The following is a 144,179-nucleotide window of genomic DNA, read 5'->3' as shown; positions in this document are numbered from 1 at the left end:
ATTACTTTTGCGCCGTGTTTACATTCTGGTTTCAATTAAGCCCGCCATGTACGCCTTGTTTATTTTTTGTTTGCAGTGTCGCCGTTTACTCTCGCCGTGTTTTGATATCGATTTCAGATGCGCCCATCACTTTGATAAACAAAATCACAGGCGTAATCAATAAAGTGTGTGGTTTGGCATGAGGTGAAGTTTCGTCTGCTACAAATTTGCGTTTTATGAATAGTTAAATTATCGATAGGGAAAAAGTTCAAGTGCAGTGAATAGACAATCGAGCTACAATTTCAGCGCTATATTTTCTTAAATTGTGTACATTTTGTCAGTTTCGCCTGATTCGCGAATCTTTCTAGATATGGTATCCGTTTGTTTACCAGCTTTGAAGGTTTCTGGTGGGCCGATTTATTTACATTTCTTCTAGCGCTACATTTGGAAGAAGCTTATTCAGCAATGGCGCTGGTGGCAATGCAACAAAGTTTTTAATTTTCGCATGTAAAATTGAACTCAGCAGGCAGGGAAGATATTTTTCATCTACAGGTAAAAAAAAACATGTGAACCGGGTAGAAACATGCGCTGAAAGAGACGGGGACGTCTTCTTCTTCTTCTTTCTGGCGTTACGTCCCCACTGGGACAGAGCCTGCTTCTCAGCTTAGTGTTCTTATGAGCACTTCCACAGTTATTAACTGAGAGCTTACTATGCCAATGACCATTTTTGCATGCGTATTTTCGTGTGGCAGGTACGAAGATACTCTATGCCCTGGGAAGTCGAGAAAATTTCCAACCCGAAAAGATCCTCGACTGGTGGGATTCGAACCCACGACCCTCAGCTTGGTCTTGCTGAATAGCTGCGCGTTTACCGCTACGGCTATCTGGGCCGTCATTGCCACCAAAAATGTGACCAGCGCCATTCAGATATTATGCTAGTTTTTTTTAACAACAACAATGAGCGGCCCGCCAAAAAACGTCATTTGAACGTCTCGTAAAATGGCTTATTATTTAACAATAACATCACAAACGCCTGCATTATATATGCAAGCGTGATCGAGTGCGTACGTTTACTGCAGCACTAACCGTCTTGCTTCTAAGGCAGCGTCCATTTTTTACGTAACGCTTGGAAATTTTGACCCCCTGAAAAATTTCTAACAAAACCGCATCTTGTCACCTTTATTCACAGAAGAGAGGATCGATGAAGAGAAATCGATCATTGGACTGGCGCCCTTTTTCTAGCACACGCTTGATTTTGCTTTCTTTCGAGCTTTTAGAGCACTTCACAACCCATGTGCTTTCTTGGATGGAGCATTTAATTTTCATACCTTTGTAAGGTTCCAGTCAAGGTATCTATAAGGGAGGTAAAGCAATGTGTCAAATTGCTGAATTCGCCATATTGCAAAAGAATTTGACACCTGGCCACTTTGTTTTCATGGAATAGCCCAAGCATGCCATGATATCACTTCAGCTTTTTCTTCTCTCCAGTTTGTTTTGTTCAGTGCACGTAAAGGAACATCATGAGACGACCAACCGTGAGGTCGTGTCTCTGGCTTTCTATAACCATATCGTTATCTCATTGGATTCTGACCCCTTATAATTTCGGTTGAATAAAACACAAACACTTGTTTTTCTATTAAACTCCTTTTCACTTCTTTTTTATTTAATTTCAACGACATCCATCACTTACATCATTTTTTTCCTTAATGGCTCTCTTCACCCGTTTGATATTTATTTTCTTTCACCTACCAAGCAATAGGTGCATGTCCGATGGTGTGGGTCCACTGAGGTTGATTCCCGAAAGCCGATAATAAAAGCCCTACAATGGATAATATAGGAAAAGCAAAAGTATGTAGCACAAACCATTTGCAACAGAAATAATGCCAATCTCAATACCTGAATGACGTATATCCCCCGGATATCAAACATTCGTGTCCGAAATCTTTCAGAGTAGTAAGTAAAACACTACGATGTTTAGTGTTCACAGCCATATTATAAAAATCGGCACAAAATGATGGCATCTGAAATAGTAAAGTTTTTGTTTATTGAAGAAACATAGAAATTTTATCTCACTTACCTTCCCAAGTCGTACGCAACAAATTTCAGTAACATAAACCACTCTATGGATACGTTAGAAACTCTTGGAGGGCAAAATACACAAACATATCGACCAGCCCACCGACTCGCCAGCTGTCACTTTTTACTCCCTCGCTGTTCACCACTCCCCGCTTCCAGTGACTGCTTAGATTGCTGTACCTGTACTTTTAAATACCTTGGTTCCAGTCAATTGACTTTGGGATTTTTGCACATTATTTAGTGATTTATCGCAAATGCATCATTTTCCCATTAGAAGCAAGACGATATCCTTAAGGTGTTCATTTTGACACCTTCTCCCCTATTGACAGCAGTGTAATTTAATGGCAGTTTCAGTATAGTTACACATCAGTTTCAAAATAACATAAGATTTCTGTGTAACTGATGTGTAACAAACACAGTGGTCAACACTACAGACCAAAAATGTTCATACGTATCGTGAATTTTGATATAAGAACTTGACTAGTTCATGACCAGTTATTGATTTCATAGATATTTTCTAGTGATGAATTAAAATTGTTGGATTCACAATATGCAGCCTTTCTAACAACTTCTTAAAAGTTGTCATTATTAAAGATTGGCTGTCTTCAAACAGTTATTCGGAAGTGTGTATGCAGCCAGATGAAATTAAATGGACGTTTATGATAGACAATCAAGAAAATCCAACAGTGGGATACGAAAAAACGTGATTCTGGAATCACAAACAATGAAATACAAATGAGAAACACTACTGATTTGAGTAACAGTGTAAATTTCCATTTTTATAGCATTTACAATGGCATATTATCTAAGCAATCGACGTATCATGTATTATTCAATTTAAAATTATAAGCTATTTCACGAGCGCGTCGATTTTGAGCAAGTAAAATCATTGATTTCACCACAAATTTTAATCTGCATGTTACATTTAGTATATAGGGCAAACGCTCCCTTAGTGGAGGTAGCTCCAATAGTGGAGGTAGTGTGTTTTGACATGTTTCGCACTTTTTTATGGCTATGTGATATTTTTCTATGATGTACAATGTGAAAATGATACAAGTTATCGAAAAATATTCATGAAATTTAACCATAAACCTATTTTAAACAATTATTTTGCTTAAATTTTTTGCTCCTTTGCACCTATAGTGGTGCATCAGTACCCATAGTGGAGGGTCCCATAAGAAATCAATGGTTTGCGCCACTAAAGGAACCATTCTTAAAACATACCCACTAAAGGAACAGTGTTCCTATTGTTGGTGCAAGGCTTTTTGCAGGGAAATTTCAAATGAATCGTGATTTTTATACATTTGAATGATAGAAGGATTTGTGATCTAGCGATTGATACGCTAAAATCATATAATTTTTGATTTTATCACCATGTTTTAGCAGTTTTCGCTTAGGTGCACCACTAATGGTACATTTGCCCTACTTGTGAATAATTACGCGTTCCAAGATAATAGGCATACTATTGGTTGACATTCAAAATGGTTGTTCGGTTTCAAAACTGTCAGAATGAAATCAACGCCGTTCCTATTTTGTCGCAGGAAAACCCATGCGTAATCAAGAAATTGCATATCCGTCGCCAGTAAACTTCTTATGTAACGACCAACAAGTTACATAAGGCTCGATTTTTTGCGCTTTTTCGGTTACATAGCAGTATGTTTCCAAGTTACAATGTTTCCTATTGTAACTATTGAATATGTTAAGTAGTCGTTGCTGTTACTTACTTGTAACAATGTGTGCTGCCTGGGTATTATCCCTTCCTTCCGCTCCACCGGTAGCTGTTCTGTTTCCCAGATTGTCCATCCTTAGCAGCAGCTTTATTGTTCTTGAGCTGATGAATGGCATCCTTAACCTCCCTCAAAGTGGGGGCTGGTTGGTTTCCATCGCCTGCAGTACTGACGAAGGCATTTCCTCCGTTGTCCCGCCATTCAGGTGCTCGTCAGAGTGCTGTTTCCACCTTTCGATCACCTCACGCTCATCCGCCGAAATGCTCCCATCTTTATCCCTGCACATCTCGGCTCGCAGCACGGAGCGTTTAGCTTCTGATAGAGTTTACGTGTTTCCTGAGACCGGCACAGCTGTTCCATCTCCTCCAGGCGGCGTTTTTTCTCCCGAAAGAGGCGGGTCTGCTCTAGCCGTATCCGTCTATAACGTTCCACGTTCTGTCGCGTTCCTTGCTGCAGCATGACCACCCGCGCTGCATTCTTCTCCTTCAAAATCTGCCTACATTCCTCGTCGAACCAATCGTTCCGTCGACTCCGTCTCATGTACCCGCGACGTTGCTCTCAGCTGCATTGTTGATGGCTGCTTTCACTGTTCTCCAGCATTCCTCAAGGAGGGGCTTCATTCAGCTTATCTTCTTTCGGTTAAAGCAGGTTCGAAGTGCTGCGCGTATGCAGCTGCGACATCCGGTTGCATAAGCCGATCTAGGTCATACCGGGGCGGCCGTCGATACCGTACGTCCTCCGGGATTTCTTTCAGGAATACCTTAAGGGATCTCCGCAGGGAAACCTTACGGGTATTTCCATCAAAAATTTCTCCGTGTGATTCGTCCAGAAATTCCTTCGGGTTCATCTTTTTGGGATTTCCTTCAGGAAATCCTTCGAGGGTTTCCTCCTTGAATTCCTCCGGAGATTTCGTCCAGGATTTTTTTCTGGAGATTTCCACCAGGAATTCCTCAGGGAATTTCCAAGAATTTATCCGGAGAATTCGTCCAAGAACTCCCCAGCGGATTTCGTCCAGAAACTCATCACGGCTTCGTGGCCGTGCGATTAGTGTTATCAAAGATTTAGCCGCATCGAGTCAAGTAGTGTGGGTTCGATTCCCGCTTCAGCCAGGAAAACTTTTCGTCAGGAATCTATTTCTATCGTGCCACTGGGCGTTGCATACTAGTCCATGTGGTGCTTCCTTCGAAAAGCAAATAGTCCACTGGAAGCAATATCTCTGGGTTTTTGTATTAAGAATTTCCTCCGGGGATTTGCTCCAGGAATTCATCCGAGTAATTCTTCCTGGAATTCCTCCGGGGATTTTCAATAGCAATTCCTGCGAAGATCTTGTCCAAAAATTTATCTGGGGCTATCGTTCAGAAATTCTTCCGGACTTTCCTCCAGGAATTGCTGCGGGGGTTTCCTCCAGAAGAACTTCCGGGGATTTCCCCTAGAAACGCTTCTGGTGATATGTTCCAGGAATTCCTCCGGAGTTTTACTCCAGAAATTGATCCGGAGGTTTCCTCCAAGAATTCCTCCGGAAACATTCCCCAAAAATTTTCTTCAAGAAGATTTTCTTCTAAAATTTCTCAGGAGATTTTCAATTGAAATTCCTTCATAAATTCTTCCAGGGATTTCATTCAAGAATTTTTCCAGGGACTTGCTTCCCGGGGTTTTCTTGAGGGTTTTCCTCCAGCAATTCCTCCGGAGATTTCTTCCAGGAATTTCTCTGGAAATTTTTTATCTGGAGATTTCGTCCAAGAATTGCTCTGGGGATTTTGTCTGGAAATTCGTCAAGAAATTCCTCCGTTGGTATACCATAAGACCTTCCCCGGGGATTTTCTCCAGGAATTCCTCAGGTGATTTCCAATAGCAATTCCTACGAGGATTTCGTCCAGAAATTCCTCTGGGGGTTTCCTCCAGGTATGCCTCCGGGAATTTCATCCAGAAACTCCTCCGGGAATTTCGTCTAGGTATTCCTCCAGAATTAGCTCTGGAAATGTCCACCATAAATTCTTCCGTGGATTTCCTCCAAAATTTCCTCTGGGATTTTTTTCAAGAATTCCTGCGGGGATTTCCTCCAGAGTTCCTGCGGGCATTCCTCCATGAATTTCTTCAGCGTTCCTCCGGAGATTCGGAGTTTTTCCAGGAATTCCTTCAGAGTTACTCTTTAAATTCCTACGGAGTTCTTTCAAGAATTCTTTTAGATTTTTTGCAAGAAATTCCTTTGGAGCTCCACCGGGAATACCTTTATAGTTCCTTTGAGAATTTTACCACAGTTACGACGGGAATTCCTTCGGAGCTCCACCGGGAATCCCTTCGAATGCACTCCATGGATTGTCCAGAAATTCTTTCATATTTCCTCCAAAAATTCCTTCGATTTCTTTCTGAAATTCCTCGCAGCTTTTCCAGGAATTCCTTTGGAAATCCTCCAGGATTTTTTACACAGTTCTTTCGGAATTTCTTCCATAGTTGCTACAGGAATCCGAAGTTTCTCTGAAAATTATTCAGCAGTTCATCCAGCAATTCCTTCGGAGTCCAGGCAGGAATTCCTTTGAAGGTCCTTCAAGATTTTTTTTAGAATTCCTCATGGAATTTCTCAGAGTTCTATATGGAATTTCTTCGGAATTCCTGCTGAATCTTCTTCAGATTTACTCTGGAAATTTTTCTTGGAATTCCACCACGAATTTTATCCATAGTTACTTCTGGTTTTTTTTTTCGGAATTTATCTATGAATTCTTCAGAGTTCCTTTAGTTGTTCCTCGGAAATCAGGAATCCTTCTGAAGATATTTCGAAGAATTCCCTAGTTTATCCGGGAATTCCTCTAGACTTCCTCCGGGAATTCTTCTAAAGTTGCTCGAGTAATTCCTTCGTATATCCTCCAGGATTTTTTTTTTATTTTCTTCCAAATTTCATCCAGTAATTCCTTAGAACTTTCTCCGGATTTTTACCGGGAATTCTTCAAGAGTTCTGCCCGAAATTCCTCCAGCGATTCCTGTAGTAAATTCCCCCGGAGCTTCATCGTGAATTTCTTCTTATTTCTTCCATATATTCTCCAGGAATTTATCCGCTGTTCCTCAAGCAATTACGCCGGAGTTCCTCCAGAATCGCGAAGGAATACTGGATTTTATTCAGCATTTCCTCCGAAGTTTCTCCAGAGCTCCACCGGGAATTTCTTTTGATTTCCCTCATAGTTCCTGTTGGAATTTTTCCGGAGTTTTTTCAGAAATTCCCCCAGGGTTCCTTCTGGATTTTTTCAGATTTTCCTCATGAATACCTTCGCAGTTCCTCCAGCAATTCTTCCTGAGTTCTTTCAGCAATTTCTCCGGAGTTTCTCCAGCAATTCTTTCAGAGTTCCTCCAGAAATTCCTTCCAGAGTTGCTCCAGGCACTTGTCGAAAAAATTTTTTTTAGTGTTCCTCCAACAATTCCTCCAGTAATGCCTCCAGACGTCCTCCAGGAAATCCTCTAGAACTCCACCGGGAATTCTTCCAGAGTTGCTGCGGGAATTCCTAAAGATTTACTCCGGGCATTCCTCCAAGAATCGCTTCAGAGTTCCTCCAGGATTTGCTTCGAAATTTCTTCAAGAGTTCCTTCTGAGTTTCTCCAGGAATTCTTTCGGAGTTTCTCCAGGACTTCTTCAGGTATTCCTCTAGGAATTCCTCCAAGAATTCTTTCAAAATTTGGCCGGGAATTCCTTCGAAGCTTCAACGGGAATTTCTTTGGAGTTCCTCCATGAATCCTCCAGAAATTCTTGCGGAGTTCCTCCAGAAATTCCTCGAAGCTCCTCCAAAAAGTACCTCTAGGAATTCTTTTGGAGATCCTCCAACAATTACTCCAGAGTTTTTTTTTGGGGTTTCCTTCATAGTTCCTTCAGGAATTTCTTCGGAGTTTCTCTAAAACATCTTCCGCAGTTCCTCCTGCAAATCCTTCGGAGTTCCTCCAGATATTCCCTTAGAGGTCCTCCAAGAATTTCTTCAGAGGTCCTCATGGGATGTCTACGGAGTTCCTTTGGGAATTCCTTCAGTTTTCCTCCTGAAATTCCATTGGAGCTCCACCGGGAATTCATTCGCAATAGTTCCTCCAGGAATTATGTAGTTGCTCCAAGAATTCTTCAGTGTTCCTCCAGTAATTCCTCGGAAATCCTCTGGAGTTCAACTATGAATTATTCTGGAGTTACATAGCTCCCTCAGAGTCCTCATGGAATCGACTATCTTCCAAAAATTTTCCCTGGGTTCCTCCAGCAATTCCTCTTGATTTCATCCAGCAATTTTGGTTGTATATACCGACAATTAAAAAAAAAAATATATATATATATATATATATATATATATATATATATATATATATATATATATATATATATATATATATATATATATATATATATATATATATATATATATATATATATATATATATATATATATATATATATATATATATACTCATTGGTTCAAAGGCTAAATACTGACTGCATGATTTTTAAATTAAAATACAACAACCAAGAAGTGCTAGTGAGCAAAAAATATTTCAACATCAGTGAGAAAGCCAATTGTTTTGTGAAGTTGTAGGTTTATGTGTTGCATTCTTGGTTAGCTTGATATTTAATTACTAGGAAGCGCTTTAAAGCATTGAAAAGTACAAACTTATGTATAGGCTGATGTAGACGAAAAGTTGCAAATGTATTGTCCAATACTGTATATGGGTTTCAAATTCTCAATGCTAGTAAGTGCCTTCTAGAGGCAACATATGAAACTAAACAAATTTCATTTCCCAAAACAATTTATAATCGAAGACACGTTCATATTTCAAGAATCGTCATATAGACCCCAGAACACAGACAATGGGTTAATCCGATCTGGTTTATGCAACCCGACGACGATTGCCAGAGGAAGTCCGGAGCAACAAGCAACAATTTTCCTCGCTTGTGAGAAAACTGAAATCAGTGATAATTAAATTAAGTAGTTCCAAATTGATTAGCAGGCAGAGTATAAAACACACTACCGGTGATCCGAAAATTTCCGCTTTCTTCTGGCATCCAAATCGGAAAGAAATTGCATGGTAATTGGGAAACCGCGGCGTCAAAATTTATTACCCGATGCTCTCTATAATTTGAACCCGGCCGCAAACTCTCAGACAATAATCGCTGGAAACTATCACTTGCTTATGAGTTCACAGCCGTCCGCCGACGCCATCAGGTTAATCAGCTTTGTATCCAACCAAAGCACTGTGTTTTATTTTCTCGATTTCATGCGCTTTTTGAATAGCGCCCAAACCGTTGATTTTAGCGATATAGTTTGTTCGGAGAAGTTTCTTGGTATATTAAAGCGCAACTTTTGACGAAAAAAATGTTGTGATCAATCCACCTAGCAGTGATATAGAAAAACTATTATTTCAAAACATTTAGATAGACATATGGTGTCTTCGGCAAAGTTGTAGAATTGGCAATTTGAAACAACTTTGTCGAAGACACGATTTTTCTATCTCTTATACTTTTTGAGATATATGCCGTTGTATGTGAATGGCCCCTAAAAATCATATTTTTTATCATAACTTTTTTCCAAGATTTTTAACATTTTTTGTGTTTTCTACAAAGTTTTTTGTCATGAAAAAACCCGTGTTTTTGCTGAACATATCATCACCCTATCTTTTGAAGTAACAAAGTTGTTCATGAATTACTCTTTTTTTAAGGGGTAGTTTAGGCCTCTATAACTGGCTTCGGCGCAAAATGGCGCAGACAACTCTTACAAATCATGAAAGTACCATATCTTCCCTTTCGGCAGTTGATAAAAACTTTTGTCTATAAGCGGCTTTGCATGGGTTTTTACTATAAAACAAATAAGCCTCATTGAAACGAATTCGACTGATAATTCTTTTACTTCAAGAGATAGAGAGGTAAAATGTTCTGCAAAAACACGCGTTTCAAGATGTTAAATAACTTTGTACAAGACATGAAAAATGTTAAAATTCTTGTAAAAGAGTAACGAATTTTTTAATATAATGTACACAAATTTGTATGAAAAAACTCATTTAAAATCATTTTTGTATATAACTTTTTACTTAAATTTTTAACAATTTTCATAACTTCTACAAAGTTGTTAAACATCTTAAAACGCGTGTTTTTGCAGAACATTGTACCTCTCTATCTCTCAAAGTAAAAGAATTATCAGTCGAATTCGTGTTAATAAGGCTTATTTATTTGATAGTAAAAACCCATGCAAAGACGCTTAAAGACAAAAGTTTTTATCAACTGCCGAAAGGGGAGATATGGTACTTTCATGATTTGTAAGAGTTGTCTGCGCCATTTTGCGCCGAAGCCAGTTATAGAGGCCTAAACTACCCCTTAAAAAAAGAGTAATTCATGAACAACTTTGTTACTTCAAAAGATAGGGTGATGATATGTTCAGCAAAAACACGGGTTTTTTCATGACAAAAAACTTTGTAGAAAACACAAAAAATGTTAAAAATCTTGGAAAAAAGTTATGATAAAAAATATGATTTTTAGGGGCCATTCACATACAACGGCATATATCTCAAAAAGTATAAGAGATAGAAAAATCGTGTCTTCGACAAAGTTGTTTCAAATTGCCAATTCTACAACTTTGCCGAAGACACCATATGTCTATCTAAATATTTTGAAAAAATAGTTTTTCTATCTCACTGCTAGGTGGATTGATCAAAAAACTTTTTTCGTCAAAAGTTGCGCTTTAATATACCAAGAAACTTCTCCGAACAAACTATATCGCTAAAATCAACGGTTTTGGCGCTATTCAAAAAGCGCATGAAATCGAGAAAATAAAACACAGTGCAAAGTAGGCTTGGAACTGTAAAACTGAAAAATGTTGCCTAGTGAGTATGTTTAGCCTTCACACTTTGCCTGATCTGTTACCATAGTTTATGAAGTCATATATGAAGTAAGCGTTGCGCATTGAAATGATGGAACATTCTACCGGGGCAGTTTGTCGCGTCGACGTTGGTCAGGTTCGGAGTCAATTGCCCCCCGCCAGAGCGCTGCCAATATGAAAGACGACGACATCAACAGGAAGGGCGGAAAAGCAACCTTCGTGGTGTATAATTTTCATTTTCCACGCTTCTTTCTAGTGGTGCAGGTCTTTGTGGATAACGATTCAGTTGGTCAAAGGGACGGTTGATATTGTGGGGATGATCGAAATAAATGAAAATCATTATTACATAAGAATGTTTTCACAATTAAAATAAGTTTTCTCATTCTTGCTCATAGGGATGGTACACAAATTATGTCACGCTAAATTTCAACTTTTCTGAGCCCCTCCTCCCCCTTTGTCACGTTTTTTGTATGAGTCCTCCGAAATTTTTGTAAGGCTTGTCACGCTTGGCTTGACACCTCCATCCCCCCCCCCTCGAAGCGTGACGTAATTTGTGCATGAACCCATATAGTCGACGTAAGCGACAAATATGACCAAAATGCATTTTTCCATTGCTAAGCACACATGAACAGCGCACGTTTTACCGAGAGTTTGCTCTGATAGTTTAGCGTATGAACCAGGTTGCTATGACAGTGACCAGGGGTTTACTTCAATTTATGCATATAATCGTTCATCTAACTGATCGGATAGAAATGATGCATGCGTTTTTTATTGACAAAAGTATGGCATGAAATAAACTATTTCCCCTAATCGAGTTTTGAGTTTACATGCAGCAAATGCACATATTATTTGATAGCAATTATTAACAGATGCAGGAATGCAGCCTGGAACACAGAAACGCATTTTCCTAACGAAAAATAATAGATTGTAACTAGAATATATTGATGGAATTTCATCCATTTTACACATAAGTGTGTAGGAGTATTTCTGACGATTTTTTTTTCGGAAGAAACGCGTAGTTTAACACCATTGATCACATGTGTTATCACAATCGCCGCGATTTCACTGCACGTAGAGTTTTATGAGCGTATCTAAACCACAATGGCGCGATTTCGCAACGATTTTCATCGCGTCAATTTAGATGGTTTCATACAAGACTGCTTACGGCGAAATCGCGGCGATTTTTCGTCACAGTTGCTGAAAAAAATCGCGTTGATTTTGGGGAGCCTTTAAGTGTCGGCCAGGGTAGACGCGTCACGCGAAGCGACGCGAAAATCCTTTGGAGTTTGACATTTCATTATTAATAATTGTTATTGCTTCCCGTGCAATTTTCGCTTCGCTTCGCAATTCATGTCTACCCTGACCGACACCTTAAGCAGGATCCACGCTTACGCGCTCACGAGCCAACAGCGACCGATTTGCTCACAGATTCTTTCATCGGAGTATCAGAATAAAACAAATGTAAAAAGAGCTTGATTGCTGGATGAGCAGAGTTTGCTCACAGCCGTTCGTTTTGCGTTCATAGCTATTTTTGTAAATAATTGGATGGAGGTGCGAAAGCATATCAAGTTATACTTCCACATTTGTACCGCAAAAACTGCTCAACTCATTGACCGGTTTAAGAATTCGGGGTAATGGCGTTCGGGTTAATGGCATTCGGGGTAGTGGGATTCGGGGTAATGGGGTAGAATCGTAGAGATATCATATGTTACAAAGTTTGCATTCTTATCACTCAAGGTCAGGAAAAGCGCCCCCACCGGTTCTCAACTAAAAGGATGATCCTCAACTCTCAATAGTAGATCTTACCGAGTGCTGAAACACCGCCGAAGACAGTACTGTGCTATCTCTTAACGCATACGAGATATTCAACAACACCAAATTGATGAAATTCCATAAGTCTTGGGTCTCCTATAACGCGAATTCCTATAACGCCTTCAACCTTGTGTCTAATAGGAGACCAACATTTATTCCGTCTATTTCTCTTATACCCTAAAACCATGAAGTTATAACCTAAGAAAATGTAATAATGAAACTTTTTTAGTTCGTTATTTACACAATTGATAAGTTCTGTTTTTCTCCTCCATCTCATAACGGCTTTTGACGTAGGACTACGATAAGTTCATCACCCTAATTTCCTCCTAAAGCCATAGAAAAAAACCTGAGGCCCAGGACAAAGGTTCCTAACCTAAAGAATATCTAACAGGATAACACCAGAAAATACTCTAGAGACTTCACCATGAATTTCGTTGGTAATTTCTTCAAAGATCCTTTCACACATTTTTAAAATAAAATCCTGTAGGTCATCCAATAATCCAAGCAATAATTCCTCCTGATATGACTCGACCGATTTCTTAGCATTTGCACAGGAATTGTCGTTCAGTTTTTCTATTTTTATAACCAATATTTTCTCTCCAGAGGTTCCTTTTATAATTTCCTCACATTGTCCAGCAGGAATTATTTCAGAAACTTTCCAAAAAAGTTCTCAAGGACTTTGGTAAGGAATTTTTTTTATTTTTTTTTTTTTTATTTTAGACGTTGCAATCTTGGATAAATTTCCTACAGACTGATTTACTTAACGAGTACTACTTATTCTATGTTTCAATTCGACTCTGGACAGATTTAAATCGAACACATCAATCACAATACTAAAATTACGAATACAACTAGTGAGTGGGCTATTCTGACCATATGCAGTCCTATGCGTTCTAGGTGCCAAGAGTTGGCGACTACGTAAATAACGACTTGGAGCGAGAAACCCTACTTCCGCTTACAAACCGCTGCAGTCGATATTGTGCGTAATCAAATCAAACACAAACATTCGCTTTAATTTGGTTCTCCTAAATGAAAGTGTTTCCATATTCAGCAACATGCAGCGACTCTCATAGTCCGGAAGATTGGCAGGGTCGTTACATGGTAGTGACCTGAGTGCATAACGAAAAAAGCTACGCTGTACTTCTTCAATGAGGAGCACCTGAGTAGTGTAATAAGGTGACCACACACAGGCAGCGCATACGCACCAATGAACAATACAATGTCTTTAGGGTGTAGATGTCTTGGAACGCTTGTGAGTTACGCCGAATGAACCCAAGAACAGAGCAAGCCTTAGCAGTCGTTACGCTTACGTGCTTGCTGAATTTCAATTTACTGTTAATGGTAACACCCAAATCGTTAATGGTCGTTACTCGGTCGATGATACTACCGTTGATTTCATAGTTGAAAGAGATGCTGGAAAGACGGCGTGTGAATGTTATGCACTTGTATTTGCTGTTGTTCAACTGCATTCCATTTTCAGAACACCATGGACCGATGCACGAGTTCACTATTTGACGTTTGAGCGGTGCCGTGTTATCTAAGATAAGATCGGACACCTGGCTTCTTTTAGTTGTTCTTCTTTTCATCCATGAGCCCAGTTGTGAATTTTCCACCCTTGCGTGTTACGTAAAAACAGTGTTTCCATTTGTATGGAAGAAGGTACACTATTTCACAAAAAAATATTCCTAATTATTATGTATTTCTTAATTGTATTGATTAGGTGAATTATAGTGTATTCTTCTTCTTGGCATTACGTCTTCACTGGGACAGAGCCTGCTTCTCAGCTTAGTGTTCAATGAGCACTTCCACAGTTATTAACTGAGAGCTTTTATTGCCAAAGTTGCCATTGTCGCATACGTATATCGTGTGGAAGGTGCGATAATACTTTATGCCCAGGGAAAGGAAATTTCAATTGCGAATCGAACCCAGACACCTTCAACATGACTTTGCTGTGTAGCCGCGGACACTAAAATTTGTTTTTTTTTTCAATTTGTTTTTCAATTCGAATAATTTCAATCGATTCAATTTTTCATATATTTACTTCAGTAATAGCCTTCCTTCCTTAGCCAAGTGGTTAGAGTCCACGGCTACAAAACAAAGCCATGCTGAAGGGTTCTGGGTTTAATTCCCGGTCGGTCCAGGATCTTTTCTTAATCGAAATTTTCTTGACTTCCCTTAGCAATGCGAAAATGGCAACTTTGGCATAGAAAGCTCATAATTAATAACTGTGGAAGTGTTAAGTAAACACTAAGCTGAGAAGTAGGCTCTGTCCTAGTGAGGACGTAATGCCAAAAAGAAAAAGAAAAAGGCATATCTATCAAAGGCAAAAGTTCTGTCACTTTGCCTTGTGCCGTCTTCTCCTGGAAATGTTACTATTACTTGTAGTTTTGCAACATACAGTTTCAATTTTTTTATTCATTCCGATCTGATTTCGTTTCACTTTTTTGTTAGGGTTTATTCACAAACTTCATAACGCCAAAAATGGTCATTTTCGAAACCCACCCACCCCCTCGTAACGCTTTTTGTATGAATATTTTACAAATTTTGTATGAGCCGTAACATCACGATGACACCCACCCACCCCCTTCAGCGTTATGAAATTTGTGAATGGGCCCTTAGGTTTCCATCAGTCGGCTACGACCTTTTATGCATAACCACAAAAAAATAACGACCCAATATAGTAATCCGGCAACACGGGCAAAACCAAAACAAATGCATCCGATGGTAACTTTCCACACGCAGCTACACACTCGCAGACATCAAATTCAACCAATCAGCGACTGGATCACAAACTGGATTCAATTTTATTCTCAGTTGTCCTATCTTTATCTTAGCGTGTTATTTACGTGACCATGGCAAGGAATGAATTCGGCACCGCGCAAACGTCAAATTAGTTAACTCGGGCACTGCTCATAACTGCAAAACAGCCACATTCGACATTTTTGACAAATTGGAGTTAATACCATGAAGAGTCATCAAATGATAAATACTTTCGATCAACTTACTAAAATCTGTGACTTTGTTCTAGAAAATTCGAAAAAATACCAAGTTGTTTTGTCACATTGGTAATAATAATCGCAAAACAGTCACATTGAGATTATAAATGAGCTTCGTAAAGTAATGGCATTGAAATTTCAATCAGCCTCAAATAAGCACTTTTGAGTTCCTGGTAATTTTTAGAAATTTCAGTTTCCTCCCGTACTGCCATAAAATGCATACTTGGTATTTCATTTACTCAATGCCTACTTTTGTCGAATGTTACAAATATGCAGTTATGGGCAGTGCATTGGTCCATAGAAGCAGCTCGTTGACGTCAGATTGTAGAGCATAGCAGTCGATGGCTGAAGTGATAGCTCTGTAGATCTTAAGGTCATCAGCATAAAAGAGCTTACACGATTTCAAACAGTAGGACAGATCGTTGATGAACAGCACAAATATAAGTGGGCCTATAACGCTGCCCTGGGCATCGAGTGGCACCATATAGGTCCGTGTGCATCATGCTTTCAAAAACTTTGGCAATGGATCAATGCATTTTTCATTTTTTTTCATTTATTTAGTTAACATCTACACAGATAACACTGAATCAACAATTTCACGCCACAATACTCGGTTCGTGGCCGCATCTCTCCATCCTCGGTTCTGCCCCACGCTCGCCAAATCGATACGCACTTGATCCGCCCACCTAGCTCGCTGCGCTCCACGCCTTCTTGTACCAACCGGATCCGAAGCGAATACCATCTTTGCAGGGTTGCTGTCCGGCATTCTTGCAACATGCCCTGCCCATCGTATCCTTCCAGCTTTGGCCACCTTCTGGATACTGGGTTCGCCGTAGAGTTGGGCGAGCTCGTGGTTCATCCTTCGCCGCCACACACCGTTCTCCTGCACACCGCCGAAGATCGTCCTAAGCACCCGACGTTCGAAAACTCCAAGTGCTTGCAAGTCCTCCTCGAGCATCGTCCACGTTTCATGCCCGTAGAGGACTACCGGCCTTATGAGCGTTTTGTACATGGTACATTTGGTGCGGGCGTGAATCTTTTTTGACCGCAGCTTCTTCTGGAGGCCATAGTAGGCCCGACTTCCACTGATGATGCGCCTCCGTATTTCACGGCTAACGTTATTGTCAGCCGTCAGCAAGGATCCCAGGTAGACGAACTCGTCGACCACCTCGAACGTATCCCCGTCTATCGTAACACTGCTACCTAGGCGAGCCCTGTCGCGCTCGGCCCCACCAGCTAGCATGTACTTTGTCTTGGCCGCATTCACCACCAGTCCAACTTTTGCTGCCTCGCGTTTCAGGCGGGTGTACAGGTCTGCCACCTTTTCAAATGTTCGGCCGACGATGTCCATATCATCCGCGAAGCAAACAAATTGACTGGATCTCGTAAAAATCGTACCCCGGCTGTTAAGCCCGGCTCTCCGCATAACACCTTGTAGCGCAATATTGAACAATATTGGATCAATGCACGAGTTCACTAATTTGACGTTTGAGCGGTGTCGTATTCACCAGTTGTCATGGTCACATAAATAACAGGGCACCGCGCAAACGTCTAATAATGAACTCGTGCATTGGTCCATGCAGCAAAGAATTGATATTCCACGATAGTTGTCGGCAGAATCGATACTGCCAGATTCATGAACCGGGACTACTGAGACCGTTTTCCAAACTGCAGGAAACTTTCTGTCAACGAGAGATCGGTTGAAAATTAGGCTTATTGGCAGCTTCATAGATTCAGCACACTCCTTCCAAAATGAAGGGGAAAGCCGATCAGCTCCAGCGCCTTTCTTAACGTCAAGACTCATGAGTGCAGTTTTCACGTCGTGTTCGGTAAAATTTAGGAATGACAGCGTTATGTCATGCGTGGGAATAGAATGTCGCGTTGCAGTGGAGAGAGTTGGGGAGATGGTGCTATTCACACTGCTGAAAATATCAGCGAATAGATTGGCCGATTCATCCACATTCGCTGAAGTCCTGTCTTGAAAACGTATTTGCCAGGTAGGCGATTATTCGAATTGCGGTTTTTGACGAATGACCAGAAATAATTCGGGTTGTTCTTCAAATTTGATTCGATTGTATTAATGTAATTACGGAACATGAAGACTTTGCATTCGTTGTAACGAGATTCAATCACATGATGATTTTGTCTGGCAACAGACGATTTGGAGCGATAATAGCGCTTGCAAGCCTTACGAACACCGTTTCGAAGACGACTCAGTTCAGGTGACCACAACGGCAGTTTGCCTTTCTGTTTAGGGCGCAAGCGTTTACGGGGGACATTACTACGCAAAACGTCGTAGAGCTTATCGTAAAAGTGAGCAGTTGCTTCATCAGTACCTTTGTTCGCCAGTTCGTTCGTCCAGTTGATCGTCGATAAACTTGCATTTAGCGATACAAAATCGCAAAGCGAGGAGTCAAAATCCGGTTAATTATTGCTATCGGAAGATGAATTGTTGCGTGTGTCCCATATTTGTACTCGAAGAACGAAAGGCTTGTGATGAGCATCCATTCTTAAGAGATAAGATGGTGGCTCCAACACTTCAATATCGCAGACGTCACTGACAAAAGCTAAATCAAGAATACGGTTATTAACGTTACGTATCGAGTTGACTTGGTACAGTCCTGTATCAACAAAAGTCATCTCAGCTTCAGTTGACGCATTGCATGGTAGATAGCTATTATGCTCGTCGTCATATATCCAAGAAAGTTCTGGTAGATATAGTCGCCAGCAACAATGATTGCGTCGGTTTCGGAAGAGAAGTTGCAAATACTTTGTATTGCAGTTGTGTGCATCGGGTACGCTTCGGGTGGTGAAGCCGGTCGAATGTAAATGCAACATAGATAGATCGTTGATATTGGAAGATTAACTGAGACAAGAACTTGTTCAAGGGAGTCACAGTCGTTCAAAGAGACGATGTACAACGAAAAGAAGCTTTAACTGCAATAAGTTCACCACCACCACCTTGGAAGGAGCTTGTCTGTTCACTGTGATCGCATCGGAATATAGTGTAAATGGAACAGTGTTCGGAGTTGAGTACGTCAGGACGCCATGTTTCCGTAATGATGATAATGTCATAATCGCAGGCAATCGTGTTAATAAAGAAATCTGTGGTTTTCGTTCGCATACCTCGGACGTTCTGGTAATACACAGTAAGTTGTCGTCGAGATGCTTGCTCAGTCAAAATAGAGCGTGTTGTGAGACTGCAACTGATTGGCTCACCTGAGAAAGCAGGTTGGAAGATACCTAGACCGGTTTCACACGCAGAAATGGGGGGACTTGGAAGACAGGAAACAGGCGCAAATTTACTTGATGAATCTGGCGCAGACTCGACTGCGGTGGAGGGCCCAGGGACTTCCATAGTACTTGGCTGCATGCACCCCGTTGTAGAATCTGGAGTGGTTGACAGTTTGTAGGATAATCTGTTTTATTCACCGACATTATGAGCCTCGGAATTAAAGTTGCTGGAAACCGAAAACACTTCAGGCAGGGATTTGCATAACTGAAACAGATACTTGCCTGCGGTGGGAGTTCGGAAGAACCCCTCCCTTTCCACGAAAACAGTACCGGGATGACTATGAAGGCAGGGAACGGTAAAGCGAAGCGAACGTTGATAAATGTTTGGAGGCTCGACTGTTTCGGGTGGGCTGAGGTCTTCCTTAGGGCTTCCGCAGGTGCATCCAGGTGGGAGTTGGTTATTTCGTTGCTGGGGTAGTAATCAGCGTCGTTGGAGAAAATAGAGGTTCGGCTACCGTTGGTTTTCGAACGTTTGTCGAACTGTAGTCTTAAAACTGGCGAAACAAAATTCCTTCCGGCCATGTTGAAGAATTTAGTGCTTCTTTCTTCAACGCTGGGTCGAGGCCGATTTTGAACGAGACGAAGGTCATGTTGCTAGTGTCAGCCCCTTTGGTTACGAGTTTAAGGTGAAGATGAATCAAAGCCAAACCTCTAATTTTCAAGAGCACGAATCTGGAGAACCAAACATCCCTGTGTTTTCGAACAAGTCGGCACATTTGTCGCACATCCAGAAAAGATTTCTTCGATGTGTCGTGAAATAGCCCATTAATGCACTAGAAATTCCGGAACAGTTCATATGGAATGTGGTACCGCAGTATCCTCGGCATGTTACATAGTCAATACCGGTAATAGGCTGGATGCATTTGGCGCAATTTTTCTCCATGGCTCCAACGCCTTTTGGTAGGCTCGACGACAGCAATGGACTTCCAATGCACACTGGTCCAGGAAGCTAATTTAGGCGGTGTTGGGAAAATTTTCGGACCTTCTAGTAGAATCGCACGGTTGATGTCCTTGTGCCGAGTTCTTTAAGCTAAGGAGAATTTTTATTAGTAATTGAGAGAGGTTAGGTTTAACTAGTTACTTACAAACTGGTCTCCTTAGTTCTTCTATCCCAACAATATGCTTCCAGTGGTACTCTAGTGGTATAAAACCCTATAGAACAACATATGTAACTATCTTGGCATTAAGGGTAGAATAACTATTAACTTACAATCGATATAATAATCACCAGCAAACGTTAAATTCACTTTATAACAGACTGGTTCTGATTGTGCTAACCTATGCGAAAACAATTCATTTGTATTTCAGGACTGGATTCAATAATTAATAATCTACTACAACTTACAGTGCAGCAAACCGGGTATTTTAGTCCAATAAAATGCAGAACGATCCAAATACTTTTGTAAGCTTACTATTAACTTCGAGAAATAAATTTAGTTTCAATACAATATTCCTTCACCTATGACTTGCGAAAAAACATCTTATCTTCCTCATTCCCTGGCATTGACGTATGTCACGCATATAGACTTACGCATGACTCGAGACATTTCTGTGGTGTCAGTTGGTGCGCACACTGCGTGATCGAGGGGTATCACGGTCAGATATTGTATTCAAATCCGCAGTGCTGCTAGCGTTGGCAACATCCCCCGACCCGTAACGCTCCTGTAACTCCGCTTCTGGTTTTGCGTTACCATTACCTTGCACCTGGAGCACTGCCAACTTGGTCGCCGGGCGACGGAACAATCCTCCAGCTGTCTGAACCATCGCTTGACGAATGCGACCGTCACTTCCTGGAATGACCGCTACCACCCGGCCTTTTGCCCATCCGTTGCGTTGACCTTCATCCACGATCAGCACAAGGTCGTTCACCCTGAGTTTCTCGGCTTCGTTGAACCATTTGCTTCTGATGGCGATCGTCGGAAGATACTCTTTGATCCACCGCCGCCAGAATTGATCCAGGAGCTGCCTTGTCATGTTCCAATTCGTACGAGTGACCTTCATTGTCTCCACCAACATCGTAGGAGGTTGAGCGATGCCATTTGAGCTCAACAAGATAAAGTGGTTTGGCGTCAGGGCCTCCTGGTTGACGTTTTCCAGAGGAATGGAGGTTAATGGTCTGGAGTTAACTATAGCTTCAGCTTCCGAAATGACAGTCAGCAAGGTTTCATCGTCCGGATGCCGATCGCTACATAATGAACCGAGTGCCACCTTGACGGATCTCACGAGTCGCTCCCAAGAGCCACCGAAGTGTGGTGCCGATGGAGGATTGAAGACCCATTTTGTATTGGTGTTCGTGAAGCTTTCCGCCAGTTTTTGCTCGATCGCTGATAACTGCTCTCGTAGTTCCCGACTAGCCCCCTGAAAATTTGTGCCGTTATCTGAGTGGATTTCGATGGGCGATCCACGCCGCGCTACAAACCGACGTACTGCCATCTTGCACGATTCCGTTGAGAGGGAATGAGCAACCTCCAGGTGCACGGCTCTCACTGTAAGGCACGTAAACAAGGCCACCCAGCGTTTAACGCAGCTGCGTCCAATCCGGACCAGGACAGGTCCAAAGTAATCGAGCCCCACGTAAGAGAACGGCCGCACCATGGCCGCTAGACGAGACTCTGGTAGGGGCGCCATCCTTGGTATCACCGGAACAGCTTTGTCGACCTTGCAAGTCTGGCATTCCTTCGCAACTTGCCTTATTACGGTACGCAGATTGGAGATGTGAAATCGTTGACGAACTTCGTTTAGTACCGTCGCATGATTAGCGTGAAGATATCGTCGATGATACCAGTCAACAATCAGCTTAGTGAGGTGATGATGGCGAGGCAGGATAATTGGAAACTTGAAGTCGTACGTGACATATGGAACTGCGCCAATACGACTATCCACCCGCATCACGCCATGCTCATCCAAGAAGGGCGACAGCTTGTAAACGGTACTTGTCCTTTCAATGTGTTTCTTCGGGTTCCCTTCCTTTTGTCTCAGCACGGTTACTTCATCCGGATATGCAGACGCCTGCACGGAGCACCATAGGCTGTTCTCTGCACTCTGCAGTTCTTCTTGGCACAGATATCCCGTCACTAACTCCTGCTTTTTGCTTCTGCGGTAACAGTTCATGATGTAACGATGGACGTAAGCCACTGCTCTTAACAAACGTTCCCACTTGGAAAACTTGCTGATCTGGTAGACATCTTCGACAAGGTGTTCCTGGTGCACCATGCAGGGCCGCAATTCTTCATCCGTCTCCCAAGACTGCGTCGACCTTTGCTCCGGCCATTCTGTTTCAGGCCTGTGAAGAAAGTCAGGTCCACGGAACCAACGAGATGTTACGTCTACGCTGGGACCTTTTCCCCACTTGGTGGCGTCGTCGGCCGGATTATGTTGCGTGGGAACGTATCTCCATTCAGTGATTTCCGTTTTACTTAAAATTTCTCCCACGCGGAACGCCACGAACTGTCGGTAGCGACGATGTTGTGATTGGACCCATGCCAAAGTGGTTTTTGAGTCTGTCCACAATACACGGCGAGCTATCGAGAGCGTATGGTACTCCTTCACCGCTTTAGCTAGCCTCGCTCCCAGCAAAGCGCCCATCAACTCAAGACGTGGAACCGATAAAGATTTCAATGGTGCTACTTTCGCCTTGGCCATCACCAGCGTAACGTGCACCCTTCCCATTATCGTGGCTCGAAAGTAGGCTGCGCAAGCAAACGCTTCCTCGCTGGCATCCGTGAAAACATGAAGCTCAACAGAACCGACCTCTGCTGCAGTGAAACCAGGAAAGTAAGATCTGTGAAGCCTCATCTGACCGACCTCCTCGAACATGAGGTTTTCGTCAAGATTTATTGATTTTAGAGCCATAGTTTCTTCTGAGAATATGTTCAGAATTTTCAGTACTACAAAATGTACGGATCAAAATTTGTTTTTTACGGTGATAGCAAGAGTGACGTATACGCCAACTGTTTTTATTTTAACGAATCGTAAGCTGGTATGTTCAGCAAAGTTGTAGCAAATGATCATAGAAACAACTTTGCCAAACAAACTTTTTCTCGATTTTGCTCAAGAGCCAAGATAATTAAGTATTAGAAAGACTGCAAAATCATTTGGTGGAAAGATATATTTTTTTGAGGTGCTCATAGTTGAGACACAAGGCATACAAAATAGCTAATTTTAAGATGAAAAACTCAAATAACATGAAAACCATAAGAAATACAACTTTGGTATGTTCAGCAAAGTTGTAGCAAATGATGAGTATGAAAACTTTGTAGAACATAGTAGGCCGATAAAACTAAAAAATAAAACACATAAGAGCAAAAAACGATTTTTTTTTAAAAAAATACTTAATTATCTCGGCTTTTAAGCAAAACTGAGAAAAAGTTTGTTCGGCAAAGTCGTTTCTCTGATTATTTGCTACAACTTTGCTGAACATACCAACTTACGATTCGTTAAAATAAAAAAAGTTGGCGTAGACGTCACTCTTGCGATCACCGTAAAAAATTTTTTGATCCGTACATTTTGTAGTACTTAAAATTCTGAACATATTCTCAGAAGTAACTATGGCTCTAAAATCAATAAATCTTGACGAAAACCTCATGTCCGCCTAAATTAGCTTCCTGGACCAGTGTGCAATGATGATTGAGCGAAGCGAATGAACCCAAACTTGTACATCCCAGTGCAAAAGCTTGGGTTCACCCCCTAAAACATACAAAAATGTTTTGTATTTATCTCTGTGATTAAACGTCTAATTGAAACCTTCTATGGCGGACTGTAAAGACAATGAGTTAAATTTGTTTACTAAATTTATATTTTCCATACAACATACTGAAAAAAACATGGCTTATTTTCTCAGCAATGGAAGGACCAAAATCTCAAATCATTGCGCCATAAAAACCGTAATCTTCTTCTTCTTCTTTCTGGCGTTACGTCCCAACTGGGACAAAGCCTGCTTCTCAGATTAGTGTTCTTATAAGCACTTCCACAATTATTAACTGAGAGCTTTCTTTGCCGATAGACCATTTTTGCATGTGTATATCGTGTGGCAGGTACGAAGATACTCTATGCCCTGGGAATCGAGAAAATTTCCATTACGAAAAGATCCTCGACCAGTGGGATTCGAACCCACGACCCTCAGCATGGTCATGCTGAATAGCTGCGCGTTTACCGCTACGGCTATCTGGGCCCCACAAACCGTAATCTTATATTCTTTGAAAAGCACTTGCAAAAATTCTGCGGAAAAATCTGAAAACTATTTAATATAAATAAAATAGTCATTCAAGTCATCGTGCGAAAGATTGTCTTCTTAGGGTTTAAACACTAATAAAGTTATATCATGAAGCAGTTATAGACATCGATTTTGGTGAAGGTGGGAGGGTCCAATCCTATTGTTTTTTAATTCCTTTTTTCCTAATTTGAGTTTATCTGCTTTTCGTAATACATTTTTTAAATGGACAAAGAAAGTGGTCTATTCATTCCTAAAGCTGGCATCGGTCGACGTCGATGTAGACTATAAGCGATGACTTTGCGTTTGAATTAAAAACCACTGATAGCGATCCTTGGACCATGGGGAACCCTACATTTCTCTCGCCCCGCGCGATTAATCTATCGATCGCCGATGATCATCCATCCGACACGATCTATGATCAGTCAGTCGAGGTCGAGGCTTCTGTGTTCCCCCACAATTGGTAGGTAGCTATCCATCTCCATTGCTGCACAGCTAAAAAGAAAAGCAAACAATTTCTTTTGCCGCCACCTCACAGAGCAGACGGGAGGCGCTTCCGATTCGCTTCACCACTAGGTAGGTAAACTCTCGTGTAAAAGTTTGTGGTCATCTCCTCAAAACGTCAGTAACCTTTTAAAAGTGGTAATTTTGAACAGAATGATGACACACATCAACAATAATTCAATTTTCGCCAATGAACAGTTCGGATTCTGCCATGGACATTCGGCCACTCATCATCTTTACGTTTAACAAATTTGATCCGTTCCGACAAATCTAAAGGCTATTCTATTGGTCTTGCTCTTCTTTTTGGCATGAAGGTTTGATTGTAAAATTGAAAAACTTTAATTTTCCAACATACATTGTCAGAATAATCCAAAGTTATCTGACAATTTGTACACTTCAAGTTAATTATCAGAACTCCAGGTCTGAAAGACTTCCTGTAAGAGCTGCCCGGATAAAAACGTATCATTCAGTGAATGGAATAAACCATTAATGTACAATATAACGTATTGGATACAATACAGCGTATTGTAATTGAATGTCGAAGCAACATTATTCTTGTTTGGATATGCAATTCAAAAACAATATAATATATTGTAACAGAACACTGTATTCTTTTCAATTGGTTTTATACCTTACAATTTTGGTAAAATTCCTATTTTCGCGTAAAACAACTCTTGCTTTTTTCTATGTAGCTTTGCTGAAAGAAGTAAACAAAACAAGTTCAGAAAGCAAGAAATGTTGGGTGAAAAATATTCAAAACGTAAAAATAAGTAGTTTTTTAGAATTCACTTGACATTAGCTGTAACGACGATTGCAACCATGATAAATATCTTTACTTCTATAAAGTTAAAATTATTTTGCTACTTTTGGCATGAATATCCGGTAAGTTGGGTAACAATCCATACAAAATACAAATTCTATACTTTTCACCACTAATTGAAATACAGTTCGTTGAATTGTTTTTGTATTGTACAACAATACACAAATCGCTTATTAAGACAATACATGAACAATATATAGTATTGTATTTTCAAAATGTATGTATGAGAAAATATCTAGATTTGTATTGTTACGATACTTAACCACCCATACATTATATTGCAAAAATCTCATAAACCATACAGTGAACTGTTCAAAACAATATATTTTACTGTAATTGTATTGTCATTTCACAATATACTGTATTGTATTTCCAATATATTGAATGGTACTGTTCCAATACGTTATATTGTTTTTGTATTGTATTTTTTATCCGGGTGGTCTTCCTCAAGGCAGCATTTTGGGACCAATATTATACAATATTTTCACAGCTGACTTACCTGTGTTACTCCTGGGTTGTCAAAAATCTTTGTTTGCGGATGACACAGGCCTCTTCGCCAAAGGACGAAGCCTGCGTGTCATCTGTAGTAGATTGCAAAAAAGTTTGGATTTTTTTTCTTCATGCTTGCAAAAATGGAAGATTTCTCCTAATGATTCCAAAACTCAACTTATAATATTACCACATAAACCAAAAGCTCTTTATTTGAAACCTTCAAGTAGACATGTTGTCACGACGAGAGAGGTTCCAAAGCGATTTTTTATCTTATTGACTGTTTAACGATAAACTTGCGACGATCGACGCGTCACCATGTTTCATATAACGGAGGGTATTAGTACTAACTTGGAGGTGATGATTTGGAGGTTATTTGGCAATTTGGAGGTTAAAATCCCCTCCAAACACTAGCGATTTTGCGGTGGGATGTTGACGTTTGATGACGAATAAGCAGGAGAAATCAATCAATCTGTAAAATATCTGAAGTGCTATGCCAAATGAAATGTAATACGTTGTTAGCACAGTGTTAATAATAGCTTAATTTAGTTTTACCAAATTAGGATGATACAGTAGCGTAGCTAGGGGGGTGCGGTGGGTGCGGTCCGCACCGGGCCCCGAGCTTCTAGGGGCCCCAAAATCGCAGTACGGATATCTCATAGCATTAAAAGATCGACAAAGCTTGTGAAAAACTGGCAATTTGTAAGATCCCAAAAAAATGAGCATGACAAGCAGACTTGGGTCTGCGATGTTCAGGGGCCCCTTGATTATCCCTTATTTTTAATATTTTAGAGTGGGCTGAGGGCTCCGGGAGGACCGTGACTGAGGGGCCCTAAAATGTGGGGCCCACAGTCACGGTCTTACCGGGGCCCACAGCCCAACCTAAATCTGTCCCACATTTTACACATTTTAGGGATAGAGGGGTAGGGATAGAGACGAACCAGCCTCGGGCTGAAAGTCTTTCTATTAAAGAAAAAAAAAAACATTTTAGAGACCTCCACGAGTATTTGTATTGTAAGTTATTTTTCTTGTTGTTGTTCAATCGATAACATGAGAAATCCGAGTCTTCTAATAGCTAAACGGGGCCCTGATGCAGATACTTAAGTAGACTGAACTACCTATGTTGAAGATGTTGAGTCTAATTACGGCTTTGGATTCATAATTATTTATATTTATATAATACTTCATGAATTCTGATTTCCAATCAAATCTAACCAAGTTTGTAGGCCTCCAGAAATTTGGAGCATTGGTGAAATTTTAGCCTGTATATATTTTCTTACGATATTAACCATTCTCATTGTCACTCATTTCAGATACCTTCTCAATAGTATATACCGGGTACCCCCGTTGGTTTGACCACTTTTAATCTGAACACTTTTTAATCTGTACCCCGCTAATTTGCACATCGTTCAGATTAAAAATGGTTCAAACGTCATTTAGTCCATGGAACGGAGCAAAGTGAAATGGAACGCTGTGGAACGGAATACAGAATCAAAACAAAACAGACAAAGGGGTAACCAGAAGCACGGTTCTAGGGTGACTAAATGTTCAAACTAAAAATGAACCCCGATGGTTTGCATGAGGTACCGTTCAAATTAGCGGGGGTGCACGGTACATAAATTAAATGCTAAAGGTGTACATTTTGTTCAAATTTCAATGTTTGAGATATTCTCAAAAGCATGAATTTTGTAGAATGAGGAAGCCAACGACTTTAGGTCGACTATTCATTTTCTTTTAAATCCGAGACCACTACGGAGGGTGCGAAAAAATAATAACGTTCAACCAGGGGGCCGGTATGATGGTCATATTTTGTTGCCTCTTATCGAACGCAAGCAGCGCTCACCAATACTATTACGCTACAAGCAATGCAGCTAGTGTGAATGTGGGAAAACGAACCTAGGCACACAAAATCTTCACATATTGTTCGTTATTATTGTTTTATAGTGTAGCTCGCGGTTTGAAATAAAAGTAAGTTTCATTTCTACTGTCGTGAAGAGCACAATGAAGTGTTGTTTTTCTTCTACCGGTGTCGATTTTCATAATCACAATCACGATGATAACGATGATATCATTCCGCATCATTAGTTTCTAACCAATATCGATGCGCGGGATCGATGGGTAAATGCCATTGCACAGTGGGACGGATTGAGGTTTTAGGAGGAAAGATGGAACTCACGCCTTCAATTGTGATTTTACTTAAAAATAATGTTCTACAAAGTTGTTTCTAATATAAAAACAATTTTTTTGGTCGGAACGAAAATTAGGGTGGCCCTATGTTAAAAAAGATAACCATCAAATTTTTTTTAATTTACGAAATATTGATATAGTTTGCTCTACAAAGATGAAGATCAAAAAATTTCAAGCTGATTTGATAAAAAAAGTTTTTTCCTAGCTCAAAAATTGACCATTTTAGAGCATTTTTCGCTATTAATGTAGGGTGGCCCATCAAAAATTGTTTTTTTTTTTGTGTTTAATTTTTATTATTTAAAGTTTCTTAGTAAAATTGTCTTCCCATTACTTTCAAGACTAATTGAAACGCAAACATAAAAGGTATAGCTAATGGAAACAAATAGATACAAGAGTCTTTTCGTAATGAAAATTTAATTTTCTTCCTTGGACATAAAGTATCATCGATACTAATACATACGATATACGAATGCAAAATGAAAAATATGGCAAAGAAAGCTCTCAGTTAATAACTGTGGAAGTGCTCCTAACAACAATAACCTGAGAAGTATGATCTGTTCCATTAGGGACGCGATGCCAGAAAAAAAAGAATATTGATATAATTTTTTTCTGATGAAAAGTTAAAAACTTTTTGATAACCAAAAAAAACACATGTTTATATGTTTGTATAGTTGGGAAAACAAAATGAATTGTTTTGACATGACGATATTGTTTGTCAGCTTAAAAATGGGAATAATCGTATTATACTTCGGCGGATCTGATTGCTAATGATATGACTGGTTCATATATTTATAACCGTTACTAACAGATTTTTGAAGGAACTCCCAAATTTACTATAATGTTCAATTTTCAGGCATGGCTATCTCTAAATTATAGCCTTAATCAATCAAAACATCTAAACATGATCAAATAATGCATATAGTTATTCTTCTTAATCTAGCCTTGAAAGTCAGCGTCATAATCAGAAATCGTACTCTAGTAATATACCGTTCCAGATACGATATATCTCCTACGGTGGACAAATTACTAGTAATTGAGCACTCGTTACTTTCAATCAGAATGTTTCCCAAAGAGCCCGGCAAATCCCAGAACAGAAGTATTCGGAAGTTTGGGATGAACCATTTCAGGAAATTCAACCGTGAGGTAAATTTAGAAGATATTTTCAAAAAACTTTTCTCCTTATTTATATTGCTGAGCTCCTTTGACTCTTTTCGGAAGTACGTATATAAGAATATGAAATAAGTTAGTTTTTTATTCCGATTTAAAGCCGAAAGATAATAATTGTCATGCAAAAAAAATAATCTTTTTTTGCCCCAACTACATTTACATGTAAAAAAACGTTTGTTTTTCATGAAAAATGTTTATAACTATTCACCGGCAAAATTGTATAGGCCTTAAAATATGCGTCTCAATCGTCTAAAGATGAAGGAATGACAACTTTGATGAGATATCTAAAAATAAATAAAATATAACACAAAAACTTATTTTTGAAGGGCCACCCTACATCAATAGCGAAAAATGCTCTAAAACGGTCAATTTTTGAGCTAGGAAAAAACTTTTTTTATCATATCAGCTTAAAATTCTCCGATCTTCAACTTTGTAGAGCAAGCTATGTCAATATTCCTTAAAATAAAAAAGTTTTAATGGTTATCTTTTTTTACATAGGGCCACCCTAATTTTCGTTCCGACCAAAAAATTTGTTTTTATATTAGAAACAACTTTGTAGAACATCATTTTTACGTAAAATCACAATTGAAGGCGTGAGTCCCATCTTTCCTCCTAAAACCCCTATCCGTCCCACTGTGCATTGCTAAGTGGATAAAACCACTGATAAGAAAATCGAAGACTTCCAATGCACATTCTCACACACCAGCTTTGTGCAGTTTTTGTCTTGTTTGACGCATTTTGTCCCATTTTCACTCATACGGAGGGTAAACATTCAACAAATACATATATGAGTGTACGTGAGAATTTCAACTGGAGTATAAATTTATGCTCCCGATAAGAAGGCATAACAAGACCTGTCAAATAGGGTCGATGTACCAATAGCCGCATAGCTAAGAACAAATATTCGTATAAAATCGAAAAATAAAGCCTGCGGAATTATTTTTAGATCATCTGAAAGCTTTTTATCTTGGCTTTGTGGAAAAAATATGAAACATAAGAAAACTCATGTTTTTGTATTTATTATCGCTTGTGCCACTATAGGAACACATGTGCCTATAGTAGCACTATTCCTAATTTCTGTTCCTATAGTAGCACTAGCCTCACGGAATAGGCAAAACACAAATCAAAACCGTAGTTTTACAAAACTTTTATATTTTTCCTTTGAAGTGTGGATCAAAAGCGTTCGATTAATGTAAAAAAGTTCCTAATTTATCAAATATTTTGTTTAATAACAAAATAGTTTCTTTCAGTAGTACTACTATAGGAACAATAGGTTAACTATAGGTGCAAGGGAGCTAAAATTTTAAGCAAAACTATTTATTTCGATCATTTTTTGAACAAAATCGAGCTGTGTGTCAATGGTACTTAGATAAATAGCTACTGATCTTCATGTCAAAAATTATTTTGCTACGATTGCCAGCGAAACGGCCGCAAAAAGCCACTAGTGCGACTATAGGGGACCGTCCACTAAGGGAGCACCGACCCTACCATATTGAAAAACTATGTTGTCATCCCTCTGCGTTCAACGCTCCGTCATAGTAATCATCATAATCATCGTAACTTCAAAAGCAGTTTTTCTGTTCAAAACACGAAATTAATCTATGAAAATGTGTTCACTGTGGTCCGGTTGTAGAAAAGAATACAGTAAACACATTTGCCTGATAATTTTGTTGATTTTGAACGAAAAAACTGCTCTTGAAAACTCCGAAATCAATGACGGATCATGCCCCCTTAAAAGGGCACAAACTTGAGTAAAACAGATTAAATACAAAAAGTTTACACATTTTTGTTTTACAAATTTTAATTTAATTTATTATTTTAAACATTGAATGTATATAGAATTTTTCAGATTTTATTTTTAAATCATCCAAAAATACCTACCAAAAATCTTCCAAACTTATTCTCAAATGACCGAGAATCAGGCATTGCTTAACACATTTCTCCTGGTAATTTATATAAAACTATGCCATGGATTTTTTTTTATTAAACATATCCAGAGATTCCTTTAAGATTACGTTGAAAAAAAAAAAAAACAACGAGAAAATATTTCCAATTATTCATTTTGGAATTTTTCCAGGAATTTTTGCAGAAATTCATTATTTTTTCGGAATAAACATAAGCAACAAATCAAGGGAACTTTTTCCAGCGCTTTCATGTAGAAACTGTACAGAATATTCTAAACAATGCCAGTAGGACTTTTTAATAATTTTTGAAAAAAATACACTATAATATTGCTAATAATAAGCTATCTGGCTTTCCTATATGGTTGTAAATTCATTAAGGGATTTTTAATGAAATTGCCACAGAAAATCCGAAAATTTATGCTAGGATTTTCTCAAGGATCGTTCAAGAAATCCTACAGAAATCATTCAAGGAATTTATCAAGGTTTAAACCACTAAGAAGCCCTCTGAAAACCACTAGAGGAATTTCTTGGTGTACCGTTGGCCAAGAAATCCCGTGGTGTTCCTAAGTATTTGTTTACCACTAACTTCAGGGATTCTTTGTTTTATTTATTTCAAATATACTTTCTGAAATTTATTTTAGGATTTTTCATCTGGTATTTATCTTAGAAGTTTGAATTCCTCGGATAATTGTAAATCCTTTTAGATACGTCCCTCATTTTTTCCAGGGAGCACTTCATGGATTCATCCATTACTACAATAAGTCCTTCAAGTGATAAAAGCAGTGATATTCCCATAAACTTCTAAGCGATTCTACCAGTTTCTTCAAGATTATTTTAATATATTCTAACAAGACTTCTGTTATAAGAAGTTTCTCAAAAATAAAAAAAAATCCAAAAATTTCAGGAATTTTGACAGAGTTCCAGAAAAATATTTTTACTTCAGCAGAATTCCTGCATGTTTTTAAAGGTATATTCCAAAGTTTTATCTCAGGATACCTCTATGAGTTTCGCTGGGATTCCTCATAAAATAATATTAATAATAACATCAAACATTTCATACTTGATTGCCTCCTAGATCTGCATAAAAACCACAAAAAAATCAATGATTTGCGCAATACTAAAATAGAACCGTTTCATCAGCTATTTTCCTATGAATTGATATATTTTTCCACGAGCCTTTAAAGCGTTCATCTAGGTATAATCGTAAGCAAACTACTAAACACCGTACATCATACCGAAAGTTATCCAAGAATTCCTTCAAAGATCGAAAGAAATGAGCCAGCCTCGGGCTGCAAATCTCTTAAATAAAGATGCCTATCCTTCAAAGATCCTTGAAAACAGAAATTTATAGGAACTTCTGCAGCAATTGCTTCATAGGTATTTTTTGATTCTTAAATCCTCGTGCAGGTTAATTTTTACTAGCAGAATATATTTTGACCTTTAAATCACGTTTTTTCAATATTAATATTAATATAAATTTTTGACATATTTAGCAATCCTCTATTTGAGGGGCCCCCAAATCTACCTCCGCACCGAGCCCCCAAAACCCTAGCTACGCCACTGGGATGATAGTGTTGCCTAACACCAAGGTATGAGAAATGAATGATACTAATAAATAATTTAAAATAAAAAACTTGAATGTTTGTAAAGAGGTGACCCCAAACTTCTGCACGGTAGTGTACATCAATCTGATCGTGCACCTGACGAGCTCACGGCGTGGAAGCTGGGTGAAACAGTTTTCGGGAAACCTCTGCTCATTTCCATTTCGAACTCGGCGCGCAACAGTTCAAAACAGCTCGTCTCACTTTCGGTCGAATTAGATCTATGAGGTGGTTGGTGGCTTTGGATTGAGTGGCGTGAAACGCGTGCGCGATCCACCTTTCGGTGATTTCGGTAACGGATTATCGTTTGGAAAAGAAAAAAAAAACCGCATTGAGGCGCCTCTTTTCTTCTGGTCGGGCAGTGAGTAAAAGCCGCACATGATACGCATCACAATATTGGCACAACGTGACTGGTTGATTTTCGTGTTCTGATTCCCGTCGTCGAAATGGGACCATTATGGAGCAAGGTGCACGTTTAGGTTGGAAAGTGAAGCATCTAGCGAGCAAACGCTAAGTTCGAAAGCATTTGGTGTGAATTGTGGTGCTGGAAGAAAGCGAAAACCGAAGAACAAACAAATCAGAACGTGACACGAACAGGTTGATCTGATTAAGAAAGTTTGGAATTCGAATCCAGAAAAAAAAGGATGAAGATGAAGCTGTTGTTGCTGATGTGCTGCTGCTTGGTGGTGATGGTTCTGAGCGAACCATGTCCGGATCAGACACGCCCCCATGCATCTCGCTGTGATCAGTACTTCCGATGCGTGTTGCTGCCCTCAAAAACGCACGTCTGGGTGCCAACGCAGTGCAAAAAAGGCCTAATTTATGAACCACAGCTTAAGACCTGTGTTTTGCCTGGTGAGTTGAGCTCTGGAGCTGTGGTGTCTGTTCTGCTTGGGCTTACTGGCTTCCTATTAAACAAAAAGTGCTTCCCCACAGATTAACAACCTAATAACTCAAGGTTGCCTTATGTGCTGTAAAAATTATATAATTGTAATAACAACTTCCATCTTTGCATTTTAAAAATTTCTCTGAATAGTCAATTTTTACTAACGTAATTCTGCTTTTTCCCTTTTATTCAACTATTAGTACGTGTTCTTCTTTTAAACAATTAATTATTAATTTCAGATGTAGTTTATTGTCGGTTGCAAGTTGTAGCTTTTTTTTAAACTTTTTGACTAATTAATAACAGGGTTGGTAGTTTGATAGCATTTCTGTTTCCATTTTTCATATTTGGAACATTATTCCAATCCTTCTCTATCTTTCTACGTCATGCTTGATAATGACATCAATCATCAACAGTTCTATATATCGTTAGAATTGTATGAATCGACTTAACCGCTAACCACAGTGGTATTCGTACGGTCGAATACACCCATCCATCACTATTAAAACACTCCGAAATCCAAGAAAAGGAGATTATTCGGTTTTTTTAGTAACAACGGCTATCTGATTACCATTGCTTCCACTCCCCGATGGACATAACGACATGGCTGGAGCCGTTGTCATTTGAGAACTATCAAAATTAGTGTGATTGAAGATGGTGAAGAGCGAAATCCAAGCTCCATCTGAATGGTCTCTGTGCAATATCACTGTCCTGAATCAGTGCTGGGAATGGTAATAGTAGTAGGCTTGAATTTTTGCGAAAATCACGTAGCTCTCCAGTACAGTAGTTCCAAAAACGTGAATCTCATCAAGTAGCCTATGTTGGGTGCACGAATTTTCTGAATCATGAGTGTCATTGAAGGCTCCAAATGCGGGAAATGCAGCGGGAAATAGAACATTTTTCTACAGTAATTCTGGGTTGCCCTTAGCAACGGGTGTTTTGCTATTTTCAAGGCTTCTTGCCTACAGCAGCGATGGGCGTGAGTTTCACTGGCTTCGCTGACTGTGATTGGCTTTGCTTGGCTGCTGTAGAGTGAATTTCAAGATTTTTCCCAACCCTGGTCCTGATTGATCACAGAGTATTAACTACGTAATGTATTTATGTTTCATCAGTTGATCGCAGGCATCTGATCAAAGAGATCATCTTAATATGGTTCAAAGATATTGTTCGTATTCTAAGAGCGCGTTGAAATGATTTCATCTTTATGATTTTGACAGCATTTTGATGATATTGTCAAATTTCTGTTTCATAGCTGATTTCTGGTGTTCATCAGTAACTTAATTTGAGTAAAGTAATTCTGTACTGATAATCTTTTTCTTGAAAAAATGGAACAAGTAAAAGAATGCTTCACTAACGTATTATTGCAGACACTCGACCGTCTTTCATTAGAAGACACTTGAAACACTCAGTGGACCACTTGGAAATGTTTTCGTTTAATGAATTTTTTTTTAATACTGAAGCGAACCACTTCTCAACATAGACATGCAATTTCATGTTTTTTTGCATTAAACTAATTCATAATCATTGCTACGCGTAATATTTTATGTATAAATAATTTGATTCCACCAGCTCATATAATCTTGTCAACCATGATAATCATTTTTTCGTTTGAAATATTCTGATGACTATCGTCCTCGAGCGCTCGATTTCTATGTTTGAGCAAAAAGTGGTATTTAAGATTATCAATAGGAATCTACGTAATATGCGGCTAGACGCACTAATTGCGTAAAGCTTAATATGCACCTTGAATCCATGTCAGTAAAGTTCTGCAAAACCTTTAACTTGAGTAAAAGTAAAATTGACTTTCTTTAAAATGTGTTAGTTTACTTACTTTCGTTGAGTGTGCGAATGGTTTTGTACTGGAAGGACGAAACCGATACAAAATTTATGAACGGCAAGGTGAGCCGAGATTCTGCTGTCACGAACTGTCAGTGTGAGCCACCTTCTAAAACAACGGACCGACATAATAGAAGCTCGTAATTGATTGAAGCATATTTTTGCATTTTATTGCAGGTGACCAAAATCAGATAACAAAGAGTAAATATGGACCTTTTCAAAGTTTGTTCGGATGGAGATGGAGGTTCACAACAAATCGAAATCAGTGATTTTCGTCAAGCCTGCCTTGATTGTCGTTGGCGTATGAAGTATCTTGAAGTTTGTTGCATGTTTCGTGTGTAGTACGGTATCTCCCTACCATGTTTTGTACTTCTTTCAAACACCGTCACTGTATAAAGCACGTGAGTTGCTGAGTCGAAAAGATCGAAAACAGTCATAGCTGTAGCACAATAAAGCTAAGTATGCTGTTTGTATGTTGGGGCTCAAGAAAAGTAAAGAAATGCCTTGACTGAATGGGTCAATAAATTTCCTACATAGAGCCCCATCTGAAATGACATTTCTTCTCAACTACTGCGTACTGCGATTGAAGGAATGTAATTTAATTGACAATTTCTTAGAAGAAATTTTCCACGCATCGAGATAGGCGATTACTTTTCTTGTCAGCAGCAAATCAGGCATAGATCAAAGACAAAATAACGACCTTCATGTTTCTTGCAGTTGCTTAAAACTTCATGGTACATAAAGTAATACAGCAAAATCTAGAATGCCGTGAAAAGTGTACTGTCAAATTTGGGAACATTTTGAACCCGACTACTATGTCTCCATTCATCTCTGCCCTAGATGATATATTTTTAATCGATCCATGTCTTGCTCAGATGATCGAAAGGTGAGCTAAGATGCAATGCCTGGTTGATCGTTTTATATTTTTACTCAGTTGCCTAATTTGTTTCATCTAGCTTAAAACTTTTCAACAATATTATTTCAAGTGTGTGCTAGAATATGATGTAACGCTCCCGTTACTGTAACTGGATCGATGATAGGCATGATAAGGGCGTAAGTAACATGATCGATTTATCTTCGTCAATCCTGTCTCTCCCGCAAATAAAGATGACAAGATGCAAGTTTGATTGAACTCTTTCATCTCATAACGCTAGGCAGCGATGCAATCTTGCGTCCTGGTGTGAAAAAAATCCCATGAAACTTATCACCTTTATTCACGGAAGAGAGGATCGACGAAGAGAAAATCGATCATGCTCATCTGTTTCTGTTCGGGATGAATCAGTTCTCTTTGATCTTTTATGGTACATCCGTGTCCTTTGTTCAGTACATGTCGTTCTACTCCAATACTATTGAGATATAATGAAGCAATCGTTTTTACTATAATTATCATTCTTTACCATTTTGCATAGAGCCTCTTTAGAAAAAGATACCGCAATTTAAACCTTTTGAAATAAATAGTTTGTCACCATTAAACATTCAAGAGCGCGCCCCTTATTCAGATTCAGCCATGACGCTGGTTGAATGATACTGATTTTGACCATATATGGGGCGATCTATTAATTACATAAGGCAATTTTGGCGGTTTCCAGACCCCCATACCCCTATGATAAGAATTTTTGTATGAACATTAAGAATAATTTGTATGACGCGTAAGAAATCTTCAAACCTACCCCCCCCCCCTTAATCCCTTACGTAATTAATGAACCGTCCCTATAGGTATTCTTGCGTATCAAAGTATTGCTTCTACTTATAAGGTACGAAGTCTTTTTTACTATGAACAGGTTTCATTTCATCAGACATTTTGGTTTCTTACAAGAAGCTTGTTTTAGAAGGTGAGCGGTCTGCTACTCCACTGATTCGGAATCACGTACCTCCTAGATATCGAAAGATAAGCATTTGAACTCGAAAAAAAAGTCTCATGTAAAAGCTGAGTAGATGCTCAAAAAAACCCTGAGTCACCTTCTGACCATACTCAATTGAAAGCTCATACGGATTTGAGCAAATGCTCAGAGACTTTACTTTGCTCGAATCGGGTTGAGCATGAGCAAGTACTCGGTTTTATTCATACGACCTATTACGATCGGGGGACTTCGACAACGTTGGGAAGCAATGTCTGAAAACAAAACACCTTTATTTTTTCATAAAATGTAAATTTTTTCTGTCATCCTTTCCAATATTCATGATAAATAACCACAGAATGTGATTTTTTCGAAAATAGTATTTCCTATTATAATAGTTCCTCTTCCATTACGTGAAAAAGATTATGTTTTCCAAAATATTTCCATTCGCCTAAAAAAAAACTTTGAGCTAGTAAAAATATAGATACATTGACTCAATTATGTTGGATATCAGTGGCACGAATTTAATTCTAAATTTGGTTTAAAAATACTTATTTCCATTTCCTTTGTTGCCACTCTGGATATATGTTATCTTTGGTTCGCTTCAATACTACGCCGATTTATGTATTGGTGGTGTAACTCTTTTGACATTTCGATGTCCTTATACCAACATGTAAATATTAAAGTGGGTGCTACTGTTTGAGCTCGAGTTCCACTTATGTTATGTGCTTCTACACCAACTTGTTCAATGTTCTTTGCATAGGTACCTTATGGACTGAAAGATAAGTATGCATAGAACGGCAGTATAGAACAGTTTAAGTGACCTGAAAAGCAAATTCAAAGTCAATCATTTTGCCTATCTCCTGTACATGTTCCTCGCTTAAGATGAAGATGCAAAACAATTACACAGCGTAACAAAAATGATATTTTTGCGTGTCTCAAATTATGTGTCTCTAGTAGATTTTGGGTCGCTGAATTTGATGTCGTTCTCAGAAATGTTTCAGCATGTCACTAGCTACAGCTCGCCAAAGTTGTATGAAACATTGGTTTCATTAATGTTCACATGAGATTTAAAGTATTTTTATATTTCGTGATATAATCCATCAAGCATGCAAAATAGGACTTAAACTTTCAATTTAGATACAGTTTAGTTAAAATTTCACGATAAAATTTAGTTTAAATAGATTTTGTCACATGCTTGCAGTCTCCATATAAAATTCTTCTCTCCTCTTATATGGCAAAATCAGGGTGTCTACTCGTTTAGAAAAATGAAATTCCCTGATATTTCCAGTTTTTTTTCAGGTTTTATAAAAAATAATTCCAGGTTCAAGAAATACTGTAATTTTATATGTCTAAAACAAATTAATGAACGGAAATTTCAAGTGTATCAGTGAGTGGCGAACTCGCCCAGGGCGAAAAGCCACTATAATAAAGATAAAAAAAAAGTGTATCAGTATGTGTCTTCTTGAAAGTATTTTTTTACAGATTATGTACCATTCATTTCCATCGGTTGTTTGGATAACTTAGACAGCTTCATGGTTTCTAAATTAAACTTTATTTGGATATGTGGCAACATATCTACAATCTAAATTAACAAAATAATTCGTAAAACTTTTGGATCCTGGATCCATTTTTTATTATAGAATCAGAATCACGGATTATCAAGCCCCTGGGTAATCGCGTTCGACCGTATAACATTTGACTGTGGTAATATGATTAAATTATAAATGTTTGCATTTCAATCGAAAAAGTTCTAAGTTAGTCATGATTGTTACGAAATTTCGAATTGATTGTTGTTCAAGTTCCAGTTTACTTTTCGAAAAAAAAATTTCTGATGTTAAATATTTTCCAATGATTTTAAAAATTAATGAGTTTCTTGAAAATATGAAATTTAGAAACCTCTTTTCAGGAAAAAAGGGATTAAAAAGTAACCAAAAAGAGACCGAAAAGAGCCAAAACAGTAATCAAAAACCGAAACCTAACAGGAACCAGGACAAAATAGTTTAATCAGATCAAACATTCCTCTGAAAATATTTTTTAAACTTTTTTTTTAATATTTTTTTGCGGCATTACGACGACATACCAGCACATCTGGTATATGCCAGTAAAGGACAAACAATCATTGATGTATTACGACGACATTACGAAAGGGATCGATTCATATCTATATTTAAGATATTCACTCTCCAACAATTTTCCTAAGAATTCCTCCAAAAATTTTGTTTTTTTATATCTCAAAATAGAACCAAGATTTTTCCAAACATTATCACAAAAAATACCACAAGGCTTTCATCAGAAATTCCTTCACATATTATTTCAGATATTTTTTGTGAAGAAAACCCTTAGTCCTCGAGGATTTTATCCGGTGATTCTCCAATTAGTTTTTTTCTAGAACATCCTCCAAGACTCCCATTTAAAACATGTTGTAATATTCAACTAGAAACTTCTCCAGATGCCTCCATTTCTCAGGATTCAAAGGAAAAATCATAATATCTCGCAGGATATTGCGCAGGATCTCCTGGAACACAGGACGAAATTACTAGAAAATTGTGTAGGAATAACCATTCCTACAGTAGAAGGAACTCATAGAAAAAATAGCTGTGGTGTTATATTGTGAGGAACCTTAAAAGAACTTTTCAATATTCCATGGGGATATTTTGAGAAATTAATTGAAAAATGTTTGGAACTCCGGTGATCCTTGGATGAAATGCTGGAGAAATTCCTAGAGAAAAAAATCTAAAGAAACTTAATAATGAAACACAGGTCGAATTGAGGGAATTATTTGAAATGTTCTCAATATATTGACTCGAATAACCCCTCGAGGAGCTTTTGGATCTATTCTTTGGAATAACCGTAGACGAAATGGCGTTGAAATTCTTGTCAAGTTTTCTTGGGAGAAATTCTGTGGGAAACTTTGGATATCTCTTTGATTAACTTAACTGTAGAATTCGGTTGGATAGTTAGTGATAAAATTTCTGGAGGAAGTCCTAAGATAGTCTTTGTTCAAAGTACTGACTGAGAAAAATTTCTAGAGGTATTAACGTTGAAATGTTCAAGGATTTCCTGAAGCAAATTATGGAGGAACTCCTGTATTGTTTTGGATGAAGATAGTTTTCTGGCAATTAATGATAGCTCTGGGTTATAACGCAAAAATCCTTTGTCGTGAACATATTCTATCATGAATTACTGCTTCAAAATAATTTCCCTGATTGTGATCGAATCCCTGAGAATTCCAGGTTTTTTTCCAGGTTGAATAAAATTCCCTGATAATTCCAGGTTTTCCAGGTTTTTTCCAGGTAGTAGACACCCTGAAAATACAATACTTTTCTGAAACACCAAAAAATAACATTTTATCATCGAAACTATTATGAACTTTGTTTGTAAGTATTGTTTTACACATGAAGTTTGAATTCTGTGGCAAATAAAGCATATAAATTGCCATTCAAGCTGGCAATCTTGCATGCAAGTTGGCTGAAATAGACAAATTTAGCATTTTCAACATATTGAGTAGAACTAGACGTGGTGTGATATTTTTGAAAACGACAATGGATTCAGCAACCCTTAATTGAGGAAATAGCGGTATTTTGGTGCTTGAGACAAAAACGTGTACCACAGTGTTAACGAACAAAAATAATATGTTGCAGATATTTGCATTAAAATTGGAATTGAAAAATCATAAAGAAATTACTCGGAAAATAAATAGTGTACTATAAGATGGATTATTTAAAGGCATATCATGAACAATATATAAAGAAATTCATAGAGGTGTCATAGATTTCTTGGAGCCATGGAGTTAACATACTTTTCAATCAACCGACTGATCAGGTGTTTACAAAAACCAAGGATAAGTGTTGATCAGATATCTACAGGGGATAGGCAAAATTTTTCCAAATTTCAAATGATCATAACTTTATGAAAATCGATGAAATTGGATGAAACCGTAATCAATCGACGTCTAGTTTCAGGAACTTACTCGGTCATGCATATTGGCCACAGGACACCGAAGATGTTCCGGATTATCCGAGGTCATGTCCAAATGGATTTTTTTTCTGTCGCTTGTATTTTTGTGCGGTGTGAAGTTGTATAGATGTTTACAGTTTTCCTAGAAACTAGAAGAAATAGAAAATTGAATGCCACCGGACGCATTGAGGTTCGTTGAAAATCTTCAGAGCTATGACAATTTCCTTAAAATTGGTTCCGTTTAGTCGGTCAGTCATGTTTGAATTTCTAATCATTTCTATATTATCTGACATGTTTTGAATTAGCCACATTCCTCGGGCACCTGGAACCTACTATAGAGTGGCCATGGCAGTCGAAGGTTCTAGAAAAGCTTCCGGAAGCATAACCTTCAAAAATCTTGAAGTTTGATGCCCATATTGATATGGTTCCTAACATGTTCCTAATTGGCCACTTTCCTCAGGGCACCTGGAACCTACTATAAAGTGGTCAGTGCATCTAATGGTTTAGAATATGCTGCTGATAGCATCATCTTGAAGTTTGATGCCCACTTGGATATAGATAATATATACATGATTAGCAATACAAACCTGACTGACCGAAAATATGGAACCAATTTTACGGAAATGGTCATATTTCTGAATATTTTCAACGAATCTTAATGCGTCCGGCGGCATTCAACTTCCTATTAATTCTAGTTTCTACGAAAATTAAAAGCATCTATACAACTTCACACCGCACAAAAATACAAGCGACCGGAAAAAAACTTTTTGGACATGACCTCGGATAATCCGGAACATCTCCGGTGTCCGGTGGTCAATATGCATGACCAAGTAAGTTCCTGAATCTAGACCAAATTTGCCGTCGACTGCTTCCAGTTGCATCTAATTTCATCAATTTTCCATAAAGATATGATCATTTGAAATTGGGCAAAATTTTTCCTATAGCAATCATTTTTCCTATCCTCTGTACTCCAAAATATGCCGCTGTGAGCAATGGTTTCAAAACCTAGTCCAATCAAGGATCATATCAAAGTCGAAATCTTTCATTAAAAATTCATAAAATTAAAACCTTCTCATTTTCATTTGATAGCTTAATTCATATATTTAAAGGAAACAATGTTTGTTTATTTTTTTTTGGTTTGCCATCCTCAAACCAATAATGTACGCGTCATTATTTGCGTTTGAAAAAGCTATGATTTATTAAAATCGGTTAAAAAATGACAGAGATATTGACAAAAATGATTTGCGAGTGGCTCAGGTGAACCCAAACTTTTGCACGATGACTTGAATGACTGTTTCATTGATTTAGAACACTTTTCATATTCAAATTAGCTTCGTTTTTTCAATGTATTTTTTGAAAAATGTCTAAACTTTAAGTAAAAATTTAGTATACGAAATTCTACAAATGTTTTTTGGAAAAATACATATGAAGTAAGAATAACTCTTTGTCTTTCGAATGCGGCTACGAGAGCATTAATTGAACGTGTAATCACAGAGATAGGGACAAAACACTTTTGTATGTTTTTAAGAAGATGTACTCAAACTTTTGCGTGGGAGTGTGTATTTATATATGGTTCAATGAAAAATGTTTTTTTCTGAACCGATCCTTGCATAAAACAATATGAAATTATGGTGAACAACTGCAAAACTTATCAAATGAATAAACTTCAGTAAAAATCCTTTTTGAATAGAAAACAATTTAACTCTTCAATTACCATTCCAATTACTCAATATGAATACTCAATTGCATTTTTCACTTCACTAACCAACCCCAAAGATCGTTTCGCTTGGATCCACAGTAACCTTCTTGAAGCTTGATTGGAGCCGGTGTCGGTTGCTGACTGATGAAAGTGAAACCGAAACTGCACTTTTCCTATGCAGGCAAAGTGCAGCGAGCGAGCATACCTAATTATGTTCACACTTTTTATGCAACAATGGATTAGTGAGTGCATGCATAGGAAAGAAAAGCGACCCGTTTGCTGCAGTCGCAAAGGTAAAAGCGATTCAAAGGTCGACTTTAATCACGGTATCATACTTCGATGTGATAATATCCTGCGCGGTAATGGACGAGGGTGGAAACGTGTGGCGTGGAAACATACGTAACACAGAGTCACTTATACTGATAATGCATGAAATGTGTTGCTATTTGAATACATTAATGAAAGCACTCGGCACGGTTTTGATGTGAGTGACCTGAATTGTTGCATCAATGAAGACGGGTGGCGTTGGTTTCGATGAAACGGAACTACACCATTGTGAAAATGTATATCAAGTCGAGAAAAATGATACAGTCCTGACAATCAACAGAGGTAGCCGGTATGATCATGGAGTAAATAATACCATATGAATGTAATTTTTATTTGTATATACAAAAGAATCATGTGCAGTGCAAAAAAAATCTATGCGAATGATTAATGTGCTATTCATACTGAAATTATTTTCTGGTTCATCATAGGTTGATTCACCCATAAACCCTGCCTCAACGAATTCACGTACAAACGGTCAAAAGGACATATAAAGTTTGGGAGAGTAAATTGTAGCTAGCAAAAGGAGGGATCCCCCGTACCGGATCATATCCAACACCGGATACCGTTCTAAAATGCAGAAATCATGGTCTACTCAAGATGATGTATCGGAAGAAAAGAAAGCTAATTTAGAGAGAATTTTGGTGTAGAAAGAAACATCATTAAACTATGCACTTTCTTTTTATTTTGTAAAAAGTAGAAATGTTTGAAAATTGATAAAAAAAAAAATCGTAAAACTTTGAACTTAACTGGATTACGCATGCATAATCGAATATCATAACTTGAAAGTATGAATGTACTCTGCACCAATGTTTAAGTAAATCTGGACAAATTACAAGTAGGGTCTAGCACCTGTACCCCACCTGTAGCACCTGTATTTATTATTATTATTTATCTTTATTAGGGAGATTTTCAGCCCTTGGCTGGTTCATCTCCGTACGCTTTGATTTGCTATATTTTAAATTTTACATTCATTTTTCATGGATTTTATCGGTCATGGGGTCAATTGTGCAATAATGAGGTTAATGAACTTGCAGAACAATATCGTAAAAAGTTTTGCATTCAACATGCCGATGTTGTTGCATTGACATCTTGCTAGAACTCAAATTAGTAATATGAATCTGGCAAGTGCTTTGAATTGATGATAAATTAATACTCCTGTAGGCGAATTCCGGCGCGAATTTTCTTCGAGGAAAAGAAAATTTTCTTGCGTGTGGATTATGGAAGAAAATTTCTTCTCTTCGAAGAAAATGTGCGCCGGAATTCACCTACTGGAGACGAATTCCATGTCAAATCGGTGACAAAACCCGACCATCTTCGATTTCGATTAAATTTCACACATGTTTTCAGTATAATAAAATAAGTGTTTTCCAAAGATAAATTGGTCATTTTGATTCAAAAACATTTATTTTCACAGAACACCAACATTTTGAAAATCTACCAAAAGTTGTTCTTAGAAAACCTTTTCTATATAAAATTTCTCCGTCATGAAGCTATGTCTCAAACATCTGTAACCTGTCAAGATTCTATGGTGAAAATTTGAAAATATTAAGGATAGGTTTTTGTGTAATGAAAAATTTAATATGTTCTTCATTTAATATAAAAAAATCAAGTGATTTCCTTAAAAATGCTGAAGAAATTTTTTATGTCTAATAGAATCGACAATAAAAACTAAAAAGATAAACAAAATCATGATTCTTGATCAAATTGCAATTAAGGAGGGTGCTACTCTTAGGCTTTTTGAATGTTCAAATGAATGAACATTTGACCAAAATTAGGTCGAATTCGGTGATGGTCGATTACGTGTGTTGTGGATATTTGGTACCAAATGGGCCCTAAATGCAATCCAAAAAGTGAACTGGAGCGAGAATCTAAATTTTGTCCCACACTAATAAACACCTTCAGCCTAAATTGCCCGTTAAAATCATAAAGCTTAGTCCTCATAGTCAATGTTGATTTAAAAAAGAACCACTATATTGCTTACGCACCATCTGTATATCGATTTCAAAACAGCCTTCCACCGACTATGGAAAATTAAGAACGAGAACTAACAAGGCTGTCCAAGTCATTAGCCCTCTAATTCGCCTTTTTTGGATTTAAAGGCCTACTATACGGCTAATCTAAGGCATGTAAAAGACAATTTATACTCTATGAAAAAATCGAATTTAGTACTATACCATTTAATTCCATTAGAATTTGTATCATTTGACAGATACGCGTATTTTGACCTCAACTGTGAGGCCGTCTTCAGTGTCGTGTGCTAGACTCGACTCAACGAGTACACGACACTGAAGACGGCCTTACAGTTGAGGTCGAAATACGCGTATCTGTCAAATGATACAAACTCTAGTGGAATTAAATGGTTTAGTACTAAATTCGGTTTTTTCATCTACTTATAGGTATTCTACTAAACAGCTCGAAGATTTATTACAGTAATGACTCGATTTTGTCAGCCCCTTTTTGTGGAGAGCTTTTTGCTCCCACGGTTTGAATTTCAAATTTTCTCCAAATCTTATTCAACTCAGTCAAAGTTATTATAAATATGCATAAAATAGTGAAGAAAGAATTATGATAACTTGTTTTATTTTTGAAGGAGAGCTGAAAAAAGTTTTGAAAAAGGGGCTGACAAAATCGGGTCATTACTGTATCAATTTATACTCGTCTCGTTTGAAATACGCAAAGGACTTCGACAAAGCGATGGTATTTCCTGCCTCCTGTTTAACACTCCGCTAGAAGGTGATGTAAAACGGGCGGGGTTCGATCTACAATCAATCCAGCAAGTACATATGTTTTCCCGGGTAGAGGTGAATAACAAAATAATGGTAAAATAAGAACAAATTTTGCAATCATATCTACTTTAACCTTTATTATGTTATTAATATATGACATTAAATATCTCATCAATAGCAAAACATACAATCATAGCAAAATTTATCATTGATATGTTATTCTTGAAAGTCATGTAATAACTAATCAATAACAAAATATACTATCATGGTAAAATTTGTTATTTGTGCAAAAAATACTAAAAAAACATTAAATATCTAAAGAATAACAAACATCGCCATCACAGTAAAATATGTCATGTTTTTGATATTTGAAAACTTTATTTAAATAATTCATGAGAACAAACCAATATCAAATTTTACCATAATAGCTTATTTTACTTTTCGTATGATATTCATTGAAGATTAAAAAAGCAAGAGTTTTCTAGCAGGAAAGCAAAATGTTCATTTTTCAATCATGCTGAATTAAGATATTAAAGTCAAAGAACTAAAATTACCATTATACTGATCTACTTGTGAATAGCTTATTTAGTTATTATTTTGTTATCAATATCTAAATAATAACATATTTTGTTATTTACGGTTGCCTATATGTTTGCTATTATTTTGTTATTACAATGGCAAAATATGTTATTATTTAGTTTTTATGCCATACAAACCTAGTTATTATTTTTGTTATTTTATCTCTTATTTCAAACAAACAAAGAACAAATTTTGCTATTCAAACATTCTATTTTAATAGTAAATTTTGTTATTCTTTTGCTATTTACCTCTACCCGGGTTGCCCAATGCCCACGTTTTGTGGCAATGTCCAAGTTCCAGGTGGTTGCTGAGCAGTATACCAGACTGAAAGGCGATGCAGTAAAAGTTGAGTAGAAGGCTAAATGAGAGAGCTTGCATTGACAGAAGTGTGACGATCGACAGAGATGAGTCACTGATAACGTCGGATAACAACTGTAGCAGAGAAATTGGTTGACATATTACTGCCGGGAGTCGTCTATACTACGGACTTCACAAGACCTTGCGGTCTGGTAAACTTTACCCCCGAAATAAACGAACGTACAAGACGCTGCACATTGGTCCCAAAGCCATATCTAGGAAGACAAAAATGATTGCGCCTAAACCGTCAATTTTAGATATATGGTGTCTTCGGCAAAGTTTCTCCATATTTTTCAGACATTTTTTTAAGAGATGTGAAATTAGGGTGGCCCACATGGTTTACGAGATCAGCACATAAACTTTTTTGCTGACGCATTTAGGACTACACAATGTAGGACTACACAACAGCTATACTTAGCAGGTGCACCAAAAAATGACATATGTAATGCACTACAAATAATGCAAGAATTCTACTTTGATCCTGTGGAAACGTACACTAAAATTTGACCGAAACCCAACAACAAACCTTGCAGGACATATTCTTGGGAAGATTCCAACGAAATCCCTTCATCAATTCTTCAAAGGAACAAACAGGTGTACGTTAAAGATTTTCTTGAATCAGCTTGAAAGATTTTAGCAATATTTATAAAATTTCCTCGGGTATCCCCAAGAATTTCACCAGATATTCATGAAGATGTCAACCACATTTTTGCCTTTTTTTTAATATTGTTAGGTAAAATGCCACTGGAAGCTAATATGTATATTTTTAAAACTTGCTCATGGTCTACTCATTACTCATACAGATATTTGTCAAAAATCTCACCACAGATACTGCTGGTAGATTCAACGGGGTATGTATGAAAACAAAATCGAATTTTCAATCTCAATCAATCAATATAAGGAAGCTTACAACATCACTGGCAAAATTTGACAAGAGTAAAGCCAAAAACAAGCCTGGATTTTTCTACAGATATCTTCAGGAACGATTTAAGTTGCATATACAAGCCGCACAGAGATGCTTAAATCACTGAGGTGAGGTAAATTTAAGTGGCCTGTATTCTCAAAAAATTGCATCATCAAATATTTGCAACTCAAATATAACACTTTTTCGAAATACGAATCAAGCAATCGATTCTTTATATTATTTATGAATCAATCAATCACGAAACTTATTAACAATGAAGTCGCGGACCCCCTGAATGATCGTTATGGCCCGGGGGTCCGCGGACCACTGGTTGGGAAGCCCTGATCTAAGGCGAAGTATGTGAGAACGGCGTATGTAGTAGTAGAAGGAACAATGAACTTAACAATCCTACGGTGATTCCAGTATCCAGAAAGTCGCCAAAACTTGAAAGGTAAAATGGGCGGGGCATGTTGTGGGAATGCAAGACAACAATCTCAATATATAATACCTATCCCTTACATGCGATACTGGCTGACGGCTGAGACGGTAATGTACGGGGCTCCGCTACATGGAACGACTCGATGCTTGGATGTTCGCTGGTTGGAAAAAAAAATCCAATCCAATCCAAGCACTCGAATGTCAAGAGAAGATTTCAAACTGACTTTGACGACTGAGCACCGTCGCATTGAAGTCTCCATAGAGCTTAGTGACATTTGAACACACGAACATTAGAACAGACTCATCAAAATGTATATTATAATATTACCCAATTTAATTTTTTTACCCGGATTCTTGATGTTTTCGAGACAGAGTGCATATTATTTTCCTCTGAGTTTCACAACTACATCTACACTAGAGCACCCACACCATTGAGTGTGAAAACCACTATGTATAGAACAATTTTGCATGCATATGTGTGTTTTGTGACGATTTCAAGGATTCCCGAAATGTACGTAGAATATGATGAAAACCACTAAATTTCAATGAAAAACAATGACATTTTTCCTCACTATCAACCTTTTCTGATAAAGTAGAGCAGCAAAATGAAAAAGAAAATAAACGAGTAATTATTTTCATGAAAAGATCAATTTACCAAGTAAGAAACACATATTTTTATTTGTCTAGTTGCAAAATTTGAATGCTTCTCTTTTTAACATTAGCCGTTTTTATAAGCATATGTTGAGATAACAAATTTGAAAGTACACCTAAACTGCCGTAAATTACAAGTTAGTACCATCTGTAAAATGTAGGCATTGAAAATATTGACTGAGAAGTTTTCAATCTCGTTACAAATATTAAAATAATTCCATAAGGTTAGAATATGTTTCCAATACTTTCCAAGAAAAATATAAAGATGATCAAATAACGATTCATTTCTGTGTTACACGATGCGAAAATATGCAGTGGTACTGACATGCGTTTACTCTTCATTATGGGACAATTCGACTTAGTGTTTTTACTGAACAAAAAATGATTTCACGTTAGTGCAGCTGAAAAATCATTAGGAAATATAATCAAAACTGATACCAACTCAATTTTGACAAAAATGCAGATGGGATTGACTTGCGATTCACGGCAGTAAACTTCAATCAATAATTTTCAGTAATGAACTTTTAACATGATCCACAATACCTTCAATTATCTTCAATCGTTTCTTTTGTTCTAAAGTTTTTATGACTTTTCAAAGGTTTGAAGCAAATTTCTTTAAAATTATGAATTGCGTTTTCATCGTACTTCTATTCAGAAGTGTTATACAGAATTTGAAAAATAAAATCCTTAGCAAACCCGTAAATAGTCAAGCTAAGTTTTGATTTATGTTAGGTTACTTCATCAGAATAAGACAATCTTATCTGAAATGTGATTTGCTATAATTAACACATTATTTTGAAAAGTAACATTATCTGTTTATTTCGTTGAAAAATTTGTGCTTCCATTTCAACCGAAATGCTAGTTTTTTTTTTTTAATTTCATAAATCCCGGGATCCCGGAATTTCCCGGGACAAGCACAGATTATGGTCCCGAATCCTGGGACGAACAAAATGGCCGGGAAATTGACACTCTAGTCGTGTTCCAACTAGAGATCCTTTATATGAGAGATAAGCGGAAATAAAAAGGAATGATATGGCAACAGACCAGTAGTGCTGAGTTTGCTCGGCGCACAGTGGGACGAAATTAAAAAAAGTGGGACATGTGTGTTTGCGCTGAAACTATTGGGTTTAGCGTTTCGACATGCTCTACAAAGTTTCATCATTTTTTGAGTACTTAATTTAGACACTGAAAAAAATTTCACTGAAAGTGATATACACTGAGAAAAAATATTAACTTTTTTAATTATTGTCAAAATTGAAAACTGTCTGAGGAAGTATTGTAGGCGATCTCATTTCATGAAAGTTTGTCGAAGACGGAAAAGTTCTATCTCCTACACTGACGAAGTTAGGGGGTAAAAATGATGGGTACCGTCAAACGGGGTAACTTGCAACAATTTTCAACTTCAAAGCTATATGGACGAAAAAATTGAGGATTCAGATGAGATAAAAACCATCTGGTACCTTAATCGCTACGTAAAGAATACCACGCGGTATTAATTTTATCAGTATTTAGTTTTCTGGAATCAGGAGAGACGAAAAATATGCATTTTTAATGCTACCCCTGATGTGGGGTAACATGCAACACACAATGGTACCTGAAGTACACTATTAAAAGTTTATCCTATATTGTGTTATTATGGTCATTTAATAATTATCTACAGTAAAAGCATGACAATTATCAGAAACAGGCTGCTTTTCTCTTAGAAAGCTAATTATTATCGATTGTATTATGAGTATTGAATCAATTTGATTGAAAGCTTCATTGGCATTGCATAGGGTGTGCACACTGGAAAATTCTAGCATATTATAAGTCTTGACAGTTATTGGAAAGCCATCAAAATGTTTTAATACAACTTTTTTACAAATACAATGGTATTTTAGGCTTTACTTCACATAACTTATTTTTTAGACATATTTAAATCAAAGGAACGTATAACATATTGATATATAAAATTGGTTTGACATGACTTTCATCATATTTCATGCAGAGAGTTCCCAATGACTGATCTATAAGTTAATTTTTTTGCAGATTTTCTAAATTATTCTTTATTTTCATGAAAAAAATAAGACTAAATCTAATAATAATACGATTTACTTAAATTTCTCAAAAATTAATACAAACAGTGTATTGAATTGATTAAGGTACAAACATTTTAATGTTACTGTACAAATATATGTTCAATTTTGCCTCTTCTTGTGTTTTCGATGACAAACGGCAGGAAATATTAAACAATTGAGATCAAAATTGCTGTTGCAAGTTACCCCACAAGGGTAATCAAAAACGTTTTTGAATTTTTAAGTGTTTAAGAAAAAAAATATCAAAACTTTTATGTTGTCAATTTGTACACTGCTAAGTACTGTAACTGATAGCAAATGCCTCGAATAACATATTTCTACCGTTTGTGTGGTACGAAGAACGTTTTTCAAGATTAGTTTTATACAATCCAAATATTAATATGATTTTCTCCCCCAGCAAACTCACCAAAAAAGAAACGATACCCAAACCCTTGTCAAAACCTTCTGTTGTATACCTAAGGTCAATAAACGACGGAATAAATCATAATAATTCAACTCAATGCTGAACGATACGACTATTCGGTTACATGTCGAAGTGTTGCATGTTTCACCCCTGTTGCAAGATACCCCGTTTGACGGTACCCCCTTAAAACTCATATTTTCTCCATAACTTCTAAATTTGAATTTTTGAATTTTTACAATGTTCTACAATGTTTAGGGTGCTGTGAAAATACACATTTTTGCCAAAGACACTGAAGCGCTAGCTCTTCATTTTGAAGATTTACGAACGATTTTCTGATTTTTCACATCAATTTTAAGTGGGCATATTTTGTAAAGTTGCAAGTAGTAGCAGCTAATTTTAGCATCATGCTATTCCTCAACTTATACCCTTTTAATATATGTACATATACGGGGTCAAGCGGGGCTCATCGCAGTTTGCTTAGTTGAAAATTGTATTTCCTATAAATAAATGTATGTTTTCTAAATTTTAATTACTGTTTTTTTCTATCTGTTATTTTTTTATGTTTTGTTATGATATTTAACTCTTGGCCCATTTTACGAACGGCACATTAATAAGGTTTACTGTTTAAGTTTTAATTTGACACGGTTGACAGTTGTTGTTTCCGTGAAAATTAATGGTTTTTTTTTTTCAAGTGTATCAGGCTTATTAATAGTTAAACACAGTTTTATTAATCCTTCAATACTCAATATTGTCCCTTTACTAGATACCGTCTGTCGCTTTTTGTTATTTTGCAAAGCTAGAAAATCAATACATATACAGATATACAGCGCTATAATAGACATCTTAGCGATGTCATTGATAGCTATCAAAACAAATTTGTATCTTTCTATGTATTAATGTTCTTAGGAGTGAAATTTAATTATTTTTTATTACTAAGATTGTAGTATATACAATCAAATTATACATTTGAATCAGTTGAACAGTTGTTTTCAAACTTATAGCAGTATTTAGCGCTTTGATATACTTATAAAAATGTTGTCAGATACATGGAAAAATAAATATTGCTTTCATAAATATAACTGTTCAAATTTTGACAAAAACTGTAAAACATAACATTTTATCATCGTTTAAAATGGGCAAACAATAAAAATTCCATAGCAAAATGAAAGCAATACTTAAAAACTATACCACATAAATAAAAACTACAAAAAATATATGTTTAATTATAGGAAATACAATTTTCAATTAAACAAACTGCAATGAGCCTCGCTTGACCCCGCAATTATTCGTACATATATTAAAAGGGTATAGGTTGAGGAATAGCATGATGCTAAAATTAGCTGCTACTACTTGCAACTTTACAAGATATGCACACTTAAATTTGATGTGAAAAAATCAGAAAATCGTTCGTAAATCTTCAAAATGAAGAGCTAGCGCTTTAGTGTCTTTGGCAAAAATGTGTATTTTCACAGCACCTTAAACATTGTAGAACATTGTAAAAATGCAAAAAATCAAATTTAGAAGTTATGGAAAAAATATGAGTTTTAAGGGGGTACCCATCATTTTTACCCCCTAACTTCGTCAGTGTAGGAGATAGAACTTTTCCGTCTTCGACAAACTTTCATGAAATGAGGTCGCCTACAATACTTCCTTAGACAGTTTTCAATTTTGACAATAATTAAAAAAGTTATTTTTTTTTTCTCAGTGTATATCACTTTAAGTGATTTTTTTTTCAGTGTCTAAATTAAGTACTCAACAAATGATGAAACTTTGTAGAACATGTCATAACGCTAAACCCAATAGTTTCAGCGCAAACACACATGTTCCACTTTTTTTGATTTAGTCCCACTGTGCGGCGTCGAGAATAATAATGTAACACGGGCATGACTTCCTCATTACTAAAAAGTGTATTTTGTTTCATTATAGATCGTTGAGCTACATTTCCAAACTAATAAACAGCAAAAAAAATCAACCACCAAATATCGCATTGACAAATATTCAAAAATTAAAATATTTCATATTTTTTGCTCTATGCAAATAGTGGATTACATTACTCCTCAAGAAAATTTCAAAACAAACAGAACGCATGTTCGTTTGGCTCACGCTTTGACAGCTCTCGCTGCTCGATTGGCTCACACTTTGGCAGAAGTGTCAGCTTCCGCGTATTTCTCTTATAAAGGACCACTAGTTTCAACCAAAGAATCCCCGCTGTATACGTATATTATGCGTGGCGCGAAAAATTCTCGCGCCGACTATCTTAAAAAATGCTTGTAGATCGCCGCAGGTACTTCTAATTGTTTTGGTATCTTCTGCGCGATCATGCCTTGGACAATCAGGAATAATCGCGCAGAAGACACCAACACGATTTGAAGTACCTGCGGCGATCTGCACGCATTTTAAGAAGTTTTCAAGATCGCCGTTGCGATAAATAATCGCGCAATGCACAGTAATATGATCGTAATAATAATGTGTGCGTGGTGTGGCCGTTAGTCTTGCCATCTTGTTCTTCAATATTAGAGTGTCTATTTCCCGACCATTTTGCTTGTCCCGGGATTCGGGATAAAAATTGATGCTTGTCCCGGGAAATCCGAGTTCCCGGGATTTCAGATATTTTCAATAAAACTTGTATTTTCGTCGATATGGAAGCACAATTTCAACTTTACAATGCTTATTAAATACAAAAAATGCTTTTTCTAGAGTTGAAATAAAAAAAAATTACAACAAATTTATTCTAATGGACAATTAGACAAAAATCAAGGCTTACTTTGATTTATTACGGGTATGTAGGTAAATTGTAAGTTTTTTCTCTATTATAAACAAAAGTATGAAAAACATTTAAGCAGTGGCAATTCACTAACCCCAAATCCACCTGATCCACGAACAGAAATACTTGTATATAAGTAACTAATTTGCATCTAATAAGCAGAAATTTATTAAAAAGGAATATTCCGAACATTTACTGATTCATAATTTATATATGCCATATTTACCATTTTCAGTTTCGTTGAACAGGTTGAATGTGAGGTAACGAGTCGCCACTGCGTTTAAGTCAAAATATTAAGACAATTTTATTCAGACAATTCGAAAATTCATCATTATTTTCTTCTAAGTGCAAGATAAATGTATGAAGATCATTGAAGGTACTGTCTGCCGTGAATCGCAAGTCAGTCCCATCTGTTTTTTCGTCAAAATTGAGTTGAGTTCAGTTTTCACCATACCTTCCAATGCTCTTTCAGCTGCACTAATGAGATAATATTCTTCTTCTTGGCATTAACGTCCCCACTGGGCTACTCAGCACTTCCACAGTTAATAACTGAGAGCCACAGTTAATAACTCCGTCAGCGGAGATTGCCATTTTCGCATTCATATATCGTGTGGCAGGTACGATGATACTTTATGCCCAGGGAAGTCAAGGGAATTTCTATTAGGACCATCTAGTGAACAATAGATTAAGTTTTTAAGTTAAACGGATGTTTGGTTCTCTAGATTTGTGCTCTTGAAAATTTGAGGTTTGGCTTCGATTTATTTTCACCTTAACAACGAAGATTTTCGGCGCATAAAAAGGTTTAGAAAGAAAATGGACAAACCATAAAGCCTATCGTGGTTATGGGTATGGTCAATAGTATTTATTATAGTAATGATAATATATTTTACGAACAACCTAATAGAAAGTTTTTAATTCCTTGTGTGTCCATTTTAACAAGTGACTAAACCAATCCTACAGTTCTACTAACATCGAGGTGCTAATTGTGCTTTGTGCCGTGGAGTGCACCGAACTGCCATGCCAGATCTCATCACGAGCGAATTCCAAACGCTCTTTTTCTCTCTGCTTCATCTGTAATTTCAGGAGACAACTGGGAGTGCAATCTATCGGCTGAAGAGGGCGAAGAAAGCGGGGAAAACGTGTACGGGATCAACAATTTGCCGGCGGCCATTTACACCGGACCAACGGGTAGACCTGTCCCTTCAACGACACCCGTTCGATCGATGGACCGGGAAGTTGCGTCTACGGATAGTGGGTATGGTGCCAGTGGAGTTCCTGAAGGGTCATTCACAACTGAAGCAGAGTCAACGAACGAATCGGAAACTGTGACACCTGGCGGTTTATCGAACCTTCCAACCGTCAGCGGAGATAATGAAGGTTATTATATTGTATTGGATGGCGATGGAAACAATCGTTCGACCTTCTATCACACAACGGCTGCGTATGAAGTAGAAGAAACGGAGGAATTCAGCGGAGATGGTATAATTGAAGATGTGGCCCCAGCCAGCGGAGCAAGTTATGACGGAGAAATGGAAGACAAGCAGTCCTCAGCGATGTTGTCATCCGAAGAGTTGTCCAAGACCGATTTGAACTTATTTCTGGCCGATTATACGCTACAAGAGAGCAGTGAGCCTCCTTCTAAGAAGAATAAGAAGAAAAAGCATCCTCTGCCACCAGATGGTAAAATCCACCCAGAGCATCTAACGACGATTCTGCATCAGCAGAAGAAGCTAAACAAATATGCTTCTCAGATCAAACGAAAGGGAGATCCAACCGGAGGTGTTGGAAATATGTCACCGTTCGTGGATAGACCCGTATTCACTAGTCGTCCGGAGGGATCGGTTCTGTTCAATGTGCCACAGATGCCACAGAGAATTCCAGAAGAGTCTCATTCAAAGCCTCCGTTAATGTCTGAGGATGTGATTCGGAGTATAATCGAAATCTCCAAGCAGATGATGACACATCAGAAGCCTGCGATTGAAGAAATGTATGTGAAGCCAATCTTCATCCCAATTTCAGTCAGCTCGCCATCACAAGACTTCACCAGACTCCCTGAAAATCCGAGCAAAATCGTATACCACCAGCTGTTTCCATCGCTTTCCAATCATAGTTCTCAGTTTAGTTCAAAACCAATCGGAATAACTATAACAAACCCTTACAATTTAGGTCAAGCAACGGTTTACGACAACTTGCGTGAACAGATAATGAACGATTCGATGTACAGCAATTACCAATCGTCGTTCATGGACGCCTACGGCAACCGTTTCCCAATGCAACAGCAAATGTCGAATACTCCCATGTATCCATACCCACCACCGCCGCCGATGGCCTATCCCGTGTTCAGTCAGCCACAGTATCAGTATCCCCACCCATACCCGAACCCCTACTACGATCAGTCTTTGGCTATGAATCGCCTAAGAACCAGTGGCGCTTACGACAACGATGATTCTCAGTCCAACGAGAACGTCCTCTCCGAAGAAGAAGACGACGCGTCAGCTGAAGTCCCAGAAAAGGACGTACCCGTCGCCGTCGATCAGCAATCAAACGAAGAAGAAAGCGAAGAAATTTCCGAACAATCCGGCACCAAGAAACTAATTGCGGTTGGCGGATCCATTATGAACTACAAAGATTACAAGGACAGTATCCTTCCTTTGCTGGACGCCAATCCAGATGACGTCCGAATCTCCGTTCTGACGTGCACTCTTGGATCACGACAACCGAACAAGACGGAATGCACCAAATACTACGTGTGTAACCCTCAAAATGGTGCCTTCCAATCTTTCACCTGCCCTTCGTTCACCGCCTTCAACGCAGACACTCGCCTTTGCGACTCTGCTACGTACAAATCCTGCCAAAACGCCAAACAAACCACAACGACTCAAAAAGCAACCACTCTTTCTCGTATAGCTCAGCCTACGCACCAGACCAAGCTTACGTCGGAAGCCAATCAGCTGAAACAGAACCTCATAACTGCCCACAAGTACATAGACATGATCAAGAAACAGGCCTACAAGATCCTCAGCCGAAACAAGATAACCACCGAAACCCCCACAGAACAGCCGGAAAACGACGGCATGATACGGATCACGGCACCAACCATGGCCAGTATGGTCCCGTCGATTACCGCTCCAACTTACACGACTTCGACCACGACGAAGCGATTGAGAGCGAAGCCCAAACGAAAGCACACCAAGAAGCGAACGTCCGTCAAGTCCGGTCTACACAAGGCCGCTCTGTCCAAGGCGTCTCGCAAGTCGACGAGTTCTACCACGAGTACGACCTCAACGACGACGACCACCACAAGCACTACGCAACCGCCTGCGCCTAAAGCGCCCAAATGCAGGAAGAATGGCAAGATGCCAGATCCGGCGGTGAAGAACAACTACTACGTGTGCTACAAGGCAAGTCCGAAGAAGTTCATCAAAACGAGGATGGCCTGTCCGCACAATCTGGTGTACTGCGAGAGCACTGGGCTGTGCACTTATGAAAGGAAGTGCAAGAGAGGCTGAGGACGCTGGCAGAGGTGAGCTGTAACATAGGATTTCTTAGATTGTAGGTATTTATTTCCCGTGAGTATTTATTAGATGTGAGTGAACGAATAAAGTACGAGAGTATGTAGAGTGTTAGCTGGTGTTTGTTGTGAACTATCCGAACGAACATACTCTGGAAGGTAGTCTACGGAGTTCCCTGTTGAATTTCGACAATTGTGTGTTTCTCTTAGGGCTGCGTTTGCAATTCAGTCAACTTTTTTTCTAGCTTTGTGTCGGATTCAGACAGGATCAGTAACTAAAAACATGTAATAAACAATGCGAAGTGGATAAACAAGAATGTACTGATCGTTCAACATATTTCCATGCAAAATCTACTTTTTCTCAACGATAAGTTCATCCCACCTTCATTCTAGATAAACCACCCAAGCCTCGTTTACATCGTAATCGAAACGCACCTCACGAAAACTTTTATGAGCTTAATTTTTTTTTCAGAACAGAAGTGCCCAACCGGAGGTCCGAGGACTTCTCATGGGGTCCGTGGAGCCAGTGCTGGAAATGGTAATAGTAGTAGGCTTGAATTTCGCGAAAATCACGTGGCTCTCTCACTACAGTAGTTTAAAATCGTGAATCTCATCAAGTAGCCTATATTGGGTACATGAATTTCTCTAAATCAGTAGTGTCATTGAAGGCTCTAAATGCGGGAAATGCAGCGGGAAATAGAACATTTTTCTACTGTAATTTTGGGTTGCCCTTGGCAACGGGTTTTTTGCAATTTTCAAGGCTTTTTGCCTACAGCAGCGATGGGCGTGAGTTTCATTGGCTTCGCTGACTGTGATTGGCTTTGTTTGACTATTGTAGAGTGAATTTCAGATTTTTTTCCAATCCTGCGTGGAGCCATTACATTTTTTTTCCCGATTAGGGTAAAAGCACCGGTTTTGGCCAGCCTAAGAGTCAATAAAAATTGAATGGGAAGCCCTATTTATACTACAAATATGTCAAATGCAAGCTTTCAATCCATATTATATGCGTAAAATATCAAAACTGAGCCAAAACCATTTTTTGCTTTGAAAATCTCGTTGGTTAATATAGGCCGGCATACGGAACCAGTTTCGGCCATAGATTTAACTTCAATTCCTAAATTGGCCAATTGCATTGATTTCTCATGAGAGTGGCCAAATTAGGAGTGCCCTGGCCAAATTAGGTGTATGGGAGTTAAAATTATAAGGAAAATGAATTGTTTTTCTAATGTTTTGAATCAATTTGGACGAGTGAATAAATGTAGCTCTATCATATGAATGTGACCTACTGAAAAACAAAGTTTCATGCTGATTGGCTAAGTAAAACGGTGTATAATCCACTATGGCTACAACTGGCGTGTGGCCAAAACCGGTGCTTCTACCCTAATAATCAAATATCAGTGCAACATCTTTTCTGTACCTTACGGAAAATGTCTAGTAATCGCTAGTTTCACGTTCCTATTCTATAATTCTTGACGGATTTTAAGCTGAATTCTTAGTAGAAGCTTGGTGAAAATTCCGGCTGATTTTTTCAATAAGCAATTGCTAAGTTACACGCGTGAATGGTGTTCATGTTCATCAATGTTTTTCAATCGCATTGAGAGGAGTGCGATTTGCTTGATTCTAAAAACGCTTAGAATTAAAAATGATATTCAACGTGTGTACCAAGTGCACAAACAACGAGTAACGTTTTATATCCACGGTGCTCCCCTGACCGTTATTATCAGAAAAAAATCTCCATCAAATCTGTGCTCACCAGTCGTTTTCTATAGCTAAGCTGCATGTCTAAGCAAAATTTCAAAAAAAAAATCGTAGCGCCCTTTTTATTGTATAATTCTACTAATTCAAAGGAAATCAAAGATGTTTGAACGAATTTTTATTGGCCGTGATTATCAGACGAAATATACCATCAAAAATTGGTTCAAAGTTTGTTTGGTTAGTTATTTGTAACCCTTTGGTGGAGTTTTGAATGAGAAAATTGGCGAAATTTGAAGTTACGCCCTTTTTGAGGTGTAACCATTGAAAACACTAATTTCAAATAGATTAATAAGGCATTCTAATACCGATAAGCATGTTCAAATAATTTCAATGACATATTACAATTACATGTCGCCAGTGTCTTTCACAATTGATTAATTTTTCAAAGGCTCAAGTGCTGTAAGGCATAACGGAGCCATTTTTTGTGACATTATTATTATTCAAAAATTATTGTTATAGCCCAACTAGCCACCCCTTCGGCTGTTCCGCCTAACTTTGTACTGCCCTAGAACTTGAACGTCAATCGCTTAGTAATGGACTATTGGCCAAACTATAGAACTCTAGACCACTGTCAATACTTTTGTGATCATTTGTAGCATACATTACTACATTTAGATTTTGCACAAATCTACAATTTTTCCTTTGGGTTTCCCGGGATTTTCGATTACGAAAAACTTATAAGAGCCCTGGATAAATACAATAGTGAAAGAAATGTGTACATAAATTTACTCATTATCAGGCTAACTCGTGAAGGGAAAGCACCAGTACTAGAAATACGCTTAAGAGAAGTAAGACCACCTCCCCCCCCCCCACTTTGTCACACTTTTTGTATGAGTCCTCCGAAAATTTTGAAAGGCTTGTCATGCTTGGCTCGACCACCTACCCCCCTAGAGCGTGACGTAATTTGTGCATGACCCTAAAGAAACATGCGTTGTTATTTGGTTTCATTGATTTTAAAATCACAACACTTGCAGAGCTTAATGTTACATATCTTCCTTAAGTATCACAACTCTCTTGAGAAGATTCTAAACCTTAACCCAGAATTTCATTTCCCGGAATTTCTTTAACTCGAGTTTCATTTAACTAAACGCGCTGTTACGCTGAATGCTATTGTTTCAAATATATTATTACCTTGAACGATATTATTCCGTGACACTAGAATTCGAAGTAATGCCATTCTTGGAACTGGAACTCACGGTGATGGCCTTCAGGTATTCTGGGTAATGGATCTCAAAGTTAAGGGGTGCAATTTTAATGAGATATATTAAATATGACAAACATATAGTTGTTCATGAATTCAACGTAAATTCCAATTTTGGTTACCGGAAAATTTTAAATTGATCTGTGGCCCTGTTGATTACCTGCTAGTCTACCTACTATAATATGGTTTTAATCCTACACAAACTGAAGATTTATATGTAAACTTTATTTTTTGATCGCTGCTATGTCCCTTTACAAACGGAAAAATCATACTTTGGAAGCTACACAAAAATTTTCAAACTAACAACGACAAATATTTAATATTAAGCTATGCAAATGCTACGATTTTGAATTCCATTAAACAAAATAATAACGGATGTTCTAAACTTTGCATTATATTCTTCCATTTTGAATCGCTGATTTCTACGTCGTTGATTTTATTTAATTCCATACACTGCTACCCATAACCGAAAACTTAACTCGTTAAGTACTTCTTGACGTATGCTTCGAATTTGTTATACAACAGGCAGCAATCAGTAGCATTTGAATTAATCTGAATCATGAGTACATTGGTTCACCAACCTATCCAGAATATTATGCTACAAAAACTAATTTGGTTACATGATGAAATTAGCTCCGTAATGCCTTTAAGCACTTGAGCCTATGGAAAATCAGTTGGCAGTGAAAGACTTTTGTGGTATGTGAGTGCAATGTATCATTGAAAACATTTTAACATGCTCAACGGTATTAGAATCAAAAAGGGCGTAATTTCAAATTTCGCCATTTCTTCTCATTCAAAACTCCACCAAGAGGTTACAAATAACTAAACAAATCAATTTTTAACCAAATTTCGATGCTATATTTCTTTTGATAATCACGGCCATTGAAAATCCGTTCAAATATCTCAGATTTACTTTGAATTAGTAGACTTATACAATCAAAATGGCTTAACTGCAAAACGGGCCCTACGATTTTTTTGAAATTTTACCCAGACATGCAACTTAGCCATAGAAAACGACTGGTGAGCACAGATTTGATGGAGATTTTTTTCTGATAATAACGGTCAGGGGGAGCACCGTGGTATCTATATGGGCCATTTTCCAACAAATAATCATGTATGATATGAACGTACCGTAATCCGGGGTAACATTGATCAGCGGGGTAAGATTGATCGGTATGATCCTTCTCATAAAAAGTTCGAATCATCATTTATTGATGAAATATTTTCAAAGTATGAATGGTGCCTCTCTTTCTTACATCCATAAGCTAACGAAAGTTGAGGTTTTTGCGAAAATTGGTTTTCGTTCATGCGTGAATTTGTCAACTTTTTGAATCAATTATTTTTATCAATATGGATGACACTGCCGAAGATTCATGTCTCACATCAGTTCTGCAAATGGTATGAGCAAGGAAAATTCGATGGTAACTAAAAATGGCATCGCTGAAAACGATTCCGTTGTCAAATTTTTCATAAGTTTATTCAATTAAACAACAATAACGAACTACTATTAAGAATGCAGAATTTCCTTAGAAAATTGCCTACCTTTAGGCGTATTCCACGGTTCAACGCGTTTTTATTTTTGAAATAACTCAAAAAGTAAATGACTTGTAAGAATTTGGTCTTTATATTCGGCTTCAGGGGCCATGATTTAAGTAAGCAACGACATTTTCAATATTACCGAACCTTTTTTTACAAGGGTGATCAATGTTACCCCATATCAGCTTAATGAAAAAATCACTTAAAACATTTATTTAAACATACTTATATCTGTTTAAAACCAAAGTACAGTATATAGTCACTAGCGGTAGGTGCCAGTACTTGTTTAAAAAATATAAAACCTGCGACATTTGCATTTTTAAATGAAAAATTTGATAAATATTTCAAAAACTGATCAATGTTACCCCGGATTACGGTACCATATTTGACGTAGTTATTAACCCTTCAGTCGTCACGCGGTTTGCTACAGTTAGAACCACCACGCCGAAGCTGTGTACGAAAAGCGAGGTTTTTTCACCACTGTTGTACAAAATACAACAGCGCGACGACTGAAGTGTTAAGGAAATTTTAAATTAAAAGATTCGACAAAATCCAAAAGTTGGCCGATTTTGTTGAAGTTTGAATGTTGGCTAAACTATTATTGAATTTGAATAAAATGAAAAATAAGTTCCACTCGTTTTTTCCTTCACCTATATTAATAAAAATGGAATGGTGTTTGTATGTCATGCAATGACTTGAGAACGAGTCAACGGATTTACCTGATTCTTTCACTGTTGCATCCGTCAAGGGTTCCAACAAGTTAGTGTGAACTAGGGTTGTCATGTCTATTACGGCTTGAACCAGCCGACAGTGTTTTGAAAAATCCTGAAAGTCGTAGACACAAAAGACAGTTTGGACAAATTGAGATGTAAAATTGTGAAAAATAATAGAACTCCCAATACGATAGACTGAGCGCGTAACCCAAATACGCCACAGTACGGGTAACGATTCTCCAGCGCAATCGGCCAACCTGAAACCAAAGTCCGTCACGACCCCATATTCTCCTTCACAACCCAACACCTCCTTCGGCTCTCTTAGACAGGCTTGATAGAAACTCCTCTGCGATGCAAAGAGGAGGCGATTTTGCCGTTTTTCTGAAGAGAAAAAATTGAACTCCAAATTTTCAACACAGATCCTCAAGCGATTCGAGTGAGAGTGCAAAAAAATGCGAGGATTTGTTTTGGTACTCACTCTCTCTCGCTCTCTCGTTGCGATGCTTACCTTTACTCACGCTTCAAAACAACTCCTGAGCTTCCCGCCCGATCAAGACAGTACTCGGGGAGTTGTGATAGCAATCTTTTTTTGATAGAATTTTAGTCCAGTGTGTTTTGTTCTGCATCTTCCTCGCTCAGTTTTCGTTGGGGATCTTTCAAATATTACGTAACGCAATAGGGGGAGGGAGGGAGACTGACATAGTGTTACGGTCCATACAAAATCTTTAAATTTTCCATACAAAAGCTGTTACGTGGGGGAGGGAGGGGGTCTAAAATTGGGTTGTTTAGTGATGAAAAATTCAGTTTTTTGTGGCCTGATCGAAAGAGCACATTTTTCTAAGTGTAACACGATTTTATTGCGATATGATATCTTAATTAAAAAAGATTTCATTTCGTCGACTCAATGACATTTCAATTTACATAATGACAGCTCGTCTCAAAGTAAAAATTGCCGAGGGGTGATTCAAACGCGAATTCCATACTAAGTTCAAGCGTGTTTTTAAAATAGTTCCAGGGCACGGAAAATTATGAAACTTTGGATTCTGGCTCAGTTTTGAACGTAGAATCAGAATATGTAAAAAACAGGATACCCCTAAACAAGCCAATTGGAAAATTTTGCGTTACGTAATATTTGAATGAACCCTTGCCTCTCTGCTTAGCATTTTTTCGCTCCAGAGTGATTCCAAGCAACAGCACCAAAATTTGGTAAATTTTTTAATTCATTTTTTTCTATTGAGCTGAAACTTTGCACAGTTTTCCAGTTCCATCTAAATCGTCATTTTCCGATATCAAATCTTCAAGTTGAGTCACGACTAACTTTTCAAAAGGGTGTATGTGAAAATGGTTCAAAAATATTCAAAAAGCTGCACAGCAAAAACGGTTCGTTCGATTGTTAGACAACTAAAGAAACAAAGTTAGACAACTAAATAAAGATTCCAAAAAAATACACACAGTAAAAAAAATTTTTTTGCATTACAAAACATCATTTTTGTCACAAAAACTCAAATATCTCAAAACCCTATCGGAATACCAACGTAATTTTTTGAGGGAAAACGGTCCATTACACAGTTTGTTGCTGATTTTATTGTTAAGGGCCTTGCGTGAATTAAAAAGTCGTTTTCATGTATTCATTAATATTATGTATATTATATGTATAAATTTTATGTATATGTATAAATATTATATGTATATGTATATATGTATAAATTAAAATGAATTAACAGATTACACGAAAATAATTTTTTTTTTTACCAGGATATTTTTTTTAGAGTATGATCAATGAGTTTCTAAATGTTATATATAAACTTTAAAAGTTTTGGATTTGGGTATGCGTTATGAGATCATGAAAACATTTTATTAATACTTATTTATTTATTTATTGTTATTCATTTTTTTTACAATATCGAACACTTTTGCATCATTATCAGTACAGTTCGAGTATAGTTTTGCTTTAATTTTATTTTCTGACAATGGAATGAAACAGTGAAATTTTTGGGTTCCTTGGGTCGTTTTCGCGTTATTATATTGCTCGCTGAGCTCTGATGCCGTTAATTCGTACTCTTCAGTAGTAGTAAAACAAAATGATAATTTTGTTAAATCTTCTTCTTTTCTGCGATTCGCCCAATCAAATAGTTCTTTTGCAGTTTTAATTGGATGCTCACGTTCTTTGGCTAAACTTGCTCTTGTGGGCATGCGCTTTATGGTTCCTCCAATAGCATCACAAGGACCTTTGCCATGTGACGTAGCAAAGAAATGCCATTCTGCGTCAATTCCGTACTTTGATTTAAATTGACATAGGCTCGAAAAATTCTTACGGTTTTTGTACTGTGATGCTGCTCCATCAGACATGAAATATATCTTTCTGATTTCTTTATCCTTATCAACGCGTAAAAAGTTAATCATTTTGGCAATGAACAAATTTACAGATACTGAGTCGTGTCTTAAATCTTCGGAAATTACAATAAAACTAAAATGTTCAATTTGCGTACTTCCATTGAAATGAATAACGAATGGATGAATTGTAGCTTGTTGTACGTTCCAGTGATGGGACTGCACTTCATCTTGCAATACAAAGCTATAGTTTTCAGAAAAATCACAAATGACTAAAAATTCACCATCTTGTAATGTATTTTTCGTATTTTTTGAAAAGCGGGATTGCTCTGTTTTAATAAAGTCGTGAGGAATTAAACTTTCTTATTTCAAGCAAAAAAATGACACAAACTCATCTACAGGTTTTACAATAGTTTCTAGGTCACACCTATCCGTGGTCACCCATTGCTCAAATGATAACTGATCAATATAATTTTCTTCAAACTCAGCGAATAAAGTATTTTCCAATGATGAAGAATCTGGACAATTCGAACAAGATCGTAGATAGCAATTTGATGTTGTATTTTCACACAAAAGACTACCGGTTAACATTTAAATATCCTTTGATAAATTGATTCTTTTCAAACTATGTAAGATTAGGTTAATATTTTCGTGTGTTGTGCACACACAAACATTATGTATTCCTGAATTGGATAGAAGCTTGCATTGCCTTGGACGAAGGCTTGCAAATGAGGAAAAACCTACCTTAATATTTTCGTTAATTTCCTTGAAGCGTGTATACGCTTCTTTCAAAGTAGTCATCATTAATCGTTTTTGGATTGCTTGACGCTTTCCATCTTTTTTTACAGATACATAATCTTTTTGGCCAGGCATAGCTCTACTTACTTCATCGTCTTCAAAATATTGAATTATTTTTTCTTTTGTCTCATCTGTTAATGAAGTACTCGACCTAGCATTTTTGGTTGCAAGACAGTTATTTTTGAATTGTTTTGCCTCTTTTGCTGTATTTCTATTGGTTTTGAACTCATCAATGGCGTCTTGAATAGACCACGAGCTTGGCAGCATCGACAAAATCAATATTTTTTCTTTCCTTGTCGTGGCTAGATTCGAGAACCTTTCCTTCATATTCATAATTACCTCATCGTAGTCTGTATTTTCCACATCCTCAGGTCCTAATTTGAAGAGGTTTCTTCGTACAGCTTCGTTGATTTCACGGTATTTTTTCTCGGGATAATTGACGTAACCCATCTTCGTCCATTTAATCGGAGTCACTTTTATTCCAGCTATCCCTTCGTTGAAGCGTTCGATGTTGACCTTCTGGATGCACTCATCTTCTGATTGATTTGTTGAAACAGATGTCGCTGATGGTACCGTGGCAAGACTATCTGCACTTGGTACTTCTGGTAACTCCTGAGTTGTTGTCGGTGCATCCAGTTGTTGTTGTTTTCGAACTTCCTGCAACCTGATCCACCGATGATGTACAGATTGCCCGTTTGTCAACGTTTAAACGGCAGGACGTACAAATGCGTAAATTTGTATTCAATGTAGACATTGGAGCATAACCAGCCGCTTTCAGTTTATCTATGGTGCTTTCGGTGAGATTTCGTAGCTCTTTCGAACACTTTTTTTCTGCAAACGGCCTGCAACAGTTGAGAAAGCGACTACTCATGTTGCTCGTTAGATTTTAATAAACAAAATCATTTTTAAGTTTTTACTGACTAGTTTGGTGTCGTTTGCTTGACTGAAGAAAAATTTTACAATTAAATCTTTTATAACCATAGTGGTAGTACATATTTAGCTTTTTCGTGAGTATGTTCATGGTATGTACCTATCATGTTTTTGATGTTGTTGAAGTTACTCGCTTTCTCCCAAATATGATTAACAAAGTCTATTCTCTACCAAGGCGGGTCTATACCCAGGTGTAATCAGATTTTAACTTTGTGGAGAAAACCAGCGCCGAGAAAACCGACCTGCTTTACGTATACTAGATCACCTGGGTATAGACCCGCCTTGTTCTCTACGAGGTAAACTTTTTGCAGGTAAACTAGTCGTATACCTGTATAGAAAACTTTTTTTGTAGCTTTTGTCTTCAATATTAGATTTCTTATAGGTTTCTTTTATCAAAAGGTTTCAACACTATTGAGAGAATTTTTTTTCAGTTACGTTCAATAAAAAATATGACACTATCAAGACATTAGATCACAACACTGGATCGCGTCTAACTTTCTAATAGATGCTATAATAGTTATGAATAATTAAATAAAATATCATGAAAACAACTTGTTAACCTCATGTGGTACCCTTAACAAAAAACTCAGCAACAAACTGCGGTCCTAAAAAAAAATAACAATGAAAAAAAAAAATTTTTCACTATGTGTCAAATTTGTTTATTGGCTTACCATCACCAAATTTTTATGGTAGATAGCTAATATAATGGACCGTTTTCCCTCAAAAAAATACGTTGGTATTCCGATAGGGTTTTGAGATATTTGAGTTTTTGTGACAAAAATGATGTTTTGTAATGCAAAAAAAAAATTTTTTTACTGTGTGTATTTTTTTGGAATCTTTATTTAGTTGTCTAACTTTGTTTCTTTGGTTGTCTAACAATCGAACGAACCGTTTTTGCTGTGCAGCTTTTTGAATATTTTTGAACCATTTTCACATACACCCTTTTGAAAAGTTAGTCGTGACTCAACTTGAAGATTTGATATCGGAAAATGACGATTTAGATGGAACTGAAAAACTGTGCAAAGTTTCAGATATTTTTGAAATGGTCGATCAGAATCGACTTGCATGCCTCCGTGGAATCCCTTTCCATCGCAAAGAGGCAAAGGGAGCATGCTGCGCTAGACATACACCGAACTCTGATGATGTTGAGGAGAATTGTCAAGCCTGCTCTTAGATGCCAAATTCGTCTTGCCATCAAGTAGGCTGTTGAAAATCGCCATTGATCGTCCCATTCAAAATGACGGTTTCGTTCGCGCTGGTTTTTTCAACTTTCCCGGTGAATATCCTGGGATTTTGTATACATACAAACACGTCGGAATCCTTGACGAACAAAACTGAGAAAGAATCATTCAAATACGTTGACCCGTTCGTAAGCCGTTTCGTGACATACTAACACCATTCCATTTGTATTTCTTCTTCTTCTTCTTTCTGGCGTTACGTCCCCACTGGGACAGAGCCTGCTTCTCAGCTTAGTGTTCTTATGAGCACTTCCACAGTTATTAACTGAGAGCTTACTATGCCAATGACCATTTTTGCATGTGTATATCGTGTGGCAGGTACGAAGATACTCTATGCCCTGGGAAGTCGAGAAAATTTCCAACCCGAAAAGATCCTCGACCGGTGGGATTCGAACCCACAACCCTCAGCTTGGTCTTTGCTGAATAGCTGCGCGTTTACCGCTACGGCTATCTGGGCCCCGATTTGTATTTATATAGATAGATTTCCGATCCAATATTTTATCCATCAAACAATTAGGAACATTATGTGCCTAACTTGACGCACAGCATTTTCATACAAAATAAGTATTGAACCTCAAACATAGAAAATTGTCAACGTCATTTCGTGAATAAAAGAATATTACTGACGGCTATTGATGATATTGTTGTAAAGAAGCATAATATTTTTTAGGGAACTGATGCACAATATTTAGCACACTCACTAAAAAAATCGAAAAAAATGCCTTTTAATAATCAAAAATAAACTTATTTTCGATTGGGATCCTTCAAAAACATGTAAATGATGATTAAGCAATTAATGTTCAATTACTAATCGGAGCTGAAATTGATTTGTCATAAAATCTATTAGGGAATGTGTCAAGTTTGGACTCGCGTCAAACATGGTACTTCCACGGTACATGGAAAATTCATTTATTTTAAATAAAAATAATTTAATTTTGGCTTATCCATACAACCGTTACAAAACGTTTCGTGCTCAGGGGGTTCAAAATATATTGGTTACCCTAATTGTTTGTTGTAAATATCAAGCGTGTGTAAGAATAAAGACGCAAGTCGTATGATCGATATATTTCCATCGATCCTCTCTTCTGAGAATAAAGGTGACAAGATGCAGCTTATATAAGCTTACACAAAGAAAAAAAAAATACCTCAATTTCAAGCTAACTATACCCAAAATTAAATATATCGATTTTTCATTCAACCGAAAATCACTCGGAATTCTCTTTCTTGCTCACGAGTATTGTCAAAAAAAGAGAGAGAGCTGCATCTGTCCAACCGGGGTGCTCTGACCCAATAAATCAAATTTAGATAAATAGGGTAACCAATATATTTTGGACCTCTATATATTTTGGACCCCCTGGGCCATTTTCCTGCAAATTTCCCAGTTTAAATCGAAAGACCAACTCAATTCGCATGCCATTTGGAAAGATAGGACTATTCCGCACTTGCATCAACCGTTTGTACATAAAAAATGTGTTTATTTTATCAGAAATTAATTTAATTTAATCGGTTCATCCACGCAGTCGTTACAACACGTTACACACAGAAATTGAAGCCGTCAGAAATTTTTCAAAAGTAAACAAAAACGTTTTTCAAGTTTATGCACTAAAAGCGTAGAATTGCTTCGATTTTCCATTGTCAATCGATTGGTTAGACTATGGGCAAGCATATAATACAACCAGTGTCGTAGACTTTGTCGCCAAACGGTAAAAAAATGCCGTGGGTCCAAAATATATACTTTGAGGGTCCAAAATGTATTGGTGTGTCCAAAATAATGAAAAACATTGCTTCACAATTCAACTATTTTCGACATTTTTTAGATCCTCCATGTTCGTAGGGGCATTTTTATCTCGTAGGGGAAGTTTTTCTCTACATTTTGGCATGTTCTTTGACTTGGTTACGCTGTGCAATTAATTAATTGGGACAAAAAACTAAATTCACTTCCTTATGGGGTCCAAAATACGACCGTTACCCTACAGCTTTTCTCAGGCATGGGTTGAAAGAAAAAAATGAGTACAGAGGGATTCCGTTTCTGGCATGCTCCATTTTTGACACCCCCAGATTTTGGCAACAAAATGGATCCGTTTTTGGCAACAATTAAAATTTGTAAATTTTTGTAAATATTATTGCATTTTTTATTTCAGCCATTTTAACATCAAGTCAGCTTTGCACCGACCACATTTCAGGCATCTTAGTCGATATTCCCACAAATTCTTGCGCTCATTCACATTGGGATGGTTATGTGTCCGCAACGTTTCATAAAACCATCAATCTCTAATACCTCAACTAGGGTCCAACACCCTTTCTCATGCACTCACACTGTGAGTCTGGCAGTAAGTCATATACCTGAAAAAAAAAAATTTTTTTTTCTTTATATTTGTGGCAGATTGTTTAAATAAAACACAAGCACTGAGAGCAACAAAAAGACTATGATTCACAGAAAGTTTCATTTTTCAGCAACATGATTTTCGTATGTAAAAGCATATTGCAATATGTGATAGAAACAAATAAAACAAAAATTTGTGTATCCTATCTTTTGATAAAATTTCATAAAGTAAATTGACTTTTTCAAGTATATTGAAAATAACACATAATTGTGATAGAAGCTATAGAAATAGATGAACTATCGACTTATGTTTTTGGGTCTACGCCTTATGTCGTTATTTTATCACTTGAAATTCGAAAATATGAAAAAAAAATCAATATTGCAAATCTTGCGTTACTGATGCTCAGTAGGGTGCGTCAAAAGTTGTCAAAAACAAAAATTAGTGTGCTCTTACGAACTCAAATCACATTAAAAGAAATACTTCAAAGTTTGACCTAAAAATATTAATATTTAGTATATAATATAAGCCATATCAAGATTTTCAATCAGTGTTCCCTCTGAGATCCTGTGGATCTGTCTAGGAATTTCCAATTCTGCAGAATTTTTATGGCATACTAGTTTTTTCTAGTGAGCTTTTAAGAATTTCTAGCGGTTTCTTGAGGATATTTAGTGGGATCTGAAGACTTTTAGCAACATTAGAAGCTCCCTGCGGAATACTAGGGTGTCCTACGAATTCGCAGAGGAATACTGTGGATTTCTAGTGGTATTTTGAGTTTTTTAGGCAAAATTTTGTAGATTCTGAATACATTCCTAGCAATATGTTAGGATGGCTAGTAGTAGTCTGAGAAGTTCTAATAGACTTTTGAGAATTTCCATCGGAGACTTGAGAATAAGCAAAATCCTGGCGGAATCAGGCCCGGGATGGGGGAAAGTGTCCTGAATCCCCTGATTAGAAGGGCCCCTCGAAGAACCAAACTTAAGAACAAAAAACATTTCGAAATACTTTGCAATATTTTCTCTTTAGGCATATAGTTCTTCAATACCTGAATTTTGAGGACGTTTCTTTTCTCTTCTTTACATCTGAATCTCACAGTATGGTTTAGTCAATTATTATCCTTTAATATATTACAAAACAAATTCTCGAGTTAATGTTTCAAAATATTGGAATTAAAAATGCATCTAACATTTTTGCAGGATCTTCAAAAATATTGCTGAACCTGTAAAGTGCTTTTCTGTTCAAAGAGTTGATTGGTTTCCTATCATACCTCATTAAATTCAAACATATTTGCAAAAAAAGAAACTAATTCGACTGATAATTCTTTTACTTTAAGAGATAGAGAGGGTTGATATTCAGCAAAAACACGCGTTTAAAGATTTCAACAACTTTGTAGAAGACATGAAAAATGTTAAAAATCTTGTAAAAGTGTTACGAATTTTTTAACATAAAGTACACAAATTTGTATGAAAAAACTCGTTCAAAATCATTTTTGTTCATAACTTTTTACTTAAATTTTTAACATTTTTCATGTCTTCTACAAAGTTGTTCAACATCTTAAAACGCGTGTTTTTGCTGAACATCGCAACTCTCTATCTCTTAAAGTAAAAGAATTATGAGTCGAACTCGTTTTAATAAAACTTATTTGTTTGATAGTGAAAACCCATGCATAGACGCTTATAGACAAAAATTTTTATCAAATGCCGAAAGGGAAAATATGGTGCTTCATGATTTGTAAGAGTTGTCTGCGCCATTTTGCGCCGAAGCCAGTTATAGAGGCACAAACTTCCCCTTGAAAAAAGAGTAATTTATGAATAATTTTGTTACTTCAAAAGATAGCGTGATGATATGTTCAGCAAAAACACGGGTTTTTCCATGACAAACAAATTTGTAGAAAACACAAAAAATGTTAAAAATCTTGGAAAAAAGCTATGATAAGAAGTATGATTTTAAGGGGCCATTCACATACAACGGCATATATCTCAAAAAGTATAAAATATAGAAAAATTGTGTCTTCGACAAAGTTGTTTCAAATTGCCAATTCTACAATTTTGTCGAAGACACCATATGTCTATCTCACTGCTAGGAGGATTGATCACAAAACTTTTTTCGTCAAAAGATGCGCTTTAATACACCAAGAAACTTCTCCGAACAAATTATATCGCTAAAACCAACGGTTTGGGCGCTATTCAAAAAGCGCATGAAATCGAGAAAATAAAACACAGTGCATAGGTCGCACATACTATCGGTCGCATACTCTCAAGCGCATTGTTATCATGCTTTTCCTAATGGGCATCAATAAATCTTCGAGCTGTTTAGTGGAATAGCTATGAATAAATGAAAACCTAATTTATTTATATTTCGTTTGATTCCACTAAAGTTTGTATCCTTTGAAAGATTTGCGTATTTCGACTTCAATAGGCCTAAAGCCCTGTCCCAATTTTAGTATCAAACGCTTAAGTTTAGGGCAGAAACACATGTTTACTCAATTTTTAATGATTTTCATTGTTTTAAGTACAAAAAACATTTTTCTATGATTTTTGAGATTTTGTCACGCCCCTTGGTTTAAACTCAAATTTTGGGTATATTTTGTTTTCCGTGTCCCTTCCGAAATGTCAGATAGGAACAACCCCACACGGAAAACCGAAACAACTCAAATTTAAGATAAAAAGTACTCAAAATGAAGTACTTCTCCAACACTACTGTTTTGGATATTATTCTATACTGACTTTTAAATACATTTAACTCAAACTGGAGGTACATTCGAAACAACTTATTTTTGAGTTATTTGATAGTTGTTGTCTCTGAAAGCGTTCAAATTTTATTTTGCTTTGCTTCGCCATCTGAGAAAGTACCCAAAAGCAAGTATTGATCCAGTACTTGGTTTTGGATGAAAATTTTAGTTGAGCGTCAGAATAAGTTTGGTCGTCGGTTGAATGCAAGCGCGCTCCGGGTAAGTCATTTTTTACGTTTTCTAATTAAATTTCTATTTTAATCACTTAATCTTCTATATTCAACAGATGCATGAAAACCTAGCTGCCACCCTGGGACGTAAGGATTGTTCAGGGATCATTATGGAGTGATCACTGGTAAGTTTGTTATTTTATTTTACCTAAGCCATGTGATATATAACCTCAATATTTCCCAACATTACAGCCTCGTAACGATGGTCGTAGTGGACGTAGGAATGTCCTGCCGGTAAACCCAAAACAACGGGAGCACTGCTCGGAAACGGAAGACCGGGAGCAGATTTGCACAACTGTGCCAGCATTCATCAAATAAAAATGATACATTTTTTATATGGTTTTATTTAAGATCAAATATCATGTAGCTAGTGTAGTTGTGTATATGTTTTGGAAATAATTAAAAACAAAGAAATTACCTATTTCATTATTTAAAAAAACAGTTTCAACACAACTCTCGGTATTGGGTACTTTTGAGTTATTGCAATATAGTTAAAATCACTCAATTCAATGTAGTAGTGAAATGACTCAGAATTAAGTACTTTACAAACAACTCAATTTTGAATCATTCCACTTAGCTGTCAAGATGAGTGAAAAAGACTCAATTTTGAGTTGTTTCGCTTCTCCGTGCATTGTTAAAATTATAAGCCCTGTGGCAATTTTGTCGAAAAAGTGAATGTCAAACATGATCACAAGTGTCAAGGTTCATATTTGGAACTATTTTTAAAATTGAATTTTAAAAAGGTTATAGCCGTTATTTGAGCTAGAAAAATTGCTAAAGTAGTTGCAAGAACATGCTCTTTCGTATTATTAAATAAAAACAAGAATTCATTAAACATTTTAGGACCCAATTGTAAATGAAAAGCGGTCTTCACTCTTCAGTATCCTCGAGTCGCGTTTAGTCCACGACACTTTTGACAGTTTTGATGCAACAATGTGATGTATGGAAAATAATAGCATTGTATTTACAGTGATTTTACATAAAAAAATAATAGTTAATCAATTACTTAAAAAATATTATAAATGATGAAATAATCATTAGAACAAAATAAAATACCAAGCCTGAAGCGGACGAACAGTACTGTGCGATATGAAATATACACTAACACTACTTTATTGCAAAAACGTCTTACTCTCATGACGTTTCACTGATTTGTTTACCAACAAAGCCTGACTCAAGGCGATCATAAATCGAATCATTCATCGCATTCGTATCGCCACAGGTTGATTGATTGTTGAATTGGTTTTCGTGGCTTCAAACAGTATCATTAGCGTTAGTTAGCCATGAGTGAAAAACAAGAGCTGAACGTGGCCGAGCTGGTCGAGAACGAGAAAAACAAAACCAACGTCAACTGTACGCACTGTGGCTCGCTAATGCTGAAGCCGGGCTGCGCTGATTACGTGGAAAGTGAGGTAAGTTATGTTGATGGATTAAATTTTGGAAGGGGCAGATCAAGATCAGGTGTTGAACTGAATATGTACAGTACAGTCACCTCGCAGTTATGAATCAACTAAGAATCATTTTTCAGAAGACAATACTAATGGTTAAAAATCATGGTGACATTGTACAAGACCGATTAACCACGGCACAAATTTCATGATCATCTATGAAATAGTGTCGAGTTTAACTGAAATTCATAGTGTCCATCCCAAAGATGTGGATCAGTGAGAGAGGACCCTTAATATTCATGAATCAAAACTGTATAATGGATCAGAACACCCTAACAGCAATCTATCTGCAAGATAAATGAAAGGTGTATTAGCGAAAGCGATTTTGCATTATATTTGAGCTTGTCTTATCTTTGGTACCCGACTAGTATTATTTTTTCCATCTAACATTTGTGAATTATCGTTTCTAAGAATTTGTTTGACAATTTATTTCCAAGAAACAAGGAAAAAGTTTAGCAACACATTATTATTGATTATTAAGCTGAGCCGAAGGTAAAATATTTTGATCTGATTGCAAGTGAATCTGCTTGATGAGAAATTCTACACTTCATTCAACACTGATCCGTATATGTGGGTTATGCATAACTGTAGGCCGACTGTTACTGATGTGTTCATAACGGTCCACTTGGCAATTGGAACGATCAAGAGAAAATCAATGAAGAGATACAATCATTTTACAAACATAAATAACAGAGCTGGTAGCTACGATTTATCAAAAAATTCGACCAGCCATGCTGAACTGAGGATATTTCTAAGAGTCGTTACGGCAAGTATCATTGCTCGTGTTACTGCACGTATTTAGCATTATTTTTCCCAAGAATTTCATCAGGAATTAATTAAGGTGTGGAAGAAACATTGACACAATACTAATATTTTGTAGTATTTTTTGGGAGAGTGCTTGTTTGAAATTTTAGACTAAACCCTATAGAATTAAATAGAATTAGAAGTGCTGAAGGATTTGCTAGAGAAATTTCTCTTAAAATAACTTGAAAATTACTAGAGGAATTTTCGGTGTGATCCCTGAAGGAGTCCTTGAACGTATTATAGACGAAATCTCTGGAGAACTCACTGAAGCTTTTCCTCGAGAAATCCCAGAAAACAAAAAATTCCAGAAGACCCTCTAGAATAATCGCGTCAGTTTCTTGATAGGTCTTTAGAGCGGAAAATGGAAAATAGTATCTTTAAATACCGTTTTGGTTAACCCTCTCTTTTGCATGGTTGCTCCAGAGCTCCATCGATTTTCGAAGCAATTGAGACAAATCGAATCAGATGGGGACTATGGGATAGCTACTGGAACATGATGCCATACTCATCTGATTAATTTAATAGTCAACTAAGTATTTCGACGCAAAACTTCTGATAAACAATCAAATTACTCTTTTTAATGTATTCGAATCCTCTGAGCAGAATCTCAATAGAGAAACTTAAAAGTAGATTGGAGTACCTTGTACCTTTTAATTCCGCCCTAAATACTTATCTTTGACAGATACGCCTATTTCGACTACCACTTGCAGTCTTCATCAGTGTCAGTTACTCGTAAAGGAGTGTCTCCCCCTACTAACGTTTTCGAAGGCACAAAACTGGAGAAATAATTGGAAAACGTTCCTAATCTTCTTATTTCAAGCTTTTTGCTACTGCACGAATCCAAAATAAAAAGTGCACTGTTGGATGCTTTCTTCACGAGATTTGTGGCTTTGAAGTTTTAGTGCAATCTTAGAAGTTGATTTCAAACTGTTTCACCTTAAAGGTACAAGGTACTCCAATCTACTGTTAACTTTCTCAATCAAATTACTGCTTAAAACAATCCTTTTTTTTAAACTGATTTCGAACAATTTAGCTCATGTACAATATACAATATATATTGTTTGTTTAAGCTCTTTTTTTTAAAGGTTTTTTTTACAAGTAAAAAGTCGATCAACGTCATGGGAGGAAAAAGTTAAGAAATAAACCATTGATTTTTCCAGAGATTCATTTCGATTTCCTCCAGAATTAGTCAACTTCACCAGAAATTAATCTCGGGATTATTTATTCTTGGATTTTATCAAGTGTTACCTTAGATCTTCTGAAGCAATGCTAGAAGAAAATCCTTGTAAAATTTTCTAGGAGGTCTTGGGAAAATTCATATAGAAATCCTCGAATGATTTTCTAATGGAGTTGCTGGAATTACTCTTGAAAAATCCCAAGAGGAGCTCCTGAGCAAGGTACGGTTGATGTTTTGGAGAAGTTTCTAAAGTTTACCTTGAACAAATTCTTGGATCAATCTCAGGAACAATAAAAGTGATCTGGGACAAGCATCCAGATTACTTTAGTGATTGATGGTGTAAATTTTGATAGAATCCGAAAAGGAAACTTAAAATGAATTCTTAACGGCATCTGTGGACTAACGTTTTTCTAAGATGCATTTCAATAAGAATCTTCAGAAAAAATTCTCAGAAAAATGTCGGATGGCATTCCACATGAAATGAAATATTCTTAGGATAACTCGACAAATTTTGGAAGATATTGTTGGAAAAATATTTCAATGGTGAATTAAAAAACTAGACAGTATCCATAGAATATTTCCTAGATGAATTCCGGGTATTATTCCTGTAGAGATTTAAGAGGAAATACCATGAAGCATCTGCTAGAAATCTAGACGGAATCATTAGTGGAATTCTTCAAGAAAACTTTGTGCAATCCTTAAAAAAACTCCCAAAGAAACGTATCAAGTAGTTTATGCAGGAATGTTTGCTGAAATTCTGAGAAAAGTCGTGAAGTAATTCCATCTATAACTTTGGTAAAATACTCAAAGAATTTTGCCCCTTAAAAGGTTTCAAGTTCCTGGGAGAATACTCCGTAAAGGAGTTCTTGGATGAACTTTTCGCCGAATGTTCTTTTCTAACTAGTTCGTTTATTTTAGGCCCAATCGCGGTTAACAATGTACGGAGCCAATTGTATTATTTATGTATGACTTTTCTAGTTGTTACATTCTCACACTCGAGACGCTCGCTGGGGACGAGACTTTACAGGCCTAGCCACAAGGGGTTCCCAAACTCTTCTTTTAGGATCGGCGCTTAGCCCTGATCCAAAGTTCAACAACTAGCACTTTCCTTTTCAATATTTGTATTAACTAGCAGTGTGTCTGGTGTAGGTGCAGAGCCGTAGCGTTGCCTCATGGCGCCCTTGGCGAACCTCTATTTGCGCGCCCCTAGTCAAAGTCAAAATTTAACATTTTTTTCTCATGAAACACGTTAAACTTACCATATAAATTCCAAAAGGTTTATTTTCATTTTTTTTCTGCGGCTTCTATATGAACTCATTTTTTAAAACACAGAAGAAGTGTCATGCTAAAGCTTAAGTGTTCACTTACATTTAAAATACATGAACTGTTGGGGACGGACCTGGTGTAGTGGTTAGAACACTCGCCTCTCACGCCGAGGACCTGGGATCGAATCCCATCCCCGACATAGTCACTTATGACGTAAAAAGTTATAGTGACGACTTCCTTCGGAAGGGAAGTAAAGCCGTTGGTCCCGAGATGAACTAGCCCAGGGCTAAAAATCTCTGCTAATCTGCTAATAATCTGCTAATACCAACGCACCCCCTAGCCATGGCCAATCTGCGTTGTTTACACAAACATCCCTATAAACCCCACGCTGGGAAATACGTTTACCGAAAAAGGCGTTATGAGGTTCTGCACTGCATTCTTGTATTGGATTTACTTTAATGGCATTGTTGTTAGCAATTCACAAAAAAGTGAAAGAGAAAGAAAACATGATTTGTGCAGGCAGAGCCCCATAGGCCATGCTATACCAGTTAGCACGCCAGACGCACACCGATGACAGAGTGGGTAGGCCCGCACCATCGTCCCGCCCTACTACCTATTTATGAGATAGGCAGTTCTGTCAGGGTGTAAATAGTTATTATTATCCATGTAATCAATGTTATTATTATCCATGTAATCAATGTTTGTTCATCTTCCTGTTGTGACATCATTTCTCCACAATGGCTTGGAGGTTTCCTTCTTCATTTCGGTTGTTCTGGAAAGATAAGAAAACAAGGAAAGGAAGGGGCCACACCACTCCACGGAATGGTGGCCCATCTGATATTAGTTTTGTGTTAAATAATTATTGTTGTGAGTAGAGATCCTGAAAGGGAGAAATGCGAGTAGGCGGTAAGCCACCAATCGAACCGTCAAAATCCCCATTAGCTTTCAATCAACATTAAAAAGGGGTTTTATAATTGATAAATGTATCGATAGTTTCTCATCTGTTACGTTTCCTTATCGTAGCGCTGTCGATTTTTTCCATCTTCAGGGTGTTCGTCTCCGCTCGAGCAATGAGGACCATGATGAAATGAGAATATAAAAATGTTATAGTGACGATCTACTAATATATCAATTTAAACTGCTTTTCATGTGCTTTCAAGTCCCTAAGTAACTTGTAAACTCCTACTTAATTATGTTTTGTTGGGATACACGTTTTTTTTAGACACAATTTTTATTTAGAAAACTATTTGGATCCGAGATTTTAGGTGCAGATTGAGCATGTTTGATAAAACAAGCATACTGATTTCAGTTATAGAATGTTTAAGAAGTTGATGATTCTGTTATTTATACCAGCTATATCCAAGAATTAATGTAATTTATGGATATTGAATAAGTTTCAACGCGCGATTATAATACTTTAGTTTTCATGCTGTTGTATTGGTGTAAGTAGTGGGAAACCAATCAGTTAGGTGATTCTTACGGTAACACATAGCCAATGTTGCTGAACAACGATCGGAAACGCGAGGCACGATGAATTTTCGTAGGCATCAAAACAGAATCTGCGAATAAACACAAACAACCGTTCGGGCGCTTCATTCGTTCGTGTTTCATTTTCGGATCGCTGTTTCTCCCGACGCTATCATCGGGTGATTTTCCATCGCTCGATAATTTGAACGGTACGATCCACACTGCCTACTCTTCGCGAAGAACAGGAAAATATTCATTTCGATCATCTTCATGTGGGCTTGCAACAATCACGCTAAACTTGCTCCGCTCAAAAATGAGTGCCAAGCGCACAAAATTGGCCTCTTTTCGTGCAGCACAGATTCTGTGCAAAGGGACTGTTCACAGTTTTGTGCAAACGGTGGTAAACAAAACTGAATTAGTGAATTGCGCACAGAGGAGGAACACTTGGAATGCGGAATTCGTTTCCATTTTTGTTATGCTTCTGAAAACATAAAAAAAACATTCCAATTTTGGCTTTAGGACATTTCGTCGAATGACATTTGGTCGAATGACGTTTGGTCGAATGACATTTGGTCGAAAGTACATTTGGTCGAAAGGACATTTCGTCGAATGGACATTTGGTCGAATGGTTTAAGAACACATATTTTGGTCGAAAGATGTATAGTTGAAAGGAAATTAGGTTAAAAGCTTATTTTTAAATGGTTCATTGAAAGATCATCTGATAAAATTGATATTTATTTTGCAAAGTTGATAAGGTAGCGTATTCTTTTGAATAATCTGAATCATTAACTGCAGTGGATACGAGTAACTGACACTGAAGAAGACTGCAAATGGTAGTCGAAATACGCGTATCTGTCAAAGATAAGCATTTAGGAGCGGAATTAAAAGGTACACGGTACTCCATCTACTTTTAAGTTTCTCCTTTAACTGTTGTTGAATAAAAAATGGGGCATTTGCTGTAGTCTTATTTTTAAGTTTAATACACCTTTTTATTTGTAATTTGAAGTTATGCCAAAATTTAAAATATCGATGATTATCAAAATGAACTTTTTAACAGTTTTTTTTTGTACATTAACTAAAATACTTAGCTCTAGTGAATTTATTATTCTTTCAAAATATCATCATTCTTTGAAAAACTGCTCAATACGTTATTTTATTACTCAACGATGTGAACATAATATTTTCTTCATTTATTATTCTTTTGAAATATCATCGTTCTTCGTAATGAAGATCAGCTCATCTGATGGAAGCATTTGGAGAGTGAGCTCGGGATCTTACTTTGCATTCCGGGTCTTGCAGCTCAAGGACGTGTGTAAGATTTTCTGAATGCGGAAATTAAAATTAAAACGGCAGGAAAAATTTGCTTCACAGATAACCTTTATGGTGAAGTGAATGTTAGGTGTCGGTAACTCTACTTATGGCCAATTTGCTTATTGTGACTTCCAGCTTAATAACATTTCTCAAGCGAATATATGGTATTGCTGACAGAGTTGATGACCTCGTGCTAGGATGACCTCGACAAAGTTGATAACAGAGTTTGCAGTAGAAGTTTTGGATTATTAAAAATGAAAAATGTGCTAATTCTATGTACCGGGTAAGGGAAGACCAGTTGACTGAGGTGATAAAAGTTGGCTTGTTTCCATTTAAGATCAGCTTATCTCGAATCTCAGAACATACCTGAACGAGAAAGCAGCATGAAACGTCATAACGCAAGATGTAGATTAATACGTTGGAATAGCGTCCATCAAATTGAATATAAAAATTTTGCTAATCGCATAAAGATTGTTGGTAAAATAGCTGATACTTTTTCAATTATTCAATCATTCTTGTATAAGCGAAAAAATGCTACTCTTGACGGTAGTCGGACTGAACGTAAAACTTTGTTTCCATAATATTCAGATTCGAGCACAATTCTTTCCTCGAAATGTCGGTTCGACCAAATGTCATATGCTTTCTGTTGCAACTAAACCTTTTCGACCAAATGTCCATTCGACGAAATGTCCGTTCGACCAAATGTACTTTCGACCAAACGTCATTCGACTAAATGTCATTCGACCAAATGTCTTTCGACCAAATGTCATAGATTCCCAATTTTAAAGATTTTCAGAAATTTTTTCATTTGAATGACCGAAGCGGAAGCAAATGGGGAAAAAACTTTCGCATTTGCGATCATTTTCCGGCTTTTCGCTAGAAAACATCTCAGATAACTCCCCATCTTACCAACGGCCAACTGTTTGCTGCCACGCGGGATATCATTGAATGTTCCGTTTCCATCGATCCCGGACAGCCGAAGGCCAAAACGTCGGCAACTCACAGAATGAGTGCGACCTACTCAGAATTTTCACTCAGTCAGCCAGTTCTGCATTGGTTGCCTCATTCTGTGTAGCTTTAACACATGCGCTGCGTGGAGCTGGCTTAGCATGGAGTGTTTGCTTGTCTTTGCGAGAAGAAGCAACCTTGCAATGAATCACGAGAATGAACAGCGCGTGGATAAATGAATCCTACGAGTGGAAAGGCTTCGCGAACCACTTATCGGTGTGTTCATTTTGCTTCTTCGGCGTTGCATCCGTTCGCTTTTTGCGATGCTCTTCGTGACGCAAAAATGAAAAATGAATTTTGGCGAATGTTGGATCGCGAAGATGCGTCGATCATTGTTCACGAAGAAGATCCATCGCAACCCTGCACATAGCACGACGAAAGGGAAGTTGATAATCTATCATCATTATGATTTCAGTCCTAATTTCATGATCCGTTTAATAAATTCCGCGTATGATTCGGTAATTTTAACAATTTATACATGTGTATTCGAAGAAAACAAATCACGAGCATTTATTACCTTGCCACACATTCCTAAGTGATCAGATATTTATCATTTTCTACAGCCTAATTTAATAATACCTAACCTACATTGGGTTGTAACAAAAATTTGATCTTGGGATGTTGATTTGCCAATAATCTGCTGTCTTAACTTCACGCAATACATTCTGTAGATGTGTGATACAGTTTGCGGAATATTATGATTTATCACTTCATCCAGATGAAAAATTCTGTTATGGTACCATATTCACATATCAGATAACTCCCACCTGGAACGATGTAATACATCGGAGACATGTAGATTCAGATGTATGTAGACGATCTATGCCTAGTTCGGCTCTGATCGACAGGCAATCAGTGTATTCAGTTTTTCAACTAGCTTGAAGCGATGAACGTATCAAGACAAGCTCTCCACAATATCAGCTAGCAATCATCGGTCGTCGATAGACATTTCGGTTCTTTTCTGCTAAAGAAAGAACCGATTGTATGCCAAAGACTATGGCTCATGCTTTTCAATACAGCTGGAAAAACAAGAACTACACCCAGCACCAAATAGTACGTAACTATGAGGCGGACCGGAAGGTTTGATAAGCAATCCCCACCAACTAGCCCAGGGCTAAAAATCTCGTTAATAAAGTCAAACCAACCAACATGAACTGTTAATTAATTTTAAGAAAAACTTTAAAATTTGTTTTTAGATGAACTGTCTGAGAATTGTGAATGAGTCATTCTTATTCCATATTTTTTAAGTCAAAATTGGTGTAAATATTCTGCTTAGGATTCTGAAGATAAATTTGTCAGGTCTCTGTAGAGGTTTTATCTACGATTCTGTCAGGGAATTCTTTGAAAATTGTATCCAAGACGATATGATCATTGCAGTGATGAATTTTGTAGAATTATACTCAGAATGCAATCAAAAGTATTCTGACTAGTGTTCAATCAAAATGACACCAACTACACACTTAAATTATTTTACGGATTCCTGTGAAATCTCAACAGCTGAACGGTTCGGTAAAATATATTAACGGAGTACGATATATTTTCACAGTATTCAGTAAAAATTCACCGGAATCCGTAAAACTCCGACGAAATTACGCTGTTTATTTCACCGAACTGTTCAGCTGTTGAGATTACGGTGGAATTCACCATAGGAGCTTAGTATGTATCCTGTTAAAATCCAGATATATGTCCACGATTTCCTGTGATAAGATATGTTGTTTTCAACAGCGTTATTATTGTTGTAATGAACGGTGTTTAAAACAGTCTTGATTCTAAATTCGTATGAAATTTCTTCTCACAAAAATATATCATTCAGCTAAATGTCAGAATGCTTAACATCCAAAAACATTTCATTACAAATAGTAAAAACTGCAGTAAATACTCATGTTCTCCTAAGACCCCAATTATGTGTGAATCCTGTCTATAATTTATGTGGAATCCGCTACATAAGATTGTATAACAACGGTACCCTATTCACATAGAAATATTTTCTCAGGGTGTTCTTCCTGGATTTTATTAGTTGTGTTTGGCGAACTTCACTGAAGAGCAATAGTTTTTCTCCATGTTTATTAGAAATACAGTTTAGCTTTCAAACAGCTTAAAAGGCATGGGAGAGGAAACGTATCTTGTGATGCTTATATTTTTCCTAATTCACAAAAAAAAATTGTTTATTCTCGTTTTGTATCCTTAATCGAACAACAATTTAAACAGTTATGAAGGATTTTATAACATAAAAAAAGAAAAGTACTTAGAACATGGCTGCCAGACATACTTGTACACTGATTTTAAAAACTAGAAATAAATTTCAAAAAATAACTACCTAGCAAATTTAAAGTAAATTTAAAGAATTCATAATTTTAAGAACTCTTGTCAGGAATCTCAAAGTTCTGAATACTGAAATCTTCTGAGATGCTTTCACAAATGTGTTAATTTTTCCACTTTGAATTTGACACTTATTGGCTATGACTCTTCCAAAATTTTGCCAAGTGCGTCACGCATTTTGGCGCCCCCTGAGAGCTGGCGCCCATGGCGGGTGCCAACCTGGCCAACCGCACGCTACGGCACTGTGTGGGTGTGTATAGGGACAATCGTTTGTTCCTTTGTCCTTACGAAAGATTTAGCTTTTTAAGAGCATGGATCTTATCATTCAGAACACTTATTTACAAGAGTGCTCACTACAAACATTGATTAGCATTAGCAACATCAGATTTGTATGATATGTGTTTTGAGACAAAATGAGCATTTTGATTGCTAGATATCCCTAGATAACCTTCAACAAATAATTTCCTACCGACCCAACGTTTTTCTACTGTCCCATTCCAGTACGACCTGCCCGAGACGCACAAGAAGAAGCGACCAGCGCCAGATGCCGGACCAACGGAGTTCCCCTGCGAGAAGCTAAAACACTTTTGGGTCATCAACGACATGTTCACCTTCGAGAACATTGGCTTCTCGCACACGGTGGACCAAACAAAGTTTCTGATTTGTGCCGATTGCGAGATTGGCCCAGTCGGTTACCATGACCTCCAGACGAAACGATGCTACGTGGCACTGCAGCGGGTGAAACACGTGGATGCCTGAATCAGGAAGTTTCTTTTCCGTTCCAAACACTGTATAAGATGTTTAACTATTTATTCTTAAGGAACATTCTAAAACTATGTACTCTTATCAAGAAGTAAAACTAGAACCTATTTTCCGAATGATTTGGTTTCTAACTAAAAAGCAGAATTATTGGAAAAAATAGTTTTTCCCAGAAAACGAAAGCCTAAGGCAGATGCGCTAGTTGATATCATAAGGAAACGTATCAATCCGAGAAAATTTCATACGTGATGCGGACTAGGATTAGGATCAGGATTACAACTTGGCAAAGGTTGTATTTTGCTGCTCCTGCAGCATTGAGTGGAATAATGTGTCCTCGTTTAGGGCAAGTTCTCGCGGAGTTCCCTGTTCGGCTATTTCGCCATCTTTCATCACAATTATTCGTTCCGTGTTCTGCAGTCCATTCAGTCGGTGAGCAATTAGGATAACAGTTCTTCCGCGGAAGGCATTTTTGAGCACAAGCTGTATGGCGGATTCCGCCTCGTAGTCTAGATTTGCAGTTCCCTCGTCGATGAGGACGATTTTGGATTTTTTAAGTAGTGCTCGCGTAAGGCATAGTAACTGTTTCTGACCAGCAGACAGGTTGGATCCACTGGGATCCAGCTTAGCGTTGAGACCCCCGAGAGCTTGCACGAGAGGACTCGCCAAGCAGCAAGTGATGGCCTCCCAGATCTCCGAGTCCAGGTGCAGCCCTCGAGGATCGAGATTCTCCCGGATGGTCCCATTGAATAGGAACGGATCTTGTGACACTACTGCAATCCGACTACGCAATACGTCCAACGGGAGCGTGGCGATGTTAACGCAATCGATGGTAATGGTTCCCCTCTCGAGGGGAGCCACTCTCATTATAGAAGCTAAAATGGAACTCTTACCTGCTCCCGTTCTGCCGACAAGTCCGATTCTCTCACAGGAAGTAATGTGCATCGAAATGCCCCGTAATGACAAAGGTAAGTGTTCTCGGTACTTGAGATGGACGTTCTCAAAGATGACCACTCCTTGATAAGGCCACCCAAATGGAGGATCCGCCGATCCTTCGTAGTTGACTTCCTTGTCGAGCTCACAGTACTGGTTTACTCTTTCAACGGCGACAAACTCCTGTTCGGATTCCGAAACCGCGTTCAACAATCCGGACAATAGCCCCGTTATGGACAGGGCATACGAAATCGTTAATCCAACCATTTCGGGAGACGTGAGATGAGCAGATGTTATGGCCGCCAACAATCCAGCTCCTCCGACCAGAAACGCTCCCAACAACTGCAACCTCAATCCGAGCCACTGTTGGGCAGCAGACGACGACAATTGAGCTTTTATACTTTCTTCCAATTTGAATAGGAAGTTTTTCTTGAAGCGAGCTTCGCCGCGCATCGCACGAATCGTGGCCATCCCCTGAAGTGTCTCTGTAAAATGAGCATACAACGGCGACAGGGCATTGCTGGACAGTCGCTTGATGTCCCTCGATGCGTATCGGTATTGGTTCTGAAGCGTTAGGTAGATCGGGCACAGAGGGATTATGAGCAATCCCAGCCAAGGCATTGCGTACAAGCTGATGGCGAGGGCACCCATTAGACCGAAAAACTGGGCCAGCAGAATGTTCAGGATAAACGGGAGCGAGTCGTCGATGGTGTAGACGTCCGACGAGAAGCGATTCAGGATGCGACCAAGCGGCGCGACGTCGAAGAATTGGAACTTGGTCTGTGGGAAAGAAACCGAAAATTTTGAGTAAGTCAATTAATATTAACATTAAAACCTCTAAAAACTGAGTGTTACAAAATTAGTGCCGTCAGTGCACCAGTATCCGGGACCCTAACGAAAGGCGGAAACACGAAAGGCGGAATAACATAAGGCGGAAACTCAAAAGGCAGACTAACTTAGACGTGTAACAAAAGGCGGAAAATAACATAAGGCATAATCTAAAAAGGCGGAATTGTTCAAAAACGATTTTAAAATGCTTACTTAAGCTTCCAAACGATAATTAGACTGAGCTGTTTAGGTTCCTATTCATATCGACGTTTTCAAAATCTCTAAGCGGACTTAGAATTACTTTTGAAAAACGGTGTTTTTTTGTTTTTCAATTTATATGTAGGTCCCACACCAGGTTGATGTTAGGTGAAATATCCGTCGCCTGTTTCTATTTCTTTTATTTATTGCCGACTGTTTCAGCCTTAGGTTTGCGCTAAATTTTCGAGAAATCTAGCCAATTTTATTGCTATTTCTTCTTGGCACTACGCCCTCACTGAGACATAGTCTGCTTCTCAGCTTGAGTTAAATGAGCACTTCCACCGTTATTACTTCAGAGCTTTCTTTGTCAAAGTTGTCATTTTTGCATTCTTATATCTGTAATCCTACGTCACTAGCCCGAAATACACTTGCTCGAAAATAACATTTGCCCGAGTGATGGACATAGTCTATTTTTTGGAAAGAAATATCTAATACATTATCAGGGATTTTTCCTTCTTTTAATCATCGGCCATTCTTTCTGAACTTATCACCTTGAATGTGTTTGGCATCACGAGCGACTAAAGAGCCAGTTGAAATTGATTCTTCTTTGAAACATATACTGATTTTTCACCTAATATGTCTGCTAGTGGTATTCAAGCTGCTCATATTCGGGTGAAGGTGAAGATGAATCGAAGCCAAACCTCGAGTTTTCAGGAGCACAAATCTGAAAAACCAAACATTCGTTTGAGCTGAAAACTTAATCGATTGATCACTAGCTGAGTTTTCAGCTCAAGCGGGTATTCGGTTCTCCAGATTTGTGCTCTTGAAAATTTGAGGCTTGGCTTCGATTCATCTTTACCTTAATGTTATGGCACAGAAAAACAGACGTAACAGCTAGAATAATTACTCATTTGAAACTTTGTCTCGCAAATGTTCGCATTGGCTCATGGAAACATCGAGTCATGGAACAGAAATGCTTTGGAGAGCTGCACAGAATACAAAACTATTTAGTCATACTCTTTACTCTACTTTACTTGTGAAACTCAAATTTGATTTGTGAACTGTCAAATGTCATTCCTATCGTAGCATTACCATCCGGACAACTAGATCATTTTTTTTACAAATTTGTTCGAGGTGGATAGGAATGACCTAGGAAAAGTGTAACAGTTATGGTGGATATACTGCCGTGAATCGCAAGTCAGTCCTATCTGCATTTTCGTCAAAATTGAGTTGAGTTCAGTTTTCAACATCTCTTCCAATGCTCTTTCAGCTGCGCTAATAAAATAATATGTTTTGTTCGGAAAAAATAGGAAAAACAGCAATTTAAATTGTCCCATAATGAAAAGTAATCGCATGTCAGTCTCACTACAGACTTTCGCACCGTGGAACACAAAAATGTAACTTGTTTTGATCATCTTTATATTTTTCTCGGAAAGATATCGTAGTGAAAAGCAAGTTGTGAAAGTTTCATTAAGATTGGAAAATGTTCCTAACCCCTGGAATTTTTTGAATATCCGTATGGAAAACGAGTTTGAAAACTTCACAGCCCATTTTCTCAGTGCTAACTTTTTACAGATGGGACTGACTTGCGATTCACGGCAGTATAGTGGTTCCCTATTTGTCCATATGATAAATTTCAAAATCATTCACAATTGGAATTTTTTTGAATGGTTTAACGTGACGGCATATTTAATACCTCACAACTGAGACACAAAAAAAAATCAAAATATGAAAACAATTCAATTAATACGTATAGCAAAATAGGGAACCATTATGTCCATCACTGGTACACCTACCATATATCACCTTTTTAATATTGTACACCGTAAAAGACTGTTTGAGGGGACCATCATATTAACCATGAAATTTAGGTTTAGTATGATATCATGAGTCGTTATAGAGTCATGGAACATCGACTCATGGTAGTTTTACTGTAAAAGCAAATCACAGAATCACATAAGGCTAATTTAAATTAGGCGGACTTTTTGAACCAGCAGAGCAAACGGCCGGCCGTTTGCTGTGCTGGTTCAAAAAGTCCGCCTAATTTAAATTAGCCTTATGTGATTCCGCCTTTCGAGATTCCGCCTTTCGTGTTTCTGCCTTTCGTGATTCCGCCTTTTGTGTGTAGTCGCCTTTTGTTGATTCTGCCTTTTGAAATTCCGCCTTATGTGTTTCCGCCTTTCGTGTTTCTGCCTAACGTAGGACACCCCAGTATCCGCTCATGTTCCAGTAGCCCGTTCACGAGTTGTAAAAGTAAGGTAATTTGAGTAAATACGCAAAAGATTGTCCACAGTATAATTCAATTTGTCGATTTGAATCGTCTAGTGGCTATAGTTTTCATATTTATTTTGTTTAAACTTATCTTTTTTCGGTGTGAGCGGGCAACTGGTGCACTGATGGTACCTTATAAGACTTGGAACACGACGTTTATCTACCTACTGACGTTGTAAGGCACATTTACCTTGCCTTAGAATGTCAATAGGGTATCCGTCCTATTATTTGCATTTTTGAGCATTTTGAGAGGATTTTAGAATACTACACGCATTCGCCTTCCTTGGAGCAGTAATGTTCAAACTAATAAGCTTCCTCCTTCTCCCTAATTGCAAGTAGGGTGTTCAACTATAGTTGTATGACAGCACATTTTTTGTCAGTACTGGATCCATTTGTTGGAAATTTGAAGCTATACTTTAAGTTTCTACCAATACATAGAAGGAATAGGCTATGTTGCCGGTTTCAACACTGTTTTTCTCAGTATTATGCAGAAGTAGTTTTATGACTTTTAAATGACTTTTTACAATTTCTTCAGGCTATCTTACTCAAGTAGTAAATTTTCAGTCCATGACTTAGTCTTCTACATTTCGTCATAGGATTATCGTTCACGAATTCGGAAGTGACATAAATGTTTGTCTTAAAAAATGGACTTTTTGAAAGTAACATACTGAACCAAACTATAGTCTATGATGACGACAGATAGTACTGATGTTATCTCCCAGTTATGTAATAATTAAACCAGGTGCATCTGGTCATACCACCTAGCTCGCTGCGCCCTACGCCTTCTTGTTCCGACCGGGCCGGATTCGTAGCGAACACCATCTTTATAAGGCTGTTGTCCGGCATTCTTGCAACCCAGCGTATCCAGGGGCCCAGATAGCCGTAGCAGCTTTTCAGCAAGACCAAGCTGAGGGTCGTGGGTTCGAATCCCACCGGTCGAGGATCTTTTCGGGTTGGAAATTTTCTCGACTTCCCAGGGCATAGAGTACCTGTCACACGATATACACATGCAAAAATGGTCCTTGGCACAGTAGGCTCTCAGTTAATAACTGCGGAAGTGCTCATAAGAACACTAAGCTGAGAAGCAGGCTCTGTCCCAGTGAGGACGTAGTGCACCAAAGAAGAAGAAGATTCTTCCAGCTTTAGCCACCTTCAGGATATTGGGTTCGTCGTAGAATTGAGCGAGCTCGTGGTTCATTCTTCGCCGCCACACACCGTTCTTCTGCACGCCGCCGAAGATCGTCCTTGGCACTCGGCATTCAAAAACCCTAAGAGCTTGCATGTCCTCCTCGAGCATAATCCACGTCTCATGTCCGTAGAGGACTCTCGTCCATAATCTTCCATAGCTATACACGATCAATACTATCATATGCCGCCTTGATAACTTTCCACGAACTTGTTTGCTATAGGTGATAGACGACGGAATAGAATCTGGGATAGCACTTTGTAGGCGGCGCTTAGGATGGTGATTACACGCTCCAATTTGTCGCCCTTTTTTGTAAATAGGGCATATAACGCCTTCCTTTCACTCCTCCGGAAGCTGTTGCGTTTCCCAAATTCTGACTATCAGCCGATGCAGACAAGCGGCCTACCTGTCCGGGCCCATTCCTCTATGAGATAAATATGCTCACATGGTCATGTATAGTCCAAAATTCGTCGAATTAAATTAAATTAATTAAAGTCAGAATAAATGTATTTTTTATGCACAAACTATCGATGCAAATGTGAAACAGTCCTATCTATCCAAATAACATGCGAACTTATTGGTAATTTGATTTAAACTGGGTAATTTGTTGGGAAATGGCCCAGAGGGTCTAAAATATATACAGGTCCAGATTATATTGGTTAGCCTAATTTGAATACGCTTCACACTTCGACCAAAATCTTTTTCTGCATACATTTCACGTATTTGAGTTTTCTGTTCAGATATATCATAAAAGGGTAAAAGTAGCAGAAAATTCAAAATAGATTAAATATACTTTTGTTCGGGTGCTCTAAGTTATCCAAAATGTTCTGGAACATCGACGTTAGACTACTTCTATAAATATAGTCTTAAGTAATGGATTAACCTTCCCATGCATTAAGGTGTACATCATACATCAAATTTCCAAAGCATAAAAAGTAATCAAGATATCAGGTGGTGTATGTTGTATTTATTTATTTGAGTAATATACAACAAGCGTGTACTCAATAGTTCAGTAAGATAAATTAAGTCTAATCGAGAGCTCTCTTTCGATTTCCACACTCAAACCGTTCACACGCGTTATCAGTGATCTCCATAAGAAACTCCCCAAGTAACCAAGTGTGTAGATTGTTGTTACTGAACAAACGGATGGATTTTCTCGTAATTCAACAGTGCTGCTTTTGCCCACTCCTCCATTGGTAGGTCGCTGTCCGTTTGCCAAGGATTTTCTATCAAAAGTAATACAAGGTTCTCCAAACTGTTTTGGAGTTTAAATATTTTAATCTAATAGACCAATTAAAACTCAATTTTCAAGTTCAGAAACAATTCCTTGGAACATTATAACTTTGTAGTGCAAATTTTCGTACTAACTTTATCGGGGTAAATAGAATATTACATGTTTTTCAAACTGTCCTTCAGTTCAAATCATTCAATCTAACAGCAAAGACAAACAGACATAACACTAGGAGGAAATGGCTCTTCTAAACATTTTTCGGCACACTACCACCCTCTATGAAACAAAGCCGAAAGCGATCATTTGCAGGTGACGTTGAAGTCATTTTATGTAAACAAGTTATGATAATTGTTTATGAAAAATGGAGAAAGTTGCGAATGTAAAGTTTTTCGGGGCGTATTTCTGTAGAGACATTTCTAGGAATTCTTTTTTGTATTTTATTTGGTTGTCCGACATTTGGCGGTAAATCATTCCGCGGTCTATCAATTCGCGGTGCACCATTTCGCGGTTAGTATCATTTTGCGGTTTATCGTTTCGCGGTTGGTACCTTTTCGCGGTATGCCATTTCGCGGCCTATACCATTTCGCGGTAGGGGCAATGGGGGCAATATGAACATACGGGGCAATATGAGCCACCCCGGTTTTGACCTCAAAAACAGTGTTTCAATGTCTAGTGTCATTATGATCTGTTAAAGGATGCCTCAAACAGCCACCACAATAAAAAACGTAAGAATGTTCGTTTGAACACTCAAGATATTTACAAAAATGTACAAATTTCTCCTATGTCATGAAAAGCGTTTTTAATTAAGCCTATAAGACAATTATATTTAAAATTCTGGTAAATTTTACCAATCCATTGAAACTTCTGATCATAATGAACAGTTCGTGAGCGAAATTAGATTTGTTCGTAAACAAAATTATTGAAAAACAATATATTATTTTCAATATGAAAGGACGGGGCAAAATGAGCCACCTAGATTTAAGCAAAACAAACGATGTTTTGAACATAAAAATGCATTGCCTAAATATACCAGATTTTTTTTTTACTGCATAGTCATCTTTATGCACCATTACAAGTGGAACACTTTGCTAGAAAAAAACGTGGAATCAAGTAACGCAATTTAGTACTAGTATAACATGGTCTGTTTACTATGTATTACGTATCTTTAAAAAATAAGCCGCTAGAATCAATAATTTCAAGCAAAGGTAATACAATTTCCTTTCCAATCATGTACTCTTCATCACAAACTCTTCTCTATACTGTTTTAAATAAAAATCATTCGATTGAATGAGGTGGCTCATACTGCCCCGTAAGGTGGCTCATAATGCCCCATATGGTTGGTGACCACGTAGAAAAACATGGTTTTCCAAAAAGTTTCTGGAATAATTTGCAAGTTGATGTTAACATTAATTATCGACGTAACATGGAAGACAACATTTTATAGTACAAGTCACTTGCATTTAAACAATATGTTTTGCTGTTTTTCTATGTATTCCATGACGCGGCCCATATTGCCCCGATCACCCCTATTAGCGCTTATTAGGGGCGGTATTAGCGCTATTAGGAGCCTTCCTTAGCCGAGTGGTTGAGTCCGCGGCTACAAAGCAAAGCCATGCTCAAGGTGTCTGGGTTCGATTCCCGGTCAGTCCAGGATTTTTTCTAAAAGGAAATTTCCTTGACTTCCCTGGGCATAGAGTATAATCGTACCTGCCACACGATATACGAATGCGAAAATGGCAACTTTGGCAAAGAAAGCTCTCAGTTAATAATTGTGGAAGTGCTATTAGAATACTACGCTGAGTAGCCGGCTCTGTTCCAAAGGGAACGTTAATGCCAAGAAGAAGAAGAAGAAGAAGAAGAAGAAGAAGAAGAAGAAGAAGAAGAAGAAACCATTTCGCGGCTACCGCTTTTCTATATAGATTATAAGGTATAAAAATCAATTCTTCATAAATTGATTTTTCAGTATCCATCGAGTAAGGGAGCTATCGGGTCATAGCTTTTCTTTTTTTCCTTCCTTTCCATCCTTTAATTTCCATGATTCCATCCTGAAAGTCATGCCGGTGATTGTTGCTGTGTTGCTGAACGTTGCTGTTGTTGATAATCTGCTGCTGTGATTCGTAAATGAAGTTTCGTTATTACGTGCTGAAGGATTTTTGATCGATATAATATCATCACGTTAGTTTGTTCGAAGTACATGATTAGATTTTTTTTGTAATATATTTGGAAAATCATATGATAACATTTAGTCTTAGTTTTAGTAATAAAATGCTCCCTCGACATGCTTTTTTGATCCCCACTTTTAGCAATTATATCGATAATGGCTAGTGTATCCAGTACCAATGTCTCTTCAAATTTGAATCTACCTGGTATTGTGATGAAATCGGCATTGGTCGATGGAAAGCTTTCCGCTTGCTGTATGAACAGTCAAAGTACACTGAAACAAGCGTTGCAGTAATGAGAACCATGAACGTGTTTTTAAATTTACTATTCCAACCACGATTGAGCTATCATGAACGCTTTTTATTTGCGTTTTGTTCCCTCTCAATCCAACCGCGTCGATAGTCGAGCGGCTAGCGTTCGCGCTTGACAATCCCCAGATCCTCGATTCGATTCTAGTCTGCTGCAAGTTTTTAACCATGATATAGTCATTTTTACTATACAAATGGTGCCATGGTAAAAATGAATGCACAAAATATTCTAAATAAATGCGAATTTAGTCTGCACAAATCAAGTGGCGTTGTGTATTTAATTTAACCCTCTGATATAGTATTTTCAACCGCAACGCTGTTCTCAGTGTATATGTGCCAGAAAAATGACTAAAATTGAGGAACTCTGTAATATTGCAATGATTTCGAAGGTAGATGTAATGTGCGTATGTGAGTCATGGTTGAATGAAACGATCCCAAATGATGTGCTGTTCATAGAAAACTATGTAATCCTTAGAAACGATCATGTTGGTAGATTAGGTGGAGGAATTTTTGTTTATTTAAGAAAAGACCTAAAGTACAGAATCTTGGAAAAGTCTGGTTCAGAAATTGAGAGCCCACAAACAAAATACATTTTGATAGAGATTAAACTGAACGATGAAAAAATCCTTTTCGAATTTTTTATAATCCTCCTCAGGTCGACTGCTGCGCTGTTCTGAATGAGAAACTATCGAGCATCAGTAATCAGTATGATAATATCCTATTAATGGGAGATTTCAATACTAACTTATTAAAAACTCAGAAAAAAGTATGCGATTTCAGAGGTTTTTGAATAACTTATCTCTTGAATGTATTGAAAGTGAACCAACACATTTTCACAGAACTAGCATCGCAAATTGATCTCATGCTGACGGACTGCCGTAACAAAATATTAAAGTTCAATCAAGATCAATTCCTTTTATGCCAAATCATGACCTAATATTTGTATCTTATGACATGGATTATTGTTTCACTTCTGAAACAATCAGCTACCGTGATTATAATCAACTTGACCCAGGTAGAGTGATACAGTTATATAATTCGATTGATTGGAATAGGTTTTTTGAAATGGAAAATCCTGATCAATTCGTTGAGTTCTTCACAACGCATGTCCTAAACTTATATGATTCGTGTGTTCCGCTGAAAACTTTTCAAAGGCGTAAAAGATACAAACCATGGTTCAATTCTGAAATATCAAAAGAAATCATAAACCGTGATCTCGCTTTTCAAAAATGGAAATGTAGCCAAGATGAATTGGATCATGTCTGTTATAAAAGGCTTCGTAACAGAGTAACTAAACTAATTACTACGGCTAAGGAAAATCACATTAGAAGTTTGTTTGTGAATGAAATGTCTACTAAAGATTAGGTCTCAAAAAGAAAACAACAAATTTACCACTGGATTACACTCCTGATCAAATCAACGCACAGTTCAGAAATAATTTTTCCTTGAATAATACGATTAGCAGTTCCAGCGAAAATGAGAATTTGTCTCAATCTTTTGAGTTCAATGAAATAGAAGAATTTGAAATCATCAACGCCATACATGATAGTTTATTAAATTAATTTTTCCATTGTTAATCACACCTCTAAAATACATTTTTAATCAAATTATTAAAACTAGTATCTACCCTGAAATGTGGAAAATTTCAAAAATAATTCCGATTGAAAAGAAAAAGACAAATCCTTCTCTTGGAAACCTAAGGCCAATCAGCATACTAAGTGCATTATCGAAAGCATTTGAGCGAGTTGTAAAAAAACAAATAAGTAGCTTCATTGAAAGACATAACTTGCTGTCACCTTGCCAGTCTAATTATCGTCGAGGACACAGCATAAAAACAGTCATGCTCAGTATTTCTGACGACATAGGAACTGTCTTAGATAGAAATGGACATGTTATCATGATTCTTCTGGACTTCTCTAAGGCGTTCGATACAATCTGTCACACTAATCTTTGTCGTAAATTAGAACGACAATTTGGATTCTGCTCAAGAGCTGTGTATTTGATTAGATCATATTTAAGAAATCATTACCAAACTGTTTTTCATAATGATAGTTTTTCTTCACTGCTGCCTATCAGTTCTGGAGTTCCACAGGGATCAGTGTTAGGTCCACTGCTCTTCTCACTGTATATAAACGATTTGCCTTCAACTTTGAGAAACTGTTTGGTGCACCTTTTCGCTGATGATGTACAGATCTTATTTGATTGTACCAGTTTAGAAACAGCAGCAGTCGAAAATCTAATCAACGAATGTCTTTCTGATGTTTCTAGGTGGGCCTCCTTCTAAATACGCGAAAAACTCAGGCTATGCTCATTACACGTAACAGAAATATTGTAAACGCACCTAATATATTTCTAAATGACGATAAAATAGAGTTTTCGAACGAAGTTCTTAGTTTAGGAATTACCATTCAAAGCAATTTCGAATGGGATACATTTATTCTAAAACAATGCGGCAAAATATATGCAACCTTGCGAACCCTTAGAATTAAAGGTGAATGTCTTAGAGCAAAGACTAAATTGATGCTATTTAAATCCCTAATCTACCCACACTTTTTATTTTGTGATTTTATTTTGTCGCAAGCTTCTGCAAATACTATAAATCGACTTAGAGTAGCTTTAAATTGTTGTGTTAGATTTGTATTCAATCTCAACAGATATGCAAGCGTGACTCATTTACAGCATTTTTTAATTGGTTGCAGGTTTGATAAGTTTACGAAACTTAGGAGTGTTGTTTTGTTTCAAAACATTGTACAATCCAAAACACCACCATATTTATTTTCGAAAATAGTACCATTAAGAAGTCATCGTGGCAGGAAGTTTCAAATCCCCCGTCATAGAACATCACAATACGGAAGCTCATTTTTTGTAAGAGGCATACAATTCTGGAATTAACTACCTTCTGGTATTCAAACCATTAATTCCACATGGGGTTTCAAAAGGGCGTTTCTTCAGCATTTTAATTAGTAAGTTGGAAGTTGTGTTAATTTTTAATGTGTTTCTCAGCGTTTTTTTTGTAATCATGTTATTCTTATCCTCAGCACTTAAACATAAAAGACAACAGTCTTAAGTTTAAAGAGATCAATAAATAAATAAATAAATAAATAAATAACGAGATTCGCAGCCCGAGGCTGGCTCATCTCGGATCTAACTCGATATCGAGTAAGGGAAAGTCAACCCTCTAATACCCAAATTTTTATTTTCAATCTTAACATCATTTTTCGTTATCTAAAATCGTTCTAAACACGTTTTGGGCAATGATCTATTTTTATTTGCAAATTTATGAATTTCTATTTTTGATTTTTATAATTTTTATTTTTGAACATCCCTATCCTTTTTCATTTTTTCTTGAAACCTCTCCTGATTACTGATTTTTACACATTTTTACGGTACTGTTGAAAATATATTTTTTCTAATTTTTTTCTGGAGCATATTTTATTTTCCGTGTAACTAACGGAAAAACAGATTTGAAATTATTTCAATATCATCAGGCTCTTCTTCCATGATAGGTTGAAAATATTAGAGATACGATTTTTTATATTACACGTTAAATTAACCCCAGGCATTTGTAGGTTATATAAGAATACAATTTTTCAAACATTTTTCAAAAATACAAAAAAGTTTCAAAAGTCATAAAAAACTCCCCTTATATGCGTGTTATGAGCCGAGGTTTAAGCCAAAAATAAAATCATTTTGATTTCCGAGCTACAAAAAAAAACACAAAATTGCAAAGTGACGGGGTACAAAGGCGGGGTTGGGTATTAGAGGGTTAACTGTATTTTGAAGATAGCTACAACGCTGATATGTAGGATTTATTTTGGCCCAATGACGAATCCTACCGTTTTTTTTATTTTGATCAGTATTTTTTTATTTAAACATAAGCTATTCTATTGAGTTTTTGAGGCAAAATTTCGTTTGTTTTAACCGACAAATTTACTTTATTCATGTCCTTAGCAGCTTTTTTTAGTTATACTGGTTTAACTATGATTTGTATAACACTTGCTTACATTTTCATAAGATATTTTTCCTTCTTCTGATCATAGGTTGTTCTTTCAAAACTTGCTTTTCTCAGAATTATTGCTATTAAAGTTTTGAACACGTTCATCAAGAATTTTTCTTCTTCTGTCTCTTAGGTGAATACTAACGTGATATACGATAACATCTTTATTCGAGATTTTGCCTTCTCGCATAAAAAGTATATTCTTTCAATTTAGCACTATCACACCAGTTATTTTTCAAATGCAGTTATTTCTATATCAATGATGAATTGTCCTTCTTTAAGCATAATTTGTCCAATGCAATATATCTTTGGAACTCATTGGTAACACGCATACTTTAGCTTACTCTTTTCTTTTTTCGATCAAACGGTGTTTGGGCAATTGATCTTTTCGGTCAAACGTCATTCGGCCAAATGACCCGGAATCGCACATATGCATGTTTTTGCTGGTAAATTGTAACTACTAACATTTAACTGTTGATTTTATCTTCTTATGATCAAAGGATTTTCGTACGAGTTGCACGATTATTTGTTGGCAATATCACTGATAACATTTTCATCAGTGATTTTCCCTTCTTTTGAACAAAAGTTGTTCCTTCAAATTACACTGGTAATGTGAACTATACATCCCTGTACAAACCCGGTACACCGCGAAATGCTTTACCGCGAAGTGGATTACCACAAACTGTTATACCTATTTATGTTACAAGAATTTATCAGAAATGAATTCAACAGGTATTATTTACAGAAACTCTCCAGAGATTTTTTCAGGATTTTAAATGTAATCACTGCAAGATTATTTTTCCACGAAGTTCTTCAAAAATTTATGCAAAATGAATGTTTAAGATTTCTTTTTGAGTTGATAATTATCCTTAAAAGATGTATCATGGATTCATCCTAATAATTTTCCCTCAGAAATTCTAGTGATTTTTAGATCGCTTTAAAAATATGTCTGGTATTGCTGCAAATATCTGTTCTATTTATTTTTTTAAATTAATTGTGACATAATTTCAAGCGAGATTTGGAATTTTGTTCCACACTATTGTGCATGGAATATTCCCGGTTTCCTAAAAGCTTCTGGAACTCCAGAAGAAATTGCTGAAGAAATTTGTGAAAAATACTATGTTCGAATCATTTCGATAGGAATACTTTTTTTTATTGCTTTATTATAGAGACTTTCAGCCCTGAGCTGGTTCGTCTCTTTTAAAAGAAAAGAGTTAGAGTAATTTTTACAGTATGTGGGTATTTCAAGTTTTTTTTTTTTAAATTCCTACGGAGTTCGAGGAAATTGACTTAGTTTTCTTCAGTTTCAGGTGGACGGTGTTCATGGCCTTCGGGGGTGTAGTCGTCTTTCGTCCATTTAACATATCAGTAAGCATGTTTCGTCCGTCAACCTTGTCATAAGTAGTTACGTAGATCTATGTTGATTGGTAGTAGTCGGTGTTTTTAAGGAATTCGATTATTGATTTTGCTCTGTCTGCGTCGTTGGGTAATGCATCTCTAATGCTGAGACCGATGTCATGTTGAGCTCGGAAAATTTGGAATGCAGGGCAATTGATAATCAAGTGCTCTACCGACATGGGTTGAGCACACCGTTCACTGTCTGAGGAAACCATCCCGGGAACCGAGGTCGTGTGAGAATCTGATATAGCCGCAGCGTAGTCTAGAAAGTATTCTTTGGTCCTGCCAGCTTTTTGTGTCGGTCCAGCGATGTGTGTCGCCTTTTATTTTCCGTAGAAAAAGAGACTCTTTTCCCATGCTGAAGCAAAATCTGCTTTGATCCATATTTTCAAATCCGCTGCAGATACTTCGGGGTTCGCTGGTATTATTGATCTGCCTTCTGCTGCCAGCTTGTCCGCAGCTTCAATTTTCTTGATACCGCATTGGCTGGGGACCCAGACATATATGTTGTTGATGTTTGCGGCTGTTCTGATAGCTTGCACCAAAGGGTGTTTGTTCTTTGGGTTCTCAAGGGCTCTCAGCACACTGGCTGAGTCGGTGATAATAGCTTTCCAGGTGGAGTTGTGTTCTGTGACAGCCGAAAGGATAGCCGTAGCCTCAGCTGAAAAGATCGAGGTGGGTTGGGGCAAGCCTCCGCATTTATTCATATTGAGACCGAAAATGCCGTATCCAACTGCAGTAGAAGTCTTTGAAACGTCAGTATAGAAGAGTTCATAGCCGTCCAACTTTCTTTTGATAAGTTCGTTGAAACGTGGAATCACAGTTGTGGGATTCAGGTTTTGTTTGGTTGGTGTGTTAAGTGTCCATAAGATCCTGGGTGGAGAGAAGTCCCACGCTTCATCTCCAACCCAGTGGATCGTGGAAACTGGGGGGAGGATTTCGTGGGCCATCTGCTGAAGGAGTTTGTTTGCTTCTTTGAGGAGGAATACTCCCTCGTCATCCCCGCTTGTTTTCTGCTGGAAACTGACAGCTTTGGAGCATACGGATATCGCAAAAGCGTATTGGAAGGAAGGAATTCCAGCTTCGACGCACATGGAGGGCGCTGGTGTACAGGGTAGGAATCCAGACAAACTGCGGATGCAGCGATTGTACATCGGTGCAGGTTTGTTGATCACGCTTTTGGAGTTTCTACACAGCATTTCGGCACCGTAGAGTAGCCTGCCGCAGATAATTGCTTTGGTAACACGCAGACCCACATCGCGGTTGTTTTTGGTGTGTTTGCTCGAGGATATTTGAAGAACTTTCAAGATAGGGAAATTGCGAAGCATTTTAGAGGAATCTCTAAAGAATTCTTTGAAAGATTTCTTGGCAAAGCTCTGAAATGAGTCTGGTGATATTTTATAGCAATTACGTAATTCTAATAGAAAAAAACCGCATAATTACTAAATGGATGCTTAGGAGTAATGTAAAAGTAATTCATTTTAAAAAGAATCCAAAAATCGATACCTGCAGAATTAATAAGGAGGAGTCCTTACAGAAATTTCAATTATTTGAAGAACACTTAAAACCTTATAAAATACTGGAGCAATTTTTGAAGGAGCGATAAAAGTAATTTAGGCGGCATCCACAAATTACGTAACGCTCGAAGGGGGGGGAGGGGGTAGGCTCGAGCGTTACGACTCATACAAAATTTTAAAAATTTCCATACAAAAAGCGTTACGGAGGGGGGGGGGGTCAAAAATTTCCAATTTTAGCGTTACGTAATAAATGGATGCCGCCTTAGAGAAAAATCACTTATATAATTTTTGGGAAATGTTTATGTCGAAACCATGAAAAGTTCTATGAATTTTGCGTAAATGATTTTTGGATGTCTATGTCTGTTATGGAAGTAGACATTTTTTAAAAGAAAAATCATTGTCAATTATTGAAGATATTCTTACATAAAATTGGACGAACTTTAAAAGGATTTCTCGTCAAATGTCTTACAATGATTCCTGAAAAAATCATAATATAATCGTCATGGACATTTGTAGTCCCCAATTCGCTCTTATTTACTACTTATGAGTTAAAAATTGTGCAGATTATTACATACGTATAAGATACAATTAATCAATACTTACAAAAATCACACTGTTCAGCAGTTTATCGTGAATGCACTTGGCCGCCTTGATCCCAGCGTAGGCAAACAGAAACGCCCGAACCAACGTTATCAAAGAATTTCCGATGGCCAGCGCACTGTAAATGCCCAGATAGTACAGCGTGAGGGTCCTGTTATCTGTCTGCAGTGCTTCCAGCTGCAATTCCTCCGCCAGCAGCGATCCGTGGTCTACTCCTTGCGTCCAAGAAGACACGAAATCTCTAATCATGCTGAAAACGCTTTGGAACGAATCAAAACTCCAGAAATCCACCACGGTTCCATTGGTTGTGCCATTGTTTGGCAGAACCGGTTCCGGCGAGGAAGCTCCCACCCAATAAGCCAACCAAGCGTCGGACAGATTGCGCGACACTTGCATCAACAGCACCGAAACTATGACCCAGAATCCTAGCGATCGTCCAGCCGCCCGCCAATAAGACCCCAAAACGTTTCGATCTAAATGACCGAACTCTCTGCTTTCTTCGGCCATCACGCTATCCAAACTGTGACTATCGTCGTCCTTGCGCGCAGTGTTTCCCGGTTCGTATTCCATGTTGACCGTTGGCGAGAGATCTTCTCCGTCGTCCTCAATGTCACTGATCATCGATCCGGAAGCGGTGATGTCGCTTTGACTGACCACACCATTTTCCACGTGGAGAATCTGATTGGCCCGATTCATCACCACCGGATGTTGACTCACGATGATTCGGGTTTTGTCTTTGAGTAGGTCAAATATACAATGGCGTACAATGTGTGAGGCCACGTGGGCGTCGAGCGCTGATAGGATGTCATCCAACAGATAGATTTCCTTATTCTGATAGATGGCTCTTGCGAGGGCAATTCTAGCTCTCTGACCTCCGGATAGCGTCCTGCCCTGTTCGCCCACTCCAGTACTGTCCCCTTTCAGTAGGTTCAGATCATAGCTCAAGGCACAGGCATGAATGACCGCCTTGTATCGTGCATCGTCGTACATTTCTCCCCACAGGATGTTCTCTCGGATGGTTCCCCGTTGGAGCCACGACGACTGGGCCACATATCCGAAGCCCTCGTCAACGTTCGAGATGGCCACCACGCCTTGGGTGCATTTGAAGTTCGCCAAGATCACTTCCAACAGGGAAGTTTTCCCGGCTCCCACGGGGCCTTCCAAACAGACAAGTTCTCCCTGGCGGATCTGGAGGTTTAGGTTGTGGAAACGGAAATCGACAATGTCCTCCTGGATTAGGCCCAGTTCTTTTCGGCTGCGTTGCACGTCGAATTCAAAGTGACCGTCCTTGATGGCAATCACGACCGGTCGACGTGAGGCCTCGGAAAATGCCGTCTCCGTCTGGTGGAGCGGTTTGTAGTACTCGGCGAAGTTGATGTTGGGGAGCTGAAATGAGGTGAATCAGGATTAATCGATTGAAATATCAAACAAGTGCATTTTCTAAGGTACTTAGTCACCTCCCGAGAGTCGGCTCCATTAAGCAGGACTTGTGACCGAATAAATCCTAAAGATTGTAGTGGAATCTTCAAATCAACTCTTGTGAGTTTTTTAGGATTTCCTAGGCAAATTATCTACCAGTATTATCCAACCAGTAGAGTTTCAGGAGGATTTAACATGAAATTTAAAAAGAAGTTTTTGTCTGTTGGAAGAGTCATTTGACAGAATCTTGAAGAAATTTATGATGGAATTAGTTCAGACTTTTTTTTATTAGTATCATTCCAAACATTACATTCATTATTTCTAATATCTAGGTGTTCTGTGTTATTAGACAACACTATCATCCTAATTTGGTAAAACAAATTTAAGATTTAATTAACATTCTGTTAACAACATATTACATTTCATTTGCCGTAGCAGTTCAGATTTTTTACAGGTGAGTTGATTTCACCTGCTTATAGGAGAAAAAAACGTTTTCAATATACTTAACCTAACTTAACCTAAACATATAACGCATTAATCGTGGCAATAGAATAATGTAATGAATTTTGCCTGAAATTATTAATTATTGTATTTGACATTTGTTCCAATGCTTCAACATTGGATATTCTATGTAACTCATTGGTACTATACCAGGGAGGAAGCTTCAGAATCATTTTCAAAATTTTGAATTCTCTGCAGAGCATTCTTCCTGGTATTACAACAGCTAGTCCATATGATTCTATAACATTCCCCAGAAAACCATTCCCCCGAAAACCATTCCCCAGAATTCCGTTCCCCAGAATGCACCATTCCCCAGAAAGCTATATGAATATCCATTTTTTTTCTTTTTCCAATTATTGCTTTGCGTGAGTCACTTATGTGGGGGCCCAGATAGCCGTAGCGGTAAATGCGCAGCTATTCAGCAAGACCAAGATGAGGGTCGTGGGTTCGAATCCCACCGGTCGAGGATCTTTTCGGGTTGGAAATTTTCTCGACTTCCCAGGGCATAGAGTATCTTCGTACCTCCCGCACGATATACGCGTGCAAAAATGGTCATTGGCATAGTAAGCTCTCAGTTAATAACTGTGGAAGTGCTCATAAGAACACTAAGCTGAGAAGCAGGTTCTGTCCCAGTAGGGACGTAACGCCAGAAAAGAGGAAAAATAGTCACTTATGTGACAGGCTAAGGTCTGATGTGACAAAACAAATATGTAGGTAGGAGGGTTAGGGACATAATGAACACACGGGGCGAAATGGACACCCCCTTACTCTCTGGGAATATGCATATTTCAGCAAAATTTTATAAACTGTACGAAATCTGTATTGTAGGGTAGGTGTACCAGTTATGGACATAGTGGTTCCCTATTTCGCCATACGGGATTACTTGAATGTTTTCACATTTTGAAAGATTTTGTGTGTTTTAGTAGTAAGATTTAAGATATATCTTGATGTTTAAACATTCAAAAAGATTTAAAATGTGAAATTTATCGAAATTTTCCGTATGGCCAAATAGGGAACCACTATGGCCATAAATGGTACACTTTCCCCATATGAACGTTTGGACGGTACAGTTAAACCTCCATGAGTCGATATTGAAGGGACCATCGACTAATGGAAATATCGAGTCATGGAACAGCAATTCTTTGGAAAGCTTCTTCTAGGGACCATCATAGTAACCATGAAATTATGTTTTTAGTATGGTTCCATGAGTCGATATCGAGTCATGGAACATCGACTCATGGAGGTATCACTGTATAAAAGTTTACGCTTTGCTTCATTTGTCCTCTGAAATTCTACTATATTTTTTTCTCAGCTTCAAATTAGTTTATAAGCAAAGCGGAGGAAGCGGTGGATTTAATTTTGGAGCAAAGAAACATATTTCCATTCTATGTAAAATAAGCATTTACCTAATGTGTCCAATATGCCCCTAATCCCCCTATTCATGAGTTCTTTGCATATTATAATAATACACCCTTCTTTTAATACATTCCCATAAAATATACAGACTATATGTTTATTTTTGCATATATAGTAATGCACCCTTCTTTCAGTATTATCTCATTAATGATATAGGCAAAATATATCGATGGAGAGCCCATATAGCATAAGGTCACTTGGCATAAAATAATTTGGTATAAAGCCATTTGCCATCCAGGCATACTTATGATCCTTCTTTTGAAAAAGGATGTTCTTCATGTCATGCCAAATGGTCATTGGCCAAATGACCGTTATATCAAATGGTCCTTGATCATTTAATCCATGATGCCAAATGCCTTCTTGCCATTTGGTATCCTTACGGAAAATTTTGTCTATATCGTCAACAGGATAAGACTGAAAGAAGGGTGTATCACTTTTTTGTGCAAAATTAAACAAGTCATTTGTAATTTAGACTTGACGCAAAGAAGGGCGTATCATTATAATGTGCAGAATAGTAAGTTTTAATTCTGCCGAGTTTACGTAATCATTATATCGGAAACGTATAATATGATACTACGAACGTCTTTATTCTAATCGGTGTAGCCCTAAAAAGTAAGAGATGATGCACCTTCTTAAAACATTGATGAAAAGCTGCATACATCACTACATTTGATAAAAATTGGACATACATGTGAAATTATACATTTGGAAACTACTATACCGAAAGAAGGGTGTAGCTCTATTTTGTGCAGAGTAGTGATGAGTTATCAGTGCCGTAGCGTGCGGTTGGCCAGGTTGGCACCCGCCAAGGGCGCCAGTCTAAAGGGGGCGCCAAAATGCGTGAATCACTAGTTAAAGTTTTTGAAGATGCATGTTTAGTTAAGGCTTCTTATTAGCCATTAGTTCAAAAGAATTATTATACATAATAAATAAAAATATAAAACAATTTCTGACAGGCTTTTAACAAAACATGCAATAATCGTTTCTAAAGATATTGCTTATTCCTTGTGTTTTTTAAGTTTGAAGTTCATATAAATTAAGTTTGTTAATGTAAAGAAACAAAGATTTTTTTATTCATATTTGCATGTATTCTGGAAGTTAGACTGTATGTTTCGATCACTCAATTTATATACTAAACTTACAAGAAACACTTTCTCACCTACGAGACTTTGAGAAGTTGACAGGCAACATTGAAATTCTACGAAACTCTGGGCAAAATTTCAAATTCTCACAAAATCAAGATCACAATTCTGAGCAGAGCTTTCGCTGATCGGTCTTTTAATTCTAGGTTTGGATCTGGCAGAATGTTGTGTAATTTTTTGATAACCTAGCCGATAACCTAGCTCACAGCAGACATAATTTTAGAATTTGTAATACATTTCAATAACCCAAAGAATGTTTTACATTACCTTAAACTCATATGGTTACAAAAAATACAACAAAGGTTGACTGTAGCTATTTAGACCTCTTCAACATTGTTGTTAAGATTTGACCACCTTTCTAAACGTTCACCTGGTTGAGACTTTCCTTATTCATTTGGGCAAGTTTTGAATATATTTCATTGAATGTTTGCTTAACTTACTTTTGATAGATCCAAGATGTACCTTCGCTTCAACTGTGAAGTTAAATTTTATTATTATGTGCTTGAAAAAACTTGTAAATATTTCCATTTTCTGGTATCTTATTGTAAAGAAAGAATGATAATAGCTATTCCTTGTAAAATAATAGAATTTTTTCTTCGATATATTTCAAGTAAGTTTTTATTGGTGAACTACAAAATTTGTGATTTCCACATTGTTTTTTGCAACAAAACTTCTAGAAAATATCTTGACTAATTCTACACGAAATTTAAAAAAAAGTATCCTTTCTAATCTTAGAGAACTTTCTTTGATTTATCTTTGATTTTCCTGAAAAATGAAATATATTTCAAATTCCAAAGAATGAAAACAATCCTATGCTAACTCAAAATGTTTTACAATTATGAGGTGAGTCTTTTTAAAACATTTTTTAATTTTTTAAGGATTTGGTATGGCTTGCGAATTCTATTTCAGGCAGAAACTCTTAAATTCGTTCCAGCTCTTCAGGACAAAAAGCTTTCTACCCGAAAACAAATGGTTCAGAGATGTTTTGGAGTATTTCTTTAAAAATAGTATTTCATCAAAATCTACAATTTTTATTTTGAAACATTTGGTAGACATGTATTTTTTTTGAATTTTTCAAAGCATCTTTCAGATAACATTCAAAAGCCCTCTGACAATTTTCATTAAAAAAAGATAGAAGAACATATTTGTTTTCTTGCAGGTTTAGTCAATAATTTGATGTGTTCTTAACTCAGGAAAATATGTTTACTATGTATGAAACTTTTATGATTATCATAAAAATTCTTCTAGGAATCGCTCAAAATTTTTCAAAAATAGTTTTCAATGGAATTTTATTAATATGTTTTGAAACGTTTTAATTTCTTCTTCTTTTTCTTCTTAACATTACGTCCTCACTGGGAAAGAGCATGCTTCTCAGCTTAGTGTTCTTATGAGCACTTCCACTGTTATTAACTGAGAGCTTTCTTTTCCTAAGTTGCCATTTTCGCATTTGTATATCGTGTGGCAGGTACGATGATACTCTATGCCCAGGGAAGTCTAGGAGATTTCCATTTCGAAAAGATCCTGGACCGACCGGGAATCGAACCCAGACACCTTCAGCATGGCTTTGCTCTGTAGCCGCGGACTCAAACCACTCGGCTAAAGAAGGCCTCTTTTAACTTAGGAACGCTGAAATGGAGGTTCGCCAAGGGCGCCATAAGGCCACGCTACGGCTCTGTGAGTTATATATTCTTTTAAATAAATATTGGAAATTGTGTTTCCCCATAGACTGATCTATCAGTCTTCATAAGTGCCAATAAAAGTGAAACTACTGTGATAGTTCATTTGCAAATGAAATTTGAATTATGCGTAAAGTGTTCATAATTAGCAGCACCAATGCTAATCTTCTCATGTACTTGTAAACAACTTTGTATGGAGTTTAATTTTCAAGTTTTTTAAATAGATTATTTCAAAACTTTAAAGTAGGTATATAATTTTCTGGGGAATGGTCCATTCTGGGGATTGGTTTTCTGGGGAATGGTTCATTCTGGGGAATGAGATTCTGGGGAATGGAATTCTGGGGAATGGGTTTCGGGGGAATGGTTTTCTGGGGAATGTTATAGAATCGTCCATATTGGTACAGCATACAACATGGCTGGCCTGAAAATTTGTTTGATTATCAAAAGCTTGTTCTTAAGACAAAGTTTTGATTTTCTATTCATAAGTGGATAGAGACATTTTACATATTTGTTAGATTTGGCTTGAATGCCCTCAATGTGATTTTTGAAAGTTAAATTCTTATCTAGCATGAGCCCTAGATACTTAACTTCATCTGAACCCCTCTCATCGTGACAACATGTCTACTTGAGGGTTTCAAATAAAGAGCTTTTGGTTTATGTGGGAATATTATTAGTTGAGTTTTGGAAGCATTAGGAGAAATCTTCCATTTTTGCAAGTATGAAGAAAAAATATCCAAACTTTTTTGCAATCGACTACAGATGACACGCAGGCTTCGTCCTTTGGCGGAGAGGCCTGTGTCATCCGCAAACAAAGATTTTTGACATCCCTGAGGTAACTCAGGTAAGTCAGATGTGAAAATATTGTATAATATTGGTCCCAAAATGCTGCCTTGGGGAACACCAGCTCTTACAGGAAGTCTTTCAGATCTGGAGTTCTGATAATTAACCTGAAGTGTACGATTTGACAGATAACTTTGAATTATTCTAACAATGTATGTTGGAAAATTAAAGTTTTTTAATTTTACAATCAAACCTTCATGCCAAACACTGTCGAATGCTTTTTCTATGTCTAGAAGAGCAAGACCAGTAGAGTAGCCTTCAGATTTGTTGGAACGGATCAAATTTGTTACACGTAAAAGTTGATGAGTGGTCGAATGTCCATGGCGGAATCCGAACTGTTCATTGGCAAAAATTGAATTTTCGTTGATGTGGGCCATCATTCTGTCCAAAATAACCTTTTCAAAAAGTTTACTGTTGGAGGAAAGCAAACTGATTGGACGATAGCTGAAAGCTTCTGCAGGATTTTTGTCTGGTTTTAAAATTGGAACAACCTTATTTTTCCATTTGTCAGGAAAACATGCTAATTGAAAACATTTGTTGAATATATCAACTAAAAATGATAAGCTACTTTCTGGAAGTTTCTTGATGAGGATGTAGAAAATTCCATCATCGCCAGGGGCTTTCATATTTTTGAATTTTTTAATAATAGTTCTCACTTCTTCCAAATCAGTTTTCCAGGCATTTTCAAAAACGTTCTCTTGATTGAGAATATTTTCGAACTCCTGAGTAACTTGATTTTCAATTGGACTAGTAAGTCCTAAATAAAAATTGTGCGCACTTTCAAACTACATAGCAAGTTTTTGAGCTTTTTCGCAATTAGTTAGTAATAATTTGTTTTCCTCTTTCAATGCCGGTATTGGCTTCTGAGTTTTTTTTCAAGATTTTAGATAATTTCCAAAAGGGCTTAGAGCCAGGGTCCAATTGAGAAATTTTATTTTCAAAATTTTTGTTTCTTAAATCTGCAAAACGTTTCTTGATTTTTTTCTGCGACTCCTGCCATATAATTTTCATAGCAGGATCGCGAGTGCATTGAAATTGCCTTCTCCTCACGTTTTTAAGATGGATCAAGAGTTTAAGATTATCGTCTATAATCACGGATTCAAATATTACTTCACATTTTGGAATTGCAATGCTCCGGGCTTCAACAATGGAATTTGTTAAAGTTTCAAGAGCATTGTCAATATCAAGTTTAGTTTCTAAAGAAATGTTAACATCAAGATTAGAGTCAACATACGTTTCATATATATTCCAGTCGGCTCGTAAATAATTGAAAGTGGAGCTGATAGGATTGAGAATCGCTTCTTGGGTTATTTGAAATGTAACAGGGACATGATCAGAATCAAAATCAGCATGAGTAACTAATTGGCTACAAAGATGACTAGAGTCGGTTAAGACCATGTCAATCGTAGGTGGATTTCTTGAAGAGGAAAAACATGTAGGGCTATCAGGGTATTGAATTGAGAAATATCTTGAAGAGCACTCATCAAATAAAATTCTGCCGTTGGAATTACTTTGAGAATTATTCCATGACCGATGTTTGGCATTAAAGTCACCAATGACAAAAAATTTTGACTTATGGCGAGTCAATTTTAGCAAGTCAGTTTGGAGCAAATTAACTTGCTCTCCAGAGCATTGAAAAGGCAAATAGGCAGCTATGAAAGTATATTTACCAGACTGTGTTTCAACAGAAACACCTAAAGTTTCAAAAACTTTAGTTTCAAATGATGAAAACAGTTGATGTTTTATACGCCTATGAATGATGATTGCAACTCCCCCACATGCCCCATCAAGTCGATCGTTACGATAAACAAAAAAGTTAGGATCTCTTTTGAGTTTAGATCCAGGTTTTAAATATGTTTCAGTAATAACTGCTATATGCACGTTATTGACTGTAAGAAAATTAAACAGCTCGTCCTGTTTACCATTCAGAGAACGAGCATTCCAATTTAAAATATTTAAATTATTATTTGGATCCATTAGAAAAACGTAATCCAATAACAATTTGATTAGTAAATTTTACACCTACTTGGACTGCTTTGGTCATAGTGGTGGCTTTGAACATTGCATCAATCATTAGATTCAATTGTTCAGTTAGAAAATTAAAGTCAGAGGCAGACATATCACTAGAAGTGGGTACATTTGATGATTTCCCAAAAGAATTTTCGGTAGACGAAGAAGCTGAGTTGGAGTTACTTGTGGCTGTAGGGTTTTTTTCATTTGATTTGAAACAAGTAGAATGGGTAATCATGGAACGAGTAGGGGAGGAGTTCAAATTACCTGCTACGATATCGGCAAAGGATTTACCGCGGGGTAGATACATTCGAAATTAAAAGATCCGTATGGCTACCCGACGGATTAAAATTAGTTTGTGAATGAGCATGATTACGATCTTTCTGATGGGTATGATACCTAATCAAGCGATCGTTAACTGAAAAATAAGCATTGTTCGATGCTCTACCAGGCAAATTCCGGAAACGACCGTTATCGTAACGGATATTATATTTTATCTGCCTGGCACGAGCCTCAACGACTCTTTTGCGTGAAGGGCATTCCCAAAAGTTAGCTTTATGAGGGCCCTTGCAATTGACGCATTCAAACTTTCTGGTATCTTCTTTCACAGGACAGACGTCCTTGGCGTGAGAAGAATCTCCGCAAATCATGCATTTAGCATCCATGCGACAATTTTTTGTACCATGACCCCACTTTTGGCACCGACGGCACTGAGTAGGGTTCTGGTAATTTCCTCCAGGTTTCTAGAAATGTTCCCACGTCACACGGACATCGAACCAAAGAGAAATCCCTTTCCGAACAATTCCGAAGATTGGGTTCTCTTTTTCATAATGATTACTTGGACTGGGGAAAATCCAAGTAAATCATTTATTCCATTTTTGATCTCTTCACTTGAGAGACCTTTCAAGACGACTTTGAAAAAGCGTTTAGTTTTGTCGTCATAAGTAAAAAAACTGTGCTTCTTCTTTTCAAGACGTTTGAGAAGAAGTTCGCGATCTTTTAAGAGTTTGCGATTTGGAAGGAAACCTTGATTCCTCCAATGGAGTTCAAGACCTCCTGCCTAAATTCTTCAAATTCAGAACAACTGACCACGATAGGTGGTACTCTTTGCTTCCTAATTTGAATTAAAGAGCCTGGGCTAGAGGCTGCTTCGATTTGGTGTTCGGAAAATTTGTTTAGAGCATCGAACTGATTGATCATTTCGATACAATTATTCATTTCACCCTTGGAAGAAACTTCGCATTCCGGGGAAGCGTCCTTTCTTCCATTCTTGCCACGTTTAGTGACAGTTTTAAATCCCACTTTTTTGGAAGGAAGTTGTGAATTCAGAGATTCACCCTTCCTTTTGTTTGTTGTTGATACCATGTTTAACCTTCGGGCTGTCGCGCTGTTGTACTTTGTACAACAGTTGTGATTTATATGCTATCATTTTGCAACAAAGATATATATCGACACCAAACCAAAATGTATTCCTCAAGAATCTTCTTGAGAACAATACTAGACAGTTTTTCTTTACAGTATGGCCCTTTATAATACGGTAAAATCAACAAATGTACATGGAAGTCGCATAATAATGAACGCACTATGTACGGTTCGAGGAAACCACAGTTTTAAATCGTCATATCTCAAAATCCAGATAATATAGAAACTTGGGGTCTTTATTAAAGTTGTTTTGGAGGTGATGCGCTATCTGATGGTATCTCATTAAATTCGGAATTAATTGGCACTTGTGGGCATGGAAGTTTTACTTTTGTTTTGCAGATATTTCAGGATCCTGACCATTTAGAAGGATGTCGTCTTCGGCAAAGTAGTTTGGTAGCTCAAGGGCTATCATTATTTGAGCCAAGAAATACGATATTTTGTCATCAGGCAGCGCTAGTGAGCATGAAATTTTGGTTTTGCCAATACTGCAGGATTTTGACTTTTTAGACAGGCACCTTCGACAAAGTTGTTCAGAAGCTCAGGGACTATCATTATTTTGCAAAATCTCGAACTTTAAGGATTAAACAAAGAAAGAATTAGAGCTACTGAACAACTCTGCCGAAGACACCATCTTTCTAAGTGATCAGGCTCCTGAGATATTTGCGAAACAAATGTTTTATGCACACTAGCGCTACCTAGTGGCAAAATTTTGAATCAACTAGCTCAAACAATGATAGTGCTTGAGTTACCGAACAACTTTGCCGAAGACGCCATCTTTCTAAGTGGTCAGAATCATGAGATCTGGGAAACAAAAGCTTAATGCTCACTAGCGCCACCTAGTGGCAAAATCCCGAATTTCTTGGCTATAATAATGATAGCCCTTAAGCTACTGATCAATTTTGCCGAAGACGTCATCTGTCTAAGTGGTCAGTCTCCTGAGATATTCGCAAAACCAAGGGTGTTGTACAAAGTACAACGCGCGACTACTCGCGTTACAAAAAATTGCGCGACGACCGAAAGGTTAATAAATAAACGAAAGAAGACGTGACCTTCGAGAGGTTTTTTCCCAAGACGGTGTCCAAGAAGGATTACCACCGCTAGCTTTCGCCAACGGGTCCAACGAAAAATCGAAGGCACGGGTCCAAACAAGGATCGTAAAGGGATCAATAGCAGAAAAAATAGTACTGAAAAGTACTGTTTAAGTAGCACTGAAAAGTACCGTTTTAAATTTTAGCACTGAAAAGTACTGTTTTATTGCTTTAGGTAGTTTAAAAAAAAACTTCCAAGAGCAGAGAGAATTCGTGTACGCACAGCACGAAGGAACGATGCGCACTGAATAACCGAATGTTCATTTTATAAAATGCATCGCCTATGGATAAGGTTCACCTGAATTCTAAAGAGAATTTCTCACAAATGCCAAAAGGTTTTTTAGGAAAAAGGAGTTGTGTTTGATCCTTCGACCTTGACGCTTGCTCCTGCGGGGGCCGGCGATGAGGGCAGGATCAAACATGTCGCGCGTCAGTCGAGTGGAATTGAAAAAGTGCCGCGTTCGATTAGTTTTTTTTTTTGATCTTTCGACGTTGACGCTTGCTCCTGGGCAGTGCGTCAAGAAAGCAGTCGTCAGTTGTTTTCCGTCTCGGTCGCGCGCCTATTTTCTCTGAGTGCTTTTATATAGGCGAGTAAACGAGTGAAGCTGAAAGTGGGTTGTTGCTGCTCAAGGATGACGGCTCAATTGGTGAGCTCGTTTCATGCTACTATTTCTAATCTATAAAATATGTATGACTGCACCTTTAATCGTTACAACGGTGAGACGTAAATATGATTTTTCAACAAACTATGAAAGGTTCGTCACTGTGAGTGTCGACATAAACTCTGATTCATAAATAATTTATTCCTTTTTTTTTTTGTTCAAAACACCTTCTTCTTTTTACCTTTATTTTTGTAATTAAAAAAAAAAAACTTTGAATGGTTCGACACTAGGAGTGTAGACTTGCGAAAGGTTCACTTTATTCAGCAAACTTTGAAAGGTTCGTCACGTCAAGTGTCGGCATAGTTTTTCTCTACATAGATATTGTTCATATCAAATGAAAATGTTATATTTACATATAAGCATGTTTATATCTCACCAATAATTATTTATCATGGTCTAATCGCTTATCAAAGTGAATCCTGTGACCCAACGATCCTCCCCATTAACAAACATCCCTCCCAGTAACCTTTGTGGAGATGCAGAGGCAAACACGGTCTCCAAATAGCAAAGGTTACACACTAACATTCCTTCCCCCAATCCCACCTGACTGCAAGGACGTGGCCGGCGCCGTTATTGACCATGTATAAATAGAGGCACTGAATTATGCACACTGAAGAAGATTATGGCCAATCCCAGCCGAACTTCTAGTTGATTCTTTGTGCATTTTCACTGACTTCGGTCAATCACGGAATAGCAACCATTGATATGTGTAGTCAGTCTAAGCTAAGCTAAACTAAGCTAAAAAACACTTAATCATGTCTTTTACTTTTTGTGACGACGAGTACCCCCCGCTAGACACCCGTCACAAAGAACCACAGGGATCTTACGGGGCACGCGAAAGGGTAGAAACTTCACCTTTGACAATCGTCGGAGATGTGGCAGACGTCAACGAAGGATGATAAGCAGAATTGATAGTCGGAGAGTTTGCGTAAACAAAACTTGAATTCGTTATTGTGCATTATAAAATTACTATTTTCTCTTATATACTAATTTGAACAATTGATCCAAGATCTAAAACCTACCCTACGAGTACGGATTGAAAATTAGCCTAAAGTAAGCGAGAAGAAAACTGAAAAATTGTAAGTAGAGTGTAAAATTATATGTAACAGAATTTAAGAAGCAATTAAATATTTCAGCTAAAGCTGTTCCCAACTACTTCAACCGTTTCGGAATTGCTGTTAGAATCAGTTTAACAAACTTTAGAATTTTTCATATCCTTTAACCTCGAAACCATGGCGGAAGGTGGGAATGATTCTCAGGCCTATAGGAGCTGTGCCGCTTGTGATCGACCGGATTCATTCGATGACATGGTTGCGTGTGATTCGTGCCAGATATGGTGTCACTATTCGTGCGCAAAAGTGGGTGCCGATGTCAAGAATCGGGAGTGGTACTGCTCGACCTGTGAACCCCTGATGAGAGCCAAAACTGTACAGATTCCCAAGCAATCCAAGGAAATGTGGATTACCCAGTCCAAGACAGGTGACCGAGCGTCGAATGAGAATTTGAAACTCACGGTTCCAGAGAAGGATGCTAGAAAATCTGGTAAGTCAGTGGCGGGAAGCAAGACGTCCAAGAAAACGAAAAAGACGATTGGTGATAAAAGTGTGACATCGAGTGTGCGTGCACGGTTGGCGATGGAGACGCAAGTCTTGGAGGAACAACAACGAATCCAGGAAGAGGTTTTGGCAGCCGAAAAGGAGATGAAAGATCTGCAACTGAAACATGAACAAGAATTAAAGGAGAAAGAGAGAGCATTTGAAGCCAAGAAACTTGCGGATGAAAAGGAATTTCTGGAGCGGAAGATGGCCGAAGAATTGGAGTATCGGAAGCAACAAATGGCAATCAGAAAGCAATCACTCGAAGATAAGGCAAAATTGGTTAAGCAGATTTCGCAGTATGGTAGCAGCCGTACAAGTGAAATATCGAGCGTTGCAGATTCAAGGAAACGTGTTGAGGAGTGGTTGGAGAACTCAGACCGGCAGACAGAGGGCATAGCTAAAACTTTCTCGCCAGCCGTAGTTCCCGATGTGAGCGCACCACATTCTCGAAGAAATGACGAACTACCCCTCGATAATACAAGCAAGCCCCGGGTCAAAAACGCACCTACGGAATCTGGAATAGTTCCGGATTTGAGGCATCAGTTGGCGAGTATGAATTTGAATACAGCCGCAGAAAATGCTGCTCTGAATAAAGAGCCCAGTTCCCATGCTTTAAATTTCCGTACACACCACGAATCTCGTTCTCAGGATCCACCTAGAAATCGTCCTGTTGAAAACCTTCTGGAAACTGAACTGAAAGCTTCTAATTTGCATACCAGGGGTGGTCGTCAGTATGTTGAGGAGTATGACGGACCGAAGAACCGGCAGTTGGCCGCAGGCCAAGTGATGGGTAAAGACCTTCCACCATTTTCGGGTAGACCAGAGGAGTGGCCATTATGGTTCAGCAATTTTCAGCGTTCGACTACAACTTGCGGCTTCTCAGATGATGAGAACCTCATCAGGCTGCAGCGCTGCTTGAGAGGCGAAGCATTGGAAACAGTGCGAAGTAAATTGCTTTGCCCCAGTAGTGTACCTCATGTCATCAGGACTTTGGAAATGCGGTATGGACGTCCCAGCACACTGATACGTGTGATGACAGAGCGTATTCGTCAGCTGCCATCCCCTAGAATGAATGATCTGAATAGTATCATTGAATTCGGATTAGCAGTCAATAGCTTGGTAGAGCATCTACAGAATTCCGCACAGGTTTCCCATTTGAACAATCCGTCCCTGCTCCACGACCTAGTTAATAAGCTACCCGTGGATTATCGTCTAAAGTGGGCGGCATACTAGAGTTCACTGCGTGAACCAAACCTCACTGCATTTGGAAACTTTATGTCCACTATGGTGGAATTAGCATACGAGGTGGCGGATGATGTTCCTTCCGAAAAAAGCATCAAACAAGTAAATCAATCGAAGCCCAAGGAGCGTGCTTTTCTACATGCGCATTCTGAATCACCATCAAGCAAACAATTTTCGCCCAACGAGCACGCTTCGAAGAAATGTTGCGTAGTTTGCCATGAAGAAGGACACAAGGTCGGAGGCTGTCCCACATTCAAGCGAATGGACATTGACGAAAGGTACAAAGTGGTGCAACAGAACGGATTATGTAGAACGTGTTTAAATCAGCATGGGCGATGGCCTTGCAAAACGTGGAATGGGTGTGAGTTCGGAGACTGTACACGCTCGTTCAAATCTACTAAAAAGAGAGTAACTTTGACTCACTTTTGAAGTTTCAAGTTAGTTGTCAAAAGTGAGTAACCTTATTTTATCAAAGTGAGTAACTTTTTACTCAGCCATGAAAGAAAACGACCTTACTCACTTTTGAGTAAACACAAACATATTTGACTCACTTTGTAAACGTCGAAGACTTGTGAAAATTTCGCGCGCTCGAACTGACAAATCCTCCGTTGTGGTGAAAATTTTTCCGTCGACGTGATGTCGGACTGTTTTCAAAAACAGTCGAGACAAAAGCCGAGCCGGCAGAGCAATGACAGTTAGTTTGCTTGAAACTTCGCTTCGGAAGTCCTACCGGCGAATTCCAGATTAGTGCTGCGAAGTTAATAATCCTGATATCAAGTGAAGCGAGGTCGGAGTGAAAATGACCAAGTCCTGGTTTTGATCGAACAACCGCAAGAAAAAAATATAAACAGTAAGTTTTGCCGTCGTACTTTTTATTGGACTAATTATCAATTCTTTACAGTCTAACCGGGAAGGCTACTGGCACGGTCAAACTACATCCTCCATGGTTTCATCAATCCCCCAGAGATTTATAACATCCGGGGATCCATTCCAGAGCAGCAACATTTTCAACACAAATATCAAATTTTTTGTATTATTCATATAGTAATGTAAGAGATAATGAATAAATGTTATGTTTTTTGTATATTTCTCCTGATTTTATGAATAACATAATAAATTTATTTCCAAAAATATTATTTCCTGAAGTGAGTGACATCTACTCACTTTCGCAATTTTCAGATTAAACGAAGTGAGTAAGTGTTACTCCCATATTGACATTTGACAATGTTACTCTAAAGTGAGTAACGATGGCGTTACTCACTTTTGAGTAGTTCCACTTTGTTCCGAAGTGAGTCGAAATCTACTCACTTTTGAGTAGATCTGAACGAGCGTGTAGGCTGGGACACCATACCCTGCTACATTCCATCAGCGGTTCGTCAAACGTGGCCATTTTGAATAATCATATGGGAGCACTTCAATCGATCAATGGTCCACTCTTCAGAATTATGCCAGTTACTCTGTATGGAAACGGATGCCAGATTAACGTGTTCGCGTTCATAGACGAAGGGTCTCAGCTGACTCTACTAGAGGATGTCGTTGCCAAGCAGCTAGGAATCGATGGTCCCACGGAGCCCCTGGGCCTACAATGGACAGGAAACATCAAGAGGGACGAAGCAAAATCCCAGCGAATCTCTATGGAAGTTTCGGGAACAGGATCAACCAAACGCTTCGAACTGTCAGATGCTCGAACTGTAGGTGGACTTTTACTGCCATCGCAGTCTATGCGGTATGAGGAACTAGCGAAGAGATATCCACATTTAAGAGGTCTACCGCTGCAAGATTATGCGAACGTATCACCAAAAATCCTCATCGGTCTTGACAATTTGAAACTCACAATACCACCAAAAGTCAGAGAAGGTGGATGGAAAGATCCAATCGCAGCCAGAAGCCGTCTTGGGTGGAGTATCTACGGTTGTACGCAGGCACCGGCTTCGTCAGTAATTTGTGGGTTTCATTTTGGAGGATGGACCGATCCGGATCGAGAACTGAATAATCTCGTGAGAAACTTCTTTAGCATTGAAGATGCGGGCGTCACAAGCCCCCAGAAGATCTTGAAATCCGAGGAAGATAAAAGAGCCAGGATGTTATTGGAAACAACCACACGTAGGGTTGCAACGGGGTTCGAGACGGGTCTACTTTGGAAGACGGATGATGTGCATTTTCCTGAAAGTTTTGGTATGGCTGTTCGACGACTTCGTGCACTCGAAAGTAAGCTAAGCAAGGATCCTGCAATGTACGATAACGTTCGGCTTCAAATACAACAATATCTCGAAAAGGGTTACGCCCATATAGTTTCCGAACAAGAATTGACCCAGGTACCGCCAGATCAAACGTGGTATCTGCCATTGGGTGTCCATAAGAACCCAAAAAAGCCGGAAAAGATTCGTTTGACTTGGGATGGCAGAGCATCGGTCCAAGGAGTTTCCTTCAACTCTGCGCTTCTCAAAGGACCGGATATGCTTTCGTCGCTTCCAAGTGTACTTTGCCATTTTCGTCAATACCGCTACGCACTAACAGGTGACATCAAAGAGATGTTCCACCGCATACGAATCCGTGAAGAAGATCGTCAGTTTCAACGATTTTTGTGGAGAAACGCTCCCCACGACCCTCCCAAGATTTACGTCATGGACGTAGTGACATTTGGGTCGACCAGCTCTCCGTGCTCGGCCCAGTACGTAAAAAATTTGAACACTTCACGGAAAAGTGTCCACGTGCTGTGTACGCAATCCACCATTACCATTATGTGGATGACTATTTGGATAGTTTTAGTTCACGCGACGAAGCGATCACCGTTGGCAGGCAGGTTAAGATGATACACAGCGAAGGTGGTTTCGAGCTCAGAAATTTCCTGTCGAATGATGCGCAATTATCTGCTTGGGTTGGAGAGGAATCAACAGAGAACGACAAATCGCTGTCTTTGGATGGAGCTGAGTCTGTCCTCGGCATGAGATGGGTTCCTATCTGTAGTGAATAATAATTATTATAGGATATTTATTTTAATAGTACTCAGTTAGTGTTAAAAAAAAACTATTTCGGCATCACTGAAATGGATAGCGCACAAACCTATTTGAACGAATCAATGATGATTTATGAATGAGAAGAACAAAAAGAATGTTCGGTTGGATGTTCGATCGAGAACGAGTGAAAAAGAGATAGTGTCGGTTTGCGTGTGAAACAGACAAAAAAAGGTAAGAAGTGAATGCGTTCCCGTTTCTTCGGCATTCTGTTGACGATTCTTACGACGAACGGACGTAAACGGACGTGTTTAGATTTTCTGCATTCGTGTGACTTTTGGGTTCCGGATGACGATTAATGTTTCGGCTTCATTATTATTCTTAGTTTGGTTACGAACATTATTAGAACTAGTTTGGATACGACATGGCGGAGTCGGTAGTTTATTTGGTGGTTTAATGTTTTGTTGGCTTGATGGATTTTCTGGTGAATTCAAGACATGATTGTTTCAGATAAGAAATAAAATGAAACGTGAGATAATGTAGAGATAAATGGAGTTTAATTGAAGTGTGCGATGAAATGTGATTGACAAAGGTGAGTGGTGTTTAATTCGCGAGGAATGGTTGCCTGATTTGAAGTTGACGACTGCATGCAAAAGAACAGTGCGATTGGAGGTTATGTTTTTGCATCATGTTTTTTTCTCTATGATTATATTGTGCGAATAATTAATTATTCATGCGGGGCAGAATGCATCTAACTTTTTCGATTGTAGTTTTTTTTTTGTTGAATAGATCATTCTGCCCGTCCAATCGAGTGCATGTTGCGACAACTGAGAAGATGACAAAAAATGTTAGGGAAAGTAGAAATTATGATGTTATTTCGCCAATTCAACTTAATACTTACTCAGTCTATAATCTTCTGTTTTATGGTTGAAAATTGAAGAAAATTTTTGTTCTATCTTTTCAAAATGATCGAGAAAATTATTAGAGTTTATGAAGTGTTTGTAGAGGAGTTTGATTTAATTTTTGGTAATGTTATATTCTGTTTAGAAAGAAAGCACATTTAAAAATATGCCTAACATTTGATCTCACATTGGGACAGACATGAAGCTGGTTTTAAGAGGCAAAAAAACTAATTGTTTTAAAATGTTTCAGCTGTATTTGAATGGACCGAGTAAGCTTGGAGTACAAAAACAAAACTATAAATTGAATATGGATTGCGTTGTAAACCAAGTATGGATGGTTGATAGAGTTGAGGTTGATGTGGTATTTGACTTGGTATTATTATTAAAAAATGTGAACAGTGAAACAGAAAAAAAACAGAACTAGGACTCTGAACTGATAGATGAAAAGAAAGCGAAATCGTCGGCTCAAGAGTGAGAACCCACAGAAATTAATGAAAGAAAGAAAAAAAAAAGAAATGCGGAGCGAGTAGGTCTCCTGCCAATGATTCTGTGTAGCGTCTCCTTAAGAGTTAGGTCTCACAGAAATAAAAGAAGAAAAAAGGCGGAGCAAGTAGGTCTCCTGCCAATGATTCTGTGTAGCGTCTCCTTAAGAGTTAGGTCTCACAGAAATGAAAGAAAGAAAATGCGGAGCGAGTAGGTCTCCTGCCAATGATTCTGTGTAGCGTCTCCTTAAGAGTTAGGTCTCACAGAAATAAAAGAAGAAAAAAGGCGGAGCGAGTAGGTCTCCTGCCAATGATTCTGTGTAGCGTCTCCTTAAGAGTTAGGTCTCACAGAAATGAAAGAAAGAAAATAAAATGCGGAGCGAGTAGGTCTCCTGCCAATAATTCTGTGTAGCGTCTCCTTAAGAGTTAGGTCTTACAGAAATGAAAGAAAGAAAAGAAAATGCGAAGCGAGTAGTTCACCTGTCAATGACTCTGTGTAGCGTCTCCTTAACAGTTAGGTCTCACAGAAATAGAAGAGAAAAAAAGCGGAGCGAGTAGGTCTCCTGCCAATGAATGAAAGGAATTAAAAAAATAAATGCGTGGAAAACTAATCAAGCTGAAAAGTTGGCTTATTTGGACAAGATGTGGTATAAAAACGCTAAATCTAGCACAACAGAATTATTATAACCAAAACAACAAGATTAAATCATTCATGGTTGTCCCAAGAAACATTTGCCTATTTTATAATCATTTATTATGCAATTTTTCACAACTACATACTGAATAGTTGCTTTATTATATTACTTTGCAGCTGCTACGCACACATTGTTCAAGCAAATCTGGCGAAATTATTAAGCTTCTTATCATTTAGTGACTGTAATCATATATTGTAATGATGTTTATTCAGGTTTCACTTAGCTTAATAAGGATTGATGATTTAACAACGCTAATTTAAAAAACTACATTATTGCAGTTTAATTCAGCATCATGTTTAACAACATTTTAATTATTTCCAAGTGAAGCCTTTGTTCAGGCGTTGTTCACACACATTTGGAGAAGTTATAGCGTATCGTTGTATATTGACTTTATTCTACAACTTCAAAATCGCTTTATAAGCATTCATCTCAGCTTTTATTCAACTGCCACAAAATTGATTGAAAACAAATAAATGACTAAAAATAGCTAACCTGTATACATCAGATGCAGTGTATACCTTTACCATGAATTAATAACCACACTTTTAATAATTACCTGAATACTGGATTCAAACTCGAGACCTTCCCATCGTCAGCGGTATTACCTTGCCATCTGCGCCATCCTTGAATTCACATATCAGTCTTCCAGTGCCCAATATAAACTTCTTGTAGCTGATTATTGATCATGCTTGAGCTTCTATTCAACAATAACTAATCAACACGTGCTATGCTGATCAACAACTGAATAAGCGCATTACTTCTGCTGCTGTTCAGTACTGATGCGAGCTGAACTCAGTCGGCTATTTATAGCGCACAGTGAGAAAATTTATTTCAATGCCGGTCAAAAATAAAGTTTATTCACAAAGTAAAAACAGTCTGAAATGATTAATCGAATTTCATAATAAGTTTTAACTTGTTAAAACTTTAATTGAATTGTTCATGTAACTATACTAAAATTCATGTATTATATGTATAATATTTCTACTAGGTTAATATTTTAATTATGTGTCGTCCTTTTTCCATCTATTAAACATTATACAAATATAAAATATATTTCAATCGATAATCCTATGTCAGAAGACTGATTCAAAATATTTTCTAAACATAATTGAATATTGTATTGAGAAAGCATCAGTTATTATTGTATCCAACATGTTTTTATATATTAGTTAGTTAGTGGCGAATTCGCCAAGGGCGAAAAGCCACTCAAATAAAAATAAATAATAATAATATTAGTAAGTTGAACATTGCAATACATTAGGAATACAACGCAATTTTTAGATATTTTGTCCATTTTTTTTAAATTTGGCTATGGTGTGACCTCTTTTGTAAAGCTTCTTTGTTGCTGAACAATGTGTTTAGTAATCGTTATTTTGGAATTCTTTGGATGACCTGCTCGGATGATATATCTATGTTGTATTAGGATTTTATAAAATACCTATTCAGCTTTTAATCATGTTCATGTTAAACATGGAAACAGCTGAAGTGCGAAGCAACCAAGACGTTAGTTCGTCTCCTGTACATCTGTTTACACAACTATATTTGTTTGGTGGAATATTGGCTCTTTAATAGAAGGAAAAATGACTTGTTCAACTCATTAGTAAAACAATCTTGACAAGTCAGCAGAGATTCATTGGAGAAGTTTAATAAGTGTTGATTCTACTATTATTCATTCCAATGAAAAATGTTGAACATAGACTTAAATTTGGATCTAAATACCATCTTCTCAGCTCTTTGTAGGGCATTTTTTAAGCTGTCACCATTATTCAACAATAATTAACTATGTATGTTTATTTGCGACACTTGACTGTAAGTTAGGTAACCACTTTCATGTAACTATTGTTAAATTATTATTTATACTTCGATTATCATTAAAAATGTTATGATTAGTAACTTTTTCCGATATCAATAACGTCGCAGATGATGATCACTATACATTTGGAAAATTTAAATTTTGATATTTTTAATCCAATGTGATTCGAACTTTACCCTCGTTGATCCATTACGTCGCCATTACGTCCATTACGTTAATCCATCCATCGCATACACGTCTTGGATTTGATTTGAAAAAACATTTGAAACATTTGAAAATAACATAAAAAGACATAATATGTTTAGCTTGAATAAGAGCATACTCATATACTGTTATTCACATTGTTTATAAGCTTTACTAATCATGCTGGTCAACATTTTAAGTATTAAACACTGAAACTTTTGTACGATTTGTTGTTAATCAAATGTTCAATATGCTACTAAAATGATGGATACAACCTATAGAAGCTTTTAATCAGTCAATTGTTAAACTTCTTATGTGTTGTAGAACAAAAGCTACTATATTTGCATTTTCGGAGGTTTATTCAGCTCTTATTCAAAACACAAACTGCAAGTGGAATAACAGCTTTTTTTATAAGCGGAAATTAATTTTATTCAATTAATGATTAAACTAAAAATTTGTTCAGCAATGGTTGCTGCTATGCAGCTTGTATTAAACACGTAAGTATCTTAAAAGCTACCAATTGTTCCTTGGGGTGTAAGGAAGAGGGAGATAATGTAAATCAAAATAATAAAGTTTAAGTTAATTGTGTAGAATTTTATGATTGTGTACTTCAATATAACAAGAATGATGAATTGTGTGTAAATGTTTGATTTAATGCCACGTTTCGCAACAGGGGGTCGCCGATCCCGACCATGTGGAAAGCTCGATGAAACGATCACCTTACAGCGTGCCGTTTTTCGTAGTTACCAGGGTTGAGAAACTGTGATTTAGATTGGATTTGTGAGATCAAAATCTCTGATTATGTCAAGAGTGGTACTAGCCCGAGATGAACTAGCCCAGGGCCAAAAAAAAATCTCGTTAATTAAAAAGAAAAGTAGTAGAAGAAAATGTAACGTACAGTCAGAATGAAGAATTGTTTGCAATATTTTGTTTTTTTACACCTCATGAACACTCTTGGAGTTGGGTCAACTCCATTCAAGATGGCAAGACCAAATCAGCTGTGGTTATGTAAGAAGTAATAAAAATGTACAGTTAAATAAGAATGATGAGTTGTTTGAAAATGTTCGCGTTTTTTTTTTGTTTAATAGATTTTGCTTGAGCCTGGTAAGCTACGGGTAAGACAGAAAGATCAATATCAGCTGTAGAGCAATTAGCAAGGAGAGGTCAGAAATAGTAGAAAATGTGAAGTACAACACAAAAGGCTGAGTAGCTTGGAAATTTCTGATTTTGTGTTTCATAGGTTATTCGGGAGCTGTAGTTTTGTCAGGAGTGGTAGAAAATTTAAAGTTAGATTAGGAGACAAGACCAAATTAGCTGTGTATACAATCAATGTTAAATATGTACACTTATATAAAAATTCTGCTGGAGCCTGGCAAGCTCTATCTATCACAGCAAGCTCAAAATCAACTTTGATTATGTCAAAAGTAATAAAAAAATGAAAGTGAAACTAAAAAGAAGAACTGTTCACAAACTTCTGATATTGTGCTTTATAGATTATCTTGGAACCTGGCAAGCTCCGTCTAAGACAGTAAGATCATAATTAGTTAGGGTTATATCAGGAGTGGTAGAAAATGTAAAGAAAACCGATAAGAATACATTCTTGATTGTTTTCTAATTTAGTGCTACTATAATCAGCTGTGATTATATACATTATGGATCCAACAGAAATCAAAACAAAAATAGAAATCAAGACAAAGACGCTGGATCCATAAAAATCATAAGAATGCAGCACCAAACAAAAAAAATCAGGTTTCAAAACACGGTGAATCGAGGCAAATCGCGAGTGACTAGCACGCTTTCCAGTTTGGTGGCGGTGCGACAATAAGAAACAGTAGAACATGTACAGTTAAATAAGAAGAATGAATTGTTTGAAATTTTTCAGATTCAGTGTACCATGAATTCTTCCAAGGCCGACAAGCCTATGGTAACAAGATCAAAATCAGCTTTGGTTATATCAGGAGCGGAAAAAGGTTAAGTTGAAAAGGAAGTTTAGAATCCTTTGTTTTTGCTACCTAAACTTTTCGAGCAAAGTTAACTCCCTGCAAGACCGCAAGATGGAAATTGTAATTTTTGGTCTAAATGACAGTAAAAACACAAAAGTACAGAGTACAGAAGGGGGCGAATGTAGTGAATAATAATTATTATAGGATATTTATTTTAATAGTACTCAGTTAGTGTTAAAAAAAAACTATTTCGGCATCACTGAAATGGATAGCGCACAAACCTATTTGAACGAATCAATGATGATTTATGAATGAGAAGAACAAAAAGAATGTTCGGTTGGATGTTCGATCGAGAACGAGTGAAAAAGAGATAGTGTCGGTTTGCGTGTGAAACAGACAAAAAAAGGTAAGAAGTGAATGCGTTCCCGTTTCTTCGGCATTCTGTTGACGATTCTTACGACGAACGGACGTAAACGGACGTGTTTAGATTTTCTGCATTCGTGTGACTTTTGGGTTCCGGATGACGATTAATGTTTCGGCTTCATTATTATTCTTAGTTTGGTTACGAACATTATTAGAACTAGTTTGGATACGACACTATCCTTGACTGCTTTACATACGATCTTACAATGCGGAGCGACTTAGCGGACATCATGAAGGACGGTCGTATCCCAACGAAGCGAGAGGTTCTGAGAGTGGTCATGTGTCTTTTCGATCCACTAGGATTAATAGCCTTCTACGTTGTGCACGGAAAAATCCTCATGCAGGAAATTTGGGTTTCTGGTGTACACTGGGATGACCAAATCAGTCAACAGCTGTACGATAGATGGATTCAATGGTGCAGACTTTTGCCACAGTTAAGCTCCATTCGAATACCGCGCTACTACTTCCCAAAAGCAGAATCGGAGGTGTATCGATCACTGCAAGTACACGTTTTCGTTGATGCTAGTGAGTCGGCATATTCTAGCGTGGCATACTTCAGAGTAGAATCTCAGCACGGTCCACTAGTTGCTCTTGTGGGTGCAAAGACCAAAGTGGCACCGCTAAAAATGTTGACAATACCGCGGTTGGAACTTCAAGCCGCAGTATTAGGAACTCGTCTGCTAAATAACGTTATTTCGATGCACGGTTTGCCAGTTGTACAGAGATTTCTTTGGACCGACTCAGCGACGGTTCTAGCTTGGCTGCATTCAGAGCAGCGTCGATATCATCAGTATGTGGGATTTCGAATTGGTGAGATACTGTCGACCACAGAAGTAGGAGAGTGGAGATGGATTCCCTCGAAACTGAATGTAGCGGATGTTGCCACCAAATGGGGTTCTGGACCACAAATCGATTCGACCAATCGATGGTTTACCGGACCCGAATTTCTTCAACTGCCTGAAACTCATTGGCCGCAAAAGATCAAACTACAACTTTCTACGGATGAAGAACTACGTTCATGTAATGTACACCTTCCTGCAATGATTCAGTTCGTAGATGCAGCTCGCTTCAGCAAATGGGAAAGGCTTCTCCGTTCTGTGGCGTATGTTCATCGTTTCGTGAATAACATTCGACGATATCAAAGAGGAGAATTACTGGAGGTTGGTGCTTTGATACACGACGAGCTGAAGAGTGCAGAAGAATCTTTGTGGCGACAAGCGCAGCGGGAATTCTACGGTGCGGAAATTGAGTTACTTCAAAAGTTTAGAGGACGCCTAGACGCTTGTCATGTTGGCGTTCCGAAATCGAGCAACATCTATAAACTATCGCCGTTCATAGACGCAGACGGTATACTACGCAAGCGAAGTCGTCTCGGTGCAGCTTTTTGGTTACCATATGATGCTAAAAACCCTATAATTCTTCCCCGTGAGCACAGGATAAGCCTTCTGATAACTGATTTTTTCCACCGACAGTTCCGCCATGCTAATCGCGAAACAATCGTCAATGAGATGAGACAACGGTATGAAATTTCGAAACTACGTTCACTTATCGCAAGAGTATCCCGCGATTGTATGGAATGTCGCGTTCATCACACAGTTCCTCGTTCTCCACCAATGGCTCCATTACCCAAAGTGAGGCTTACACCATATGTACGACCATTCACATTTGTGGGGATCGATTATTTCGGACCAGTATTGGTGAAAGTCGGTCGAAGTGATTCAAAGCGATGGATAGCATTATTCACCTGTTTGACCATCCGGGCCGTACATTTAGAGGTGGTGCACAACTTGACGACAGAGTCTTGTGTAATGGCAGTGCGACGATTTGTCTCCCGGAGAGGCTCTCCGGCAGAAATATATTCCGATAATGGGACAAACTTCCATGGGGCAGATAACCAGTTGAAACGTGAAATCGAGGAACGCAATTACCGTATGGCAACGGTTTTTACCAATTCTACAACACGTTGGCGGTTCAACCCACCCGGGGCTCCACATATGGGTGGAGTATGGGAACGGATGGTCCGTTCTGTGAAAGCAGCGATTGGGACTATTCTGAAGACTCAGCGCCGACTAGATGACGAAGTATTAGAAACAGTCATGATTGATGCTGAGGCCATGATCAATTGCCGTCCGTTGACGTACATCCCACTTGAATACGCTGAGCAGGAGGCTCTTACACCAAACCACTTCCTGATTGGAAGTTCAAGTGGAATTAAACAGTTACCTGCCGAACCAGTAGACTTCCGCTTGTGAAGCTGACGTTACTCGACGTCATGGATGAACGTAAACCGGTCCAAGGGAATGCTTTACGGCGGGGGAATGTGACGACGAGTACCCCCCGGTAGACACCCGTCACAAAGAACCACAGGGATCTTACGGGGCACGCGAAAGGGTAGAAACTTCACCTTTGACAATCGTCGGAGATGTGGCAGACGTCAACGAAGGATGATAAGCAGAATTGATAGTCGGAGAGTTTGCGTAAACAAAACTTGAATTCGTTATTGTGCATTATAAAATTACTATTTTCTCTTATATACTAATTTGAACAATTGATCCAAGATCTAAAACCTACCCTACGAGTACGGATTGAAAATTAGCCTAAAGTAAGCGAGAAGAAAACTGAAAAATTGTAAGTAGAGTGTAAAATTATATGTAACAGAATTTAAGAAGCAATTAAATATTTCAGCTAAAGCTGTTCCCAACTACTTCAACCGTTTCGGAATTGCTGTTAGAATCAGTTTAACACTTTTGAACTGTAACAAAGAATCATGTATCGAACATTCAGTTTGCTATTTTGAATGTAACAACGATGCTTGTTCAGTATATGAAATAGACTGTTCAGAATTTAGCGCAGTCTTTAATGATGCTGGCAAGGTTTATGAAGACCAGCATTAAAATAGTAATCAATTCTTGAAAAAGAGAACTACCTGATTCCGGCCTTAAAAATATTTAAAATACTTACATCAATCAATTCCTGCACACGCTTCAGCGACACCCACGCTTCGGCGAGTCCGTTCAACACCCACGGGAACGCATTCAGCGGTCCGATCAGCATGTTCAGCAGCGCCACACTGGTGTAGGTCGTAGCTGCGGTCAGAGTGCTCCCCAACAGTACCGACGTTCCGAAAGTGAGCAGACACATCAATACCGGCGTCGTGGCCCAAAAGTAGACACACAGGGCGTCCAGATATTTCCGCCGCGACAGGAAGCCGACCTCCTCACGCCGAATCCGTTCGATCTTTCCGATGAACACATCCTCCCAGGCGTTCATTTTGATGTGCTTCGCCCCGGAGATGGTTTCCGTCGTGATGGCAATGCGGCCGTCTTTGGCCGTCATCAGTCCCTGCGAGAGCTGACCGATCTTCATCGCTATTTTCCGGTTGATGGGAATCAGGATAACGGCGAAGATCACCCCGGCAAGGAAGGCTAGGCCCAGTTGGGTGTACAGGAGGTAGAGGGTTGTGAACAGCTGGAAGGGGATACTCCAGAACGAGTGGAAGCTGATGCAGGAATTCACGATCCGATCGGTGTCGGTTGACATGAGATTCAGTATTTCTGGCCGGGCGGTTTGCAGGCCTTTGGCTACGAGAGATTTCCTGTAGATTGCGGTCACCAGGCTCATGCGCATTTTAGTGCTCACCAGAGTCATTCGCCAATTGAAGTGGACGCCCGCGAAGCAACTGATCAGAGTGGTTAGGAGCAGTCCCAGGGCGTAGTAGTAAGGACGGAAGTCAATGGCATTGCAGTTGTTGCAATCATCACCAGGGACGGTTCCATTCCCGTTGAAGTTTTCGCTACGCAGAAGTCCTCCCAGGAGCACAGGTCCAGCAAAGCCGGAGAGATCAGCTAGCAGTCGGAGGATCCCGATCAGGTAGAATTCCCAACCAAAGCTTCGATGCAGCGCTTTGAATAGAGATCCCACCGCATTCAGTTGCTTCTGAAGCTTCTCCACTACCAGATTCATGTTCAAACATTCCGGTAAGTCAAACAAATCGTCATTCTTGCGCAGCTTGCCAGCCATTCCCTTGGTAATGAGTGGTCTTACCCAGTAGAAGACCATCTTAGATAGGAAATTGGCATCATCCTGAATTGGGCCCAAGGCCGATTCGTCCACATCTTCCAGGAATCGCGTGTACGTGTGCGATAAAAGGGCCTGCCGTTCCTCATCGGCCGTTCGCTGAACTCTAATGTAATGGGCATTTCCCGGGGCAATCAGCGTCGAGCCGTAGCTTATGAATACCACCAAATCCGCCACGTACCTGAAAATAGAGAATTAAAATCGAATTTATAACGAATATATAACGCATTGATCGTGGCAATAGAAGATTGCAACGATTTTTGTCTGAAATTATCAATTATTTTATTTGAGAACTGGCAGCACTGGCTGAGTGAAAGATGTACATTTTTTTCGTGGTCTTAAAATAGTGAAAAATGTGTGAAAATATCATAGTAAAAATGAAGAAAAATATGTATCCCAAAGAAGAAAAGTGCACAGTCGCGAGTGATAGTTGAATCGAAGTCGAAAAATTTATGGAAAGTGTCTTAATTTGGATTTTCAAAACGAGAGTTTGTGGCGTAAAAATGGATGCCCGCAGCGTGAGTGGGGAAAAATAAGCGCGGTCTCAGTAGTGGTGTTAGTGAAAGCTAGCACGGGCGAAAGTGATGTGGTGTGAGAGCGAAATATGTGGAGGATTCCGGCTCAGTAAAAGGAGAGGTAGAATGTCGTCGAAAACATCCGGGAGCAGTACTCAGCGCAACATGCCCATTGGTAATCATCTATGAAGCTAGCGATGGATGATTTCCAGGTTAACGGGTGGATAAAACGAAATGACGAAATGGAGTAAGTGTATGGGAGCACAACAAGGTAAGCGCAAAGCAAATCTTTGGATTTTGATTGGAAGGAAGCTCAAATATGGATAGTGCAGGGCTGGTAGCGAGTTACTTTTTAGTGACTTGGTCACTGACTGAAGAAACTAGTGGATATAGTCACTGTTTTCTAAATCTAACATAGATAAACTTTAAGTAGGGTTAGCTTGATTGTTAACCAATAATGATATGATCCTTTACAATAGTTCGACTATTAGGAACATCAATTTTCAAAAATCGTCGAAAATCAATGGCACTCTGGGATTATCATGGAAAAGAGAAGTTTAAATTTTAGGTAGAGAAATTCGGCCGCAAACTTTGTCTAAGATGTCGTTTTTACTTTTGAATTGTGTAGTCTACAAGGAATTCCACCAATGCTTCAGACAATTCGGCCGACAAAAACCCCCATGCCAAAGTGAATCATGGAAGTGTCCAAGTAGCTCTGCACCCTAGTTTGTCACCTTCACAAAATTAAAAAAAAAAACAAAAATTGGTTGCTAAAGACAATATTATTTTGCTGTATGGCCACTACCAGCCCTGAAAGTAGCTCACACTCACCAACTGCCTAAATAGGTCAGTCAGAAGGGGGAACGAGAGGCAGGTAGGAGCAAGTTGGTTCACCGGGTGAGGGCATGATTAGTAAGAAGTGGCGAGGGGAAGGGGAGCGGTGTGTTAGTAGAGTAGTGGTGGATAACCGTGGCTAGGGTCTTTTTTCTGATTGGGAGTATGAATGAAATGAAACTAATACAACTAGCTCACGATTCTCCTATCATTGTAGATGAATCAAATAACGGAGAGAGCCCTTAGTATACACCAGTGATATGGATTTTCTCAGATGGCGCGTGCCACTGGTGCTCTCTTTTACTCTCACGTTGTTCTGGTGCAGAGCAAACAGTTACTTCAAGGTTTGCCTTGCAGAGAAGCTGAGGGGGAGTGGAAGAGGGAGCTAGTGGCGCGCAGTGATCAGCGTCACTTGAGAGAAACCAGGAAGGGATGCCAAACTGTAAAAAATATTGCACCAAAGAACCGGTTAAAAAAGCTATTAAGGGTCGATGTTTATTAAGGGGAGGAAGCATGACAATCAAAGATGGCATCACAGTAACAGTGTAAAAGAGAAGATAAATTGATTCCGTTGCGCGCGTTTCACGGAATGAAGCAGTTTTCTTTCTCTTTTTATTACAACGGTGAAAGGCGCGAAAGTTTATGACATCAACGAAAAAAAAAATCATAACTTCTTCGGCTGTCAATAAGAACGAAGTCAAAGTGCAGTGAAAAAATTCAAGTGCTTTATTGAAAAAAGTGCAGATTGTGATATTGTGAAAACCCCAGATTAGCGGATTAGTGGATTGAATTGTGAGGTGAGTGTGGTAAATTACACAGAGGCTGTAAAAATGGAGCTAAAAGATGGGCGGGTAAAAGTGATCGAAGTGCCAGGAAATGGTAATTGCCTTTTTTATGCAATTATCCAGCAACTGTCCGGCAGAAAAACCTTCGATACGCTTTTTTACAAAGAAGCCATAAACTTGCGTCAGGCAACAGTCGAGTACCTCAAAGTACACATGGCTAAGATGAGGGATGTGATAATATCCGAGATTATCGTGGCAGCCAACGAATCCGTGGACCAGCTAACTGATCTTCAACTTGAAGAAAAAATGAACCAACATCTGCAAAATCTAGCGAGAGACGGAACATGGGCCGGAGCAGAGGCGCTGATGGCTATTAAAGAAATTTTGGGAGTGAATATCAGGGTATATAACCCACACTATCAGCCGTTGGAGCTGTTACACGGAAATGGAATGGGAAAAACTATTTAAATTTACTACAATGGAATCAACCATTATGATAGTGTAGAACAAGGAGTAGAGATTGTTAACAAGGGACAACTGATTGAGGAGACAGTGAATAATGATAAAGGAGATAAAATAGAATCAAACAACACTCGAACAAAGGAGGTTTTCAATGAACGAGGACAGGATAAAGATAATGCGGAAATGATGGAACATAATGAAAGGAGGAAACAACCAGGATCAGGGGAGAAAAAGGAAAAATCAGGAAATGTGTTCAATGCACAGCTAGAGAGAGATGAAAAATTAACAAATCGAGTGTGTGATGAGCAGGATGCAGAAAATGAAGAACTGAGTAAGTCAACGTACAGGGAAAACAGAAAGGAGCGAGAAACAGTTAAAATGAACAATGAAGGGTTGAACGTGGAAAAAGCAAATGATGAACAAACAATTGATACTCAACAAAGTCAGGTGACAAATGAGCAAGGTAAAGAAATAGAGTTAATAGACGGAGCAGCGAAGCAAGAAATCAAGGTAGTACAAACTGTAAAAGATCCTACAGTAAAGATTATTAACAACACTACTTGGATTAGAATAAGACAATATAGATTGAAGGTAAAGCAAATCGTAAAGGACAATAAGAGCTATTTATGGGCAGTGAGTCATCAGTTAAGTAAACTTTCTCCTGATTTAGAAATATTTAAAGAACTTCCGATATCGCTTCAACAAGATATTTTAAAATATGCTAATGAAAAAGTAAAAAACAACATAAGGAGTCCAGGGAAAGAAACATGGCAATTTATAGCAGATTGTTTTAGGAAGGAGGTTATTGTTTACAGTAAGGAGTTGAATGTGATTAAGTACAGACCAATAGGATTGAGAGAAAAAGATGAAATAGAGAAAATACAGTTGTATTGTAGCAAAGAAGGGAACCGAACACAAGTTGATAGCGTTGAAATTGTAACATTGAAAGGCAGAATCGGAGAAATCAGAAACGGTAAAGTTAGGAGTATCAACCACAAAAAGAAACAGGTGGAAAAGAAAGAAAATAATGTACAGCAAAAAGAGGAAATATACATAGGGTCTCTGAACGTAAGGGGTTGTTGTCTAAAAGAAAAACGATCAGAAATAGATGAAGAGCTCTTTCAGGCTAAAATAGATATAGCAGTTCTACAAGAAGCAAATGTGCAGGGAAATAGAGTAAGCACACTGCACTATAATTGGTTTTTATCAGACAGGGACAACACAAATAATATGAGAGGGCTAGCTATTCTTACTAGGAAGGACGGAAAAATAGATATTAGATATTAGAGAAATTAACAGTAATATGTCAGCGATTATGAAACATGAGGATCAAAAAGAGGATTGGTTAATAGTTAATGTACATGCGCCAAATAAAAATGCTAATTCTTTTTATGCACAATTAGGAGCTTTCATTAATGGACATCCTAGAAAGAATAGAATGATTCTTTTAGGAGATTTCAACTCTCAGATAGGTAAAGAAGATTCAGATGAAGAAGAAATAATAAGATTAGGTAAATTTATCGGACACAAACAAACAAATGAAAATGGGGAATTTATGAAAAATTTATTGAAAATTCACAGAATGATCATTATATCAATGAGGTTCGATGAATCGGTATTAGTGACCTGGTCTAATGGAAATAGAGAATCACAGATAGATCATGTAATAATAGCCGAAGAGTCAACAGTGAAAGTGAAATTTATAAGAGCAGCATGGACAGCTATCCAAAATGATCACAAATTATTGAAAGTTGGTATTTATACGGAGCAAAAAAAAAGAACTTGGAAGGCTAAAATCCATAAAGAAAAAATTACAACCAAGTATTTTGCAGTACGAAGATAAACATAAGAAATATACAGAAGAACTTGAGAAACACAAGAAAATTGAAATAGACAATATAGATACTACTAAAGCTTATGCAGAATTTATTAAGAAAGTTAATTTAAGTGCAAAAAAGGTTTTAGAAGAAACTAAAACTCCATTGACACCTAATAGAAAAAGAGCCTTGAATAATCTTATGAGGGCAAGGACGCAAATGAGGTTAGCTAAAGAAAGAGGTATAGGCACAGAGTGGTATAGGCACAATATAAATATAAGAAGACAAGAATATAATATAAAAGCACCGTGAGAAAGAAGTATATAAGTTTTATAATGAGCTACAGGATTATGAAATAGGAGAAAGGATAAAAAGATCGTATCGGTATCTTAAGCAATTCATTAAGGGAAAAGAGTCCAAGAAACCAAATATTTCGATTAAAAAATGGGATGGAGAATTGAAACTAACAAAAGGACAACCGATTGTGATAGAAGCTGACAGAGAAAAATTGACTGAGGACCAAGCAAAGAGGAGATAATGGAAATTATCAGAGGATTAGCAAACGGAAAAGCAGCTGGGCGAGATGGACTAAGAAACGAGTATATTAAATATGCAAATAATGGAGAGGAACTGTACAAAATAATTATTGTAGTAGTATGGGAAACAAACGATATACCTAGTCAATAAAAACAATCAACCCAAATACCTATACCGAAATGTAAAACACCGAAAGAAACTAAGGACTTTAGAAGAATAAGCTTATGTAACTTAGGATATAAAATATACGCCAAATGGTTATTGCAGAGACTAAGAGAATATGCAGGAGATCCAGATTACCATCAAGCAGCATTCACCAAAGATAGGTCTACAGATGATCAAATGTTCTACGCTAGAAGATTTCTAGATGAGAGATGGAATGGTGGGGAAACAACAATAGTAGCAGCAATCGATTTAAGAAAAGCATTTGACAATGTAGATATAACAACAGTTCCTAAGATACTTAAAAAATTAGCAGTACCAGATCACATTACAAATAGGGTAATGCAAGCACTTAATGCAGAAAAAACATGTATATTATGGGAAGGGATATGCACAGAGGAAAGGATAAAAGCTAAGGGTATAAAACAAGGGTGTCCATATTCACACTAATTATACAGGACATATTAAGAGAAATAAAAAAAAAGTATTCCAAAATTAATCTGTTAGAGCCTGATAACGATAAACTACCAGTAATCATAGTATTTGCAGACGACATACTTATTATAGCAAAATCGCTAAAAGAGATAGAGGATATTGTTAAAATACTTAAAACAGAATTGGAAAAAAATGGATTAGAAGTAAATAATAACAAGAGCCAAATTATGATAAGAGAACCAATTTCGGACAGAAATATACCGAAACAAGTGAACATAGATGAAGAAGATTATGAAGTGGTGAATAATATGAGATACCTAGGAACATTTTTATCAGATACATTAGATAGGCCACAAACTTCAAGGAAGAGATGTAAATTAGCAATAGGAAGTAGCAAAATAATGATAGAATTTTTGAGAAGATATAAACCACCCTGGAGCTTAGCGAAATTAATGTATAAGACAGTCATTTCACCAGCAATCACATACGGACTTAAGACAGCAACATTAATTAAAAGAAATAGAAAGTCAATAACGAAGTATGAAATGCAGATATTAAAAGAAATGATTAAGTATTGTAAAGACAGGTCAAAAGGGAGATTAACTGCATCAAAATTATTAGATGGTAAAACAGCAGTAAAAAAGATAAGGGTCATGAGAATTAACTATTGGGGACACATACAGAGAAGAGTAGAAGGACATCCATTAAAAATAGCAGAAAATCTTAGATGCAAAAAGAAAAAGATAGGTAGACCTGCCAAAACATGGAATGAAGCGGTTAGAGAAGATAAAGATAGACTACCAAACATAACAGAGGAGGATTGGAATAGAATAGTGAAAGATAAGTACGAATTAAAAAGGCAGGCAGAGCAGATATATAAAACAACGGGTAGTGAAGAAGAATCGGAATCAGGTGTAGATGAATAAAGAAAATGTTGAGAAGAGCAAGACAAAACAACATGAAATCACGGTTAATTTTTAAATACTACGTAGGATTAGGAAAACATAATATACAACTTAATATTTTGAAGTGTAACAGCATTAGATTCACACAGCTTTAAATATATTTTGTAAAATTATGTAATCATATGTAATGATCAACTGCGCTCATTCAGTATGGCTGGACCTGGTCAAATGATTGCGTTTGAGGAGCATCCAAATTGCGTTTGATGAGCATTCAAATGGATTAGCAAAATGACACGGACATTCAACATCCAATAAGCAACTCGGTGGGCCAAGGTGCAGATTGATTACAAAAAGGAATTAAAAAAAAAGTTATATTAATTATATGTATAATAAGATATGTATGTGATCAAGAACTAATAAAGCACACTTACAAAAAATAATAATAATATTATTAATAATAATTACTATAAAAGAAACATAAATAAAAGAAAAAAAACTAGAACCGTATTATAATGCTTATAATTTATATTATGATAAAATGTGAACAGTATATCTACTCATAAAATGTCCCTTCATAAAATGCAGGTTGAAACAGGGAGGACGGGAGAACGAATCAAGGAAATAGAAAGATGGAAAGAGAAAGACGAGAAGATTGATCCAACGAATAAAAGAAAGAGGAGAGATACAGAGAATCTCAGAGGAAGCTATCGCATCGGAAAAGGAGTGGAAAAGCAGAAAAGGGTGAGATCGAATCAATTATATTAACATGCATATTATCATGAATATTAACTAAATACGCGCCAGGTATAAAGATGAAATCTTTAAACCAGGAAGTGTGAATATATTGCCATTATCCATTTGATAAAGACAATACATACATGCGGGGCTTATTGTAAGTGAAAGTGACTTCTGAATGGACGTGTCTCTCCAGCCATTCTGAAATGGGTCATGGGATCTGCAATAGAGCTATCGCCATCTAACTCCCGGACTAAAACTTTTTGCAAACAAAGAATGTTCTGAAGTGCAGAAAGTTTTCTTCCATAATACCACTGCCGGACAGTGGGGGTTAGAAGGATTACACACACACAAATTATCAATTATTTTATTTGACATTTGTTCCAATGTTTCAACATTGGATATTCTATGTAACTCATTGGTACTATACCAGGGAGGAAGCTTCAGAATCATTTTCAAAATTTTGTTCTGAATCGTCTGCAGAGCTTTCTTCCTGGTATTACAACAGCTATTCCATATTGCTACTGTATGGCTGGCCTGAAAATTTGTTTGAATATCAAAAGCTGATTCTTAAGACAAAGTTTTGATTTTCTATTAATGAGGGGATAAATACATTTTACATATTTGTTACATTTGGCTTGAATGTCCTCAATGTTCTTTCGCGAAGAGGACTGTGTCATCCGCAAACAGAGATTTTTGAATTCCCTGAGGTAACTCAGGTCCTATGTCAGATGTAAAAATATTGTTTTGATATTGGCCACAAAATGAGCCGTTCGATCGTTCATCTTTATGTATTTTAACCCTCCTTAGGAAGCCCAATATTACACAAAAAATACGTACCAAAGCCAGTAATCGGAATTGATGTTCGTGTGCACCCAGATCCCCGTCAACGCCAGCAGCGACGTCCACAGCACAATAATGGCCAACGGCCCCCGATGACTCAACGATCCTCGCCTAATCGAACTGACCAGAAATCCAACGTGAACCGTCCAAGCCACAAATTGCACACACGACAGCAACACATCGATCGGATAGATCCTTCCGTGCACTCTCAACACGTAGAATATCTTCAGCACCGGAATCAATCCCAGGGCGATGGAAGCAGCAATCCGAACCCGAATCGATCGCAGCTGGACCCCGTTGCGGAACACCAACCGGAAGTGCGATCCGTAGTAGTAAGACGAAAGCACGGCAAACAGAACCAGCATCGGGAGCTGGAGGCATATCTCCTGGAAGCACGGGGCCAAATCATTGTAATCCTTCACCCAGGGACGCAATCCGGAGGGACAAACGTCCGTCCAGGAGAATTCCCACGACGACATTGCTTGAAATGGAATTATTCGTTATTTACACACATTTATCAAGAACGAAAACAATTCTCACCTTCACTTTTCAGCCGCCTAATAAAACAGTCCGATTTTTAAGATAATCTCCTCGCAATTTGTTGATTCATCATCTATTCACGTCGCTATTTTGCTTCTTATCAGTATCCTTCCTGTGGGGATTTTTCCCTTCCGATTCGCCTCTTCTTGCAAAGATACCACTCAAAGTGCATACGGCGAATTGGTCACCGGCGTTCACTCAGCAGAATTAAATTCGATGCACCAGACAAGGTCGTCGACTTGGTAATGTAAATAAATATTTCACCATAAGCACAGAGATTTTTCTTTTTACGAACAGCGCCGATGACGAAACTGTTGATCCAAAACACGAAAGATGCAAAACAACAAACGGTCACCCAAACACGGTTCGCATCGAAGTCGGATTATTGGAGGGTTCTCTGTGAGAACTGTCAGATTGCGAAGCGTCTCGTCGACGAGGGGTGACACGATTTTTTGAGAAAATGTTTTGACCCTTTCAGAATGACATTAAGGGTCTGTCTTCATTATTTCCCAAGGGATTGCTACGATGATCTTTTTTTGTTGCCTCTTATAAAACGATAGCAGAGCTCACCCATACGAATGTGCACATCAACAAATCAGCTGGTGCGAATGTGGGGAAATGAACCACGGAACACAAATTCGACGCATTACTAGCGTTTCATCCTGAAGAAATTGATTAACACCTCCGTTTTTTGTCTGTTATCTATGATTTAATATTTCGAAGAAACATTTGCTTTTCTTCAGCTCAGTACCATCAAACAGCTTTAGCAGATTTCGTTGCGCTCCATGCGTTTTGTACTGTTTTCTCTCGTAGAAGAAGGTAAACATCCGAAAAATATACGTGTATGAGTGAAATTTGATTCTGGAGTATAAATTATGCTCCCGATAAGAAGGCACAACTCAAGCTGTCAAATTCCATAGTGAAAAAATAGGTCGTCATCCCTCTGTTATTTCCTATCCAATTTATTAAAGAACTGTCAAATTTGATTTTTCCTCGGTCCAATTCACTAACGTTGTCGGAAGTGTTTAGCTCATAGGTAGAAGTTAAAGCATGAAACATTATTAATAACAAATTATTACAATATGAGCAGTAATTTCAGAAGTTATTATCAATAATACTGATGTATTGTTGTTTATGTATCTGTTGGGTAATAACTGATTCCCGCAGGAGCGCGGAATCTGGTGATGCGTAACGTCCTAAATTAAAAACCAAAAAATACGATCTGGCTGATACTTTGAAGCAGAGTGGATTTAGATAAGAGTGGCGTCAATGTCAAAATTGGAACAGCGGCGAACTGTCATTTCCATACAAATCCACGTTCCAATCGAGCAGGAGACCTGTCAAAACTGAAACATAACGTCACTCTTGTTTACAGGCACTCTACTTTGAAGTTATGCTCTCTGCGTTTTTTACCTATCTATAGTGTGCATTGTGCATAATGAATTCCGGTGGAAAGACCAAGCCTCCAAAACATATTCAAACAGGAATAGGGACGGACCTGGTGTAGTGGTTAGAACACACGCCTCTCACGCCGAGGACCTGGGATCGAGTCCCATCCCCGAGATAGTCACTAAAAATTTCAGTGACGACTTCCTTCAGAAGGGAAGTAAAGCCGTTGGCCCCGAGATGAACTAGCCCAGGGCTAAAAATCTCGTTAGTAAAGATAGAAAAAAAAAGAAGGCCATAGTTTCTCTAACTGTGCGTCGCGGTAAAATCTCATTTTGATATATCGTTGTTATGTCTACCTATCTCAAGTGGTATTCTTTATTTTACCTTATGATTTTGGTAGCCTTTATTTGTTCGGACCTATACCGTATACGGGATTTCAGTGCTTTAAATACTGGGTGCCATAGGTACAGAAGGGGTACCTAGGACTATGGACTAATTAATATATTTTTTTCTTTGCAGCATATAAAAATCTTTACCTTTCCTGAATGCCTTTTCGAGTTTTAGCAATATGTTTGAAATGGCCAGTTACTTACTTTTATTGCATTATTTCAGTTGGAATCAATGAACAAAACTATAGAATTCAATATTTTAATTAACTTGAAATACTTCATGGCTCTCAATCCTCATATATATCTGAATGAAAATTTAATCAAGGAAAATTAGAATTTCAATACATAATGTCCCGATTTTATCAGCCACATGCTGCATTTAGGGTTGACAAATTCGGGAGAGAGCTAAAATCGGGAAAATTTGTTTTCAGGAGGGTTTAAAGTTTTTATTTCAATTTAAGGACTTAGTTTTATGATTTTGTTAAGGTGATTATAAAACGAAGCCAAACTTTGAATTTTCAAGTGCACAAGACGAGAGAATCTGACAACAGTTCGCGTTGAAATCCAATCAAATTGCTTGCTTGATGATGGTGACCAATGGGATAGATTTTCAACGCGGAGCGCTATTTGTTTCTCAAGTCTTGTGCTCTTGAAAATTTGAGGTGTGGCTTCGTTCTATAATCACCTTAATATAAACATTTTATTTTACTTGCATTTTATATGTACCGTAATCCAAGGTAACATTGATCAATTCCTTGGATAATTATTGAAAATTTAAAATTTCAAAATTTCTGTCTTTTGATGATTGTATAGACGTGGCCAAGGTCATAATTGACTTTATGCACCCAATATTGCAAGTATAGACGTATTTACTCTGATAAAAATAAACATAAAGTTTAGGCTGACAAAATCGGGAAAAAAGGATGCTAAAATCGGGGGTAGACAAAATCGGGTCATTACTGTAGTAGAATCATTAGAAATTAGAGATGGGCAAAACGGCTCATTTTAGTGAACGGATCCGATCCGAATCACTCATTTCAGTGAACCGGATCTTTTGAACGGTTTAGTGACTCAGTGGCTCGCAAAAGAAGTTGCAAGACATGTGGCGTAACTTTGGTACATTTCGCTCTCTCATTCTTCGTACATTCTTCCCCAGAAACTGACGTTATAGAGCTTAGTGACATTTGAACACACGTAGACTAGCATACGCTCGTCATACACTTGCACACGCTTTGCAGACTCATCAAAATGCATATGTAAATATTACCCAATTTGAAAAATTTAAACCCGGTTTCTGGGTGTTTTTCGAGACTGAGTGCATATTGTTTTCCTCTAAGGCCGCACGGGACGTCATCATAATCACCCTATCCATTTCAAGAAGCAAATCTCAAGAACCACTCCATATATCGATGCGAATATGTATCACTATGATTCTATATATGTAGTGCACAACCCGATAAATTTTCAGCTTCATCGGTTCACTAAAACTCGAGATTTGCTTTCACAAAGTTTTGATGATTATTGTTAGAGTGAGACGAAAGATAGGGAGAATAACACGGTCTCCCGTGTCCCCCTAAGGTTCACAGCTACATCTACACTAGGGCACCCATACCATTAGGCGTGATAACCACTATACTCACTTTCCGTTTTCTCCTACCCGAATCAAAAGGAAGAAGCAAAATGTGCTTTGCCATTCAAGAGGGCACTGTATGCATCTGAGCGGGGTTAATTAGTTGTTTGGCTGTGTATGCTCTGAGAGAACGGAGCTGCATGTGTGCCGTGGCGCGCAAAGCAAGGCACGTGTCAAATGTTATTATATTGCTGTTTGCATTTGAGGTGCAAATCTTGACTAAATGTCCTCTAAATGCGGTAACACAAACCAATCAAAGGACTCCTAGCAACGATTATCTAAATCACCGCTGACCTAGATAGAAAAACCTATCTTTGACATCGCATTTCTTGTGGAAAATCTTACCGCATTTGGTGTTCCCGCATTTGATATTTGCATTTCAAACGCGCACAGCAATATAAAGCCGAGAAACGAACGAAAGAGAATAGGGAAAAATAATGGGTTCGTATTTTTCCGGGTCACTTTTTGAATGATTTGGGCTGATCAATTGAACCGACTCTCGCGAAAAAAGAGCCACGGATCACTCGTTCTTTTGAGTGATCCGGATCTTTTGAACGGCTCCGATTCTTTTTGCCCATCTCTATTAGAAATTGAATTCGTTAGCTTAAAACACCTCCCACTTTTATGAATAAAAAAACTTGCAGAAATAGTTGATGTCATGTTGTAATATTGGATTTAAAGGAATATGACATTATTGTTGACATCTTTAAAAAATGTTTTTTCACCATCACACAATAATTTGATGCCTGGAATATTCAAATTTATGACTGGATAGATTAATTTTGTTGTGAATTGAATAACAAAATTTAATAACTTCCACATGTTGAATACATCAAGTACAGTGGTTACACTATTATGGAATCATTTCCATTTGGACGAGAACAGCTTTCCCGGGAAGCTCACGAGACTGATAAGAGCGACGATGGAAGGTGTGCAAAATTGTGTGAAGGTTTCAGGCGAACACTCCAGTTCGTTTGGATCCCACCGGGGACTACGACAAGGTGATGGACTTTCGTGCCTGTTGTTCAATATTGCGCTTGAAGGTGTTATGCGGAGAGCCGGGCTTAACAGCCGGGGTACGATTTTTACGAGATCCAGTCAATTTGTTTGCTTCGCGGATGATATGGACATCGTCGGCCGAACATTTGAAAAGGTGGCACACCTGTACACCCGCCTGAAACGCGAGGCAGCAAAAGTTGGACTGGTGGTGAATACGGCCAAGACAAAGTACATGCTAGCCGGCTAGCGCGACAGGGCTCGCCTAGGTAGCAGTGTTACGATAGACGGGGATACGTTCGAGGTGGTCGACGAGTTCGTCTACCTTGGATCCTTGCTGACGGCTGACAATAACGTTAGCCGTGAAATACGGAGGCGCATCATCAGTGGAAGTCGGGCCTACTATGGCCTCCAGAAGAAGCTGCGGTCAAAAAAGATTCACGCCCGCACCAAATGTACCATGTACAAAACGCTCATAAGGCCGGTAGTCCTCTACGGGCATGAAACGTGGACGATGCTCGAGGAGGACCTGCAAGCACTTGGAGTCTTCGAACGTCGGGTGCTTAGGACGATCTTCGGCGGTGTGCAGGAGAACGGTGTGTGGCGGCGAAGGATGAACCACGAGCTCGCCCAACTCTACGGCGAACCCAGTATCCAGCAGGTGGCCAAAGCTGGAAGGATACGATGGGCAGGGCATGTAGCAAGCAAGAATGCCGGACAGCAACCCTACAAAGATGGTGTTCGCTTCGGATCCGGTTGGTACAAGAAGGCGTGGAGCGCAGCGAGCTAGGTGGGCGGATCAAGTGCGTATCGATTTGGCGAGCGTGAGGCAGAACCGAGGATGGAGAGATGCGGCCACGAACCGAGTATTGTGGCGTGAAATTGTTGATTCAGTGTTATCTGTCTAGATGTTAACTAAATAAATGAATGAATAAATGAATTCCATTTGAATTGAATGCGTAACTACTTGTCTATCACGCTCTGTATTGGAATTCCCGTTTCTGTGATTAAATAAAAAAAAAACAAAGAGATAGTATCAAACTCTTTTTAAATATTTTTTTTTTATAAATGAGTCGCAAGGAATACTGTTGATGGCTATAGCCATAAGTTCATCACGCACACAAACAGTTTGGGAACTTATGGTATAGTATAATTATTAATGATTACATAACTTCCAAGGCTGCACTTAAAATAGTTTAGATTTCAT

General features: G+C 37.9%; 3 protein-coding genes across 4 annotated transcripts; 2 read left to right on the top strand and 1 right to left on the bottom strand.

Moving 5' to 3' along the window:
* Window positions 1–32,765: 32,765 nt before the first annotated feature.
* On the top strand, window positions 32,766–57,649 carry LOC5568186 (flocculation protein FLO11). 2 transcript variants are annotated; one of them, XM_021848222.1, is made up of 3 exons: window positions 32,766–33,447; window positions 55,116–55,409; window positions 56,199–57,649. In XM_021848222.1, exons 1-3 carry the CDS (start codon window positions 33,237–33,239, stop codon window positions 57,539–57,541), a joined length of 1,848 nt encoding a protein of 615 aa, XP_021703914.1. In that variant the 5' UTR covers window positions 32,766–33,236; the 3' UTR covers window positions 57,542–57,649. The 2 variants fall into 2 exon arrangements, with proteins under 2 accessions (XP_021703914.1, XP_001652125.2); XM_001652075.2 differs by having other exon boundaries at window positions 55,116–57,649.
* Window positions 57,650–74,484: 16,835 nt separating this feature from the next.
* Window positions 74,485–85,005, top strand: LOC5568185 (guanine nucleotide exchange factor MSS4 homolog). Its single transcript, XM_021848221.1, has 2 exons — window positions 74,485–74,739; window positions 84,629–85,005. The coding sequence occupies exons 1-2, from the start codon at window positions 74,611–74,613 to the stop codon at window positions 84,884–84,886; spliced, it is 387 nt and encodes a 128-aa protein (XP_021703913.1). The 5' UTR covers window positions 74,485–74,610; the 3' UTR covers window positions 84,887–85,005.
* On the bottom strand, window positions 84,921–138,917 carry LOC5568184 (multidrug resistance-associated protein 7). Its single transcript, XM_021848220.1, has 5 exons — window positions 138,569–138,917; window positions 138,026–138,509; window positions 128,883–130,179; window positions 101,514–102,896; window positions 84,921–86,596 (listed from the first exon to the last, which is right to left on the bottom strand). The coding sequence occupies exons 2-5, from the start codon at window positions 138,505–138,507 to the stop codon at window positions 85,160–85,162; spliced, it is 4,599 nt and encodes a 1,532-aa protein (XP_021703912.1). The 5' UTR covers window positions 138,508–138,509; window positions 138,569–138,917; the 3' UTR covers window positions 84,921–85,159.
* Window positions 138,918–144,179: the final 5,262 nt, after the last annotated feature.

Source organism: Aedes aegypti, chromosome 2 (assembly GCF_002204515.2).
Source record: "Aedes aegypti strain LVP_AGWG chromosome 2, AaegL5.0 Primary Assembly, whole genome shotgun sequence".
In the NCBI taxonomy this organism is placed as follows: domain Eukaryota; kingdom Metazoa; phylum Arthropoda; class Insecta; order Diptera; family Culicidae; genus Aedes; species Aedes aegypti.
Note: the sequence above shows the minus strand (reverse complement) of the source record. Positions and strands in the feature narration are given on the sequence as shown.

Coding starts and splice junctions, on each gene's coding strand:
- LOC5568186 (XM_001652075.2), top strand. CDS start 33,237: ATGAAGATGAAGCTGTTGTTGCTGATGTGCTGCTGCTTGGTGGTGATG. Junction 33,448..55,115: donor TAAGACCTGTGTTTTGCCTG/GTGAGTTGAGCT, acceptor CTGTAATTTCAG/GAGACAACTGGGAGTGCAAT.
- LOC5568184 (XM_021848220.1), bottom strand. CDS start 138,507: ATGTCGTCGTGGGAATTCTCCTGGACGGACGTTTGTCCCTCCGGATTG. Junction 130,180..138,025: donor AATTCCGATTACTGGCTTTG/GTACGTATTTTT, acceptor CTCTATTTTCAG/GTACGTGGCGGATTTGGTGG. Junction 102,897..128,882: donor GTGTGCAGGAATTGATTGAT/GTAAGTATTTTA, acceptor ACCTCATTTCAG/CTCCCCAACATCAACTTCGC.
- LOC5568185 (XM_021848221.1), top strand. CDS start 74,611: ATGAGTGAAAAACAAGAGCTGAACGTGGCCGAGCTGGTCGAGAACGAG. Junction 74,740..84,628: donor CTGATTACGTGGAAAGTGAG/GTAAGTTATGTT, acceptor GTCCCATTCCAG/TACGACCTGCCCGAGACGCA.